The sequence below is a fragment of the Scyliorhinus canicula genome, chromosome 14 (genome assembly GCF_902713615.1).
Source record: "Scyliorhinus canicula chromosome 14, sScyCan1.1, whole genome shotgun sequence".
In the NCBI taxonomy this organism is placed as follows: domain Eukaryota; kingdom Metazoa; phylum Chordata; class Chondrichthyes; order Carcharhiniformes; family Scyliorhinidae; genus Scyliorhinus; species Scyliorhinus canicula.
The window spans coordinates 27,907,346-28,042,869 of NC_052159.1; the positions used below are offsets into that span (position 1 = coordinate 27,907,346).

The window sequence follows — 135,524 nt, forward strand, 5'->3', positions numbered from 1 at the left end:
GGCAGAGGCTACAAGCAGAGTTTGGTTTGTTAACCACAGGGTGGGCGGTGGAGCAGCTGAGAAAGGCGAGGGGGGCAATCTATGAGCATGGAGAGAAGGCCAGCAGAATGCTTGCACAGTAGCTTAGAAAGAGTGAGGCAGCCAGGGAGATGGGGAAAGTAAATGACGGAGATGGGAACCTGGTTGGAGATTCAGCAGGGGTGAATAAGGCGTTTAGGGATTTCTACAGTAGGCTGTACAGGTTGGAACCCCCTACAGGGCCGGAGGGGATGAGGCACTTCTTGAGGGGGGCTGAATTTCCCAATGGTGGACGGGGAGTTGGTAGACGGGCTGATGGCCCCGATCGGGTTGGAAGAGATAGTGGAGGGTCTGAAGGCCATGCAGGCGGGTAAAGCCCCAGGGCCTGATGGGTACCCAGTAGAGTTTTATAAAAAGTTCTCTGGGATATTAGGGCCGGTGTTGATGAGGATCTTCAATGAGGCAATGTAAAGAGAGGTGCTGCCCCCGACGATGTCACAGGCCATGATTTCACTGATTCTGAAGCGGGACCAGAACCCGGAGCTGTGTGGGTCCTACAGGCCGATATCCCTGTTGAATGTGGACGCCAAACTGCTGGCCCAAATTTTGTCCTCCAGGATTGAGGATTGTGTTCCGTATGTTATTGGGGAGTACCAGACGGGGTTTGTTAAGGGTAGGCAGTTTGTGGCCAATGTAAGAAGGTTGTTAAATGTGATCATGTTGCCCCCGGACGGTAGAGAGGTGGAGGTAGTGATCGCAACGGATGCAGAAAAGGCTTTTGATCGGGTAGAATGGGATTATCTGTGGGACATACTGGAAAGGTTTGGATTTGAGCTGGGCTTTATTGACTGGGTCAGGTTGCTGTATCAGGCTCCTGCGGCAAGTGTACGGACGAATAGGACAACATCGGACTATTTTAGACTGCACCGGGGGACGAGACAGGGAATGCCCCCTCTCCCCACTGTTGTTTGCGCTGGCTATAGAGCCGTTGGCGATTGCTCTGAGAGCCTCAAGGGGCTGAAAGGGGCTGGTCGGGTGGAGGGGGGCGGAGCACAGAGTCCCGCTCTATGCAGAAGACCTGCTTCTGTATGTATCGGACCCATTAGTGGGGATGGAAGAAATCATGAGGACTCTAGGGGAATTTGGCCGGTTTTCGGGGTATAAGCTAAATATGGGGAAAAGTGTGATGTTTGCGGTCCAGGCGAGGGGACAGGAGAGGCTGTTGCTCTTTTTAATAATGATGCTCTTTAGAGTCGCCAGGTATCAGGCACCACAAGGCTTTACCGGATATCAATCAAAGGACCACACAATCAGTTAGTCAGTTCAAGTTCAAAGATGGTTTATTTTCACACAGGGATTACTTTGGCATGAAACACAAAACACTACAAGTTAACCTAACAACTACCCGCCTGTACCTAACTTCAGGGCCACCGGCTCTATGCAGATGGGCAAGGCCTTTGTCTGGATCTTGCATTGCTGGGTAGAAGAAGTGGCTCTGTTTCTGCTGGGCTCATCCGTCTGGTAGCGCTCGTTGGTCTTGAACTTATCTGTCTGGTCGTTATGCTGCACTTGGGTTGGCATAGGCCGGATCCAAGAGAGAAAGAAATCATGGCTGCATTGTCTTTTTAACTGGCTTGAGTTCTCCCCGTCCCTTTTGTGGGCAGTTTCTGGGTCACTGTCAATCAATTCTTCAGGGCTCCACCCTCTGATTGGTCACATCCAATCAGGGGCTGCCACATCCCTTTTGGGGTGGGCATCAGTGGCCAATCCTGGGAGGGCTCCGAGCACGACCTCGGTGCCGCCTAGTCTGGAAGATGATGCGATGGGCCTGATGGTCCCATTGTTATTTTAATCACCTTGAATGGCCCGTTTGCAGGTGTGAATTATTGCATACCTCTGGGCTGCCGTTTGCAAAGATACAAACTGCAGCTTGTCTGTGTCCCAAACCTGGCCATAATTCCCATCATTCTTTGCAGGTGGCCATCTCAGATGGCTACATCCCATCCTCTTGATCCTGAACGCGAAGCGTGGTGGATCACACTGTTGATCCCTATCATCCTTGGTGTGCCGGTTACCCTTGGTCAAGGACAGGTTCTACACTATTCTGTCCTATATCGTGGGGCATTTACCTAATTCTTATTAACACATCACAAATTACTAATTTCTAACGGGCCACTACAAGACATTTCATTATTAAACATTTAACCTATCTGCACAATTGAATCTCTAACTAACACTATCTAAACTACTCTTATGCTGCAGGTTAATATCAAAAAGAACGTATGTACAGTACAAAAATTTTAAAACAGCAGCTTTACATTTCTACTTAATCCAGCGATGTTTACAGAGGTACATGGTTATAATTCTTACAGCAGGCAATTCAGTTTTGTTGAATGCCAAAAAAGGGGGCTCGACTGCATACATCGGGGACCGGGAGGCTTTTGCTCACCATTTATGGAGTCGAAGTGTCTGAATGACACTGCAGATTATTGTAATTACTAGAAAAACCTCTACTGTTCCAATTGGGTTCCAATTGGCAATGTTTTCACACCAAGTTTCATAGATTATCATAGAATTTATAGTGCAGAAGGAGGCCATTCGGCCCATCGAGTCTGCACCGGCTCCTGGAAAGAGCACCCTACCCAAGGTCAACACCTCCACCCTATCCCCATAACCCAGAAACCCCACCCAACACTAAGGGCAATTTATCATGGCCAATCCACCTAACCTGCACATCTTTGGACTGTGGGAAGAAACCGGAGCACCCGGAGGAAACCCACGCAGACACGGGGAGAACATGCAGACTCCACACAGACTGTGACCCAAGCCGGAATCGAACCTGGGACCCGGGAGCTGTGAAGCAATCATGCTAACCACAATGCTACTGTGCTGCCCCAGTTGGTGAGTCAGTGTCTGTCTCTATGTGTGGTGTAGTGTCTGGGCTAGGGGTGTCATGTTGTGTGGTGGTATTCGGGCCTGGTGTGGTGTACATTAAAATAGTTTGCTGCGTGCGCAGTTGTAGGAGTCCAGCGAAGATCAAAACGTATGTCAGCGGTCCTTGCTTCATCCTGTCGTCTGTCTTCCGTCTTCCGTGTATTCCTGGGGGTGCAAGCATAATATCTGTTATTATATTCGGTTAATATCTCGTTTTACTTCTCTTTTTCTCCTTAACTTCAAGTACCCATTAGAATCGTCACCATGTCTGACTCCCTCATTTTTTTTTGAAATAACATTTTGAGAGACTAGACATTGCCCAAAAAAATTAGCTTTGTAAGTGCAGAGCTTCTCGCTGCTGGTGGTCGATGCGGGGAGTGGGCGGACAATTTCTCCGTCCAGTCTTTCCTTTACTGCAACCAGTGATGGCTGAGGCTCATCTTACTGGCCAAATTTTAGGGCGGCCAGTTTTATAGAATTTTGTCGTCCCAGGGTCCAGAGGTAGTTCGCATGTAGCAGCATATATGTGGCAACCAAGTGTGTCAAATGTGTAAATAGCAGGTGGGGAACGACCAGAGGGTCGCAGAAAGTAAAGAGATGAGTGTACAGACTGTGGCAAAGGGGATTATTTAAACCACAATAAAAGAGCAGAGAAGGGTAAACTAAGACCTGCCAAACACCATGAAAAGTGTAAAGAACCATTTCAGAGTACTCGAAGTGACGGGAACATGAGGTGCATGTGGGCCGCGGCAAGAATGGGTGGAATCCCCGGGTAGGGCAATGATTAATACCATTGCTCCACTACCCGAGCTTAACTGACCGGATGCATTTGGGGTCCTCAGGCAGGGTGGGGATTAGTGCCGTTATTCCCTACCTGGGTGACCTAAACGAGCAGAAAGAATTTGTAACACATGTGAGATCCAACAATTGTTCCTTTAATGGCCATTGGTCAGTAAATGGCGTCGGAAGAGTAGCTGTGACTGTATCAAGAAATTGGGTGTCAGGCCGACATTAATTAAAACCATGTAACAACAAGAAAGAAAGATGGAAAATAAAAAGGCGGGCAGGCTCAATCAGAAAGTAGGACACCTTAATTCTTATGTGGCATCTTTTTCTCATCATCTGGACACCTCAGGGTTCTGTATCGAAAAGAGTTGTAAAAGGGTTACCGTAACAGGAGTCGGACTCGGAATCGTCACCATCTCGCGGTTGCCAGACTCGTGCCTGCCGTTTTTGTGCCGTGGCCGCGTGGGCCATCGTGGGATCCAAATCGTTATGTCTTACCAATCTACAAGAGTTGTCGCGGTGCCAAAAAGGGGTTCGCTTGTCGTGAGGGGCGGTGGCAGTGAAGGGCAAATTACTGTTGTCGGGTGGTGGCGGTGGCTCTGGCTGTGGAAGGGGATATTGGGGGCCAAACATGTCCTGGTCGTGGTTCCAGGGCTGGAGTGACTGGAGCCGGGGAGGTTGTACCAGTGGTCTGTGATCGTGGTCAATTCAGGGAGGCTGGCACTATCAAGCTCAAGGTGGAAAGTCGTACTTGTAGGCGGAGACAAGGTTGGGTCTGTGGGCGTGGACGTGCTGTCATGGCTGGGGGAGGGTTGGACTAGGTGGTTGATGGGCGGGGTGGAATCATCTGCTATTGCCATAGAGATGTGTGGCTACAAGGTGATTGGGGGAGCTGTCGCTTAGATTAGTAGGGGGAAGCTTTAGGTACCTAGGCATTCAAGTGGCATGGGAATGGGACCAGCTGCATAAATTAAATCTGGCCCGACTAGTAGACCAAATGAAGGCCGATTTTCGGAGTTGGGACGCGCTCCCGTTGTCATTAGCTGGGAGGATGCAGACGGTGAAGATGACGGTCCTCCCGAGATTCCTGTTCGTGTTTCAATGTCTCCCCATCTTTATTCCACGGCCCTTTTTTAAACGGGTCAACAAAGTGATAACATAAGAACATAAGAACATAAGAACTAGGAGCAGGAGTAGGCCATCTGGCCCCTCGAGCCTGCTCCGCCATTCAATGAGATCATGGCTGATCTTTTGTGTACTCAGCTCCACTTTCCGGCCCGAACACCATTACCCTTAATCCCTTTATTCTTCAAAAAACTATCTATCTTTACCTTAAAAACATGTAATGAAGGAGCCTCAACTGCTTCACTGAGCAAGGAATTCCATAGATTCACAACCCTTTGGGTGAAGAAGTTCCTCCTAAACTCAGTCCTAAATCTACTTCCCCTTATTTTGAGGCTATGTCCCCTAGTTCTGCTTTCACCCGCCAGTGGAAACAACCTGCCCGCATCTATCCTATCTATTCCCTTCATAATTTTAAATGTTTCTATAAGATCCCCCCTCATCCTTCTAAATTCCAATGAGTACAGTCCCAGTCTACTCAACCTCTCCTCATAATCCAACCCCTTCAGCTCTGGGATTAACCTAGTGAATCTCCTCTGCACACCCTCCAGTGCCAGTACGTCCTTTCTCAAGTAAGGAGACCAAAACTGAACACAATACTCCAGGTGTGGCCTCACTAACACCTTATACAATTGCAACATAACCTCCCTAGTCTTAAACTCCATCCCTCTAGCAATGAAGGACAATATTCCATTTGCCTTCTTAATCACCTGTTGCACCTGTAAACCAACCTTCTGTGACTCATGCACTAGCACGCCCAAGTCTCTCTGCACAGCGGCATGCTTTAATATTTTATCGTTTAAATAATAATCCCGTTTGCTGTTATTCCTACCAAAATGGATAACCTCACATTTGTCAACATTGTATTCCATCTGCCAGACCCTAGCCCATTCACTTAACCTATCCAAATCCCTCTGCAGACTTCCAGTATCCTCTGCACTTTTCGCTTTAGTGTCATCTGCAAACTTAGACACATTGCCCTTGGGCCCCAACTCCAAATCATCTATGTAAATTGTGAACAATTGTGGGCCCAACATGGATCCCTGAGGGACACCACTAGCTACTGATTGCCAACCAGAGAAACACCCATTAATCCCCACTCTTTGCTTTCTATTAATTAACCAATCCTCTATCCATGCTATTACTTTACCCTTAATGCCATGCATCTTTATCTTATGCAGATCTTTGGCTTTTGGGCGGGCAAGACCCCGCGGGTAAGGAAGGTAATGCTTGAGCAGAGTCGGGGAGAGGGTGGGCTGGCGCTGCCAAATTTTAGTAACTATTACTGGGCAGCAAATATAGCCATGATGAGGAAGTGGGTGGTGGGGGAGGGCTCGGCATGGGAGCGTATGGAGGCTGCTTCATGCAAGGGCACCAGTTTGGGGATTTGGTAACTGCGCCTTTGCCGTTCCCGCCGGTGTGGTACTCCACCAGCCCCATGGTGGTGGCGGCCCTGAGGGTCTGGGGGCAATGGAGGAGACATGTGGGAGCAGAGGGAGCATCGGTCTGGTCCCCAATCTGTAATAATCACCGGTTTGCCCCGGGAAGTATGGATGGGGGGGTTCCGGATTTGGCGGAGAGCAGGGATTGAGAGGATCGAGGCTATGTTTATAGAGGGGAGTTTTCCGAGTATGAGGGCGCTGGAGGAGAAGTTTGGGTTGGCGAGGGGAAACAAATTCAGGTATCTGCAGGTGCGGGACTTCCTACGTAAACAGGTGTCAATCTTTCCACTCCTGCCGCTAAGGGGGAATTCAGGACAGGGTAGTTTCCAGAGGGTGGGTAGGAGAAGGGAGCGTTTCTGACATTTACAAGGAACTTATGGGGTCAGAGGGGACGCAGACCGAGGAGCTGAAGCGCAAGTGGGAGGAGGAGCTGGGAGGAGAGATAGAGGATGGTCTATGGGTGGACGCGTTGAGTAGAGTCAACGCATCCGCAACATGTGCCAGGCTCAGCCTGATACAATTTAAGGTTTATCACCGGGCTCACATGACAGTGGCCCGGACGAGCAGATTCTTTGGGGTGGAGGACTGGTGCGCAAGGTGTGCGGGAGGACCAGCGAACCATGTCCACATGTTCTGGGCATGTCCGAAGCTTAGGGGATTTTGGCAGGGGTTTGCAGATGTCATGTCCACGGTGTTAAAAACAAGGGTGGCACCCAGTCCAGAGGTGGCGATTTTCGGAGTGTCGGAAGACCCGGGAATCCAGGAGGAGAAAGTGGCAGACATTCTGGCCTTTGCTTCCCTGGTAGCCCGGAGATGGATACTATTAGCTTGGAGGGACTCAAAGCCCCCGAAGTCGGAGACCTGGCTATCGGACATGGCGAGCTTTCTCTGGAGAAAATCAAGTTCGCCTTGAGAGAGTCACTGCTAGGGTTCGCCCGGAGGTGGCAACCATTCTTCAACTTCTTTATGGAAAATTAATCGTCAGCAGAAGGGGGGGGGGGGGGGGGGTGAGTTTAGCTTAGAGTAGGGGGTTAATAAAGGTGGGACCTGTAAGGGAGGGAGACGGCTTTTGCACTATGTTTATAGTTTCATGTACATTGTTTATTGTGTTGTTGTTATAACACCAAAAAAACCTCAATATAATGTTTATTAAAAAAAATACAAGGAGCGAGGGGGTAAGACTTTGCTGCCCTATAGGCAAAGCAGCGGACCCCAGCCCCAGAGAAACTGCACAATCCCTCCTGCCCTCAATGAGTTGCCCAGGAACACTGTACACCAGCCCTCCTGTCCACGGAGCGTCCTATGGAAAGCTTGAGCCAGGAATCAGTCAAGAGACCAGTGAGATAGAGTTCTGTCCCTCCCTCACTCCCGTGTTGATGCAGCTGCATTACTCTGCAGCAGCAACTTAGCAAAATGACCCATTTCATTGGAATGTGGGGAATATGAATGCTAGAACAGGGAGACGTGGAGGATCCGCTCTGGAAAAAAAACGATCCCACTTTTAAAATAAGAGCAAGGGAACGGACAACAGGGTGTATTTCCAGTGAGGGAGACGAGTCACCTCAATGTTGAGTTGAAATTATTGTTGTGGTAAGTGGCTAGGTGCAGTCTGCCTGGGCAGCGGGTGGAAGATTGTTGTAAAATGCTATTGAGGCTGCCCTCACTACTACTGTATATGGTGACCGGTTCCTCGCTGTCAGCCACTTCAGCAGATCTGTACACCTCCCTCCTCAACATCCAGGGCGAAATCGCCGTGGAAAAGGTGCTTTTACAACATTTACAGTCTTATATTGAAAACGAGATCTACAGAATGGACGACCTAAAACGGTAAGGTTTTAATTCGCCCGGAATTAAATCCATTTGTATTTATTTATTTTTGTTTTAAAATAAAAACATTTTAGGAGTCAAAAAGAGATTGAGCAGCCTCCCCGAGGAATGGTGAGCACTGCTCTAAATAACAATTGGTTATATTATTCCCTCTCCTCACAGATAGGCAGTTCAGCTTAGTTGAGTTTACTTTTTCAGCCGAGTTAGTCAGCTGCATTTTATCATGTCACATTCACAATGGTTTTTCTCGGAATCAAAAGTTGAATTAGGAAAACTCACAGCAATAGGGCATTTTCTTAGACGAGGCGACATACCCCTGTGCAATTCAAACTGAAAAATGTACTGGGCTCAATTTTAACCCATTCAAAACTCATTCATCTACACAGAGTCCAAATCACTATCTGTCGGCCTGGTGCAGGATTTCTCCCAGAGATTAAAACATTTAAATGAAACTTTTTGATTTACTGTCTTGCCTACCACATTTACAATGCTACACTTCTATCCACATTTCAGAGCACAAGGCTTTCAGATCTGATGTTAAGTCTTGGCAAATTCCTAAGACTGTAAATATCTTGGACATTGTCAGTCCCGATGATGATTTATTTGTGTTCCAGCCGAACCATTAATTGCAAACCATTTATTTTCGAAAGATTCAGCTTGATTTCTTTCCCTTTCTCTTCCCATAGTTAAAAGCTGGTTAAGAAAACAAATGGGTGTTAATAAGCATAATTCGGAAAGTAATTTTAATTTGATTCTGCTTGAGTCATAGCCTGATTCTAATCAACCGTCAATTTCCTTAGACACATTGTGTTTAAGGTCACAAGCTTTTTAAAAAATTCCAATTAAGCGGCAATTTAGCGTGGCCAATCCGTAGATAGTTCAGGCAGTGCCCTATTCCCCCCCCCCCCCCCCCCCCACTTCACCAACACTCCGACTCCCCACCATCCTCCTTTTCCCTCTCTCCCCACCACCCCCTTCTTTTCCCTTTTGTTGGTTCAGAGGTGAGGGTATCTGGTCTCTCCAGCGCAAAGTTTAATGCTTGTACCATTTGTTTTTTGTAGAAACGTGTTGTGAACTGTTTTAATAATCGGAGTATCCACACCCCCCCCCCCCCCCCACCCCCTCCCCGTACATTGGTACTGAGGGGAGGATACCCTGTCTCTCCAACACAAAATTAGAGTTTATACCGTTTGGCCTTGTATATATTTTTTACTATTTTAATAAAAGGATATGGCCAATCCACCTAACCTGCACATCTTGGGCTGTGGGTGTGAGACCCTCGCAGACACGGGGATAATGTGCAACTCCACATGGACAGTGACCCAAGGCCGGGATTGAACCCGGGTCCTCGCGCCCAAAGTCAGCAATGGGACACTGGTTGTTTTTAACTGTACATCTTTTACTGTCAATGAGTACTTTAAGTTAAGTGACTTCTTAGGGCTACTTAATGAGAGCCCGTGGTGTTGGGGGTAGTATATTAGCATGGATACAAGATTAGCTAACTGATAGAAGGCAGAGAGTTGGGCTAAGAGGGGCATTTTCAAGATGGCAGCCTGTAACTAGTGGAGTGTCACCAGGGATCAGTGCTGGGGCCACAATAATTTACATCAGAGGTGGATTTACAGCTTGTGGGGCCCTGTGCTCACATTCATTTCTGTCCTCCTGTGATGAACGGTATTAATAACTGCCGTAAACGGTACCTGACCTTTAATACATTGCCCCTTTAACATTTTTGGAACCCTGGGGGACTCCGCCTCTGGCTACGCCCCCTGGAAACGGTATATAGGATAAGGCTCCATGTGGCGAGCACACTTCTCTCGGATGCTGTTCAGTTCTCTGTAGATTAAAGCCTTTTGATTACCGACCTCGCTCTCGTGTCGTAATTGAGGGTGCCTCACCTCCCCACCCCCCCCACCTCACATCCCTCCTGACGCCACCCACCTTCGTCTCACAAAATGCAAAGGCCCAAGTCACAACACAAATTGATCACTGCATTAGTGCTTTATAACTTGTAAACACACGTCTGTATGGATAATTGCTGAATTGTAATCCAAGTTTACCTTTTGTCAGAATGACGGTAAATATGGTCAAAATTGTGATGTGTGTCACGTGTCAAGCAAACATGGAACTTGCAGATGAGTAATGGGATGGAAAAACCAGCCGATGACATCAGGGCAGCTCTGAACTGAGTCGCCGGCTCGCCGCCTCGCCTGCTGATCTCCTCGGCGGCTGACCTCCCCTCGTGTTGGTTTTCGCCACCTCGCACCCCGCTGTTGCTGGCCTGGCCTGGTAGAGTCGCAAAGCTGCTCGCTTCACCTGCTCTGCTTGGCGGAGATAGGCTGTGATTGGATGCCCTGTGTACCGCCCGGCTTGGGGTACCACAATTGGCCAGAGCCTTGTGCCTCGGCACGGCATGTTTCACTGTAAATCCTCGCTTTACAATATATAATTAATGAACTTAAATGAGGGAAGTAAATGAACTATTGGCAAGTTTGCAGATGACCCAAAAAGAGATGGGAAGGCAAGTGTTGAGGATGTCACAAAGAGTCTAAAGAGGGATATAGATATTTTTGGGTGAGTGGGCAAAAACTTGTCAGATGGAATATAATTAAGGAAAATATGAAGTTATGCACTTTGGTAGGAAAAGTAAAGGAGCTGAATATTATTTAAATAGAGGAGGATGGCAGAAAACTGCAGCACAGGGATTGAGGGGTCCTTGTGCATAAATCACAAAAAGCTAGCATGCAACATCAGCAGATAATTGGGAAGGCCAATGAATGTCCTGTATTTCAAAAGAAATGGAGTATAAAAATAGGGAAGCTTTGCTAAAATTATACACCACACTAGTTAGACCACACCTGGAATACTGTGAACTCCCTTATCTACGGCGAGATATACTAGCATTGGAGGCAGCCCAGAGAAGGTTTGCTAAGTTGATTCTGGGTATGCTACAATTCAGTTTTCCTATGAGGACAGGTTGAATGAATTAGGCCTGTACTCATTGGAGTTTAGAAGAATGAGAGGTGACCTTATTGAGACATATAGGATCCTTGGGGGGTTGGCAGGATAGATGCTGAGAGGCTGTTCCCCATTGTGGGAGAGTCTAGGACCAGAGGGCATCATCTCAGAGTAACAGGTCACTTATTTAAGGCAGAGATGAGGAGGAATTTTTTCTCTCAGAAAGTAGTGAATCTGTGGAATTTGTACCGCAGAGAGATGTAGAGTCTGTGTCACTCAAAGCATGTGCAAAGCTGAGATAGCTGAGATTTTTAATGCAGCAAGGGATCGGGGTTATGAGGATAAGACGGGAATGTGCAGTCGAGGATTATCATACCAGATCAATTATGAATGGTCGAGCAGACACGATGGGCCGAATGTCCTACATTGCTCCCATGTCTCATGGTCTTATGGTACTTGAATAGTGATATTTATCTTGCATTTATATAGTACTTTTCATGACTTTCGGATTTCTGGAAGCATTTGTAGTCAACTGTAGTCACTGTTGTAATGTGGGAAACACAACTTCAAATTTGCACAAGGCATGTTCCCACAAACGGCAGTTTGATACTTCCAATTAATGTGCTCTAGTGATTTTGGTTGAACAATAAATTATTGGCCAAGGTATCAGGGGAAACTCCTTGCTCTTATTTGAATAATGCCATGGAATCTTTTACTTCCATCTGAGAGGGAAAGGATGACGTACAGGAGGAGCTCTTGGTTTAATATCTCATTCAATCTCCGACAGTGCCGAACACCCTCAGTGCCGCACTAGATTGACAACCTGGATTGTGTGCTCAGGTCTCTGGGGTGAGGACTTAAACCCACTACCTTCTGACTCAGGGGTGAGAGTGTCACCAAATAAAAGCTTGTAAATGCTTACTGAGGTCACTGGTTGAGAACTCTTCATGTGTGCTGCGATGCTGACTCACCTGTATACACAGGAAGCTCCAGGTTGCATCTTACACCAATTTAGCGAGATCGACATTGAGTAGCATTACAAACGCCTTGAGGTGGTGGCAGATTGGGATTGAGTGGTATCTTTATGATACTGGCAGCTGCAGTGGAGGCTAATATCTGATATTTAGCGCTAATTTAGAACTTTAATTTAGGAGGTGTCCATTGCTGGCTGGGCTGCCTTACTTTATGCCCAAGGCTTCCTACAAATGAAGATGAAAGTTATCCTAGTCCACTTCATCCTTCCCACAGTCCACGGAGTTGTATCGTCGTTTATACAATCTTTTTCTCCTCTTTATTCTCTCATGGGATGTGGGCATCACTGGATAGGAACATAGAACGTAAGAACTAGGGGCACAGCTAGGCCATCTGGCCCCACAAGCCTGCTCCGCCATTCAAGGCTGATCTTTTTGTGGATTCAGCTCCACAGTGGGATTTGAACCCGTGCCCCCAGAGCATTAGGCTGGATTAGCAACCCAGAGACAACACCGCCAAACCACTATCTCTTCATCTCTGTGATAATTTAAACTTGAAACACTCTCCCGGCAGAGTGGGATTCGTGGTTAAAGGTTGCGTGGCAAAGCAAATATAATAAGGGTAATTACACGTCCTGACTTTCAATGAACCTGTCCCGTTCTGGTGGCCATTCTGCTATGTTTGTGTATTTGCCACTGATCATTCTAATACCTATACCAATTTGGCCAGCGCCATACTCTTGCCCAACCGTATTGGCACTTTGGCTCACTTCATCCCTGTAAAACGGACATAGCAGCGGTCAGTGTACATTTTATATTAAGCCTCTCATATTACCTGAAACATAGAAATCTCCCAGTAAACTTGCTATCCTGCTAAACACCTCTGACCCATTGCAGCCACCAGTGCTGGTTTCCAGACAACGATACAGCTAAGGTTGAATTAAAAATTAGATGACTCATAACCATACCAAAGAGGTGTAACAAAATAAGTAGGATTACTCCTAATGTGCTAAACACAAATATCGATATCTAAATTATTTACAATTGCTGTTTCCATGAGGGATGGAACAAGAAGAGCAACCATGAAATGTGCAAATTATTCTTTACCTTCGACATCTGACCACTTGTTTGATCCCAAACTTTCTCCAGTTCAACACTGGAAATATTGAACCTTGCCAGAGGTGACGATGTGTATGAGCTTAATTATATAGGAACTGCCAGTACTCCTTAGTATATCAGGTGAAACAGTTGGTAAGAGGCAGATTGCTGCCAACCCTTTTATATAAACTTGTAGAAGAGTCTCACACCACTGCACCAATCAATTAACAGTCCCAGGAGTACTAACCCAGTTTCTGACGTGGGCTTCAAATTTTAATGGCGACCAACAGCAAAAGAAGTTTGAAATTTGATATTTTTAAAAATTTCACTCATGGGGATGTGGGCGCCGTTGGCTAGGCCAGCATTTGTTGCCCATCCCTAAATGCCCTCGAGAGGTGGTGGTGAGCAGCCTTTTTTGAATGGCTGCAGTCCCTAAGGTGTAGTTACACCCACTGTTAGGGAGGGGGTTCCAGGATTTTAACCCAGCGACAGTGAAGGAACGGTGATATATTTTCAAGCTAGAATCATGAGTGGGTTGGAGGGGAGCATCCAGTGGTGGTGTTCCCATGTACCTGCTGCCCTTGTCTTTATGGATGGTAGTGGGTTTGAAGGTGCCGTCAAAACAACCTTGGTGAATTCCTGCGGTGTATCTTCTAGATAGTGCACATGGCTGCTACTATGCATCAATGGTGAAGGGAGTGGATGTTTGTGGATGGGGTGCCAATCAAGCAGGTTGCTTTATCCTGGATGGTATTAAACTCCTTGAGTGTGCTGGAGCTGCACTCACCCAAGCAAGTGAAGAGTATTCCATCACACCCACCTTGTCCATGGTGGACCAGGTTTGAAGAGTCAGGAGGTGAGTTACTCACTGCAGTTTTCCTAGCCTTCGGCCTTCTCTTGTAGCCGCAGTATTTATATGACTAGACCAGTTCAATTTCTGGTGAATGGTAACTGCCAGGATGTTGATTGTGGGGGGGGGGGGGGGTTCAGCAATGGTAATGCCATTGAATGTCAAGAGGCGACAATTAGATTTTCTTTTGTTGAAGGTGATTATTGTCTGGCACTTGCGTGGTGCTAATGTTACTTGTTTGCCGTGCCTTCAGTTTCATGGGCCCTCAGAGCGAAATTCGTTCCCTACACCTCTCTATCTGTCTAGCTCATTTTTCTCCTTGAAGGCACTCCTTAAACTTACCTCTTTAACCAAGCTTTTGGATATCTGATTCAATATCCCCTGATGCAGCTCAATGTCATTCTGTTTCGTAATGCTCCTCTGAAGTTCCTTGTGATGTTTCACTACATTCAAGGTGCAATATGTAGTTTAATGAAAATTGCATGTGCATTTTGGCCACTTGAAGCTACCATACAAGCCTTCATCCACGGGTGGTCACCTGGAGTTTTTATTATCACAGTCGGTAACCAGGATTGCAAACTGTTTTGGCTTTAAATAAAACAATACTGGTCCCTAACCAGATAGTCGCAAATGTTCATCCCCAGAAATTATTACTATGAGGTAAATTTTCAGGTTCCACCCGCCACAGGAGTTGTCGTGGGCGGGTCAGAAAATCTGATGAAACATTTAAAAGTCCATTGATATCGAACGGGAATTTCCAGTCCTGAGCAGAAAATCCCATCCTATGGGAACGATTCTCTGGCCTCCCTGCAGCGTGGTTCTTGGCGACGGGAAGGGGGCCCGCCAGTGGCCAATAGCAGGGTTTTCTCATCCTGCCGCTGCCAATGGGAAATCCCATTGAATCCACCCAATGCTACTGGGAAACCTGCGAGGGGAGGTGTGGGGGGGGGGGGGGGGGGGGGGCGGGTGCCGACGGTGGGACCGGAAGATCCTGTTGGTGTGAACAGCCGGAAGATCTCTCCCTATATCTGTGATGCTTTGTCCCCTCTCCTATCTAATATTCATTATTTACATGCTATTGATTAGCAACGTCTTCCGCAACTTTAGATAAACATTTATTTTTTTGTGGCTGGAATTCAATTGTACACCTGTCACCAACAATGTCTCCAAGATTGCTACCATACTTTTTGACTGCCTGTCCAAAGATGTGCAGGTTATGGGGATTGGTCATGCTATAATTGCCCCTTAGTGTCCAGGGACGTGCAGGTTAGGGGGGTTTTCCATGCTAAAAGTACCCCTTAGTGTGCAGGGACGTGCAGGTTAGGTGGATTTGCCATGCTAAAAGTACCCCTTAGCGTGCAGCGATGTGTAGGTCAGGTGGATTTTCCATGCTAAAAGTACCCCTTAGTGTCCAGCGATGTGCAGGTCAGGTGAATTTGCCATGCTATAATTACCCCTTAGTGTGCAGCGATGTGCAGGTCAGGTGAATTTGCCATGCTATAATTACCCCTTAGTGTGCAGCGATGTGCAGGTCAGGTGGATTTGCCATGCTATAATTGCCCCTTAGTGTGCAGCGATGTGCAGGTCAGGTGGGGTTATGGGGATAGGGCAGGGAGTAGGCTTGATAGGGGTGCTCTTTCAGGGGCTCTGTGCAGACCCAATGGACCTCCTTCTGCTCTGTTGGGATTCTATGGTATCACCTCCCATTGCCTCCATGTCTCTTAAAATCCCAACTCAACAGTGCTTTCAGTTTGACCTCACCCTGATGAAATTCCTAATTCTCCTACAGCGTCTTCACCTCTTTGCATTGTAAAGTGCTCCGAAACATTTGTTTTAATCGGAGGCGTGTAATGGAAATAAAAGTTATTGTTCTTTTTTGTCCTATGTCGCACTGTAGCATTGTCCATCATTTCATTACTATTGCTCAGGTTGCTGTAGAAATGGTATCCAACTGATTTTCAACAGAAGGGGTTAATTTAATTCAATTAGTTCACTGTCTCTTTCAAATTATTCTGTTTCTCCTGTTACAGGCCTTCTCAATGTTTTTGCATTACAGATTTTATGAGAAAGTAAAGGCACTGCACAGCAATGTCTATCAGGAACCTGTGAAAGCAATATCAAACCCGTTGTTTGCTTACACCCTTATAAAGAGACTGCAAATTGACTGGCAAAATATTGTATATAGCAATGAAGCCAGCGAGAACATCCAAGGTAAATGCTTAAGCTTAAATGTTAACTTTTCTTTACCTCATCCGAGAATGATTGTAATTGTATACACATTTCATTGAATATAGTATGGTAAAATATAATTGAATTAACTTACTTCTTCTGTGTCTTTGGCTCATACTTCGAATCTCTTTGGGTTCGGGTTAGGGAACAATTTTCATTTTCACACTCCATTAACTGGCATCGCCTGTGGTTGCAGGCCGAGAACCAGATTGCCACCCGATCTCACCACAGACTAAGCAGCAAAAATAAAAATATTATTACTGGCAAATTGGTTCCTTTTCTGTTTTAAAACATCACTGGTTTTAATATTTAGTGATCACACACTGATGTGGTATAATAAGCCTATTCAAATCCTTCTTCAAATGCATTTTTGGCTTGTGGGTAATCCTGGTAAAACTGTATTTATTGCCTATTGTGTAATTTTCTGGAAGGTGCTAAGAGGCAAGCACTTATCAACTAGACTGGGTAGGTTCCCTTCCCTGATGGGCAATTGTTAACCAGCTGGATTTTCACAAAAATCTGACAGTTCTGTGGACTCCTTTTCTGATTTTTTTTCTGATAACTTGCTTTGGTGGGATTTGAACCCATGATCTCTTGGCTGCTGGTGCCAGGACTAAAACCACTAGGCTACAGCAGCAAATTACGCTCATGTCTGTTGATCAAGAACATACAAGACTATTCCAGAATATTACTATTTATTTGTGGTCAGAACCTCAAACATTGATTCAGTAAATTGAGACCAATGTAGTACTATATGGAACATAAGGGACAGAGTTTTGTAGCCCCACCTTGGCGAGGGCGAGGCCTTGAAATGTGGTGAGCCATTCAAAACTCCATTGACTTCAGCAGGAAAGGAAAACCCCACCGCTGGGAGAGGCTGTAAAATTCTGCCCAAAAGAATCCATTCGGCCCCTCAAACCCTGTGCTAGCTAACTGCTGGAGAAATCTAAAAATCACCTCTCTATCCTTTTACCACAGCCTGGTATCTGCTTCAAGTATTTTGCTCTTCACTTAAAAGGTGCAATAGTACCTGTCTCAACTGTTGCCTGTGGTAAATAATCATGATTTTATTCCCAATCCCTTGTTGACAATTTTATATTCATGGCCACTTGCTTGAGAAGAAAAAGTAGCCTTTTTCTTTTCACCCTATTACAATTCAAAGAAGCCTCTGTTAGATCACCACTTAGGCTTTAATTCCGTTGAAAATACCCCAAGAGCTCGTCTTCCCTCATAATTATAGTTTCTCATCTTAAGTATCTGAACAGAAAAGGTTAACAATATCAACAAACATTTTATAGTGAAATAGCTCAATGTACTAAATCTCCAACAGTTACACAAACACATTGTTCGAGAATGTGGATTTGGGCAATAATTCTAGATACCATCATAAAAGCTAAATGGAAAGGAATCCAAAATAAGTCTTCACTACTGAAGGACCCACAGCACACTGGGAAAATCTGTCAGTATGTTTGCATGCTCAAGGTGCAAATGGTTTCACTCTCAACGCAATGAGGTAATCAATTATGTCTGCAGGACATAACTATTGAAAAAAAGAATTAAATAAGTGTTTGAAGGGAAAGAATTTGCAGGGTTACAGGGAAAGGAATATAGTTTTAGTGCAGTAACATCCACACATATACATATATTTATACATACATTGGACCAGATTTTAACTTACTTAAAACCCATTCATTTATGTAGAGTTCAAATCAGGCCCATTAAGCCTGTCACTCTTACTTCACAAATTGCGACTGAGAGACAATTTCCGCCAATAACTTTTTTATGCCAGCAAGTGGAATTCAGGTGCAAGATTTTTTCTGCTACTTACATTATGCCAAGGAAGTGGGTACATGGCAAGAGTACAATCTCAAATCACCAGCACTGAGCCAACAAAACACAGTGTAGCCTTTTAAAGTAAAACTGCTTGCTCACCACACAAACGATTATATAGAACTGCTCAGTGTTACGACTGACACTTTGGTCGAGTGCAGAAAGCAATGAGTTCATGAACTCAAGTTGTAATTACAGTAACACAAGAGGTGATCGTCTCCCTGGACGCAGAAAAGGCCTTTGACAGAGTCGAATGGAAATACCTCATAGAGGTACTGGAGCGGTTCGGGCTTGGAACAGGGTTCACCGCTTGGGTAAAGCTCCTGTACAACGCTCCCATGGCGAGTGTACGGACCAACAATACCAACTCCCAATACTTCCAGCTGCACAAGGGCACCAGACAAGGATGCCCACTGTCCCCGCTGCTGTTCGCACTAGCAATCGAACCGCTAGCAATCGCGCTCAGGGCAGCAAAAAATTGGAGGGGGATCCGAAGGGGAGGTAGAGAGCACAGAGTCTCACTCTATGCCGATGATCTGCTCCTCTATATCTCGGACCCACAAAGCAGCATGGACGGAATCATCGCGCTCCTGAAAGAGTTTGGAGCCTTCTCGGGCTACAAACTCAACATGAGCAAAAGCGAGATCTTCCCAGTACACCCGCAAGGGGGGGGGGGGGGGGGGGGGGGGGGAGCACTAAAGGGGCTGCCGTTCAAACAAGCCCGACATAAATTCCGCTACCTGGGGATCCAAATAGCCCATGACTGGAAAGGGATCCACAAATGGAACCTCACCAGCCTGACGGAGGAAGTTAAAAAGGACCTGCAAAGATGGAACACACTCCCGCTCTCCCTCGCGGAGAGAGTCCAGACGATCAAAATGAACGTACTGCCCAGGTTCCTCTTCCTGTTTAGATCCATTCCGATCTACATCCCCAAGGCCTTTTTCAAAGCGCTGGACAAACTTATCATGGCGTTCGTATGGGGGGATAAAAATGCTAGGATCCCAAAGAGGGTCCTACAAAAAACAAAATCCAGGGGGGGGCTAGCCCTCCCAAATCTACAATTCTACCACTGGGCGGCAACAGCCGAGCGAGTAAGGGGATGGATCCAGGAGCCAAAAGCCGAGTGGGTGCGTGCGGAGGAGGCCTCCTGCATGGGAACCTCCCTCCGGGCCCTCGCCACGGCAGCACTCCCATCCCCACCCAAAAAACACTCCAGCAGCCCAGTGGTGACAGCCACCCTCCAATCCTGGAACCAACTGCGGCAGCAATTTGGCCTGTACAAAATGTCGGACAAGGCTCCCATCCCATCTGCAACAACCATAGGTTCAAACCAGCACTGACTGACGCCACCTTCAAAAGCTGGAGACAGGACGGGGGGACACTGACAGTCAGGGACCTATACACGGACGACAGGATCGCAACACTGGACGAACTGACAGAGAAATTTCAGCTAGCTGGGGGGAACGAGCTACGGTACCTGCAGCTCAAAAACTTCCTACGAAAGGAGACAAGGACGTACCCACAACCGCCATGACAGACACTACTGGAAGACCTACTGGACGCAAGTATCCTAGAGAAAGGGAACTGTAGTGACATGTATGGCCGACTGGTAGATAGGGACGACACCGTACTGGACGCAACAAGAAGGAAATGGGAGGACGACCTGGGGATGGAGATAGGGTGGGGACTCTGGAGCGAAGCACTGCATAGGGTCAACTCCAACTCCACGTGCGCAAGGCTCAGCCTGACGCAACTAAAAGTGGTACATAGAGCCCACTTAACGAGAAACCGTATGAGTAGGTTCTTCCCGGAGGTGGAGGACAGATGCGAGCAGTGCCAAAGAGGCCCGGCCAACCACGCCCACATGTTCTGGTCTTGCCCCAGACTTGTGGAGTACTGGACAGCCTTCTTCGAGGCTATGTCCAAAGTGGTGGGGGTGAGGGTGGAGCCATGCCCGATAGTGGCGGTCTTCGGGGTTTCAGACCAGCCAGATCTATTCCTGGGGAGGAGGGCGGACGCCCTTGCCTTTGCCTCCCTGATCGCCCGCCGTAGAATCCTGTTTGGCTGGCGGTCAGCAGCACCACCCAGAGCTGCAGACTGGCTGCCCGACCTCTCGGAATCTCTCCAAATGGAGAAAATCAAATTCGCCATCCGAGGGTCGGACGACGGCTTCCACAGAACGTGGGAGCCATTCATGCAACTGTTCCGGGACCTGTTTGTGGCCAACGTACAAGAGGAAGAATAGTCGGGTGGCCAAGAATCAGGGGAAAATGGACGGGAATCGGGGGAGGGTAGCCGGGGGGGGGGGGTTACGGGCTCGTTATGGGGGTTTGCTGGCAAGCCAAGGCCCAAAACCAAACTATAAATAGATGCCTATAAACATGTGCCTCGGCCATATTGGGGAATGTAAAATATGTATGCTGGCTAAAGGGGGCGGCCACAATTGTTGTTATGAGGATGCTTACCTGTAAATATTCATGCTACATTTTTGTGTTTTCTTTTTTTTTTCTCTCTAATAATTTGTAATTTGTCATATATAAAATATGAAAACTCAATAAAAAACATTTATAAAAAAAAAGTTGTAATTACAGTGTTTAATACTGATGCAGCAACTTACAATGAGAAAAAGGAGCTCCACTACTGAGGCTTTTATTTAATGTCTTCGAGGCTTCCCCAGAGATTCAGTGAGGGCAATGCCAAATGCAGAATAGACCTACACAAACCAGTAAAGTTTGATGTTCAGTCTCTTGGTCTGTTGGCCAAACTCAACTGCATACACGCCCATTGTGTATTTTCCTGGGTGTGGGGTGAAAATGGCTGCCGCTTATTTAATGGTGGATTACACGTGGGGTCACGAGAGAACAGGTTGGTCTGTGATTCCCTTGAAGGTTGAAAAGGCTACTGTCACTCTGTAAGTTCATGGGTGTGGAATGACTACTTTGGGAATACTTTCAGACTATCACCCATAGCATATATTCCAGCACCTTCCAGGGAAGGGGAGCGAAATTTGGGTGAGAAACGTGATTAGCTAAACTTGGGCATCAATATGTGGAGAGAAAATGGCCCAGAAAATCCTTATTATTAACACAACAGCTAATTTATCGGACACAAATGCCTCAAAATGAATTAATTAACCACGTTCCATAGAAGGTAGCCCTATAGATCAAAATTTGCCATTTTGATGATTTTATAGCGGGCGCTGCCTATCACACGACAGAATCTGTTTATTTGCTTTCAGTACTTGTGGTTCAGTGTGGCCAGCCCAAAAATTTGGTTTCATTCTCTCATGTATACAAAGCGATAAATGCTGCATATTTTCACCAGCTGTGGAATGTGACAAGTGTAAAATGTAAATCCTGTGGACAAATATCTCCAATAAGGTGAACTGATGGTGCATTCCAACACTGCATTTAGTACTAAAGGACGGTTATGACAAAGTCGAGGCAAAACTTCCAAAAGCTGAGGACCTCGAGGGAGCTGCCAAAGGTTTGATGAGGCTGCAGGATGTGTACGCCCTAAACACAAAGGGATTAGTCAAAGGGGAATTTCTACAGGTGGCCGGGGACGATGTTTCCATTATCTACAGGCCAACTTTCTCCAGCACCCTTTCAGCAGACGACTGTTTTCAAATTGGAAAGGTATGTAAACATAGGCGGAAAGAATTTGATATTTCTTTTTTTTTCAGAAAGCATTCTGAGTTGTGTGGTTCTGTGGAAACAGTGCTCTCTGTGAAAAACGTGTAAGAGGCGCTGATGCACGTTTGGAATGAGGTTCTCTGATATTCACTCATTGTTATCGTGGAAATCCTAACTGTGTTGGAGACCAGCTGAGCATCCTGGTTTTCATGTTTACCTATTCTGCGTGCATGCATTAACTAACCAAACTAACAACTGTGTGGATTGTTTGCACACATTTTCTACCGGTATTTGAGGTGTGATTGTACAATTGCCATTGACTTGTAAGCAATGGTGCGTCTTACAATGCACAAGATAATTTTGATCAGCAGAAATTAAGGGCAGGATTTTCGAATCTCCCCCATGCTGTGTTTTTCGGCAGGGGGCGGGGGTGGGGCTCGCTATTGGCCGGTGGTGGAATCTTCCAGTACCACCAATGTTTATTAAAAAATAATTCATGGGATGTGGGCATCGCTGGCTGGGCCAGCATTTATTACCCACCCCTGAGGGCCTTGCAGAGTGAACCACAGTGCTGTGGATCCGGAGTCATGTGTAGGTTGGACCGGGGTTAAGGACAATAGATTTCCATCCCTAAAATAAATTGAAATGAAATGAAAAATTAAAATCGCTTATTGTCACGAGTAGGCTTCAATGAAGTTACTGTGAAAAGCCCCTAGTCGCCACATTCCGGCGCCTGTCTGGGGAGGCTGGTACGGGAATCAAACCGTGCTGATGGCCTGCTTGGGCTGCTTTAAAAGCCAGGGATTTAGCCCAGTGAGCTAAACCAGCCCCTAGTTAGTGAACCAGATGTTTTTTTTCAACCATGGTTTCACGGTCATTAGACTTTGAATTCCAGGTGTTCTTATTGAATTCAAATTTCACTATCTGCCGTGGTGGGATTTGAACCCGGGTCCTCAGAGAATTACCCTGGGTCTACTGGATTACTAGTCCAGCGGCAAAGCACTATGCCACCACCGTAAACAATGCCTATGGCAGTTATGTTGCTCGCTGGCGGTGCGACCAGGGAAACCACTGTATGTTTGTGTGTGGGGGGGGTGGTGGGGGTCACCTTCGGTGGATCCAAAAGGCCTCACCAGCAGTTAGGGACAAAAATTCAGCCCAAAAGCAGAGATATTTGAGAACTAATGTACTGTTCTTCTTCAGTTTTCTGCCAGAAGGCAGGTCCTTGGAGATTATTTGCCAAACCACAGCAAAGGGCTGTGTTTTTTTTGACTGCGGCTGCAGCAAGGAGCCGGGGCCCGAATCTACCTCAGGGGATTCAGCCGTGTGTTGTTGGCATTAACCTGGTCCATGTCGTAACTGTCTGACTAACTGAGCTAACCAGCACCACACACACACACATACATACACATACACACACACACACACACACATACATACACACACACCACCACCACCCCTCCCCCCACAATTTGCTATTTGAAAATCGGATCTTTTACAACCTAGGTCAGGATAACTTGTTCTTCTTCCTTCCTCTCTAATTCGATTGGTTCTGCTTCAACAATTTCATTCAAGGGCAACAAGGAGGAATTCAAAGCACAAACCTTATGCAATTGGCAAGTCAAAATCCTACTCCAGGCTTTTTCAGTTCGAGACACTGGGCCATAAGTTCACCTCAGTTGATAGCGTCGATGTCAATAAAAAATCGGGCACGTTCAAGTTGGCGACTAATTCCCAACGACACATTTTTCACTGCCGTTGAGGTGGATTCATACCTCACTACCTTCCCCCTAAATGATTCAATGATTGTATCCAACCTATTCCGTTTCATCAAACCAGCATGATTTGCTACACAGTTTTACACAAAATGTTCCAGCTATGGTAAAAGCGATGTCATCCAGCTGGATTTGTATCAATTGAGTTCTTGAACTGAATCATCTCCAATCTATCTCCATAGCAAACTTACTTTCTCAGTTATTGCCAGATGAAGTGATTTGCAATTTACCAACATCACATTAGTGGCTTGTTTTCCATTGTGAATCCATCTGTTCCTAATCACAGACTTGGGAATTGTTTTGTGTATGTGTTGGAGGCTCAGTTTAGTCACATATCTAGTTGCAAAGATGCCCTCTTAATAAAAAAAAATATAGAATTTTTACTTAATTAGATCTTCATTTGATTGACCAGAATTAACATTTTCTGTGGTTCCCCCTCAACGAAAGGAAGGTGCATGTAATCTGAATTCGAAATCCAAAATTGGGATCGCTTCCAAATCGAAAAGCTTTCTGATTAGATAATGAAACTCTGAACTTGGCAATAAAGTAGAGCTTTTTTTCTCTCAAAATAAGTGTTTGAAGCAGAATCACGTGCTAGCGATATTGATCAGCTTCAGAGAAGCATGAACATCACTCAGTGTTAATTGGATCTGGAACACAGAGTAAAGAAATTTGTTGAGACATTAGATTGCTTTTGCTTCTCGCTAATGTTCAGGTTCAGTGTAACGATGGAGATGGTGAATTTCTCCACTGAAGGGTTGTTCATCATTATTAGTTTGTATCATATTACTTCCATGTCCGCAGAAATGGTCTTGATTCTGCTCACTTCCCACGACCATGTTTTCCCAGAATTCCTGCTTGTCACCAAGATATTCTCTCCCTCTTACACCAAATGGCAGTAAACTTTCACAGCATAATGCTGGAGAGTTAACTGACAGCAGCTTGTCCAGAGTGAACTTCGTCAGCAGTTTTGTGCTTCTTAAAATGTTATCTGGGTAGCCTCTGGTGGAACTATCAGGTAACTGGTTAGTCAGAGGCCAGTTTAACTACCCAGAGGTGACCTCCTGTTGGCAGATTAGGCGGCCTGTGCTCCAGGAAGGCCTCTGTGCCTGGAGGGCTGTAGATGGTTTCCCCCACAAACCCCACCCACCCCCACACAGTAGTGACCTGGCCTGCAAGATTGTGTTTTACTTTGGGTTATTGAAAGGTTGGAGAGAGGGCACCTCCATTTTAAAACGCGGTGCACCAGATACATTCTCAACATCTGTTTCCTGCCCCATATTTAGTTGATCATATTTAGTTGACCATGAATATTCTTCTATAACTTTACACAAATATATTTAAAAGCTTTCTTATATAACCTACCTACTCACTGGGCATTATGACACCATTTTAAAATATATATTTAAATTCACATTTTACGTGTTATGTTCCCAGGTTGCCTACGATATAGGTGACTATTATCACTCAGTTACTTGGCTGGAAGAAGCAGTCACACTTTTCCGACAAAGTATAGGAATTTGGAACACGGAGGACCAAGGAAGTCTTGAGGAAGCTCTTGATCATCTGGCCTTTTCCCATTACATGGTAAGCAGGACATGTTGAAGGTCAAATTTGTCTGGTGGGAGAGGACGAGTATTGTGCACATAATAAAAGAAAGTTACCTGTGGATGCTGGAATCTGAAACAAAAGCAGAAAAGGCTGGACAATCCCAGCAGGTCTGACAGCATCTGTGGGGAGACAGAGAATCATCCAGACTCGGAACGTTAGCTCCCTTCTCTCTCCACAGATGCTGTCAGACCACCAGAGATTGTCCAGTATTTTCTGTTTTTGTTTGAGAACATAATACCTGACTGTCATGTGAGAATTACTTAAATGATTAGTGATGGCTCCGCGATACTTTGATGAGAAGTTTGACCAGACAGGGTGCTGAGTTGGTTGAAGTCAGGTTTGTAACATATCTTTGATTGGAACATTTTAGTTTTGACTTTCGAGTGACAACAAATAAAATAGTTTGAAATATTGGAAAGTGCTTTGCTCAGAGCACTCCTATTCATTGCACAAAAGAAAGCTGTCATTCCAATGACTTAAAAGTGGAAAGCACTTTAGGACACTGCTGTCTCATAAAACCAGGGACGCAGGTTCAATTTCAGCCTTGGGTGACTGTGTAGAGTTTGCACGTTCACCCCGTGTCTGTGTGGCTCTCCTCTGTGCTTTGGTTTCCTCCCACAGTCCAGGATGTGCAGGTTAGCTGGATTGGCCATGCTAAAAATTGCCCCTTCGTGTCCAAGGAAGTGCAGGTTAGGTAATGGGGGTAGGGCTGGTTGGGCGGTAGTGGGCTTAGATAGGCTGCTCTTTTAGAGGGTCAGTACAGATTTGATGGGCCGAATGGCCTCCTTCTGCACTGTAGGTATTCTATGATATTATGTTAAAGATGCTGTTTAGCTGCAGCTTGTTGATTTTGTTGAATCTTCAGAAATGTAATATGTTTTCAGTTACAGTAATATGAAATTATACGCCATGGAGCTAAATGTAGGGAAGCAGGAGAAAAACAAAATAAAGAACTCAATGAGCAGTCAGACAATAAATCACAACAGTTTGAAGACTGTCACAGACATTGGCCGGGATTTTCCAGCCCTGCCTGCCTCTGTGATCGTCCGGTCCCGCCAAAAGTCAATGGACTTTTGCCTGGCCTGCCACATCCCCTGCAAGAGGTCCTGGCACACAGGGGCTGGAAAATCCCAAAACTTTCCCGCTGATTGAAGCTATTTCACACGCGGAATACTGCCAATCCTAGCAATCACCATTAGGTATATATCTATAATGTATCAAAGATTTTATGCTATTTTATGACACTTCCTGTTCAGAAAACCTTACATCCTGTTTCCAACTTTCTATGTTATAAATTCCTATATATTAATAATGGAAACAGCTGCAGGTGAAGAGGTTGCATTGCATTGCAACTTACTGCCAGTGGAGGCACTGCAGCAGCTGGGTTGTGTCAATCCTTGGGTGAGAAAATGGGGTTGGTTAATGCCCAAATACAACACCAAAATTTCACCTACGGCATGAATGCTTGCAAATCACGTCAGACACCACATTGGTGCAGGTGTTAGTGTGCGCAGTGAAGGTCTGTTGGAAGTAGGCACAACAGGAAAATCATGAACCTCGTGTTGATGTAATGCTAGGCCGGCACTATAGCACAATGGTTAGCATGGTTGCTTCACAGCGCCAGGGACCCGGGTTTGGGTCACTGTCTGTGCAGAGTCTGCACGTTCTCCCCATGTCTGCGTGGGTTTCCTCCGGGTCATCCGGTTTCCTCCCACAAGTCCTGAATGACGTGCTTGTAAGGTGAATTGGGCATTCTGAATTCTCCCTCAGTGTACCCAAACAGGCACCAGAGTGTGGCGACTAGGGGATTTTCACAGTAACATCATTGCAGTATTAATGTAAGCCTACTTGTGACAATAATAAAGATTATTATAGTGATGCCATTTTGGACCTTGCACTATTGCACACGCATTCATCAGCAGGAAGGACCCCTCTCCCCCAGCAGTGGTAGTTTACTTTATTTAAATAAATTTAACGTATCCAATTATTTTTTTCCAATTAAGGGGCAATTCAGCGTGGCCAATCCACCTAACCTGCACATCTTTGGGTTGTGGCGGTGAAACCCACGCAGGCACGGGGAGAATGGGCAAACTCCACACGGACAGTGACCCAGGGCCGGGATTTGAACCCGGGTCCTCAGCACCGTAGGCAGCGACGCTAACCACTGTGCCACCGTGCTGCCCCCAGCAGTGGTAGTTAAAGGGATAAACAGCTATTTACCAATTTGTTGATGGTTGATTTCTTCCTGTTGTTGCTTCAATTCTACAAGAGTTTGGTGCTTTCTATAGTTGATTGAAGTTTCAAATGTCTCCGGGGAGCGGCACGGTAGGTACTGAAGGGTTCTTTGCTGACTTCAAGTTCTGCACAAACCAGTTGCTCCAAGAGATGGGCGGCTGAAATATCGTTTGGATGAGAAGGTAAGGCCAGAGGTAGGTGGGCCTTCAAGTTTCGCTGCCAAGCATCGTGGAGGCTTGTCGCCATGGTCCCAGCCCGAGGCAAGTTTTAAAGAGACAAGTTCAGGGTGGAGGGAGGGGGTGATGCCTCTGAACCTGCAAACATTGCCAATGTTTTTAAAATGTATTCTTTCATGAGATGTGTGCGTCGCTGGCAAAGCCAGCATCTGTTACTCATCCCTAATTGCCATTGAACTAAATGGCTCACAGGATAGTTAAGAATCATCCACACTACTGTGGGTCTGGAGTCACATGTAAGGAAGACCAAGTAAGAACGGAAGATTTCCTTCCCTGAAGGACATTAGTGAATCAGATAGGGTTTTTGTTTATGATACTCGATGATAGTTTCATGGTCACCCATTACTGAGACTAATTTCCAGTATCAAATTGTTTTATTAATTGAGTTTAAATCTACCTGCCATGGTGGGATTTGAACCCATGTCCCCACCAGCCTGACACTGGAAATAAAATCCAACTCAGTGCTGCCTTGCTTAGAGAATGAACAAAGGCCATGCAGAGAAGCACAAGTTGATGGAAGTGGAGGAAAGAGGAGGTGGGGGAGAAGGACTCTCAGCAAGTGGCAAGAGGCCCTATCGCTTCAGGATGATCAGGCGCATGTTTTTCAAATATTAATTAATTCATGGGATGTGGGAATTGCTACAGTCCAGCATTTGTTACCCATCCGTTATTTCACTAGAGAAGCTGGTGACGAGCTGCCTTCTTGAACCACTGGCAGTCCTTGTGTAACTCCACCCACCATGCTGTTAGGGAGGAAGATCCCTGAATTCCTCCGCGTTAGATATGAGGCCGGACTGATGGTAGGTGAGTGATGGATGTGCAGGGATTTGAGAAGTGCAGAAGATGGGACATGATATTTGAAGACACAGTCACTGACCTCAACCACTTGAGTAAAGTCATTACACTTATTGTGGTTTTGCAGGCCAGCTGAGTGTTTCCATTATCTGTAGTATTTTGCTTTAGGTTGTAAGTTAGGTCGCTGGGTCAAAATTCTGGCACTCTGTCCCTAACAGCATTGTGGGTGTACCTACATCACACGGACTGCAGCGGCTCAAGAAGGCCAGCTCACTACCACCTTCTCAAGGGCAATTAGGGATGGGCAACAAATGCTGTCCTAGCCAGCGACGCCCACATCCCATGAATTAATAAATAAAAATGAAAGCATAATTATCTGTATTTAGGCTTTTTTGTGTGGCAGCAGTGTGAACATTAGAATTTAATGGAATGTTTTTCATAAGGTTTCATAGAATTGTCAATCTGAAAAATGTGAATTCGATGCCTGAATTTTCTTGCTCGGTTTCTGATACAGTGAGACATTAGTTCAAATTTGTTGCTATATCGGGCATTTGTGGCAATTTTGAGGTAGTTTCAGTTTTTTTTTACTGTTTATCTCATTCGCTAGTTTAAAAATGGCAAAAGTAAATGGTATTTAAAGAGCAAGAGGGTAGCCAGGGAAAGGGTTGGCCCACTCAAAGGACAGGGGAGGGAATCTATGCGGGGAGCCAGAGGAAATGGGCGAGGTACTAAATGAATACTTGGCATCAGTGTTGACCAAAGAGAAGGACTAGGTGGATGATGAATCTGCGGAAGGGTGTGTAGACTGGGCCACATTGAGATCAAAAAGGAGGTGTCGGGTGTCTTGAAAAACATTAAGGTCGATAAGTCCCCGGGCGGCACGTGGCACAGTGGTTAGCATTGCTGCCTACGGGGCTGAGGACCCGGGTTCGAATCCCGTCTCTGGGTCACTGTCCATGTAGAGTTTGCACATTCTCCCTGTGTCTGCGTGGGTTTCACCCCCACAACCCAAAGATGTGCAGGGTAGGTGGATTGGCCACGCTAAATTGTCCCTTAATTGGAAAAAAAAGATTGGGTATTCTAAATTTTTTTAAAAAAGGTAGCTAAGTCCCGAGGGCCTGATGGATCGATCTCAGAATAATGAGGGAGACAAGGGAGGACATTGCTGGGGAATTTTGGAAGGTCTATTACAGGTGGGAAATATACAGTAAATGACAGACCCCGGAAGAGTATTGACAGGCAGAAGGATCTGGATGTATAGGACCACAGGTCGCTGAAAGTGGCATCACAGGTGGAGAAGGTAGTCAAGAAGGCATGCAGCATGCTTACCTTCATTGGCCAGGGCATTGAGTATAGAAATTGGCAAGTCATGCTGCAGCTGTATAGAACATTATTTAGGCCAGATTTGGAATATAGTGTTCAATCCTGGTCGCCACACTACCAGAACAATGTAGAGGTTTTGGAAAGGATACAGAAGAGGTTTACCAGGATGTTGCCTGGTATGGAGGGCATTGGCTGTGAGGAGAGGTTGAATAAACTTGGTTTGTTCTCACTGGAACAATGGAGGTTGAGGGGGTGACCTGATAGTAGTTAAAATAATTATGAGGGGCATGGACAGAGTGGAGAGTTAGAAGCTTCTTCCCAGGGTGGAAGGGTCAATTACTAGGTGTCATGTGAAAGTAGCTTTAAGAAATGGATGTTTATCAAATAGCTGTAGTGGATGTGCCTTTAAGAAATGGGTGTTTATCAAATAGCTGCAGTGATGTTAGAGTGTGGGTGGAGCTGGGTTGTCTGTCAGTTTTTACTTTCGATTTTGAGCTGGCAGCTACAGTCTGGGTTTAGTTTCATTTTCAGAGTTAGAGCTGCATCCAGCCAAACAAGGTGTAATTTTGAAAAAGATTGTCTTCAGATCACTTGTTAATTTAAAAGTGATAACTGCTCTCAGTAGAGAATGTAAACTTGCTTATTTGTTAAAGAGAGTATTTGTCTTATGGATGTTGCTCGGAAGTATTTGAGTTGATAGCTGCTAAGATGTTTACTGTGTGTTTATAAAATGTTAACTGGATTCATATAATAAACATTAATATTATTGTTTTATTTTAAAAGTACTTTTAGCTCTCTGTTGCATCACACCTGCAGAGTGGGTCCTTGTGCTCCCCATAATCACAATCTATTAAAAGTTGTGGGTCAGGTGAACTCCATGATACACTTTGTGGTTCTCTAAACCCTGGCCCATAATAAATTGGGGGTTCAAGGGATAAAAGTATATCTTTCATGAATGGATTGGCTTAGTGAATTTAAAGACAGTGAGGGGTGAGCATATTTGTGGTTGCTTTTCAGGTGTGGTATATCAGTTTAAGTAGGGAGTGTGTTGTGGACAATGGCTCTTTCAGAGGCTCGGAAGGTTTTGGGGGTGGAGAAGGTCACACGCAGTAGTGACAGGACAGAGATGAAGAAAAAGCTTTTCGATTTGGCAAAAACATTGCAGTTAGCGTTATCTGACAGCACACAAAAAGAAGAGGTACTTACTGCGCTGGCTGAGCATTGAAAATTGCCTGAGTTACAGTCTGATGCGTTAGAAATGGCGAAAATTCAGTTACAAATCAAGCAACTTGAACATGAAAAATAATTTAAGCAGCTTGAATACGAAATGAGAGAAAAAGAGAGATAAAGGGAGATACAGATCAAGGAAAAATAAAATGAGAGAGAAGAAAGAAACTAAGAAAGAGAAAAGGAGGAAATGGAAAAAGAGAGTGAGTTTGAACTTCAAAAAATGGCCATGAAACATGACAGTCAGTTATAATTGGCGGATGTAAAGGGAAACGTACATTTGGAGTGTAGTGATAAGGATAAAGAGAAAGAACGTCATAGTCAGAGGCTTGGTGGAGATATATGTAATATGTCCAAGCATTGCCAAGGTTTGATGAGAAGGAGGTTGAAGCATTTTTCATTTCATTTGAAAAGGTGGCTAAACAAATGAAATGGTCACCGGACATGTGGGTATTACTGATTCAAACAAAGCTGTAGTTAGGGCTAGTGAAGTGTTTGCCTCACTATTAGAGGAAGTATCTGGGACATATGAGGAGGTGAAAAAATCTGTCTTAGGTGCATGTGAACTAGTGCCTGAAGCTTACAGACAAAGGTTTAGAAATTTAAGGAAAGAACCTGGTCAAACATACATGGAGTTTGAAAGGCTCAAACAGAGTAACTTTGATAGGTGGATAGGCCTTTGAAAGTAGACCAAACATATGAAGCTCTCAGAGAAATTATCCTTTTGAAGGAGTTTAAAAATTAAATTCCTGATGTAGTGAGAACTTATGTGGAAGAGCAGAGGGTTAAAACTGCGAGATTAGCAGCAGAAATGGCAGATTATTATGAATTAGTTCATAAATCAAAGCTTGGTTTCCAACATCAGTTTCAGCCTGTGAGGGATAGAAACTGGGGAAAAGCGAAATACTCAAGTCATAAAGGTAAAGGATATTCGATGGGAGATAATAAGGAGAGTGTACCTCAGATTAAAAAAGAAATCCAGGAGGGTGGAAGAGAAATGAAAAGTTTCGAAGGTTTTCACTGTAATAAACTAGGCCATGCAAAGTCACAGTGTTGGCAGTTGAAGAAAAGCACTGGGAAGGCTGATGTGGTAAAACAGGATAAGACAGTGGGGTTTGTTAAAGTGGTAAAGGAAAGCCCAAGTGAAGCAAAGGAGGTGCAAAAGATGGTACAGCCTGATCAAGAGGTGATTGAGAAGAAGATGCCAGATATCTTTAAAGAATTTACTTGTGTGGGTAAAGTTTACTCATGTGTACCAGAAGGAGCAGGTAAAGAAGTCACGTAAAGAAGATATGGGAGCTAGTCAATCTTTAATGGTAAGAGATGAGGAGTTATGTAATTTAGGAAGAATATTGCCAGAAAAGGTGGTAAAATGTGGAATTCAGGGTGCGAAAAGTAGTGTTCCATTATATAAGATAAGGTTGGAAAGTCCAGTGAAGAGTGGTGAATTGGTAGTAGGACTAAGAGGGAAACTATCTTGTCCAGGAATACAGTTTATCTTGGGTAATGATATAGCTGGATCGCAGGTGGGAGTGATGCCTACTGTGGTTGATAAGCCAGTGGAAAATCAGACAACTGAAGTGCTGAAGGACGAATATCCTGGGATTTTTCCGGATTGTGCAGTAACAAGGTTGCAAAGTCATAGGTTAAGACAAGAGGAGAAATCAAAGAGTGAAGATAAAGTTGAAGTTCAATTATCAGAAACAATTTTTGATCAGACGGTTGGAAAAGAACAAGAACAGGTGGAGGATGAGGCAGATATTTTTAGTTCAGGAAAATTGGCAGAGTTACAACAGAAAGATATAGAAGTCAAAAGGATGTATTAGAAAGCATACACTGAAGAGGAATCTGCGTGTATACCAGAATGTTATTACCGTAAAAATGATGTCTTGATGAGAAAATGGAGACCTTTACATATGCAGGTGGATGAAAAGTGGGCAGAAGTTCATCAAGTGATATTGCCGATAGGGTATAGAAAGGAGGTGTTGTGAGTAACACATAAGGTACCAGTGGGAGGTCATTTGGGAGTGAGGAAAGCTAAAATCCAAAAACATTTTTATTGGCCTGGACTACATAAAGACCTAATTAAATGTTGTTGATCATGTCACACATATCAAGTGATAGGGAAACCTCAAGCAGTGATAAAACCAGCGCCCTTAATACCCATTCCAGCATTTGAGTAACCTTTTACAAGGGTCTTAATTGATTGCGTAGGACTGCTTCCTAAAATGAAAAGTGGGAATTAATATCTTTTGACTATAATAGATGTGTCTACTAGGTTTCTAGAGGCCTTACCAGTACATAATATTACAGCTAAAAAGATTGTGGAGAAGTTACTTAAATTCTTTACTAGATATGGACTACCCACAGAAATACAATCGGATCAAGGATCAAATTTTATCTCAAGGTTATTCAAAGAAGTAATGGATAGCTTAGGAATAAAACAATTTAAATCAACTGCGTACCATCCAGAATTGCAGGGAGCGTTAGAAAGGTGGCATCAGATATTAAAGACAATGTTGAGGGCTTATTGTCACGATTATCCAGAGGATTGGGATAAAGGTTAGCTCAGTGAGCTAGACAGCTGGTTTGTGATGCAGAACTAGGCCAGCAGCGCGGGTTCAATTCCAGCTGAGAATTCTGAATTCTCCCTCTGTGTACCCGCACAGGCATCGGAATGTGGTGACTCAGGGCTTTTCACAGCAACTTCATTGCAGTGTTAATGTAAGCCAGTTGTGACAATAAAGATTATTTAGGGGCTGATTTAGCACAGTGGGCTAAATAGCTGGCTTTTAAAAGCAGACCCAGGCAGGCCAGCAGTGCGGGTTGAATTCCCGTATCAGCCTCCCCGAACAGGTGCCGGAATGTGGCGACTAGGTGCTTTCCACTGTAACATCTTTTGAAGCCTACTTGTGACAATAAGCGATTTTCATTTTAATTTTTTCATTTCTATTGTTGGTAATTAGGGATGCACCTAATGAGTCAACCAAATTCTGTCCTTTTGAACCCATTTTTGGTCATGACGTAAGAGGACCATTTAAATTGATTAAGGAAAAATTGGTGTGTGAGCAGTCAGAACTTACCTTATTGGATTACGTGTCAAATTTTAGGGAACGATTAAATAGAGCAGGGGAATTGGTTAGACAACATTTAAAAGTTACACAAAATGTGATGAAACGGGTAGCAGACAAGAAAGCAAAAGTTCGTAGTTTTGCCAGTGGAGATAAAGTTTTAGTATTGTTACCACTGGTAGGTGAACCTTTAAAAGCAAGGTTTTGTGGATCTTATCAGATTGAAAGGAAATTAAGTGAGATGAATTATGTGGTAGGAATGCCAGATAGAAGGAAAACTCACCGAGTGTGTCATGTGAATAGGCTTAAAAGGTACTTTGAAAGGGAAGGAGAGCAAAAGGAGGAGGTTTTAATGATTCTAACTCAAAGTGAAGAACCAAATCCAGATGACTTTGAATTTGACATCCCTCAAATTAAATTGGAAAATTAGGATGTTCTTAAAAATTGGGATCAATTGTCAAGTTACCTTCCAGAGGAAAAACAAACTGACCTGAAAGAGTTATTGATATCACCTGGGCAAGTTTGTGGAGATAAGTTGAGAAGCACTAAAATTACTATACATGATGTAGATGTGGGAAATGCTGTTCCAATTAAACAACATCCATATAGACTTAACCATTTAAAATTTGCACAGGTTAACAAGGAAATTGAAAGTATGCTTAAAAATGGGATAATTGAAAAGGCATAATGGAGCTCACCCATAGTGATGGTACCGACACCAGACAATACCCAACGGTTATGTGTGGACTATAGAAAGGTTAATGCAGTTAAAAGAATGGACTCTTATCCTATCCCATGTTTGGGGGATTGCATTGAGAAGGTGGGACAATCAGCTTTTATTTAATTATAGGTTACTGGCAGGTACCTTTATCCGAAAGGGCAAAGGAGATTTCAGCTTTTGTGACTCCTGATGGTATATACCAATTCAAACTTTGCCATTTGGCGTGAAAAACGCCCCAGCCACATTTCAACGGTTAATTGACAAAGTTGTTTCAGGCTTACCCAATTGTGCGGTATACGTCGACGATCTGGTAATTTTCAGTCAGGCATGGAAGAAACATTTAAAGCATCTGATGGAGTTATTCGATCAACTTCAGGAGGCGAGTTTGGTGGTAAACCTAGCCAAAAGTGAATTTGGAAAAGCCCAAGTCATTTTCCTTGGCCATACAATCGGCCAGGGTTGAATGGTCCCACGGGATGTGAAAACAAAAGTTATTGGGGAGTTTCCAATACCCTCAACATGAAGGGAAGTAATGCAATTTCTTGGCATGAGTGGATTTTACCGGAAATTTGTGCCGAACATTAGCAGCGTGGTTGCCCCACTGATGGATGTGCTAAAGAAGCGTAACAAATTTAAGTGGACAGCGGAATGTCAACAGGCATTTGAAGGCCTAAAGGCTATGATAACCGATGCTCCTGTGTTGTAGAATTGCAAGGGGCTCTGTGATCGGATTGAACTAAAGTATCTGACTTTAAAGAAAAATGCTGAGGCGTAAAGAACAGGATGGATCATGCAGAGACCTTCCTGTCCAAAATAACTATCAATCAAGAGGAATTCCAGGTAGAGGAAGAAGAACTAAAATGGACTACGTTATTATAAATGTTTGCGTGTTTTGTTTTGTTAAAAAAAAACGTATATTCACTGTCAATATTTCTTAAAGGAAAGTGAAAAGGTAAAGAATGAAACCATCTTGAAGTTGATGGTTAATTTATTTTCCCTGGGGGAGGTGTCATGTGAGTGTACCTTTAAGAAATGGATGTTATCAAATAGCTGTAGTGGATGTGCCTTTAAGAAATGGGTGTACAGCTGACCGCGAACATCAGGCGCCTGCTGAACGTGATAATGACCCCCTCCGGGGAGAGAACACAAGAGGTGATCGTCTCCCTGGACGCAGAAAAGGCCTTCGACAGAGTCGAATGGAAATACCTCATAGAGGTACTGGAGCGGTTCGGGCTTGGAACAGGGTTCACCGCTTGGGTAAAGCTCCTGTACAACGCTCCCATGGCGAGTGTACAGACCAACAATACCAACTCCCAATACTTCCAGCTGCACAGGGGCACCAGACAAGGATGCCCACTGTCCCCGCTGCTGTTCGCACTAGCAATCGAACCGCTAGCAATCGCGCTCAGGGCAGCAAAAAATTGGAGGGGGATCCGAAGGGGAGGTAGAGAGCACAGAGTCTCACTCTATGCGGATGATCTGCTCCTCTATATCTCGGACCCACAAAGCAGCATGGACGGAATCATCGCGCTCCTGAAAGAGTTTGGAGCCTTCTCGGGCTACAAACTCAACATGAGCAAAAGTGAGATCTTCCCATTACACCCGCAAGGGGGGGGGGGGGGGGGGCAGCACTAAAGGGGCTGCCGTTCAAACAAGCCCGACATAAATTCCGCTACCTGGGGATCCAAATAGCCCATGACTGGAAAGGGATCCACAAATGGAACCTCACCAGCCTGACGGAGGAAGTTAAAAAGGACCTGCAAAGATGGAACACACTCCCGCTCTCCCTCGCGGGGAGAGTTCAGACGATCAAAATGAACGTACTGCCCAGGTTCCTCTTCCTGGTTAGATCCATTCCGATCTACATCCCCAAGGCCTTTTTCAAAGCGCTGGACAAACTCATCATGGCGTTCGTATGGGGGGGTAAAAATGCTAGGATCCCAAAGAAGGTCTTACAAAAAACAAAAACCAGGGGAGGGTTAGCCCTCCCGAATCTACAATTCTACCACTGGGCAGCAACAGCCGAGCGAGTAAGGGGATGGATCCAGGAGCCAGAAGCTGAGTGGGTGCGTGCGGAGGAGGCCTCCTGCATGGGAACCTCCCTCCGGGCCCTCGCCACGGCAGCACTCCCATCCCCACCCAAAAAACACTCCAGCAGCCCAGTGGTGACAGCCACCCTCCAATCCTGGAACCAACTGCGGCAGCAACTTGGCCTGACCAAAATGTCGAACAGGGCTCCCATCTGCAACAACCATAGGTTCAAACCAGCACTGACCGACGCCACCTTCAAAAGGTGGAGGCAGGACGGGGGGACACTGACAGTCAGGGACCTATACACGGACGACAGGATCGCAACACTGGACGAACTGACAGAGAAATTTCAGCTAGCTGGGGGGAACGAGCTACGGTACCTGCAGCTCAAAAACTTCCTACGAAAGGAGACAAGGACGTACCCACAACCGCCACGACAGACACTACTGGAAGACCTACTGGACGCAAGTATCCTAGAGAAAGGGAACTGTAGTGACATGTATGACCGACTGGTAGATAGGGACGACACCGTACTGGACGCAACAAGGAGGAAATGGGAGGACGACCTGGGGATGGAGATCGGTGGGGACTCTGGAGCGAAGCACTGCATAGGGTCAACTCCACCTCCACGTGCGCAAGGCTCAGCCTGACGCAACTAAAAGTGGTACATAGAGCCCACTTAACAAGAACCCGTATGAGTAGGTTCTTCCCGGAGGTGGAAGACAGATGTGAACGGTGCCAAAGAGGCCCGGCCAACCACGCCCACATGTTCTGGTCCTGCCCCAGACTCGTGGAGTACTGGACAGCCTTCTTCGAGGTAATGTCCAAAGTGGTGGGAGTGAGGGTGGAGCCATGCCCGATAGTGGCGGTCTTCGGGGTTTCAGAACAGCCAGATCTATTCCTGGGGAGGAGGGCGGATGCCCTTGCCTTTGCCTCCCTGATCGCCCGCCGTAGAATCCTGTTTGGCTGGCGGTCAGCAGCACCGCCCAGAGCTGCGGACTGGCTGTCCGACCTCTCGGAATCTCTCCAAATGGAGAAAATCAAATTTGCCATCCGAGGGTCGGACGACGGCTTCCACAGAACGTGGGAGCCATTCATGCGACTGTTCCGGGACCTATTTGTGGCCAATGTACAAGAGGAAGAATAGTCGGGGGAAGGTAGCGGGAGGGGGGGGGGGGCTACAGGTTCGTTACGGGGGTTCGATGGCTAGCTAAGGCCCAAAACCAAGCTAAATAAACATGTTGAGGGGGGGAGGGGGGGGGGGGCGCAGTTACTACTACGAAGATGCTTACCTGTAAATATGTGTGTTAATTTTTGCGTGTTTGTTTTTGTTTGTTTTTTTTTCTCTCTCCTAACAATTTGTAATTTGTTCAATATAAAATACGAAAACTGAATAAAAACATTTATAAAAAAAAAAAAAAAAAGAAATGGGTGTTTATCAAATAGCTGCAGTGATGTCAGAGTGTGGGTGGAGCTGGGCTGTCTGTCTGTTTTTACTTTTGTTTTTGAGCTGGCAGCTACAGTGTGTGTGTTTAGTTTCGTTTTCAGAGTTGGAGCTGCATCCAGCCAAACAAGGTGTAATTTTCATCTCTTGCTTCATGAAAAAGATTGTCTTCAGATCACTTGTTAATTTAAAAGTGATAACTGCTCTCAGTAAAGAATTTAAACTTGCTGTCTTTGTTAAAGAGAGTATTTGACTTATGGATGTTGCTAGGAAAGATTAAAGGTTACTTATAGAGTACTGTATTCTTTGGGGGAAGTATTTGAGTTGATAGTTGCTAAGATGTTTACTGTGTGTTTAAAAAATGTTAACTGGATTCATATAATAAACATTGTTTTGTTTTAAAAGTACTTTAGATCTCTGTTGCATCAGAGTGGGTCCTTGTGCTCCACATAACCAAAATCTATTGAAAGTTGTGGGTCAGGTGAACTCCTTGATACACTTTGGGGTTCTCTAAACTCATGGCCCGCAATATAGGGGACAACGGTTTAAGGTGCAAGGGGCAAAGTTTAGAGGAGATGTACGAGAGAAGGCTTTTACACAGAGGGTAGTAGGTGCCTGGAACCCGCTGCCGGAGGAGATAGTGGGAGCAGATACAATAGTGACATTTAAGGGGCGTCTTGACAAATACATGAATAGGATGGGAATAGAGGGATATGGACCCCGGAAGTGCAGAAGGTTTTAGGTTAGACAGGCAGCATGGTCGACGCAGGCTTGGAGGGCCGAAGGGCCTGTTCCTGTGCCGTACTTTTCTTTGTTCTTTATGTTGAAATACTTTGCACTGTGATAAAAACAAATGTGATCTGGACATTTTGAGGAGAATTGAGGAAAGGAAAAGATACAACATAATTTGACAGATATTGAGATTATAAAACAGATGTTGAGATGCATTATAGAGGGTAGCATTAGATTTATATTGGCGAGGAATTGAAATATTGCCCGAAGAACAAGTGTAAGATGTTCTGGCTCCTGTGGTTTTCCAGTTTTACCAGCAGTTGATTTCTGTTGAGCTGTGTTCAGAGACAACACTAACCATGAGATCAAGTTTGTCTTGTCTGTTGTAAAGATACATTTTTATTATTCTCTTGGAAAAAATTATGGATAATACCACAGTGCAACATATTTTCTTGTGCTGGATTTATTCGAGTCTGACATGGTTGGGTCCATTTTATCAAGAGAGAGGCCCCATATCAGTTTTCCAGTGGCAGCAAAACTCCCTTGATTAAGTCAGAGGGCGGAAGGAGCTGATGCTGGATTCCCAGTCACCGCTGGCAACGAGATGTCCATTGGGCTCATTAATGGATCAACTGACACCCACTATCCCTGAGCACACCACGATTCAGTGCTGACTCGGACACTAAACAGGAGCAGCATGGCTTTCCTGCCGAGGGAGAGGGTTGCCAGGGGTCTCCTGGGAGCAGGGGTTCCCTTGGTATCAGGCACTCTGTGTCAGATCGAGGGACCCAGCATCAGCAGAGAGGAGAGGGATGCTGAAAACCAACCATTAGCCACTTAATACTTTTGGGCCCCCTCCCACCCCAGCCGCAAAACTGATAGGGATGCAGTGCCATTTTTTCGGGTTAATGGGCGGATGAGGTCTCCATCAGGCCAACTAAATACAGTTCCTCGTATGTGTTAATCGTAAAAGAGAAAGGAATAAGGTATCATGTGACTAATTTTGTTTTTATGATGATGGATACTCATTATTTCCATTTTTCGGATTACGGCGCTGAGGACCTGGGTTCGAATGACGGACCTGGGTCACTGTCCTTGTGGAGTTTACACAGTCTCCCTGTGTCTGCGTGGGTTTCACCCCCACAACTCAAAGATGTGCAGGTTAGGTGGATCGGCCACGCTTAATTGCCCCTTAATTGGAAAAAAAATAAAATAGACAAATAAAATTATTTCCGTTTTTCACTTGCACCCAGAATTGCTTCAATCATGTAGTCTTCAAGGGTGGCCCTTGACCCTTGAGTTGCCCCATTCATTGATATGAAAGCAAGAGTTCTAGCTCAACTAGGAGGCTGCTTCATAGACATCAGCAACTGAAGCAGCTCAGTACCCACATTAGGTATCTCTGGATAAACAGTTACAATCCCTGTAGAAAGAAATCCCAATGATGCCGATGGAAAGGAAACTACTGGACATGATTTCACTTTAAACATTTTTTTACTGTAACAACCATCTAAAATTAACATAGTTCAAACATTAATAAAGAGGAAAAGGTATTTCAAACAAATAGGTCAGTTTTACTTAGTGTAGTCAATACAAGCAACGTACTACTTTGCGCATGAATGTGTCGCCATAGGCAATCTCACAGCCTTTCCAACTCTCACGTCCCAGCCAATTGTTTTGGCCCAATGCATTCACCAACAATCCTACTTCATCTGAAGTCGCCTGACATGGCTAGCACCAACAAGGGCTCTGGTGGGCGCTGGAAACAATGAAACAGCAGCAGTGGGTCTTATCCAATCCACAATCATTTGACTCCGTCTTCACCTGTCTGCTCTTTCCAACTGTACAACATAGAGTAACACAGTCTCTGTTCTATTCTCAAAGACCTGCTTTAACAGTTTGAAGATCGCCAAACAGAAAGCTATTCCATTCAGAGAGAACCTTGCTTGTTTCCTCTTCACATAAGTTCTCAGTGAGTTCAGAACTGCCAAACAGAAAACACAGGCTAACCAAACCCCATTGTAATTAGCTCTTGATTTATCCTTTGCCTCTTAGCTGTTCACTCCCATGGCAACCTCTGGTCACATGGGTATTTCTTGGAAACTAATAATGTCATAATCAGGAAACCAAATAACCCTCTTTCAGAACACTCCCCAGTTCACTTTGGTCTTAAAGGAGACTTTGCACAAAAGATGTTTCCAAACGCAGGGATCATCAAACACCCCATAGACTAGCTTGAAGTCTCTGCTTTCCTTGAGATTAATGTTGCTGCTTGTGCCTTCCAAAGCCTGTATCATTGTAGCTGAACAGTGTGCGAGTAGAGACCTGAAATGGAAATATTTTCAGTCAAAAAATACATTTGCGTTTTATTTTTATATAAATACTCTGCGTTGCTTCACATTTTCCAAAGAACAATTTTTTATTCCCGGATGCACTACAGAACAACTTAGAATGTCATCGCTGTCAGAAATGTTTTAACAGTACCTAGTTTCTTTTCCCTCTCTTTTTTTTTTAGTCAGTGCAATACAGTAGGCATCTTTTTGTGCTGTAACACTTCTATGGTCCGAGATCTAAAAATGGAACAATGGTGTAATGTTGCTCATGTCTTATTTTTCAGACAGGAAATGTTGGTAACGCAGTGACTCTATCTAAAGAACTACTACAGCTGGGTAAGCGCTGAGAAAATATTTATTTTCCTCAATTTTTCAGTGTAGGATTTCCCGACCCTTTCACTACTTTCTGATGCACAGGTACTTTTTCTTCTCTTTCAATCTTGATTGTCTTGGGGGCTCTCCAACACGAGAAGACCTAATTTTTCACTTTGCTTCCCTAATGAAAGAGGTTACAGTTTTTTGCAGACCAATTCACAAGAACTTGTGAGTTGGTCTCACAAGTTGGTCAGCATGGTGGCACTGCTGCCTCACAGCTCCTGGGTCCTGGGTTCAATTCCAGCCCAGGTGACTGTCTGTGTGGAGTTTGCATGTTCTCCCCGTGTCTGCGTGGGTTTCCTCCGGTTGCTCTGGCTTCCACAGTCCAAAGATGCGCAGGTTAGGTGGATGGCCGTGCTAAATTGCCCCGTAGTGTCCAAAACGTTAGGTGGGGTTACTGGGTTACGGAGATAGGGTGGAGGCATGGGATTAATCAGGGTGCTCTTTCCAAGGCCCAGTGCAGACTCGATGGGCTGAATGGCCTCCTTCTGCACTGTAAATGGAGGCAAAATTTCAAACGTCACTTTTCCAAAACGAAAATTGAATTCGAAAAAAATCCTGTTTCACTATTTTGAAATATGTTGCAAAGTCTGAGACCCAGAATTAGACACTTTTGTTTACGCAACGTAAAGCAAAATACCTATCGGCCTGGAATTTCCTCCAAGCCAGTCATGTTGTGGTGCTGTATTTTATGTCGAAGTGCAATAGAAAGTCAATTACATGCAATTAAATCTGCGTTATAATTCTGGATGTGGGTCGCCCGGTGGCACAGTGGTTAGCACTGCTGCCTCATAGCGCCATGGACCTGGGTTCGATTTTGGCCTTGAGTGATTGTGTGGAGTTTGCACTTTCTCCCTGTGTCTGCATGGGTTACCTACGGGTGCTCCAGTTTCCTACCACAGACCAACGATGGGCAGGTTAGGTGGGATTGCCATGCTAAATTTCCCCTTAGTGTCCAAAGGTTTGGTGGAGTTACAGGGACAGGGCAGGGGAGTGGACTTTGGTAGGGTGCGCCTTTGGAGGGTCAGTGCAGACTCGATGGGCCAAAAGACCTCCTTCTGCCATCGGGATTCTACATTGACTGTGTTTTGTGTGGTTGCATTTGATTCTCCCCAGTCAGTTTTTAAAATTTGATCTAATGATTGGTGCTATTGTGCTTGAGTATTTTACATTGAGGTGATGATGATTTTGGACAATCAATGCGCAGCGCACCTCCCTTCTGGTACTTCTAAAAGTTCAAAATTTGCAGATGGTACGGTGGCACAGTGGTTAGCACTGCTGCCTCATGGCACCGAGGACCCAGGTTCGATCCTGTCCCCGGGTCACTGTCCATGTGGAGTTTGCACATTCTCCCCGTGTCTGCATGGGTCTTACCCCCACAACCCAAAAATATGTGCAGGATGGGTGGATAGACCACGCTGAAATTGCCCCTTAATTGGAAAAAAATGATCAGGTACTTTAAATAAACAAAAAAGTTCAAAATTTGATTGACCATGAGCTGGAGTGGAATAGTCATTGCAGAAGCATTTTCTCCTTACCAAATGCACCATTCTGCCTCGAGAATTCTCAATGGATTCTGTCCAAGCCTCAAAATAATGCAATGCTGCTTAATGTAAATGTCTAGGTATCTTTCAACATAGCCGTAATATATAAATGGGAGGTCGGTTAGCTCAGTTGGCTGGATAGCTGGTTTGTGATACAGAGCAATGCCAACAGCGTGAGTTACCATGAAAGCCCTGTCTTTTCAACCTTGTCCCTCACCTGAGGTGTGGTGATCCTCAGGTTAAATCACCACCAGTCAGCCTTCTCTCCCTCTCGAAAGGAACCTATTGTCCTCTGGCACTGTGGCGACTTATGATTTATAAATAGGGTTTGCTTGTTCTGTGAGAGGAAACCTTGTTCAGATAATTTGTGGTAAAACTTAACGGATTAATGGCGAAATCACACAATGTGCAAATCATTAACGTAAAAAGAAACAGTGCAAAGCTTCATGACAGGCGCTGTTTGCTCCAAAATATCACATTTTCTGCTTCATAATAAAGTAAGAATTTGGGCATGTTATCTACATCTGTACCGTTTGAAGTCTAGTTGTTCAGCTGATCTCTTGTCAACAGACTCAAAGAATAAGAGAATTGCCAAGAACATACTGAAGTATGAAAAAATCTTGCAAGCATCTTCAGATGTTGAGCCGAAGGAAATTCTGCTTCAGAGACCAAATGTGACTCACCTGCTTACAAGGGACACCTATGAATCATTGTGCCAAAGGCTGGGCTCACAGGTAACGGCTTGGCCTCTTGGGTCCTAATGCAGACTTACTTGAACTTATTGCCATTTTTAATACCTTCTGATTCATGAGGGCTTTGAAGTCCTCACTTTTTTCCATTGAAATCTAAATTCCCAGTTTGACACACCCTGGAATACTGTGAATAATGTTAGAACATAGAACATAGAACAGTACAGCACAGAACAGGCCCTTCGGCCCTCGATGTTATGCCGAGCAATGATCACCCTACTTAAACCCACGTAACCCGTATACCCGTAACCCAACAATCCCCCCATTAACCTTACACTACGGGCAATTTAGCATGGCCAATTCACCTAACCCGCACATCTTTGGACTGTGGGAAGAAACCGGAGCACCCGGAGGAAACCCACGCACACACGGGGAGGACGTGCAGACTCCACACAGACAGTGACCCAGCCGGGAATCGAACCTGGGACCCTGGAGCTGTGAAGCATTGATGCTAACCACCATGCTACCGTGAGGCCCCTTATCCAAGGAAAGATATACAGGCATTAGAGGCAGCCCAGAGAAGGGGCAACACGGTAGCACAGTGGTTAGCACAGTTGCTGCACAGCTCCAGGGTCGCAGGTTCGATTCCCGGCTTGGGTCACTGTCTGTGCGGAGTCTGCACGTTCTTCCCGTGTGTGCGTGGGTTTCCTCCGGGTGCTCCGGTTTCCTCCCACAGTCCAAAGATGTGCGGGTTAGGTGGATTAGCCATGATAAATTGCCCTTAGTGTCCAAAAAGGTTAAGTGGGGTTGCGGGGATAGGGTAGAGAGGTGGGCTTGAGTAGGGTGCTCTTTGTAAGAACTGGTGCAGATTTGATGGGCTGAATGGCCTCCTTCTGCCCTGTAAATTCTTTAAAAAAAAGGTTTACTAGGTTGATCCCAGTTTGGAGCGATTATCTTATGAGGCGAGGTTGAGTAGGCTGGGCCTGTACTCATTGGAGTTTAGAAGAATGAGAGGTGACCTTATTGAGACATATAGGATTCTCAGGGGGCTTAACAGTGTAGCTGCTGAGAGGATGTTTCCTCTTGTGGGAGAGTCTAGGACCAGAGGGCATCATCTCCGAGTAACGTGTCACCCATTCAAGACAGAAATGAGGAGGAATTTCATTTCTTAGAGGGTAGTGAATCTGTGGAATTTGTACCGCAGAGAGCTGTAGAGGCTGTGTCGTTAAGTATGTTTGAGGCTGAGATAGACAGATTTTTAATCAGATAAGGAATCCAGGTGATAAGGTGGGAAAGAGGAGTTGAAGATTATCATATCAGATCAGTCATGATCTCATCGAATGGTGGAGCAGACTCGTTGGGCCGAATGTCCTACTTCTGCTCCTACGTCTTATGGTCAGCCATTATAACCTGCACCTTCAGTCATTATGTTCTTCCATTTCAGTTCCACTTTCCTGCACTATTCCTCTATATCTCTTAATTTCCATTAGTATCCAAAACTCAGGGCGGAATTCTGCGTTCCTGCGGCTAAGTGCCGGTGCCAATGGAGAATCCGGGTGGTTTACAACTGGCTCGAACCCCTCATCAATTCTGGTACCGGTGACGGGCTAGCCCCAGCGCCACATGAACCACCCTCGGATCGTGCGGAAAACGGCCGGAGAATTGCCGGGTCCCGGTCCACACAGGGCTGATGGTCTGCACCGGAAAACATGGCGCCGACGGTGCTGGAACCCTAACCTCCCACCCCACCGCCTGTCCAACCTCTACCACTCCCCCAATCCTAGCAGACGCACCCTGACCAGCGGCATGGATCCCGTACGAGTGTGGTGCCGCTGAACACTGTCCGCAGCTGGCATGCCGGGTTCCCGACCTCTGGGACCACACGTGGCCCATGCCATTGGGAACTCGGCCCAATTCTGCCACGAATTGGGCCGAACGCTGCCACGATTCTGGCATCGGAAGCCATTCTCCTCCTGATCGCCAATCCCGATTTTGGCATCGTGCTACGGAGAATTCCATCCCCAATTTCAATCACAAACTTGAATATGTTCAACGTCCGAGCATCTATAGTGCTCTGAGGGTAAAGAATTCCAACAATCGATAAGTTCTTGAGTGAAGATATTTCTCCTCTTACCTCAGCCCTGAATGTTAACCCCTTATTCTGAAATTGTGATATTTGCATTACATAAACGATTAAATCTCCAAATTGACCAATATTTTAAAAAAGAGTACTTTTTTCCCCACAAGTGTTGCATGTGAATTTCAAACAAATTGTAATGTTTAAGAAAAAATTATCACTAGACCCTTGATTCCCGTTATAAACCCCTTAAAGTCAAAATGGGACTGGAACCTGGCTGAGTCAAAACTCACTCCACTCATTGTGTTATTGCATGTGAACTGCTTCCTGTTCTCTGTGTAACGTTCTGGAACTAAATACAAGGAGGAATTTGAAAGCAACTCAAAATGGCCTCAATAAAAGTATCCCTGATGATGAATACTATGTCTGTGTTAGTATGCCAACAAGCTTTGGTAGCTCAGATTGTAATTTGGGCACAGATTTATATTCAACAGCATCTGAACAAAATGACAGTGTATAATCGTGTTGTGAAGTATTTGGATGTAGCTTATTTGCATGGACATGATGGAAGTAATTTTTTATGTTTGAGGCTTCTTTCTTCCATTAAACTCATTTATTAGTCTATATTCCTCATTATTCTTCAGTATTCCTCACTATTCATCTGTACAGTATTCCTTATTATTCCTCTTGATTCCTCATTACTCCTCTGTAATAGTCATTGTTCCTCAGAATACCTCTGTATTCTTCATATTGTTCTGTATTCTTCATTGTGTCTCGGTCATCATTAATACTGTGTCTCTCTATTTTAGCCAAAGCATTATCAAGATTCACAACTTTATTGTTCCTACGAGACAAACCTCAGCCCACACCTCATATTACAGCCAGTGAAAAGGGAGATTATAAGCCAGAAGCCATATGTCGTACTGTACCACAAATTTATCAGTGATTCCGAAGCAAAGAGGATAAAGGAAATTGCTGGTCCTTCGGTAAGCTTTCTTTTGCATTCTTGTGAATGTTTAAAATGTCACTGGTATGAATAATCAGATCATTATTCTCTTCCAATAAAATGTTGCAAAAAGGGGTAAGCTTAATGTGATTAATGTAGGAATTTCAAATATATTGTATTGTAAGTATTTGGTTAAGTAAGGGTAAAAGCTTGGGTTAGAATGTGTTTGACCGCTGAAGTCATGTTTTAAAAGATTCAGGTTGAAAGACAACAAAGCTTTTGGGAGCCAGCGGGGCAATTAATCATTGTAAAAAGCTTAGGCTAATGCAATGTTGTTTCTATTAAGGGAATACCTAGAGAGTTAATTGGTATTCAGCTTGGTGAGATATGATGTCATTGCTGGGTGGAACTCAGGCATTCTTGAGAAAGCATTTTCAGTTCAGTTCTGTTCCGGATGAAGCTGAGACCGCAAGTCAGGTTTTGCTCGCTGCAGGTTAGTTGAAGAAAAATTAAGTCAACAAAGAATCACAGACTTGTCTGAGGACAAGGGGGGGTTGAAACAATCCAATTAAAGCAGCTTTTGAAGACATACAGCCAGAGTTTCTGCATGGGACATTTCTGTAAAGCAGTATCAAGAGATCTCTCTTTCTCAAAGAATAACTCGCTAAAGCAAGTATTCCTCTGTGTCATTGGTATACAAGGTGGACTGAGAGCTGAGATGGTGGTTTTCTTGTTGTTTAAGTGGGAATAAAGATAGCAATTAAGGGTATTACACTCACTGTATTTTTTTTAACTTTAGACTGCCCAATTACTTTTTGCAATTAAGGGCCAATTTAGCGTGGCCAATCCACTTACCCTTCACATCTTTGGGTTGTGGGGATGAGACCCACGCAGACATGGGGAGAATGTGCAAACTACACACGGACAGTGACCCAGAGCCAGGATCGAACCCGGCACCTCGGCGCCGTGAGGCAGACAGTGCTAACCACTGTGCCACCATGCTGCCCTATACTCACTGTATTGAGTAGCATTGTTTAAGGGGTAGGACATAGGACATAGAATAGTACAGCATAGAACAGGTCCTTCGGCCCTCGATGTTGTGCCAAGCATTGTCCGAAACCAAGATCAAGCTATCCCACTCCCTGTCATTCTGGTGTGCTCCAGGTGCCTATCCAATAACCGCTTGAAAGTTCCTAAAGTGTCCAATTCCACTTTCACAGCAGGCAGTCCATTCCACACCCTAACCACTCTCTGAGTAAAGAACCTACCTCGGACATCCCTCCTCTATCTCCCACCCTGAATCTTATAGTTATGCCCCTTGTAACAGCTACATCCACCCGAGGAAATAGTCTCTGAACGTCCACTCTATCTATTCCCCTCATCATCTTATAAACCTCTATTAAGTCGCCTCTCTTCCTCCGCTCCAAAGAGAAAAGCCCTAGCTCCCTCAACCTTTCCTCATAAGACCTATCCTGCAAACCAGGCAGCATCCTGGTAAATCTCCGTTGCATCCTTTCAAATGCTTCCACATCCTTCATATAATGAGGTGACTAGAACTGCACACAATACTCCAAATGTGGTCTCACCAGGGTCATGTATAGTTGCAGCATAACCCCGTGGCTCTTAAACTCAATCCCCCTGTTAATAAACGCTAACACTCTATAAGCCTTCTTCACAGCTCTATCCACTTGAGTGGCAACCTTCAGAGATCTGTGGACATGAACCCCAAGATCTCTCTGTTCCTCCACATTCCTCAGAACCCTGCCGTTGACCCTGTAATCCGCATTCAAATTTTTGCTACCAAAATGAATCACCTCGCACTCATCAGGGTTAAACTCCATCTGCCATTTTTCGGCCCAGCTCTGCATCCTATCAATGTCTCTTTGCAGCCTACAACAGCCCTCCACTTCATCCACTACTCCACCAATCTTGGTGTCATCAGCAAATTTACTGACCCACCCTTCAGCCCCCTCCTCCAAGTCATTGATAAAAATCACAAATAGCAGAGGACCCAGCACTGACACGGCTGGTAACTGGTCTCCAGTCTGAAAATTTTCCATCAACCACCACCCTCTGTCTTCTATGTGATCGCCAGTTACTTATCCAATTGGCCAAATTTCCCTCTATTGTAAACGATTTTCTGGTGTGATGTTAAAGATTTTAATACTGTGTTAGGAATAAGGTTTGTTTTAATATACCATATCCCTATTTCTTTTTGCAAACAATCCTGGGGTGAAGTATTCTTTCCTCACAGTCTTACAAAATTCAAATAGAATATTGGGGTTTCTGTCCAGTATCCCAGCCATTGTAGGAGTCTGGCAAATGCTGAAGGTACCTTAAGTATCAGAAGATAACACAGGGTTAATGAATTATCTCCGAGTTTAATTAGACCTTTGGTTGTGAATTCCCTGTAGCCTCATGGTGTAAGTCCATTTCATGTTTGTTGTGCACTAGAAGAATCACCACCAGCCCAAAAGCATCTCTTTTTTTTTTCTTTTTTTAAATAAATTTAGAGTACCCAATTCATTTTTTCCAATTAAGGGGCAATTTAGCGTGACCAATCCACCTACCCTGCACATCTTTGGGTTGTGGGGCGAAACCCACGCAAACACAGGGAGAATGTGCAAACTCCACATGGACAGTGACCCAGAGCCGGGATTGAACCTGGGACCTCAGCGCCGTGAGGCAGCAATGCTAACCACTGCATCACCATGCTGCCCCACCCAAAAGCATCTTGATGGCTGGGCCAGAATACACATAGCTAGCTATACATGTTCCATATTAAGTGGCCGTTCATATGCCCACCCATTATATCCTAGAGGATCACCCAATAATCCTAAACCCCACTGTTCCCTTGCTTCCCTAAGTGACACTACTAGTTTGCTGCCAGGTGACGTTTTGCTCATCCTTACGGATTGAGCCTGCAAAAAACTTATTTCAGTTTGGACCTTTGCAGACACAGGAAACTTATAGCCCGTCAGTACTGACTGGATTCGAACTGAAATGTCAGAGACAAAAAAATCTGTATTTCACTGAGCCGCTCCAATACCCAGTTGACATTGTTAGCACGTTAGCTGAATGGTTTAGGTACTTTCAATATGAGGAGACATTTCATAGGTCCAAACTGAGAAGAAATGTGGGACACGGTGGTACAGTGGCCAGCACTGTTGCCTCACAGCGCCAGGGACACAGGTTCGATTCCGACCTCGGCTGACTTGTTTGTGTGGAGTTTGTATGTTCTACTTGTGTGTGCGTGGGTTTCCTCCGGGTGCGCCGGTTTGCTCCCACAGTCCAAAGATATGCAGGTTAGGTGGATTGGCCAGGCTAAAATTTGCCCTTCAGTGTCCAACTGTTAGTTGAGGTTACGAGATGGTGTGGGGGAGTGGGCCTGGGGTAGGGTCCTCTTTCAGAGAGGGTCAGTGATAGCACGATGGGCTGAATGGCCTCCTTCTGCACTGTACAGATTCTATGATACAATGATTCCCATTCATTTTCAAAGACATGTTAATTTTTGTCATATTTAACTTAAGCAGTAACGGATGAGCACAGAAGCTGATCGTTATGCTTGTTCTGATGGATTTTAGTGGATGTGTGGTAATGGCGGGAATGGCGGCGCGGGCGGGCTCCAGGTTCCTGGGGGGGGCACGGGACGATCTGACCCTGAGGGGTGCCCCCACGGTGGCCTGGCCCGCGATCGGGGCCCACCGATCGGCGGGTGGGCCTGTACCGTGGGGGCACTCTTTTTCTTCCGCCTTCGCCATGGTCTCCACCCGTCGTATTGGGTAGGCCGCTCGGCCCATTCGGGCCGGAGAATCGCCGCTCGCCCGTTACAAACGGCGAGCGCCGATTCTCCGAGCGGCCTGTCGTAAATCTCGGCACGCCATTTTCGGGGGGTTGGGAGAATCGCGTGCGGGTGCCGGTGCGGCGTGGCAGGATCCGCCCGGCCTCCCCCCCCCCGCGATTCTCCCACCTGGCGAGGGGGGAAGGGGGGGATATAGAATTGCACCCATGGTCTGATAAATGTAAAGGTGCATCTTTGACAGTGTTTTTAAAAAAGCTGATTTAGTCTTTCCACTTTAGTCAAATTGTGACATATTCACGTGACTATCACCTAGTATGAAATGTGAATTTGGGGCAGGCTGGTGGAGAAAGGTTAAATGCAGCTGTACTGCTGTATTTACTTTACTCTGATAATCAAACCATACAACTCCTTTCTTTTTAAAAACACAAATGCATTTGTTGCATACTTTTGCTAAGGAATTGTGCTCAGCATAATATCTAGGATTATTTGAACTGGATTTAATTATGTCTGGGTTGGAAAGGACTGGCTGGTTTGTCTCACATTTATAGTCAGCTTTTCAAGGCTGGGCACACAAGCTAACTTTCCAGCTTACTCATGTTAAGTGTGAGAATTGCCAGTGGGTGTCGAAGCTGGGGATGCTGAGTGCATCATGAATAGAGTTGCTAGTTTCCCTTCGTTCATGGCCTGTTCACTCAATATCTGTTCAGCGTTGACCTCTCACCCCCTATTATAACTTCCTGCGATGATGTCCTGTGTAAGAGAACTGATCAGGGCCCCCATTCTTGGTGCTGACGTCAATCCTCTTTTTGTTACCAAGTTTGGATGAAATCCTAGACGCAGTTGGAAAAGGCAAATAACACGTTATGCAAACACAGGAAACAGCTTATCAATCAAAAGATCTGACAACATGCCAAGCTGGAATCAAATTCGACGGTACACATTAGTTGGCTCAATTGATCGGTCTCTGTAGTGAATTAAGCCCCAATGGGAACCAAATAAATCGGCCTGCTGGAGGCACATTAAATTGTAGCTACATTTTACTCATCATCGTGATGAACAAAAGTGAACTTGTTTGTGGGTATGTTTATTGAGATTTTACATTGTTATAAACAAAATAACGCAACAAAGTTACAAAATTAGTAGCCAAAGTAAGGAGGGGGGGGAAGGCAAAAATGACTTAACCCACATGAACACAGTGTGGAACAAGAGAACAACATTAAAATTGGCTTAATACCACCATTAAACAAAACTAGATGCCTGCGTCGCTCCACCAGAGATCGAGGGAGAAGCAGATCATGAGAACTCGGCAGCATTACAAAATGGCGCACATCACCTCACGCCACACAACCTCACAAGTAACACGGGAGATCAGCGTGGCTGGGTGCGCACTGACATAAGAACGTAAGAACTAAGAGCAGGAGTAGGCTATCTGGCCCCTCGAGCCTGCTCCGCTATTCAATGAGATTGTGGCTGACCTTTTGTGGACTCAGCTCCACTTTGCGGCCTGAACACCATAACCCTTAATCCCTTTATTCTTCAAAAAACTATCTATCTTTACCTTAGAAACATTTAATGAAGGAGCCTCAACTGCTTCACTGGGCAAGGAATTCCATAGATTTACAACCCTTTGGGTGAAGAGGTTCCTCCTAAACTCAGTCCTAAATCTACTTCCCCTTAGTTTGAGGCTATGCCCCCTAGTTCTGCTTTCACCCGCTAGTGGAAACAACCTGCCCGCATCTATCCTATCTATTCCCTTCATAATTTTATACGTTTCTATAAGATCCCCCCTCATCCTTCTAAATTCCAACGAGTACAGTCCCAGTCTACTCAACCTCTCCTCATAATCCAACCCCTTCAGCTCTGCGATTAACCTAGGGAATCTCCTCTGCACACCCTCCAGTGTCAGTACATCCTTTCGCAAGTAAGGAGACCAAAACTGAACACAATACTCCAGGTGTGGCCTCACTAACACCTTATACAATTGCAGCATAACCTCCCTAGTCTTAAACTCCATCCCTCGAGCAATGAAGGACAAATTTCCATTTGCCTTCTTAATCACCCGTTGCACCTGTAAACCAACTTTTTGCGACTCATGCACTAGCACATAAGAACATAAGAACATAAGAACTAGGAGCAAGAGTAGGCCATCTGGCCCCTCGAGCCTGCTCCGCCATTCAATGAGATCATGGCTGATCTTTTGTGGACTCAGCTCCACTTTCCAGCCCGAACACCATAACCCTTAATCCCTTTATTCTTCAAAAAACTATCTATCTTTACCTTAAAAACATGTAATGAAGGAGCCTCAACTGCTTCACTGGGCAAGGAATTCCATAGATTCACAACCCTTTGGGTGAAGAAGTTCCTCCTAAACTCAGTCCTAAATCTACTTCCCCTTATTTTGAGGCTATGTCCCCTAGTTCTGCTTTCACCCGCCAGTGGAAACAACCTGCCCGCATCTATCCTATCTATTCCCTTCATAATTTTAAATGTTTCTATAAGATCCCCCCTCATCCTTCTAAATTCCAACAAGTACAGTCCCAGTCTACTCAACCTCTCCTCATAATCCAACCCCTTCAGCTCTGGGATTAACCTAGTGAATCTCCTCTGCACATCCTCCAGTGCCAGTACGTCCTTTCTCTAGTAAGGAGACCAAAACTGAACACAATACTCCAGGTGTGGCCTCACTAACACCTTATACAATTGCAACATAACCTCCCTAGTCTTAAACTACATCCCTCTAGCAATGAAGGACAAAATTCCATTTGCCTTCTTAATCACCTGTTGCACCTGTAAACCAACCTTCTGTGACTCATGCACTAGCACACCCAAGTCTCTCTGCACAGCGGCATGCTTTAATATTTTATCGTTTAAATAATAATCCCGTTTGCTGTTATTCCTACCAAAATGGATAACCTCACATTTGTCAACATTGTATTCCATCTGCCAGACCCTAGCCAATTCACTTAACCTATCCAAATCCCTCTGCAGACTTCCAGTATCCTCTGCACTTTTCGCTTTACCACTCATCTTAGTGTCATCTGCAAACTTGGACACATTGCCCTTGGTCCCCAACTCCAAATCATCTATGTAAATTGTGAACAATTGTGGGCCCAACACGGATCCCTGAGGGACACCACTAGCTACTGATTGCCAACCAGAGAAACACCCATTAATCCCCACTCTTTGCTTTCTATTAATTAACCAATCCTCTATCCATGCTACTACTTTACCCTTAATGCCATGCATCTTTATCTTTTGCAGCAACCTTTTGTGTGGCACCTTGTCAAAGGCTTTCTGGAAATCCAGATATACCACATCCATTGGCTCCCCGTTATCTACTGCACTGGTAATGTCCTCAAAAAATTCCACTCAATTAGTTAGGCATGACCTGCCCTTTATGAACCCATGCTGCGTCTGCCCAATGGGACAATTTGCATCCAGATGCCTCGCTATTTCTTCCTTGATGATAGATTCCAGCATCTTCCCTACTACCGAAGTTAAGCTCACTGGCCTATAATTACCCGCTTTCTGCCTACCTCCTTTTTTAAACAGTGGTGTCACGTTTGCTAATTTCCAATCCACAGGGACCACCCCAGAGTCTAGTGAATTTTGGTAAATTATCACTAGTGCATTTGTAATTTCCCTAGCCATTTCTTTTAGCACTCTAGGATGCATTCCATCAGGGCCAGGAGACTTGTCTACCTTTAGCCCCATTAGCTTGCCCATCACTACCTCCTTAGTGATAACAATCCTCTCAAGGTCCTCACCTGTCATAGCCTCATTTCTATCAGTCACTGGCATGTTATTTGTGTCTTCCACTGTGAAGACCGACCCAAAAAACCTGTTCAGTTCCTCAGCCATTTCCTCATCTCCCATTATTAAAACTCCCTTCTCATCCTCTAAAGGACCAATATTTACCTTAGCAACTCTTTTTTGTTTTATGTATTTGTAGAAACTTTTGCTATCTGTTTTTATATTCTGAGCAAGTTTACTCTCATAATCTATCTTACTCTTCTTTATAGCTTTTTTAATAGCTTTTTGTTGCCCCCTAAAGATTTCCCAGTCCTCTAGTCTCCCACTAATCTTTGCCACTTTGTATGCTTTTTCCTTCAATTTGATACTCTTCCTTATTTCCTTAGATATCCACGGTCGATTTTCCCTCTTTCTACCGTCCTTCCTTTTTGTTGGTATAAACCTTTGCTGAGCACTGTGAAACATCGCTTGGAAGGTTCTCCACTGTTCCTCAACTGTCCACCATAAAGTCTTTGCTCCCAGTCTACCTTAGCTAGTTCTTCTCTCATCCCATTGTAATCTCCTTTGTTTAAGCACAAAACACTAGTATTTGATTTTACCTTCTCACCCTCCATCTGTATTTTAAATTCCACCATATTGTGATTGCTCCTTCCGAGAGGATCCCTAACTATGAGATCATGAATCAATCCTGTCTCATTACACAGGACAAGATCTAGGACTGCTTGTTCCCTCGTAGGTTCCATTGCATACTGTTCTAGGAAACTATCGCGGATACATTCTATAAACTCCTCCTCAAGGCTGCCTTGACCGACCTGGTTAAACTAATTGACATGTAGTTAAAATCCCCCATGGTAACTGAAAAATGAAAATCGCTTATTGTCACGAGTAGCCTTCAATTAAGTTACTGTGTTAAGCCCCTAGTCGCCACATTCCGGCGCCTGTCCGGGGAGGCTGATACAGGAATCGAACCGTGCTGCTGGCCTGCTTGGTCTGCTTTAAAAGCCAGCGATTTAGCCCAGTGAGCTAAATCAGCCCCTAACTGCTGTACCATTTCTACATGCATCAGTTATTTCTTTGTTTATTGCCTGACATACGCCCCCTTCAACTCCAGCAGCGCCAACACCATCAATGACCGTTCTTTTCAGGATTTCAGACCACCTGCACCCATGTTGGGGTCAGGAACAGATTGTCACACCCACCCTTGCAAAAACAAAAGAAAATGAATGGAAACCCCAGATCTATGGGGAGTTACGGGCATACTACATAACAAAGCAAAACCCCGAATCAAGGACTGTGGCAGAACCACAATTATAATGAGTGGAGAAGAAGAGAGAACCGGCATCAGTAACAGTACATACAGATTATGGTCAGGCCTGAAGGTCCTCCCAATGCAGAAAAGGAAGGGAAGAAGAGTGAAAGAAACAGACCTACCCAGCCGTCCCACTAGATGACAGCACTCACCTGTGAAGAAGAGAATAGGCCACTCAATCAACCAAAGGGGTTATCCCCAACTCCCTCGGGATAACAGGAAAACAGCCACAGCACTGGGCCTGGCCTAGCCCAGCACCAACTGGCACACAAGATACTATACTCCCAGGGCCTCCAGCACACCCCAAACATCCTATTGAGCCTGTACCTTTCCAACGTAGTCAAGGCTGTACCGTTCCAGCCTGATACAGCGCAATGTACCAGAAGATAGTGATCCTAGTCCTGGCCAAGAGGAGGGGCTCCTCCTCTGCCCTGTGGCAATGTACACTTTTACATGCCTGGAGTGATGGTAGAGGCTCCAATTTTCTTTCCATCACATGGCTGACTAGGTATCTCTCCTGCACTTACTATCTGCTATGGGTATGTTGGAATGGTTTACAAGTTGATACTCTGTTGATATCTGTTTGTCCACATTATAAATGCACCTTCCATGGCCATCAAAGCACGGAGTGGGACTCAAACCCAGGATTTCTGGCTCAGCTGCAGGCATTATGCCTACTGCACCACAAGACTGCCTCTCTTAAAATGACTGCACTTGTGCAATTGTCTTGCAGTAGCAAACATCCACTATTCTGACAATAGTGGGCAGCACGGTAACACAGTGGTCAGCACAGTTGCTTCACAGCTCCAGGGTCCCAGGATCGATTCCCGGCTTGGGTCACTGTCTGTGTGGAGTATCCCCGTGTCTGCGTGGGTTTCCTCCGGGTGCTCCGGTTTCCTCCTACAGTCCAAAGATGTGCAGGTTAGGTGGATTGGCCATGATAAATTGCCCTTAGTGTCCAAAAAGGTTAGGTGGGGTTACTGGGTTATGGGGATAGGGTGAAGGCATGGGCTTAAGTAGGGTGCTCTTTCCATGAGCTGGTGCAGACTCGATGGGCTGAATGGCCTCCTTCTGCACTGTAAATTCAATGATTCTATGAATAGTTGCTGCAGATAGAAAGCAGCAGTAACGAAACACCACACTGACCAGGTAGCAAGGCAGGAAGCTCAATTAAATCTCTCCAGCCACTGGTGGTCATGTTTTTTGTCCTATGGCAACATTCAAGGTAGTTATGCTGCAATTAGAAGTTTTGCTTCAACCAGCTTGCATGCTACACCTGATTTTGACTGCCCTGTTTCCTTTACATCTGCAGTTCCCATTAACTTCAGAGATGGTGGAACATTGGAAAAACATATGGGTTATTGAGGGCTGACAGCCTATTTTATTTGGCTGCTGACCAAAATCAGCTGTTTAGCGCGCTATTCCCTCGCTTTTCACAAGATTGTAAAATGGATGAGAAAAACCATTAGGATTCCTTGCCCTGTTCTCTCGCTGCACTCACTGAAGCACAGTGCTCGATGTATCTTAACATCCATATCTGGAAGTCCATTCCAAGTTTTGAATAGTGTTTGTGAGAAAAAGTTTCCTTATATCAGCCCGTAAGCTGCCTTTTTCCACTTTGAATCTGGGCACCATTGCTCGAATGTCATAATCTACTTCAAAATAATGTCGAGGTGGCACCAGACTGTAGAATCAAAGTTTCACCAGTTTTGTCTCATAACTGAGCCCTCTGATGCTGGGCTCAATCTTGTGCCTTTTCCGTACATTACCTCCAGGGCTGGAACCTTTCCCTTGTATCTTAGTGATCTAAACTGTCAATGTGCAGTCTGACCAGGGTATCGTATGATCTCAACATATATTCAGCTGTTAAGATAGAAAATTCAGGCCTTCATCTATTTTTGATAATTGTTGTGAAGCCATGCTGTATGAAAAATTGCTTTGTGTATTTACTAGCTGAAAACCACTAATCACATTTTAAAGAGAGACTGAGGCAACATTCCTGTGACTTTAAACAACAAATTCAAGATGGCGAACATTTTCATCACTGTGTATGAGAAATTCCAAAGCCATTAAGTGGAGCCAAATGTTCAGCAGCCTCCAGCGGAGGTGGTGACATTGACGGTGTGTGAATGGGGTCATCACCTAACCCATTCACAAAATATCCAGACAGCCACCTGGGTGGGGACGAGTCAATAGGTGTAATCATCTCAGGCAATGAACTCTTGTTGTGAAAGGGCTTCATCTGGCCATAATCCAATTAGATTGAAACAATGGACACGATTCTCCCCAAAAAAATTCCACGTTAATTTGTGGTGGGTTTTTCTAGGAGTTCCTCCATCCCTATTCGATGACACTTCGTCACTTTTGTGGGCCCTGGATAGTTTCTCACCAGTTTAGCCCACACTTCGAATTTTTTTATCACTGAGGTGAACTCAGAGATCGGGCCGCCATTTTGAAAGGGTGCCCCAATCTCTAAGTGAGCTTGAATACACCCCCAACCCATGGGCAATGCAGCCCCCTACACACGTGGACACTCCCCCACACCCCTCAAGTGAGGACACCCCATTATGGGGTTCCTGGCGGCCCTCCCACTTCAGGCCCCTCCAAGCCCCCTTACATCACCTCCTCCCATCCAGGACTCCCACCCATCACCCACCCAACTTTCCAGAGGTCCCTACTTACCTGCCCTGCACTCCCCCCACCCTTCAACAGCCCCCCCCCCCCCCCCCCCCCCCCCCCACACCCTCATTTCATGGGCATGGGCCCCTCATCTCCTGGCCCTTAGCAGAGCCACCCTGGCACTCAAGTAGCCTTGCACTGCCACCCTAGCACCCAGGCAGTGCTCCTGCTGGCTTGGCAGTGCTAACTAGGCACTTTGGCAGTGCCGCAATGTCCTCATTCCAGAGCAACGGGATAATCATTGAGGGGGATGATCATGTGGCAAGCAAGTTAACATTCTTTTATCTCCAGACCAGAGGCAGAAGCAAAAAAGATGCCAAAGCAGCAAGACTCCTATGTGGGCCTCTCCTCTCCCCATCCATCTCGCTAGCTTGAACCCTCTCTGCAATGTGACTATGCATATGCAGCAAGCAGAGATTTTTGAAGAACTCAAGCAAGCAGCTACTGACACCAGAAGAACATAATTTGTCTGTCTGCATCATTTTCTTTTAAACAAACAATTTTATTGAGGTATTTTAGGCATATAGAAAAAGTGACATTGTACAGTACAAGAAAAAGAAGTCAAGACACAAATTACAAATTAAACATAGTGCAAACCACGGTTCTGTTCACGCACGGACCTGCCTCAATATCCCCCTACATCCGGTACACAGTCCTCAATTCTGGTCGCCAAAATCTTGGCCAGTAACTTGCCGTCTACGTTGATCAAAGAGATCGGCCTGTATGACAGAGAACTCCGCACCTTTGGGGAGGCCCGACGCCGGAGTGGTTGGCGCCACTCCACTACGCCGGGACCCCCCGCCCCGCCGGGTAGGGGAGAATCCCGGCCCAGTTGTTCTCTTTTCTCAGTGGATACGTTTGAAGTGACCCACATTGAAATTTAGAACTGAAAATTATTTTATTTACGCCTTTACACATTTTTTAAGGGTTAGAGCTTTTGGAAAAAATAGTGGAAAAGTTAACCTGCAGAACGAAAAATAATTTCAAAGCGTCAGACTTTCGCAAAGCACTTTCCCGCCAATAAAGAACATTTAAAGGATAGTTCCTGTTGTTATGTGGAAAATGCAGCAGCTGTGTCCCAGGAATGTCCCACAAACAACAATGCGATAATAATCAGAATAATGTGTTTTAGTAAAGTTGACTGAGGGTTAAATATTGGCCAATATAGAAGGACAGTTCCCCAGCTCTTCCTAATCGTGCGATTAGATATTTTATGTTTACTCGAGGGGCAGATGGTTTAACATCTCATGCTGGAGACAGAACCTCTGACAGTGCGGAGCTCCCTCAGTACTACTCTTAAGTGTCTGTGTTGAAGTCTTTTGGAGTGGTACTTTCCTCCACTGTCTTCTGACTCAGCAACTGTAGTGCGATTACCGAGCCTTGACAGCAACTAGCTCTGGACAAGTGAACCCTTCTTACTAATCACGGCATTACTAGCGCAGGAGCAGATTACAAACTGTCAGTTCAGTTTGCCCCTTCTTCTGGTTGAATGTTAACGTGAATCTTCACATCCATCAGGTGACATTCCCAGGCACTGTGTGCATGTCTGGGCTTTCTCTCGAGTTTGGACTACCACTGCCCGTGCATGAACAGACATAGCTGTAGGCATGATTTTGTACTGAGAGTTTCACAGGAATCTGTAGCATCTATTGTAAAAGGCGAATATAATATGGCCACAAACATGTTTGATTCAACTATTTAATGACCTGAATGGTCAGGCTTGTGCCAGTAGTTTGGTACAGAGCCGTTTTAAAGGCTCATATGACATACCATGAAAAATATTGGATCCTGGGAGGTTAATTCAGCTCTGGACTCCACACAGGGCCGGAATCTTTCGTCTCTATGAAGATATGGCAATAATTACGAAGCAGAATGAATTCAAAATAGATAGGTTTTGTGCTGAATGTATGCTGCTGTGAAGAGTAAATTAAACCTGAAATTTTCAGTAAAAATGGACGGAAGAGCAGCAGGGATTGGGCAATGGAGGAAAGCACCAGGATTCAAACTGCTATGCGAGTGACATTACCAACAAACAATTTGCAGATTAGGCGAGGTTTGACAAAACAGCCCCTTGGCAGCCGATAATAAATTCTGTTGCTAGTGACGACAGAGAAAACAAACCATTGTTTTCACAGCTGGTCCAACATTGATAATAGAACGGTCATGCACATTAAATCTATTCGGATGATATTCTGTTTTGTGTCACAGCTGTTAGTTTGCTGTGGTGCGCGGGCTTAGCGCTGGTTTGCCACTTTTCTGCCGAGTGCCAATCTCAAAAACCTTGAATTGTCATTGCCCTGTTAACAAAGATTACAGTGATAGAATCATCAAATCCCTACAGAGCAGAAGGAGGCCATTCACTCCATCGAGTCTGCACCGACTCCTTGAATGTGCACTCTAACCATGTCCATCCTGCCCTATCCAATAACCCCGTAGCTAACCTGCACATCCCCAGACACTAACACACAATTTATCATGGCCAATCTACCTAACCTGCTCATCTTTGGACTGTAGGAGGAAACCGGAGCACCCGGAGGACACCCACGCAGACACGGGGAGAAAGTGCAAACTCCACACAGTCACCCGAGGTCGGAATTAAACCCAGGTTCCTGGCGCTGTGAGGCAGTAGTGCTAATCACTGAGCCACCATGCCGATCCTGATGAATGATATCCATGTCGCCCATTGATGGTGTGTGTTGTTGTCAAGAAGAAATTCAACAAATTAGTATCCCTTGTACTTTATCATCAGGACCTAATTTGCAGAGTAAGATGGGGCCCTGTGTAACAGGTCTATTAACCCATTGCTGTCTACTTTTTAAGAACGGGTCCCTCGTTATATGGGCTCCAGTGGTAGCATTCTTGTCTGCAAGTTTAGAGATTATATGTTCAAGTCGCATAATTAGGACTGAACACATAACATGGGTGATGCGACCATCAATTCACACGAGACACAGAGTTGAAGTGAACGGTGGTTTTAATCAGCTAGAACTGTGCCTGCCTGCGACTGCTCTGTACTGTGAGCCGCCTTCAGGCAGCAGATCTATATGCCTCCCCCAAGGGGGCGGAGACAGGGGCGGAGCCCACAAGGGCACCAACATGATACAGGCGGTGTAATACAATACAATGGTCCATAGGTGGAGCCCACAAGGGCAATAATATGGTACAATGCAATACAGTGGTGAATGGCTGCCACAATACATTCCCCACAATGGGCAAACTTGCAGTTCTGAGAAGGAGCCGCGTTGTTGGAAAAGGAGGCTCTTGAATAAGATTGGATGTAAATGATCCTGCGACACAATGGGAAGAACAGCAGGGAGTTTGTTCTATTGCAGCAGTACCCGGGCAACATTCCTTCCTCAGCCAACGTCATCAAAAATGACTGAACTGTTTATTTGTCTGTAGGACCTTGCCATCCACGGTCAACAATCGCCGCGCTTACAAAGTGTTTCTTGTGGTTGCCGCACTTTGAGGTGTTTCTGAGAGATGCAATAAAACTCTGTTTAGACCCGAGTCTTTCTTTCCTTCTTTGTGTTCTTGCCTTTTCTTGGCACTTGTGAAAACCTGGCCCTGCCGTACACCTCAGGTGGAACAGGATGGTCTTATCTAAATTGCTCTGAGCATATGGAAACAATTCTGAAAATAATTTAACCACCAAACCCGACATGGTCAGTTTTCTTATTTGGTTTCAACAGATTCTTCTTTTATTCATGACCTTTTCAAAAAATGGGCTTAAAAGCTGCTTCCTCTTGCCAAGAGTGTTTTATATTTAAAGAATGAGGGACTTGCTGTCACTCCGAAGCTATGGACCACTTCCCAGATTTTATAGCAAATTGTATTTCTAATTTATTTAACCACTAAGTCGCCTCAGGGGGCAAATTGCAGTAGCTCTTGAGATTGGCAGATGTGTCGGGTGGGTTATTCATTATACTGTGGCGGGGAGACTGATGTTAGGCAAGTTGAGAGATCTGGGTGTCATGGTAGCACAGTGGCTAGCACCGCTGCCTCACAGCCCCAGGGTCCCAGGTTCGATTCCCGGCTTGGGTCACTGTCTGTGCGGAGTTTACACGTCCTCCCAGTGTCTGCGTGGGTTTCCTCCAGGTGCTCCGGTTTCCTCCCACAGCCCAAAGATGTGCAGATTAGGTGGATTGGCCATGCTAAATTGCCCCTTAGTTCCCACAGATGCACAGGTTAAGTGGGGTTACTGGGATAGGGCCAATGAGTAGGCCCAGGTAGGGTGCTCTTTCAGGGGGTTGGTGCAGACTCAGTGGACCAAATGGCCTCCTTCCGCACTGTAGGGATTCTATCGAATTTTATGGAATCATTATTCACTTAAAATTATTTATTTGTTATATTTAGTAACCCAAGAACATTAAAGTAAAGCAGGGAAAAAGAAAGAAATCCATTGAGCACATTGAATCTATCCCTCCTGTCGACCTGCTAGAGGTGAGTCTAGCCAGCCATCAAATCACCCACTGGCCGGCCCCCAGAGTATCTGCCTACCAACAAAGATAAATCAATAGAAAGGTCTTTCCACACTTGAGGAGGGCAATTAGGGGAATGGACAACAAATGCTGGCCTTGCAGTGATGTCTACATCCCATGGAAGAGTACATAGTGAAGAATACACAAAATATCTCCCTGCAAACTGAGTGAGAGTGTTGAGGATGCAAATGGAAAGCTCTCCTTGTCTACCACATGTAGAGGTGAGGCTTCACTAAAACTCGCACAGTCCCCCCATCTGGCTGAAACATACACAAAAAAGCATCACCTGAGACACGAGCAAGGGGCACGATTCTCCGCAACCACGATGGGTGGGAGAATAGCGGGAGATCTGCTCCCGCACCTCCCGCTATTCTCCCACCCCCCCCAAAATGGCGTGTCCGGTTTTCTGACACGCCGCTCAGAGAAACGCGGGATTCTCCGGCGTACCTGGTCGCTGCCGTCGTGAACATGGCGCGCCAGGTAAGTGTGGGGCCTAGGGGGGCAGATCGAGGATCAAGCGCCATGACCGTGCTTGGGAGGGGACTGGCCCGCGATCGGTGCCCACCGATCGTCGGGCCAGCATCCCAAGGGGACGCACTCTTTCCCCTCCGCCATCCCGCAAGATCAAGCTGCCACGTCTTGCGGGGCGGCTGAGGGGAAATACGGCAACCGCGCATGCGCGGGTTTGAGCTGTCCAACCCGCACATGCGCGGCTGACGTCATTAGGCTCCGCCGCGGCATCATTCTTGGTCGCCGGGCCTTGAAGCCAGGGACAAGGCCCGGCCACCGAGTTTCCCGGTACGACCCGCCTACCCGGGTAGGGGAGAATAGGGGGCCGGGAGAGGCTTCCGAAGCCGTCGTGAACCTCTCCAGGTTTCGCGACGGCGTTGGGCCTTGCGGAGAATTCCGCCCAAGGTTTCTCCCTTAGAAATGAGAGTTTAGTTGTGGTGACGGGGGTCCCACACATCAATTGGAGAATCAGTGGGAATCTTGCAACTCCTTTCAATGGGAGGTCCAAAACCATTACCTGGATGCGGTCCAGACTCCGGCAAGGGGGAATTACTCAACCTACACGATCATTTCCAACCCCTCACAATAAGCATCAAGAATAGGACGATATAGGATCAGTGATCGGTGGGCCCTACCGACCCCTGGCCTCGCAGACAGGGTATACTCCATTGAATCTGACTAACCCAACCACAAAATCAAGATTACCAAAGCATGACGGCCAATTTTCAAACTTAATCAGGAATTCATCTCCCATCTCTGAACCAGGGATCGGGCTCAAGGGGACGTCCCGCGCATCCCTTATCTCCCGAACCCGTCAGGATACCCGACGCACCATGCAGGAGGATTTCAACAACACAAAGGCAGCCCTGACCAGGGACAGAGCTATTTTAAGTGCAAGAACCCTCTCATGCGCCTCCACCACTCTTCTACAGGTACCGCACATTCCCTTGAAGTGAGCTCTGATGACCTGCAGTAAGAGCCGAAATTCTCCGTCAATCAATAGAAGCCCTACGCTGCAGAAGGAGGCCATTTGGCCCAATGTGTTTGCACTGGCCCTCCGAAAGGACATCCTACTTAAGCCCATTTCACTGTTCTATTGCCGTAACCCCACCTAAACTGCACAACTTTGGACACTAAAGGCCATTTAACAGTGCCAATCCACCTACCCTGCACATCTTTGGACTGTGGGAGGAAACCGGAGCACCCGGAGGAAATTCCAGGACAAGACAACATCTTCAAAGACGGTTCTCACACAGCACTGCCAATGCAAGACCTGCCCAGCAAGAACTGTGCCACCCCCAGCGGGGCCCCTCCCCAGCTCCCTTCGAACGCAACAAAAAAATATAGTTTTTAAGCATTTTTACTCGTCTCTTTCTTACAAATCGACCAATCTGGAGCTTCCTGGGACATGGTGCAAGACATGTAGGCGAAGAAAAATTAAGTATGAAATGAGCATCAGGATGAAACAACGGATTAAAAGATGAGCAGGGCCGGAGCTCACGAAAACGCAACCACTCCCCCACACTTTATCACATGACCCCCCACTAACACTTAAGAGGCTCAACACCATCCAGGACAAAGCAACCTGCTTGATTGCTCCCCCTTCCACAAACATTCAATCCCTCCACCGCCAACACAAAGTGGGAGCCGTGCGTACCATCTACAAGATGCACTGCAGTAACTCGCCAAGGTTCCTTAGACAGCATCTTCCAAACCCATGACTAGTACCATCTAGAAGGACAAGAGCAGCAGATACCTGGAAACCCCACCAACTGGAGGTCCCCCACCAAGTCACTCACCAACCTGAGTTGGAAATATATTGCTGTTCCTTCACTGTTGCTGTGTTAAAATCCTGGAACTCCCTCCCTAACAGCAATGTAGGTGTAACTCAGGGACTGCAGCGGTTCAAGAAGGCAGCTCACCACCATCTTCTGAAGGGCAACTAGGAATGGGCAACAAATGCTGGCCTAACCGGCGATGCCCACATCCCATAAAAATGAATTTTTAAAAACCTCTTCTAACAAGGCCGCTGTGATTTTGCTAAGCTTTTTAAAAAAAATGCATGGTAGCATTGTGGATAGCACAATGGCTTCACAGCTCCAGGGTCCCAGGTTCGATTCCAGCTTGGGTCACTGTCTGTGCAGAGTCTGCACATCCTCCCAGTGTGCGCGTGGGTTTCCTCCGGGTGCTCCGGTTTCCTCCCACAGTCCAAAGATGTGCAGGTTAGGTGGATTGGCCATGATAAATTGCCCCTAGTGTCCAAAATTGCCCTTAGTGTTGGGTGGGGTTACTGGGTTATGGGGATAGGGTGGAGGTGTTGACCTTGGGTAGGGTGCTCTTTCCAAGAGCTGGTGCAGACTCGATGGGCCGACTGGCCTCCTTCTGCACTGTAAATTCTATGTAACTGTAAGTGCATCGTATTGTTGAAGAATTATTGTGCATGTGCTATTTTGACAGGCGATCCCAGATACAGATTTGGCGGCAAGATCCATGACCTTTTAGGAAAGAAAAGCATTGGGAAGGCCAGTCTTTGTTGCCATTCAACCCACTTTTGTAAGATTCTTCAAAAGTCAAATCTCATCAAGGTGATATGACTCGTGGCTGCATTAGTGGGGACACTTTCATGGTGCATGGCTTCAGTCTAGCCCCATGTCTCCAACATGGGAAATGGGCAGTTTTCCGAGGTTGGGATTATTTAAATGACCAGGGAACGTTTCCTGTTATTGTTTCTGGGATGGCCAGCTTAGCCAGGTCATGCATCAGAATGGAAAAGTTGGCAACATATTTGACCTCAAATGCAATTCAGGATGGGGAATCATGGATGTGAGGGCACACAGTGGAGGTATTGCATCCCTCTTCAATGTTCTTGACATGCCCAGCCTGGTATAACAGGAGAGGCAAACACCTTGAGTTCCGAGGAAGGTTCTTACATCTGAAATATGCATCTATCTATGGTAGTACAGATCCTGAATATAAGACATGTTGCTGAAGTTTTTCATCTTGCACTCATCAGGACAAATGGAAGAATATCAAATTTTAAGTAACCACAGCACTTGTGCTACAGGTTGAAAAGGCTGCTAATTGGTTGACTCTGATTGGCTGAGGGGTTGCCATGGTGAAAGCAAGCGGTCAAGCTCATCATGTGGCCATCGTTTACATTTGCTAGAAGGGACATGTTTTCATAAACAGGGATCCATTCTCTGCAAACAAAAGTAACATGTTCAAGCCTTGCACTTTTTTTTAGATTACCTGGGATCTTGAGGAGCCTATAGTCCCCCATCACTTTCACCATTGGGCTAAATAACTGGCTTTTAAAACAGACCAAGGCAGGCCAGCAGCACAGTTCAATTCCCATATCAGCCTCCCCTAACAGGAGCCGGAATGTGGTGACTAGGAGCTTTTCACAGTAACTTCATTTGACGCCTACTTGTGACAATAAGCGATTTTCATTTGATTTCATGACCATGCCTCGACCAATCAGAATCGGCTGGCACCAAATCCTTTCTCCTATTGTATAAATTGTTGTGAGCATTTGAAATTTGGCTTTCTTGAATTGTCTTGATGACAAAAAGATTGGTCAACATGTCTCTTCAGCAATATTCAAGAATCTGTCTTTCCTCTTTACAGATCTTATGCCTTTCTAGCATTCTTGGTCTTGGATGTCTTTCTTTCTTTTGATACGGTCAAGTACAGATTCAGAATAAAGTTCTTTCTATTCTCTACACCAACAATATTCTCTAACCCAGAAATCAGTGGAGTGCCCTTATTTCAACAATGTGGCCACTTGCATTTCACATTCCTGGCGCCCTTTTAAAGATTCTCACGTTCCCGCCGCTGTCACTGCGAATTTCCATCGAAACCACCGCACGCTGCCGGGAAACCCCCGGGCGGGAGTGCACTGCCGGTGGGATTGGAGAATCCCGTCACCAGCCAATGGCTGCAGAATTGCGGCCTTAAAGTTATCAAGCTAAAGGTTTGTGCAGGTTCAAGCTTGCCGATTGAAAATTCTGACTGGGAGTTGGGAAAAGGGGTTGAATATATTCTGTTCCATTAATCTCTCCCAAAAAACAAAACAGTCGCCTCGTGGAAAGCTTGTTATTGTGGCCAAAAAGAGAGATGAAGGAATGAATTATTGCCTGCAAGATAACTCCAAACACTGACATAGTGTACTCAATCTCATTCGTCTTGTCGAAGCACAGATCTTTGCACAGTGTGAGCTTACCATTCTCTCACTGATGTTCAGCTTTCAACAACTCAGTGTTACTAACATACTGCAGCTGGGGACAAGGTTTCGCGTTCAGCATTTCTTCTCCCAACCTCCCTCCTCCATACTCCTGTCCATTAATTATAATGTTTTGGTGAACATTGAAAAATACCGCCAAACTATTTTATTGCAATGCTGCATTGCAACTAACTCCATCAAAGGCTTGCTTATTACTCAGAAGTCGATGAGGCGAGAGAGGATGGGGTGTGGGGGTGGCTGCAGGCGGTTGAGCTGGGAGTGTCTATGCCCTGAAATACTTAACGGTCATATTGAACATTTTTAAGGAGGAGACGCGTGTTAAAGAAATGCAAATAAAGACACGGGACAAAAGGTGGCTGAGAATGTAAACTAACCACTTTCTGGAAAATTCCTAGATGGATTATACTTGATTGACTAGTCTCGAAAGAACTTGGAATGTTGCACTTAAAAATGTGTCAAGGTCTTCTTCAGACAGAGACACTTGAAAGGAAGGGATGAAATGCAAAAGACTGAACTTTAATCTCCTGTGGTTGTGGAGACAATGGAGACTAATTGTTATCCACAAACATTCACTCCCTCCACCACTGATGCATGGTGGCAGCAGTTTGTACCATCTACAAGATACAGGAACTCGCCAAGGATCCTTTGACAGCGTCTTCCAAACCCACAACCGCTACCATCTAGAACAGTGTTTTCAAAATGTTTTTCCCGGGACCCACTTTTACCAACTGGTCGACCTTCAGGGACCTATGCTGGCTAACCTTTGTGACCCACGCCGGCCGACCTTTGCGGCCGATGCTGGCTGACTCTCACAACACACCATTATTGCTTACCTTTAATTCAACAGATGAGCCTGCTTGGTCCTCACAATCTCACTTGCTTTGTCATTCAATGTTACAGTTCTGCTAAGGACTTCGGCTGATGATTTAAGTTCGTGATGCACCCTTTGAACAAAATCAAGAGGATTGTTCACAAACCCGCCATGCTTCAAATACCTAAAATGAAGATTTTAAACTTTAATTTGCCAGTACTTTGTTACATATAACACACGTGGGCTACATATACTGATTTGCATTGGCACAATTAACAAAGCCATACCTCAAGAAATCATCTTTGCACTGCTCTGTTCCTGATTTCAGTTTTTTCTTTGTTTAAAATGATCTATCTTCAATTCTTCACAGTCCTGTTGGTTGCTTGCTCTGAACTAGAAAATTGAGTAATCCACCCTCCGTGATTTTGTCCCAAAAGCACGGACACACAGAACATGTGACATCAGTATACGTGCCGTGCGCATGACCTTCTCTCTGCCGCCCCTTCTGTCCGGAGGAATGCATCGCTCTATTTAAATCCCGGTCGCGTCCAGCATTCTTTATTTAAAAGCTGGTCACGGTCGTTGGGCACTTCTTCCGCGATCGGGAACGCACGGCCTATCTCTCCGTGACCCGCCCGCAACCCAGCCATGGGTCACGATCCGCAATTTGAAAAACCTAGGTATAATGGCCGGGATTCGCCGATCCCGTACCGGGTCGGAGAATCTCTGGGGGGGAGGGCGCGAGAATCACGCCACGCCGCTCCGACGCCAGCCCACCGATTCTCCGGCGCCAATTCTCAGGTGCCCCCGGGATCGCCACCGCGCCGGTCGGGGGCCGTTGAAAGCGGACCCCCCGCCGATTCTCCACACCTCGACGGGCTGAGTTCAGCCGAGTCCCGCCGGCGTGGGTTACATATGGTCCCACCTGGCGGGACCTCGGATCTCTGGCTGCGGGGGCCGTCCTGGTGGAGGGGTGGGGGGGATCCGACTCCGGGGCGGGGGCCTCCAACGTGGGCCTGGCCCGCGATCAGAGCCTACCGATCGGCGGGCGGGCTAGTTCAGTGGGGGGCCTATGTTCCTCCGCGCTGGGCCCCTGTAGGACTCCGCCATATTGCCCGATGAGCCGGCGCGGAGACAGGAAACCACGCTTGACTCGTGCTGGCCATGGCGTGCATGCGCGGACTCGCACTGGCCCTGGCGCGCTGCATTCCAGCGCCGGAGCAGCGGACACCACTCCGGCACTGTACTAGCCCCCCAGGAAGGGGTAAATACCTGGGCCTGGAGGCCCGTTGACGCCGGAGTGGCTCGCGCCGCTTTTCATGCCGGCGTCAGAACCTGGCCGCGGGATTGGAGAATCCCGGCCAATATATCTGTACATCTGTATAATATAACAGGGTGCTGTGAGGATGGGGAATGAGATTTCCGGGTTAAGTCATTGAGGCTGAAACTACGTCAACATTCAGGGTTAGACTGAATAAGTCGATAACAGACAAGGGCTTGAAGGGACATTCCAGCAGGATGAACAAATGGAGTAAGCATCATTTGCTCATGTGAAGGATGAACATTGGAAAGAACTGGTTTGGCCAAATGCCTAGTCACTAATTGCAATTTCTCTGCCAATAGACTACATAAAATATAAAAAGTTTATTTGAAAGAATGCGTTATAAATACGCAAACTGGTCTCAGTGCTTTGGTCCCGCCTACTGCAGGAATCGTACCGGGTGGGAGTTGGATAGAACAGCAAAAGGTCTGTCGAATTTGGGTGGGAGTTTCCAGGTCCAGACGGGCGGGACTGGAAAATCCCACCACTCATCTGTTGTGTATTTTCTTGTTGCAACTAAAGGAGAACATATAACTGGAATGAATTGCATTTTGTGAATCGTGTCTGCTTTTTTATCACTTGCAGACTCATGTTGTTTTCGCTCTGTCTTGACATTTGGAACCTATTAAGCAAACTGTGAAATATCTTTTTTCATTTCATTAACCCCTCCCCCAAACAGAATGAGCTGGGTGGTGCGGTCGGGTTCACGCACTATCCAGTTCCCTTTGGAACTGATCAGCTGAAAGTTTCCTTGCTCGGCTGGCTGTGTTGATGTGCAGTGAAACATATCTTCACAGTCTCAACCCAGTCCCCAGTGAGGAGCAATTTTCCACACCTGCAGAATTAAACCAGCTAGCTCACTCACACGCAATAAGGGTAGCTGGGGCTGGAAAATGGATTTGTTCAGTAATGGGGATGGTTTATGAAAGCTGGAGAATCAAGTAGAAGATCCCTATTGTAAACTTGCCTAATCTGGGAGTATTTAAGATCCTAGGCCCCCCCCCCCCCAATGCACAAGTATCCCATTCCACTTCCCTCGCCAAAATGAAAATGAAAAATGAAAATCGCTTATTGTCACGAGTAGGCTTCAATGAAGTTACTGTGAAAAGCCCCTAGTCGCTACATTCCAGCGCCTGTCCGGGGAGGCTGGTATGGGAATCGAACCGTGCTGCTGGCCTGCTTGGTCTGCTTTAAAAGCCAGCGATTTTAGCTGAATGAGCTAAACCAGCCCCTATTGATATCCTTCATAAAATGTCACAAATAATAAGGCTATAATAATACATTATTCACGTCTTTGAATTGCGAATTTGTTTTTAAAATGGGGATGCCTTGGTGGTAGCTATTCTTGCAGCTTCTAAAATGGGCCCCAGTAATATCCAACCTTGCTTCTGCAAAATAAGTTCCTTCAGTTTTGCATTGTCACAATAAGGCCAGGTTTCAGCCCCAGATCACGCAGCATCACAGTTCAGAATGAAGGACCAATCAGGCAGCATCACAGTGCAGAATGAAGGGCCAATCAGGAAGCATCATAGTGCAGAATGAAGGACCAATCAGGCAGCATCACAGTGCAGAATGAAGGACCAATCAGGCAGCATCACAGTGCAGAATGAAGGACCAATCAGGCAGTGTTATAGTGCAGAATGAAGGACCAATCAGGAAGCACCATAGTGCAGAATGAAGGACCAATCAGGCAGCATCATAGTGCAGAATGAAGGACCAATCAGGCAGCATCACAGTGCAGAATGAAGGACCAATCAGGCAGCATCACAGTGCAGAATGAAGGACCAATCAGGCAGCATTATAGTGCAGAATGAAGGACCAATCAGCAAGCACCATAGTGCAGAATGAAGGACCAATCAGGCAGCATCATAGTGCAGAATGAAGGACCAATCAGGCAGCATTATAGTGCTGAATGAAAGACCAATCAGGAAGCATCATAGTGCAGAATGAAGGCTATGAGGCTTATCACAAGCTCCATGCCAGGATCAGATTTTCCCTCCCTCCTCTTCAATCCTACCTGGAATGCTTCAAAGTGATCTCCTCCCAGTCCCCACTTACAAATTATGACAGGAGTGGGGCCAGGTCCCCAGAGGATCTTCCTACTGCCCCACATGCCAGCTTTCCCCAGGACCACAATAGGGTAGGTGGATGTAAACCGGAGTATTGTGGTGGTAAAGGCCCTGCCTAAAGGAGTGAGACAAATGTATGCTGGCATTTCCTCCCTCCAGATTGGCGCAGCAATTGCCTGTTAAAGACAGGGCCTGGCTTGGATTTTCAGTGTATCCTTCGTCTCCTGGAGGAAATAATTCATGCAAGGACGCAGTGGCAAGACCATATCTGCGGGACGGCCCTCGTCTTTGTCCTGGAGGTTACCCTGAGATCACTCGCCTCGACATTTTTACATGTGCTTGTGTCTCAAGGTTGTGCTCAGGAAAGACTCAGTTAAAAACAAAATGCTGCGGATGCTGGCATTCTGAAATAAAAACAGGAAATGCTGGAAAAACTCAGCAGGTCTGGCAGCATGTGTGAAGAGAGAAACTGAGTTAACCTTTTGGATATAAATGATCCTTCAGTTGTTCATCCTGCTGCAATAACCCATGGAGACTGATGTCGTCTGTAGTTCCCCTGTTGCCCTGGTTAAATTCAGCACCGTGATTAATTGTGGGACTGCATAGCATACTGGACAGCTGATAAACCAGATCATAAACTAATTTCAGTGGAATTCTGTGGTCCTGGTGAAAGCTGGCATGTGGGGCAGTAGGAAAATCCTCTGGGGACCTGGCCCCACTCCTCTCATAATTTGTAAGTGGTGAGGGAGTGGGGACTGGGAGGAGATCACTTTGAAGCATTCCAGGTAGGATTGAAGAGGAGGGAGGGAAAATCTGATCCTGATCATGAAGCTTAGAGCTTCAGTGGACATGAAATTCAGAAGGGTGTCAGCTTTGCTTCATGCAGTAAAATACATCGTCACTGGCGTAAAGGTATACAATATGTTCCCTGTTACAATTCTTCCCCCTTTTCCTCTGTTGTTGCAGTGAATGGTCCACACCAGGTTACAGTTCAACATAGTTCCAATATTTCACCAAAGTGACATTCCTTCTTCTGTGAGCAGGCATGCAACTCCTTGCCTCATAGAGGTCCACAAGTGCTGCAGTCTCCCAGCATTATTGCCCATTTTGTCATACTGTTATGATATGGAAGGTGGTCGTCGCTGGGCTCCCCAAATCCCAAAGGGAAACTTGGACAAGTTATGTATTTGTATTTTATAATGAGAAGATATCTGCACTAAAGTCAAGAGCACAGATCTCAAACCACTCTTGGAAATCGTTAGTAAACTTAAATATTTTAAAAATAAAAGAAAACTTAAACACACAAGCTTACATTTACACAGTTAACAATACTCCACAAACATTTTCCAAAAGACTGTTTAGTTAAACTCAAAGATTAACCTTGTTGTCCTACTGCATCCAACCCACACAAACTTACACAAGCCTGTTTCACAGTATACAGCAGTGATATTGGGAAAATATTGAAAAATATGATATTTTCCGCCAAGTACAACCATGAGAAAAGAAGTCCTGCTGCTATCAATTATGATGCTTAAGTTCAGGTCAATCCATGAGCCTTGGGTGACTGTATGGAGTTTGTATGTTCTCCCTGTGTCACGGCGTGGGTTTCAGCCGGGTGCTCCAGTTTCCTCCAACACTCCAAACTATTTTCAAGGGTAGTGGACTAGACTCCAGTTAGCACTCGCCCCCTCGGGCTGAAAATCCCATCTTTGTTGGCACTTTCTCACAAAGTGGGTGGGCGGAGCCAGACAATTTCCCCACTTCTGCCTCCGGCCTCTGGGATGAAAATCCAGCCCTCACCTCCTGCCACATCTTCTCATCACCTGTTGCAGTGCAGCGCTGACAGGAAAGAAGGTGGAACATTGGCACAGTGGTTAGCACAGCTGCCTCGTAGCTCCAGGGACTTGGGTTCAATTCCGGTCACTGTCTGCGTGGAATTTGCACTTTCTCGCCGTGTCTGCATGGGTTTCCTCCGGGTGCTCCGGTTTTCTCCCGCAGTCCAAAGATGTGTAGGTAGCATGGATTGGCCATGCTAAATTGCCCCTTAGTGCCCAATAGGTTAGGTGGGGTTACTGGGTTATGGGGATAGGGTGGAGGCAGGGGCTTAAATAGGGGGCTTATTCCAAGGGCTGGTGCAGGCTCGATGGGCCGAATAGCCTCCTTCTGCACTGTAAACTCTATGAATCCAGGGCACCTGACTCCCTATCCCTGGTAGGAATGAGTTTAAAAAAGGGAAAAGATAGGAATGTAAAGAATTCCATCCAACAATGCTCAATTTCCATTTCGCGTCTGTAAAGCACTGGAACATTCAATCTGTTAAAGGAGGAATTTAAGCCCCTGAAATTGTGATTGTGCAGCTATTATATCCCTGCTAATTCCTGTTGAGGCCACGGGGCATTTATTGGGAAGGTATTAGTGTCTGGGAGTAACAGTAACTGAACTGACATCTGGTGTCTTGCTCAAAAATGAGAAAGTTGACAAAGGCGAAACTTTAAAGCACAGCATGTTCATAAATAAATGATGTCTTAAACTGGCCATCTTGTGTCCTATGAGTGCGGCCAAGTGTTCAAAGTAATTTAGTGCAGGAATGTTCACGTTGATTGCTGGCACAGTGAACACAGATGCACCGACACTTTATTTCTTGGGTCAACAGCTGCAGCGTTCAGTGGTGGCCTCGGGGGAGAAGCAGGCTGCGGTGGAGTATCGGATCAGTAAGAGGTAATTATCTGTCAACGAGATCCGCAGTTTCCGAGCTGTAACACATTACATTCCTCACCTGTCAGTAGGTTAGCCTGTCTCTATCTGTGCTTGCTGTGATTCTGATTTTACCCTGATGGTTCAGTCTGGCCTTAAACTGAAAAGCCATTTTCCTTCGGTAAATTGTTATCCTGGCTGAAGGATTGAAAACAAAAATTCTTCCTCTCAATTTCTCCTATCTTTTTCCTCCAATTGCCTTAAGTCAGATTGAATAACAAACACCACAGTGCTTCAATCCTCATGTTAAACGCTATCTTGGAAATGTATGATGTGGAGATGCCGGCGTTGAATGGGGTGAGCACTGTAAGAAGTCTTACAACACCAGGTTAAAGTCGAACAGGTTTGTTTCAAATCACTAGCTTTCGGAACACTGCTCCTTCCTCAGGTCAGGTCCTGAGGATGGAGCTGTGCTCCGAAAGCTAGAGATTCGAAACAAACCTGTTCGACTTTAACCTGGTGTTGTAAGACTTCTTATTTGGAAATGTAGCAATTGTTTCCTATTTTCCCCCCCTCTACTCATTAATTTAAATATTCATTCCTTTAATTTAAAAAAAAATGCATAACTCTGGAAAACAGAGTTCCGGTAATAATTATTCCTTCACGTTCACTGCCCTTTTAAAAGTAGAACATTCCACAGAGTTGAATAAGTAAGATAGTAATAGATTTCAGGAGGACTTCCGTTCGCCAATAGCCCCATCACTGGTTTACATATTGATGACCTATTACCTCTTTCAACAATTCAGATCTTTTTCCTTCCGCCTTCACTAAGTTTTTAGTATGTGTTTAGGGTGACTGATCATAGTCCTTTCCCCTGAGCACTTTCATCTTCTTTAACGTGGTTCTCCCACCAACAAAGAGGCTGGTGAAATGGGCAGACTCAGGGCAGATGCAGTTAAATGGAAATAAGTGTAAAGTGAGGCATTTTTGTAGGATGAATGAAGAAAAGCAAGATGAACTAAATGGTTCAACTTTAAAGTGGGTGTACAAACCGAGAATCCTCGGGGTGATCTTTGAAAGTGGCAGGCTGGGCTGAGAAGGCTGCAAAAAAAGCATTTGGGGTCCTTGGATTTAGAACCATGTAATTTTGGTCCCACCCATTTTGGGGCTGGTTTAGCACAGTGGGCTAAACAGCTGACTTATAAAGCAGAACAAGACCAGCAACGTGGGTTCAATTCACGTACCAGCCTCCCTGAACAGGCGCCGGAATGTGGCGACTAGGGGCTTTTCACAGTAACTTCATTTGAAGCCTACTTGTGACGATAAGCGATTTTCATTTTTCTTTTAACAAACAATTTTATTGAGGTATTTTTCGGCATTGTAAACAGTTACAGATAACAAAAAAAAGGCAAAAATGTGCAAACATCAACGTAAAATCAATACTTCAATCAAACCATACAGCACAAGCCCGCTCCTCTCCCATAGACACTACCCGCCTATTTATCCCTCCTACTCTACTCTAATCTCCCCCATCCCCCACTTGCTGACGTTCACTCTCCCACGAAGAAGTCGATGAATGGTTGCCACCTCTGGGCGAACCCCAGTACAGATCCCCTCAAGGCGAACTTAATTTTTTCCATACCCAGAAAACTTGACATGTCCGAAAGCCATAGCTCAGTCTTCGGGGGTTTTGAGTCGCTCCATGCCAACAGTATTCGTCGCCGGGCTATCAGGGAAGCAAAGGCCAAAACATCAACCTCTTTCTCATCCTGGACTCCCGGGTCTTCCGAAACCCCAAAAATTGCCACCCTGGACTCATCACCACCCTTGTTTTTAGCACCCTGGACATGATCCCCACAAATCCCTCCCAGCACCCCCTTAGCTTAGGACATGCCCAAAACATGTGAACGTGGTTTGCTGGTCCTCCCGCGCATCTAGCACACTTATCCTCTACCCCAAAGAATTTGCTCATCCGAGCCACCGTCATGTGGGCCCAGTGAACGACCTTAAATTGAATCAGGCCGAGCCTGGCACATGTTGCGGTTGAGTTTACCCTACTCAGGGTTTCTGCCCACAGCCCGTCCTCCATCTCCCCGCCAAGCTCCTCCTCCCATTTGAGTTTCAGTTCCTCCGTCTGGGACTCTTCCCCCTTCATGAGCACCTTGTAAATATCCAAGGCTCTACCCTCTCCTCCTTCTCCTCTAGAGACTATTCTGTCTTGGATCCTTATTGGCGGGAGGCGCGGGAAGGATAGGACCTGTCTGCGGATAAAGTCCCGCATCTGTAAGTACCTAAAGTCATTTCCCCTTATCAGCCCAAATTTCTCCTCCAAGCCCCTCAAACTCGCAAAACTCCCCTCAAAGGAACATATCGCCCACCCTCCTCACCCCTGCCCGCCGCCATGTTCGAAAACCTCCGTCCATGTTCCCGGGGGCGAATTGATGATTATCACATATTGGAGCCCAGACAGATGCACCCACCTCCCCTACATGCCTCCTCCACTGGCCCCATATCCGCAGGGCCGCCCCCACTACCGGGCTGGTGGAGTACCTGGCGTGCGGCAGCGGTAGGGGAGCCGTGACCAGGGCTGCCAAACTGGTGCCCCTTCGCGAAGCCGCCTCCACCTGCTCCCAGATAGACCCCGTACCCACCATCCACTTCCTTATCACGGCAATGCCAGCCCTCCCTCGCTGCGGCTCCTTTCAAGCATCGCCTTCTTCACCCGCGGGGATTTTCCCGCCCAGACAAAGCTCATGATGATTTTGCCAGTCCTTTTGAAGAAGGACCGTGGGATAAAGATCGGGAGGCACTGGAAGATGAACAGGAATCTAAGGAGGATTGTCATCTTTACAGTCTGCACCCTCCCCGCCAGTGACAGCGGGAGTGCATCCCATCTCCGAAACTCCCTCTTCATTTGTTCCACCACTCTGGTCAAATTTAACTTGTGCATCCTGCCCCAGTCTCATGCCACCTGTCTCCCCAAGTACCGGAAACTATCCTCAACCAGCCTAAATGGCAGCTCCTTCAGTCTATTCTCCTGGCCCCTTGCCTGCACCACAAACATCTCACTCTTGGCCATATTTAATTTGTACCCTGAGAACCGGCCAAACTTCCTCAATGTTTCCAGTATATTTTCCATCCCGGCCAGTGGGTCCGACATGTACAGGAGCAGGTCATCCGCATAGAGAGAGACCCTATGTCCCCCCCCCCCCCCCCCCCCCCCCCCCCACCCCCACCCCCAGTTATTCTCTTCCATCCCTCCGCAGCTCTCAACGCAATCGCCAATGACTCTATGGCCAAGGCAAACAGCAACGGGGAGAGTGGGCATCCCTATCTGGTCCCGCGATGTAGTCTGAAATAATCTGACATTATTCTGTTCGTCCTTACGCTAGCTTTTGGGGCTTGGTACAATAGTCTGACCAAATTCACCAGTCCCTCCCCGAACCCAAACCGTGCAAGTACCTCCCACAGATAGCCCCACTCCACCCGGTCAAAGGCCTTCTCAGTGTTCATTGCCACCACTACCTCCACCTCCTTGCCCGTCAGGGGCACCGTGATCACATTAAGCAATCTTCTCAAGTTAGCTGTCAGCTGCCTGCCTTTCACAAACCCTGTCTGATCGTCCCCAATCACCTCCAGTATGCAGTCCTCAATTCTAATCGCCAGGACCTTTGCCAGGAGCTTGGCATCCACATTGATCAGGGAGATTGGCCTGTATGACCCGCAGGATTCCGGGTCCTTGTCCCGCTTCAGTATCAGCAAGATGGTGGCTTGCGACATCGGCGGCGGCAGGGTCCCTCTGTCCCTTTAATTTTCATTTTTCATTTAACATAAAGTCATACGACTGGTGAGGACAGAAGCAAAAGAAAACCGAGGCCAGTGACAGTGCGAAGCACTCTGGAGCTGTCACTAGCAAAGATTGGAAGATGTGGGGTGGGAAGAAAAGACCTAGGCGTGGAAAGGAGAGGCGTGATGTAGGAAAGCAGATTTCAAGAGACGATTCCAAAATATGGGTTCAAAACAGCAGAAGCCTTTGCAGCAGAAGATGGGATAAAGAGGGAGGATGCCAAGAACGTCAGAAGTGCCGACTGCAGCATCTGGAATTACATACATCTGGATCACTTCAAAAGTAATGAATTATCTGTGAAGCACTTTGGTGGGGTATTATGCAAATGCAAGCAGTTTCCTTAACCAAAAGACACATGCCTGGTATATGTGTTGATGATCTATTACTTCTTTCAACAATTTCTTTTAATGTGTTTTCGTGTGTTTCGGGTTATTATTTAATCACCCTTTCTCCTGAGCATTTTCATCCCGTTCAGCGTTGTTCTCTCATTGACTACTATGCTCACAATGTAAAGAGAGATATCATTAGTTTTTTATTCTTTTCAATAGACATGACCGTTTTTTTGTATGTTATTTTCCCAGTGCCTGGCTCAAAGATACTGTCGATCCAGTGATCAGAAAGCTGGAACAACGAATTGCGCATCTTACTGGTTTAAATGTGCAGCAGCCTTACGCAGAGTATCTCCAGGTAGTGAACTATGGGATTGGAGGTCACTATGAGCCCCACTTTGACCATGCAACGGTGAGTGCAATGATTTGTTTCATTATGGTAGGTATGCAGGCGTGTTATCCTGCATCAGCGTGCGTTACCATTTGTGTAGTCATTGTTGTCAGTTCCTCAAAACGACGATGACGCCTGATTCGTACGTCCTCAGGTGATTCAGCAGGCCAATCCTAGAGCCACAGGTCTTTGGACGGAGATGACAAGAGCTGCCCCGAGGAAGGAGAGGTTCTTGAGCTAGGGATCTGTCCTCTCTGCTTCTACTTCTATTGCGTCTCTATATCAGAATTTATTTGGTCAGTTTCCAACTGTGCTGTAGCTTGGATTGGATTTGTTTATTGTCACGTGTACCGAGGTACAGTGAAAATTATTTTTCTGCGAGCAGCTCAACAGATCATTAAGTACATGGGAAGAAAAGGGAATAAAAGAAAATACATAATAGGGCAGCACAAGGTACACAATGTAACTACATAAGCACCAGCATCGGATGAAGCATACAGAGTGTAGTGTGAATGAGGTCAGTCCATAAGAGGGTCATTTAGGAGTCTGGTAACAGCGGGGAAGAAGCTGTTTTTGAGTCTGTTCGTGCGTGTTCTCAGACTTCTGTATCCCCTGCCCGATGGAAGAAGTTGGAAGAGTGAGTAAGCCGGGTGGGAGGGGTCTTTGATTATACTGCCCGCTTTCCCCAGGCAGCGGGACGTGTAGATGGAGTCAATGGATGGGAGGCAGGTTCGTGTGATGGACTGGGCGGTGTTCACCACTCTCTGAAGTTTCTTGCGGTCCTGAGCCGAGCAGTTGCCATACCAGGCTGTGATGCAGGCTGCTTTCTATGGTGCATCTGTAAAAGTTGGTAAGGGTTAATGTGGCCATGCCAAATTTCCTTAATTTCCTGAGGAAATATAGGCACTGTTGTGCTTTCTTGGTGGTAGCATCGACGTGGGTGGACCAGGACAGATTTTTGGAGATGTGCACCCCAAGGAATTTGAAACTGCTAACCATCTCCGCCTCGGCCCCATTGATGCTGACAGGGGTGTGTACAGTACTTTGCTTCCTGAAGTCAATGACCAGCTCTTTAGTTTTGCTGGCATTGAGGGAGAGATTGTTGTCGCTGCATCACTCCACTAGGTTCTCTATCTCCCTCCTGTATTCTGACTCGTCGTTATTTGAGATCCGGCTCACTATGGTCGTATCATCAGCAAACCTGTCGATGGAGTTGGAACCAAATTTTGCCACGCAGTCATGTGTGTACAGGGAGTATAGTAGGGGGCTACGTACGCAGCCTTGCGGGGCCCCGGTATTGAGGACTATTGTGGAGGAGATGGTGTTGTTCATTTTTACTGATTGTGGTCTCTTGGTCATAAAATTGAGGATCCAGTTGCAGAGTGGGGAGCCATGTCCTAGGTTTTGGAGCTTTGGTATGAGCTTGGCTGGGATTATGGTGTTGAAGGCGGAGCTGTAGTCAATAAATAGGAATCTGATGTAGGAGTCCTTGTTGTCAAGATGCTCTAGGGATGAGTGTAGGGCCAGGAAACGGCCTCTGCTGTGGACCGGATGCGACGGGATGCGAATTGCAGTGGAGCAAGGCATTCTGGGAGTATGGAGGTGATGCGCTTCATGATCAGGGCCACCGGACGGTAGTCATTGAGGCACATTGCCTGCTTCTTCTTTGGCACCGGTATGATGGTGGTCTTCTTGAAGCAGGTGGGGACCTCGGAGTGGAGTAGGGACAGGTGAAAGATGTCCGCGTACACCTCTCCCAGCTATTCCATGCAGGCTCTGAGTGCACGACCAGGGATCCCGTCCGGGCCCGTCGCCTTCCGCGGGTTCACTTTCAGTAAGGCCGATCTGACTTTAGAAGCTGTGATGGCGGGTATGGGTGAGTTATGGGCTGTTGGGGCACTCGACAGCGGATTGTTGGTTACCTGCTTGAACCGAGCATAGAATGCATTGAGTTCATCGGGGCGGGGTGTACTGCTGCTGGAGATACTGCTTAGCTTCACTTTGTAGCCCGTTATGTTGTTTAGTCCTTGCCACAACCGACGAGAGTCTGTCTGTGACTCTAGCTTGGTTTGATATTCTCTCTTGGCATTTGCGGAGGTCGTACCTGGATTTCTTGTATAGGTCGGGTCGTCTGACGTGAACGACTCAGATCTGTCCTTCAGTAGGGAGTCAATCTCGCATTGAGCCATGGTTTACGGTTGGGGAAGTGCGCAGAAGAGGGAACTTCTCTCTGTCTCCAAATCCACAAAACTCTATGTTCCTTGCCATAGCTTTCAGCTCTCTGTCACTTCGCATGGTGATGATCTCCATGTCAATTCCATTGCTTTGTTCCAACATCTGCTGAAATTATGTTGTCAGTTTACCAACATCCACTTTAAGCAAAGGATTTGAGACAAACATAGTGATTTGTTCCAACTTGTTTTACTCCTGAAATCGTATGTTGAATTCCATTTTCCATTTGTTCAGGCGGTCACAGAATTTGTTTGGACCTGTTGTTGGATTTTCACTAGATTGGGGAAGTGCTCAGTAATTTTGATCTTTAACTGAGAGGACCAACAGGGTCAGTTTCAACTTTGCACGCATTCACTGCACTGATCCTATGTACAGTAAGAAGTCTTACAACACCAGGTTGAAGTCCAACAGGTTTGTTTCAAATCGCTAGCTTTCGGAGCACTGCTCCTTCCTCAGGTGAATGAAGAGGTAGGTTCCAGAAACATATACATAGACAAAGTCAAAGATGCAAGACGATGCTTTGAATGCAAGCATTTGCAGATAATTAAGTCTTTACAGATCCAGAGAGAGGGGTAATCTCAGGTTAAAGAGGTGTGAATTGTCTCAAGCCAGGACAATTGGTAGGATTTCGCAATCTTGCCAGCATTGACGGTGCATCATCGATTGTGAGTGAAACCAACCCTTTGATCAGAATGTTTTTCTCAATCACAAACCGTTTCAATTTATCCTGTCTCTTTTTGAGTAGCAAAAGAGTGAGAAAGTCCTCCTTTGTTGCTGAGCCTTTGAATGCCATGCAAACGAAAACAATCAGCTGGTCCTATCCGTTACATCTACTGATACATCAAACTGCAGTGAAAAACATTCACAGCCTGATATGTCTTGATGTATTAGAGATATAAAGTGTCGGCAGCAACCAGCATAGCCTCCTTGATACTTCACTGTTGCTGAATGGTTTCTTATGTTTTGTTAGCTGATGGCTAATGTGAAAAGACGCCTCTTTGTTATCCTTGCCTCTAGCAACAGATTTTGAAAAGATTGACTGTTAAGCTTTCAAAATTCCCATTAACTCCCCAATTTTTCTTCGTCCCAAACACACTGTTCAAAGGGAAATTTTCCTGAAATTTTCTGTGCATTGTCTTATGATGACCTCTTTTACTCAAGGCTACACTCTGTGACAAATGGTACTAATGGAATGCCTTTGACATTCGTAAAAAGAAATTTGTATTCCCATTCCTGGCGGAAGTGGTAGGTTTTGCCCTCTTGTTGGTCGCAGGCCCCTGGCTTATCATTTTGTCTTTTACCAGCTTTTCCAAGTTTTGAAACTGCAAGAATCTCATTGCTCAGGTCTCATGCAATTTGGCGAGGTTCGGCAGGCAATCAGCTGATTGACTCGTCATTACGAGAAAGCCTGACTCGTGCAATTTGGCGCAGATTGAGAGGCAACAACAACTGATTGTTCGAGACCCTGGGATCGACCCGTCGCTCGCAATCAACTACTTGGAGACCACTCTTTTAGGAGATTACTGAAGTGCTCAGCACAATGAGAGAAAATCTCACATCTCTTTGTTAAGAGTTGATGGCCATCTGCTGTGAGGGTGGGTGCCACCCTGTTAGTTCTTTATGACGTAAACCAATCACAGGCTTTCATGTAGAGCCTTCAGGTCATTTTTATCAGCAGCTGCTCGAAGCTCATCAACCTTGTTTTCCCACCACTGGTTCTCCATCGTTCTTAGCCTTACAGCCTGTGTATTTGCACAATGACATCTGCTGGTGATCTCTTGTCAGGCATGTAAGATCTGTGAGCATTGTGCGTTTTATCTAGAAGCTCGGGGTCAAAAGGTTAGGAAGGACAAGGATGATGGAGAGGTTCAAAATGCTTTTCTCCAAGCTCAGGTAAGGAAATCAATACTAAATCACCTTCTTTGTAAGCAGCTTATAGCTTATAGCAGGATATCCTTCTGAAAGACATAAACTGCACAGGAAAATTGTCTTCAGTACTTTACTTTGATTCATTCACCCCTTGTAGCACATAATTACCTCATCAATTAAAGGTCAAAATATTTGTTCAAAACGTGTTCGTTCTGTTTTGTATTAGTCCCCTCACAGTCCACTGTATAAGCTGAAGTCTGGAAACAGGGTGGCAACGTTTATGATATATGTAAGTATTGATCATATCATTTCTGTTGATGAAAATGCCATTTCCTCACAGACTGTTGGGCAGGATTCTCCGGCCCGCCCCTGCTCCTGTTTTCTGATGTGGCCTTCCCCCGCTGGCAGCAGGACTCTCCGTCCCAGCAGACGGCCAATGGGGTTTCCCATTGTGGGCACCCCCAACGCCGTCGGGAAATCCGTGGGCGTCAGCGCGCTGCCAGCGAAACGGAGGATCCCGCCGACGGAGAATCCAGCCCATTATGTTTTGTCTTTTTGTGGAATGTGGAAATTTCTCTTCAAGCTCCTGCCCCAGTATTATCACCCAGAATATGAGAGTGTATGTATTTCTCCAGCAGCGTTTCAGAGGGGTCAATCTTGTTGATAACGTTTTACAAATAGTTAGAGAAAGGGATACTCCAGATTTACAGATAATATGAAACAGGGTGCAGCAGCTAACGATACTAAACTATATGCAGTAATGCAAAGGAATCTAAACAGGCTGGGTCAACAGGGAGAGAGAGTCGAATGTGGATGAATGTGATGTTATGAGGTCAGGTTGGAGAAGCAAGACTGTGAACTATACACAAAATGATTGTGTGATTGATGGAATGGGACCGTAACAAGGGACAGATCTGAAGGATTTTGTGCACAAATTGTTAAAGCTGTTGGTTCAATATTCAGAGGAGGTCAAGGAAGCTAATACAAAGCTGAGATGTACAGTTGGGTGTGATTTGTACGTCTAAAGAACTGATTTTAACATTATTCCTGGCCTCAATGGGGCCTGGATGTACTGTGTTCAGTTCAAGAGTACCCTGTTGTAGTAAGAATATAGAATAAACAGAGGGACAACATCCATACTGGATAATTTCTAGATTTGTGTACTTGGGTTATGGGTAAGCAAAGTCCACCTTTGGGACTTTTTTCTCTTCATTAGGCAAGGATGTGGAGGGACAGAGTTTGTTCGGATTTTCAGGAGTGGAATGAAATCCAGGGCAATTCGCCTTTTGGGATTTCTGGACTAAGTAACACACTTTATATGGAAGAGTAGCAAAGAGAAAGCTGAGGCAACATATTTTCAACAGAGGCTGATAGAAGTTTGTGGGTATGGAAAAGTGTGGAACAATGGCAAGTTTTAAAAGAAGACTGGGTGAGTTCCTTTAAGGCAATAGTATTCGGTGTCATTATTTCTAGAATCACAGTATGTCACCTGAGACCCAGAAAGGTAAATGGATCGATAGACTTATTTTCCTATCCCAAACCTGTACCATCTTCTCGTCTTACAGATGATCCTCAGGATATAACATTCTACTCATGGGGCTTTCTAACTTGTCCCTCTCAAAGATAGCAATTTACATTGAGTTAGCACTCCTGATAAGATTATCAGACAAATGATGAGGGGTCTGGATTAAGTGCATTGGAAGACCCTATTTCCGAGGTTGAGGCCTCCATAACCAGTGGACATAGATTTAGGGTAAGTGGTCGGAGGTTTAGAGGGGATCCGAGGAAAGATTACTTTTGCCTCGAGGATGGTGAGACTCTGGAACTCACAGCCTGAAAGGATGGTAGAGGCAGATGTCCTCATAACATTTAAAAAGTACTTGGGTATGCACTTGCTGTAACCTACAAGGCCGCAGGCTAAAAGTTCTAAAGTGGTGCCCCTTTAAGGGGCGGGAACTCACATGGTCATGTGACCTTTCATCCAATCAGGCCGGAGCATGCAAATCCTGCGCTGGTTTTCCAAGCCAGTGTAGAAACTGGAGTCAAAGTCATCAGTAGCATTATTGTCATTCTCTGTAAATAGTTACATTGTTGATAAATAGTTCTATACTTACTCTGTTTGGTGGCCACCACTCCTTCCAAGCTATTATATTTAGTGACGAGGATCAACGGAGCACTTTCCATTTGCCAAGGGGAATGGCCGAGCAGACCTCGTGTACGAGTCATTGGAAGCACATCTAATGCCTCTATTCGGAAAGCTTGACCTATTCAACCCTAATTCAGAGGATTGGGTTCAATACGTTGAACCCTGCGACGTTTCTTCAAAGTAAATAAAATGAGGGGGGCTGAGGCAGGGGGAGGGGGGAGGAGAAGCAGAGGGTAATACAGCCTGCAGTGCCCAACATTTAAGTTGATGAGGGGCTTGACTTTTCCGGATGCTCCTGAATCCCTCAGTGACCATGCAGATGGAGGACCCAATTTAATAGAAATGAAACAGAGTCCCGTGTTGAACGTGTTTAGCTGGGTTTTTCGGGCGCTGGCAAAGCCGAGAATGACACCGCTACCAAACGGGAGGGACTCTGCTTCATTTCGGGGCCACGGCGAGGAACGCCCTTCCGACAAATGGTTGCCACCTCCGGATGAACCCTAACATTGACTCTCTTAGGGCGAACTTGATTTTCTGAAGACTGAGGAAGCCAGCCATGTCATTGACCCAGGTCTCTGATTTTGGGGGTTTCGAGTCCCTCCAGGCTAACCGTATCCGTCTCTGGGCTACCAAGGAGGCAAAGGCCAAGACATCGGCCTCTCGGAAGGAGAGGCAGGAAAGGGAGAGGCTGGTGGGGGAGCTCCTAGAAGTAGATAGGAAATATGCGGCGGCGCCAGAGGAGGGGCTATTAAGGGAGCGGCGTAGCTTGCAGGCCAGGTTCGACCTACTGACCACTAGGAAGGCGGAAATGCAGTGGAGAAGGGCGCAGGGTGCGGCGTATGAGTACGGGGAAAAGGCGCGCAGGATGCTGGCACACCAGCTTCGTAAGCGAGATGCAGCCAGAGAGATTGGGGGAGTGAGAGAGAGGGGTGGGGATGTAGTGCAGAAGGGGCAAGAGGTGAATAGGGTCTTTAGGGACTTCTATAGGGAATTGTATAGGTCTGAACCGCCGAAGAGGAGAGGGGGAATGAAGAACTTTTCGACAAATTGGGGTTCCCAAAGGTACAGGAGGAGCTGGTGGAAGGGTTGGGGGCGCCGATAGAGCTGCAGGAGCTAATTAAAGGGATAGGCCAGATGCAGGCGGGGAAGGCGCCGGGGCCGGATGGGTTCCCGGTGGAGTTTTACAGGAAATTTGTGGACTTGGTGGGTCCAGTGCTGGTGCGAGCCTTCAATGAGGCGCGCGAGGGGGGGGTTCTGCCTCCAACAATGTCGCAGGCCCTGATCTCCTTGATTTTGAAGCGGGACAAGGACCCGGTCCAGTGCGGGTCCTACAGGCCTATCTCCCTCTTAAATGTAGATGCCAAGCTGTTAGCAAAGGTCCTGGCAACCAGGATAGAGGACTGTGTGCCAGGGGTCGTCCATGAAGACCAGACGGGGTTCGTGAAGGGACGCCAACTTAACACAAATGTCCAGAGATTGTTAAATGTGATTATGATGCCAGCAGTGGAAGGGGAGGCGGAGATAGTGGTAGCGCTGGACGCGGAGAAGGCATTTGACAGGGTGGAGTGGGAATACTTGTGGGAGACGTTGGAAAGGTTTGGGTTTGGGGAGGGATTTATCAAGTGGGTAAAACTGCTCTACTCAGCTCCGATGGCAAGTGTGGTAACAAACGGGAGGAGGTCAGAATATTTTGGGCTCCATCGAGGTACTAGGCAGGGATGTCCCCTATCTCCCTTACTCTTTGCATTAGCGATTGAGCCGTTGGCGATGGCACTGAGGGGTTCAGGGGGGTGGAGAGGACTGACAAGGGGAGGGGAGGAACATCGGGTCTCGCTCTATGCGGATGATTTGTTGTTGTATGTGGCAGACCCGGAGGGGGGAATGCCGGAGGTAATGGGGATACTAGCGGAGTTCGGGGACTTTTCGGGATATAAATTAAATCTGGGGAAAAGTGAGGTCTTTGTAATACACCCGGGAGACCAAGGGGAGGGAATTGGGAGGCTCCCCTTCAAAAGAGCAGTTAAAAGTTTTAGGTATTTGGGGGTGCAGGTGGCAAAGAACTGGGGGACCCTACACAAGTTGAACTTTTCCAGACTGGTGGAGCAGATGGAGGAGGAGTTTAAGAGGTGGGACATGGTGCCGCTGTCGCTAGCAGGGAGGGTGCAGTCAGTTAAAATGACGGTCCTCCCGAGGTTCTTGTTTTTGTTCCAGTGTCTGCCCATCTTCCTCCCCAGGGCCTTTTTCAAGAAGGTAACGAGTAGTATCATGGGGTATGTGTGGGCACATGGCACCCCGAGAGTTAGAAGGGTCTTTTTGGAGCGGAGTAGGGATAGTGGAGGGCTGGCGTTACCCAACCTTTCAGGATATTACTGGGCGGCAAATACATCGATGGTACGAAAGTGGATGATGGAAGGGGAGGGGGCAGCCTGGAAGCGCATGGAGAGGGCGTCCTGCGGCAACATAAGCTTAGGGGCACTGGTAACGGCACCATGGCCGCTCCCTCCCACGAGGTATACCACGAGCCCGGTGGTGGCGGCCACCCTCAAGATCTGGGGGCAGTGGAGGCGACACAGGGGGGAAGTGGGAGGTCTGATAGGGGCACCACTAAGAGGGAACCACAGATTTGCGCCGGGAAACACAGGAGGGGGATTCCAGAGCTGGCAGAGGGCGGGTATTAGACAACTGAGGGACTTGTTTATAGAGGGGAGGTTTGCGAGCCTGGGAGAGCTGGAGGAGAAATTTGGGCTCCCCCCGGGGAACACGTTCAGGTACCTCCAAGTGAAGGCATTTGCCAGACGACAGGTAGCGGGGTTCCCCGCGCTCCCCGACAGGGGGGTGAGTGATAGGGTGCTATCAGGGGTCTGGGTCGGGGAGGGGAAGATCTCGGACATCTATAAGATTATGCAGGAGGTGGAGGAGGTACCAGTAGAGGAGCTGAAAGATAAGTGGGAGTTAGAGCTGGGGGAACAGATAGAGGACGGGACATGGGCAGACGCCCTGGAGAGGGTTAACTCGTCGTCGTCATGTGCGAGACTAAGTCTCATTCAATTTAAGGTACTGCATAGAGCCCACATGACGGGGACAAGGATGAGTCGGTTTTTCGGGGGTGAAGACAGGTGTATTAGATGTTCGGGAAGCCCTGCGAATCATGCACATATGTTTTGGGCATGTCCGGCACTGGAGGAGTTCTGGAAGGGGGTGGCAGGGACGGTGTCGAGAGTGGTGGGGTCCAGGGTCAAGCCAGGATGGGGACTTGCGATCTTCGGGGTTGGGGTGGAACCGGGGGTACAGGAGGCGAGGGAGGCTGGAATATTAGCCTTTGCGTCCTTGGTGGCTCGGAGGAGGATCCTGATTCAGTGGAGGGACGAAAGGCCTCCGAGTGTTAACACCTGGTTAAACGACATGGCAAACTTCATCCAATTGGAAAGGATCAAATTCGCCCTGAGAGGGTCGGTGCAGGGGTTTTCCAGGCGATGGCAACCCTTCCTAGACCTCTTGGATCAGAGATAGAAACTGAGGCCATGACAGCAGCAACCCGGGAGGGGAGGGGAGGGCGGGAGGGGGGGGAGGGGGGGGGGGAGGGGGGACAACGACGAAGGAAGTACGGTAGCGGCGGTGGCACGGGCAAGGCCTGCCCGAGGACGCTGCTAGAAATGATAAGTTGGTCTGACTGTCGGTTCGCCGGTGGGGGGGGGGGGGGGGGGGGGGGACGCGCGGGTAGGGGGGGGGGGGGATCCTTTTTCTTTTTCTTGTTAAGTAGGGGGGTTTGACTTTGTTTTGTTATAATTTAAATGTAAATGTAGGGGGGGTTAAAATGTTTGTATTTTGAAAAATTCAATAAAATTATTTTAAAAAAAAAAAGACATCGGCCTCTCTCGCCCCTTGGACTCCCAGGTCCTCCGACACTTCGAAAAACGCCACCTCTGGACTCGGTGCCACCCTTGTTTTTAACACCGTAGATATGACATCTGCAAACCCCTGCCAGAATCCCCTAAGCTTTGAACATGCCCAAAACTTGTGGGCATGGTTTGCTGGCCCTCCCGCGCACCTTGCACACCTGTCTTCTATCCCACAAAACTTGCTCATCCGGGCCACCTTCACGTGTGCCCCGTGAACAACTGGCCTGGCGCAAGACGTGGATGATGTGTTGACCCTGCTTAATGCATCTGCCCAGAGACCTGCCTCTATCTCTCCCCCTAACTCATCCTCCTATTTGTGCTTTAGCTCCTCTGTATGCGTTTCCTCTGCCTTCATGAGTTCTTTATAGATATCTGAGACATTCCCCCCTCCCACCATGCTTTAGAAATTACCCTATCTTGTATTCCCCGTGACGGTAGGAGCGGGAAGGTTGGAACCTGCCTTCGCAAGAATTCCCAGATCTGCAGATATCGAAACCCATTCCCTCTCGTCAATTCAAACTTCTCCTCTAACTCCCTCAAACTGGGGAAGCTCCCATCTATAAACAAATCTCCCATCCTCCCGATCCCTGCTCTCTGCCAGCCCCGAAACCCTCCATCTAGTCTCCCTGGGTAAAACTGACGATTGCTACTAATTGGAGCCCAAACCGATGCTGCCTCCGCTCTCGCATGTTTCCTCCACCGAGCCCAGACTCTCAGGACAGCCACTACCACCGGGCTTGTGGAGTACCGGGCCGTTGAGAATGGCAGAGGTGCCGTGATCAATGCCCCTAAACTCGTCTGCTTACAAGATGCTGCCTCTACTTTGCTCCCACACCGACCCTTCCCCCACTACCCACTTCCTAATCATGGCTATTTTTGCCACCCAGTAATAGTTGCTAAAGTTCGGCAGCGCCAGCCCACCTCTCTCTGGCCAGGTTCCAGCATCACCTTCTTCACTCGCAGGGTTTTACCCGCCCAAACAAAATCGGAGGGCATCTTATTTACCCGCTTGAAAAAGGCCTTTGGGATAAAGATGGGGAGGCAGAGAAAAACAATCGGGAGGACCGTCATTTTCACTGTCTGTACTCTCCCCGCCAGTGATAACAGGAGCATATCCCACCTTCGGAAGTCCTCTTTCATTTGTTCCACTAACCGGGTCAAGTTTAGTTTATGTAACAGCCCCCAGTCTCGTGCCACCTAGATCCCTAAATAACGGATACTACCTTGGGGCTGGTTTAGCACACTGGGCTAAATCGCTGGCTTTTAAAGCAGACCAAGCAGGCCATCAGCACGGTTCAATTCCTGTACCAGCCTCCCCGGACAGGCGCCGGAATGTGGCGACTAGGGGCTTTTCACAGTAACTTCATTTGAAGCCTACTTGTGACAATAAGCGATTTTCATTCATTTCCCACCACTCTGAGCGGCAGCTATCCTAGTGTCCTCTCCTGCCCCTTTGCCTGGATCTCAAACATCTCGCTTTTCCCCATGTTCAATTTGTACCTCGAAAAACGGCCAAATTCCCCAAAAATCCTAATGATCTCTCCCATCCCCTCTAACGGGTCGGAAACATACAGGAGCAGGTCGTCGGCGTATAGCGAGACCCTGTGTTCCACCCTACCCCGGACTAGCCCCTTCCAGCCCCTGGAAGCTCTTAATGCCATAGCCAGTGGCTCAATGGCCAGAGAGAGGGAGCATCGCTGCCTACTCCCCGGTGCAATCTAAAATAGCCCGACGTCAGCCGGTTCGTTCAAACATTTGCCTGTGGTGCCTGGTACAGCAGCCTGACCCAGTCGATGAAACCCCGACCAAACCCGAACTGCCCCAACACCTCCCACAGATACTTCCATTCCACCCGGTCAAAGGCCTTTTCTGCGTCCATTGCAACCACTACCTCCACCTCCTTTCTCTCTGGGGGCATCATGATCACGTTCAAGAGCCTTCTAACATTGGCCGTTAGCTGCCTACCCTTAACGAACCCCGTCTGGTCTTCCCCTATCACCCCCGGGACACAGTCTTCTATCCTTGAGGACAAGATTTTAGCAAACACTTTGGCATCAACATCATACAGGGATATCGGCCTGTAAGACCTGCATAGCGCAGGGTCCTTCTCCTGCTTCAGTATCAGTGAGATCGAGGCCTGTGACATTGTCTGGGTAGAACACCGCGCTCCCTTGCCTCATTAAACGTCCTCACCAACAGTGGGCCCAGCATCTCAGAGAACTTTTTATAAAACTCCACTGGGTAACCATCTGGTCCCGGGGCCTTGCCCGACTGCATGGCCTCCCGTTCATCTGCTATTTCTTCAATCCCTATCGGGGCTCCCAGCCTTTCTACCAACCCTTCATCCACCTTCGGGAACTCCATCCCTCCCAGAAATATCCTCATTCCTTCCACTCCAGTGGGGGTTCCGACTTGTATAGCCTGCTGTAAAACTCCTTAAACACCCCGTTGACCCCTGCTGGGTCCAAGATTGTGTTCCATCCTCTGTCCTTCACTCTCCCTATCTCCCTAGCTGCCTCCCTTTCCCTGAGCTGGTGCGCCATCATTCTACTAGCCTTCTCTCAATACTCATATATCATCCCCCTCGCCTTCCTCAACTGCTCCATCGCCATCCCCGTAGATAACAAGCCAAATTCCACCTGTAGCCTCCGTCGTTCCTCCAGTAATCCTACCTCCAGGGCCTCCACGTACCTCCTGTCTACCTGAAGTCTTTCCCTGACCAGCCTATCCGTCTCTGCCCTCTCTTCCTTCTCCCTATGGTCCTGAATCAAAATCAGCTCCCCTCTAATCACTGCCTTCAGTGCGTCCCAAACCATTGCTGCTGTGACCTCTCCCGGTGCACCCCGATCGTGGGCCAGTGCCGTGGGGGCACCTCTTCCTTCCGCGCCGGCCCCTGTAGGGCTACGCCATGGCCGGCGCGGAGGAGACACCCCCCCCTGCACATGTGCCGGGCGATCTGCGCATGCGCGGAACCATGCCAGCGGTTCTGCGCATGCGCTAACTCGCTGGTGCGGCGCAGCGCCAACCCTTCCAGTGCCGGCCTAGCCCCCAGAAGTGCGGAGAATTCCGCTACTTCCAGTCGGCCTGACACCGGAATGGTTCGCGCTGTTTTTTATGCCGGTGTCGGGCTATCGCGCCGATTTGGGGGAATCCCGTCTCTTATACCTATATAACCATGAAACATTTATGGTGAAGAAGTTATTATAAGAGTAACCTTGTGTTGTGTTTTAGTTGAGTACAGTGGAAGCTGGAGGGTCAACTGCTTTCGTTTATGCGAACTTTAGTGTTCCAGTTGTCAAGGTAAGCAGAATACATCCGCTTTTGTTGTTGGTATTCATTCTATTAATAAAGATATGTTTCAATGCATATTTATCTGGAATGTAGCGGAGACATACTGATCGAATTATCTCAGCCAGGTCTTTGTGGCAGTTTACCTTGGGCCTCCTGGGTTGGAGACTGGAAAATCAGACGGCATTCCATGATCATTATCCCGTAGTCTCTGTAAGTCCCTGTGTGGTGAAGACAGGAGTGGGCTTGCATGTGATGCCCTCCATAGTCAGATAATCTGCCAGTGTTCACTGACGTGATTCCTAAATGACTCATGATCACACAGCCCAAGTTCCCAATATTCTTGGGACAGTGCTCCACTAGAAATGGACAGCTTCAGAAGGGAAAGGGAGAAGACACACCGAGTGAGAAAAAAGGTTGAATTCCCACGCTTTAGAGCATTCTCTCAATTTGTGTTGGGTTATGAACCGCACTGATGTTCAAGGCGAGGGAACGCCAAAGCCCAGAAGGGTAACGTGGAACACCGGTTCATAGTGGTGTACCTGTTTTTCTGGTATAAAGTGAGGAGTGATGTACAACCCAGTGAGGAAAAGTGCAGCAGCCCCCCTCCCGGCAATTCTCCGGGCCCCGATGGGCCGAGCGGCCACCCGTTTCTGGCCAGTCCCGCTGACGTGGATTATTCTTATTCATAAAGAATGGCTCATCTGCTAACGGGAGAGCTGCTCCACAGACCTTTAGTGATTTTGAATATCGCTATCAAATCTCCACCTAATCTTCTCTTCCCTAAGGATAACAGACCCCAATCTATCCATGTAACTCACATTCCACATGTCTCAAACCGTTCTCATGAATCTTTGCTGCACCTTCTTCAATGACTTTCCAACCTTCCTGAAGGGTGGTGCCCAGAACTGGACACAATACTCTGGCTGAGGACGAACTAGCGTTTTGTACAGATTTATCATAACTTCCTCGATTTTGTACCCTATGCACCTATTTCTAAACCTGGCCTGCCACCTTCAACAATTATACACGTATATGTCCACATCTCTCTCTGTTCCTGCACAACTTTTAGAATTGTTCCATCTAGTTTATATTGTCTCTCCCTGTCCTTCCTGCCAAAACATATCAGTTGACACTTCTTTGTGTTACATTCCACCTGCCACCCATGCTATTATCCAGTCGATGTCCTCTTTAAGTCTCCTTACAGCTCATGGTATTTTCAAGTTTTGTGTCATCTGAAAAATTTAAAACTGTGCCCTGTATTCCCAAGCCTAAATCATAGAATCATTGAATTTACAGTGCAGGAGGCCATTCGGCCCACCGGGTCTGTACCCGCCCTTGGACAGAGCACCCTACCCAAGCCCACACCTTCACCCTATCCCCATAAACCAGTAACCCCACCCAACCTTTTTTTGGACACCTAAGAGCAATTTATCATGGCCAATCCACCTAACCTGCACATCTTTGGACTGTGGGAGGAAACCGGAGCACCCGGAGGTAACCCACGCAGACTCCGGGAGAACATGCCATCTCCGCACAGACAGTGACCCAGCGGGGAATCAAACCTGGGACCCTGAACCTGTGAAGCAACTGTGCCAACCACTATGCTACCGTGCTGCCCACTAAATCATTAATATTCAGCAAGTAACTCACTTTCTGATTCCCCAAAGGCTGTCCACTTTCTACAAGTGTGGTGGAATACTCCTCACTTGCCTGGATGAATGCAGCTCCAACAACACTCAAGAGACTCAACACCATCCAGGACAAAGCAGCCCTCTTGATTGGCATGCCATCCATCACCTTCAGTATTCATTTCCTCTACCATTGCCACACAGTGGCAGCAGTGTGTACCATCTAAACAATATACTGCTGCAACTCGCCGAGGCTCCTTCGTCAGCACCTCCATATGCAGTTCCTCCTCCAAGCCATACACCAACCTGTCTTGGAACTATGTCACCGCTATTTTACTGTAGCTGGGTCAAAATTCTGAAACTCCCTTATCAACATCACCGTGGGTATACCTACAGCTCATGGACTGCAGCGGTTCAAGAAGGCGGCTCACCACCATCTTCTCAAGGGCATTTGGGGAGAGGCAACAAATGCTGGCCTATCTACAGACACTCACACCCCATGAAAGAATAAATCACAAACAAAAAACAAGGTGAGATATATATTAAATCAAGAAAGGCAATGCTTTACTACTGACCCCTGGGGAACCCCACTGTACATCTTCCTCTTTAAAAAAAACAACCATTCCCTACTACACTCCATTTCCTGCCACTCAGCCAACACTGGTTTCAATACTGCCACTTTCCATTTTATCCCATACACTTCCAACTTTGCTGGGAAGGTTTTTATGTGACACTTTATCAAACACTTCTGGGAAGTCCATGTATACCACACCAACGCTATTACCCTCACCAAACCCCTCTCTTACTTCATCAAAAAATGTAATCAAACTAGTTAAACATGAAGAGTCCATGCTTGGAGAAGAAGTCAGAGTAGCCCAATTGCATTGCCTGATACACCGCATGGTTACAGGGCTTCATTAGTGGTAGCCATGCAGGAGGTCACTTCCAAATCCTACTTTGGGATTACATGTATTGCGTTCAGTAATTTTACTTTGGAATAGGCAAGGAGGACTCCCATCAATTCAGTTTGAAAGTATGTTGATACATTAATTTGCCATTGAACACTTTTATTTACCTATGGTGCTAGCAATAATCAAAAGATGGTTGTATAAAATTTTCAGAGATGGAGACACCTTTATGATTGAAATGAAACTAATGAACTAATGTTCAACCATCAAACAGGCACAGCGCAACATTAAAACAAAGCAATCATATCTATTTAATGTTTCTAAACTGCCACTCATCTTTCAGAGTGTAGAGTACACCATTCAGCCCTTGAGCCTGATCTGCCATTCCATTAGATATGGTTGATCTGTTTCTCAATTCTCCTTAGCTGCCTTTGCTCCATATGCCTTGATACTCTTCCCTAACAAAAATCTATCACTTACCAACATTTCAATTGACCCAGTCGCCAGTGTTTTTTGGCGGAACCATTTGTCAATTTCCACTGATCTTTGTCTGAAATATGCTGCCTAATTTCACTCCTAAATGGTCTAACTCTAATTTTAAAAATGCGTCTACTTGATCTTGATTTCTTCACTGGAAGGAATAACTTTGATGTATATAGCAATAATAATAATCTTTATTGTAGGCTTACATTAACACTGCGATGGAGTTACTGTGAAAAGCCACATTCCGGCGTCTGTTCGGCTACATAGAGGGAGAATTCAGAATGTTCAATTCACCTAATAACACATCTCTCGGGACTTGTGGGAGGAAACCGGAGCGCCCGGAGGAAGCCCACGCAGACACGGGGAGAACATGCAGACTCCGCACAGACAGTGACCCAAGCCAGGATTTGAACCTGGGACGCTGGCACTGTGAAGCCATAGTGCTAACCACTTCGCTACCGTGCTGCACATTTATATCCTATCAAATCTCTTACATATTTTAAATACTTTGGTTAGATCATCACTCAGCCTTACAAACCCAAGGGACTAAAATCCATATTCACCTGCTTCTTGTGCATGGCACATTGCAGTTTTACACGTCTTAAGTATAAGTTAGGCAACTAAGTCACCACACTGTGTTGGGTGGATTGCCTTGAATCTTGCAGCAAATGTTTGTAGGCTACACTCATCCACAATGGGGTGAACAGTCTGATCCAGGTGACCACTGTTGCATGCTGGGTAGTCCTTAAAATCCCATAGTGATGTCGTGACATGGAGAGTACGGATCCTGTTCAGTGTAGACCATTGCTTTCAAGGGAAGTTGACAGTCAAATCACTCACCGGATCTTTGTTGTTGATATTGGTGTTAACTTAGAGGTTGCACCATTTTGTTAAAACCTAAACATTCTTGGTTATCCGGAAAGGTGTGCAAGATTTGAGTCACGTAATCGATGAATTCTGAAGATCTTCATGGATTGCTAGTTCTGTGTTGCATATGTAGCTCAACTATCCCTGTTTATGCAACCCATGCTCAAAATTGAATCCTTTAAGGCCTGGTGTTTGTTTCTGATGAATCTTCACTGTACCCTATAAATGGTACTTGGATAATTTCCAATTATGCTTTAATCTCTCTTTATTACCATCAACATATAAAAAGATGTCCACAACTTTCAAATTTCACTTAATGGTTAAGGGTTGAACACTAACTATAAGCAATGCCAAATAATAAATCCAGGATATCATTGTTTTATTAAGATCACAGTGATTGACTTCTCCAAGCACAGTTTCTGTGCCATATGTAAAACATTTGCTACTATTTAAAATATTTACATTTTTACTCAGAAAATTCCGTCTTTTAATCAAATTATTGCTAGTATTATAGGGGTGCAACTTAAATTATTTGGATAGAATAAATATCTGGTGAAATATTAATTTTAGATTTCCATTTCTTCCAATGCGAATGATGGAATAAATCCATCACTTTCTTATGTTGAATTGAATTTATTTTAAATTTAAAGATATGGCTAATCTAATTGGAGGTACAGGAATGTGGGGAATGAGCCAGCCTGCAGGTTTCTGTGTTATTATTACTGATTTCTGCATTGCACGCGTTTCCTTTTTCCACAAGGAAGGAAATGGACCATTCAAGCCAAGCCAAGCAGGCTAGCCTAATGTCCTTACTCCAGTTACTCTTCTTGGGATTTTTCTAAAGCACGGTAGCATGGTGGTTAGCGTAAATGCTTCACAGCTCCAGGGTCCCAGGTTCGGTTCCCGGCTGGGTCACTGTCTGTGCGGAGTCTGCACGTCCTCCCCGTGTGTGCGTGGGTTTCCTCCGGGTGCTCCGGTTTCCTCCCACAGTCCAAAGATGTGCGGGTTAGGTGGATTGGCCATGCTAAATTGCCCGTAGTGTCCTAAAAAGTAAGGTTAAGGGGGGGTTGTTTGGGTTACGGATATAGGGTGGATACGTGGGTTTGAGTAGGGTGATCATTTGCTCGGCACAACATCGAGGGCCGAAGGGCCTGTTCTGTGCTGTACTGTTCTATGTTCTATGTTCTATCTCTGCACATTTATGTTAGGAATTCCATATCCCCTGGAGAACTATAAGAAAAACACAGATTATTTCTGCAGCGTTTACCATCCCACCCGAAGCCCTGGCAACAAAGAAACATATAGCACTGACAAAAATCAAAGTATCTATAACAGAGCAGAGAGTCCCTTAGGGGGAAAAAAATACTTTACTTGAGCAAGTAAAACCCAGTCTGCCAGAATTAAGTTGGCGGTAATTCCTTTCAAAAGATCCTCCTGTAACGTTCTTCATTTTTGTTGTTTCTTAAATGAACTGCAGACTGAATTTGTTACTTCACGATTGTGGAATTATATAAGTCTAACAACGAAGCAAGAACAAATTTACAAGCCACAAGTTATGGGACAACTTAAATGCGAATTGCTGGTAAAAGGGGCATGCTGTTGAAGCATAATGCCTTTAACGCATCAGGTCAGATGCTAGAATGCCAAACTTCAACGGGAGCAAAAATTTAGACATAGACATAGTCATAGAATTTACAGCGCAGAAGGAGGCCATTTGGCCCATCGAGTCTGCACCGGCCCTTGGAAAGAGCACCCTACCTACGCCCACACCTCCACCCTATCCCCGGTAATCCAGTAACCCCACGTAACCTAAGGGCAATTTATCATGGATTTTATACTGCAAGATAAAAGGGGTGCTGATTGTTGGCAAGTCAGCTCTGATTGGTTGAGACATTACCATGGTGAATTGCTATTGCCCTTATGTTTTTGTTTATTTAAAAAAGTGCAGCGACTCAACTTATTCCTTTTGCCTGCTAAGGACAGGTCACTGTATATGAATAGAAATGGCTGCAAGTAAGTGTTTGTGAGCTATTTTGCAAGGTCAACTGATAATCTTAAATTGGTTGGTAATGTATTAGGATTGTTCAGCAAATGCTGCCCAGTCATGTAACCATATCTAACGCCAGACATTATGTTGGAGTTTAACAAGCACAGGTTGGTTGAAGAAGGTCAGTATCCTGTCTGTTGGGAACAGCCAAAGGGGTGCGCTGCTTCAATGACCCAACAGTCAATGGACTATAAGGTCTACATACCTGGTATCACACTGGCACTAAAGTTCATACATCACATTACTCAATCATGTGGTTGACAGCAGCTTCTATCAGAGGCGAATGCCACTCCTGTTGCCACTGCATAATAGCTTCACTTGATGCTCAAATTTTGACATGCTTTACCCATCCAAGGTAATTTGGAAGTATGCTGGGCATTTTTCAGAGACCTCTGCAGCAAAAGGGATATGTCCAGACATTGTGGGCGGCATTCTCTGAGCCTCCGCGCCTAAATTGTGCTCGGTGCGGGGGGGGGGGGGGGGGGGGGGGGGGGGCGGAGAATGGGCGTCAGACCCCGCAATCGGGTCCAACGCTTTCCCGTGATTCTCCGCAGACGGGGGAATCGCTGCCTGTTGCATGCGCGGTCGGCGCGGCACCGGTCGGGGGGCCATTGAAAGAGGCCCCCGCGCCAATTCCCCGCCGGCAACTGGCCAAGTTCCCACTGGCGTGGTTCAATCATGGTTCCACCTGGCGGGCGCTCGGAGTGGTGGCTGTGGACACGGTCCGCGGCCGCCCAAGCTGGGGGGCAGGGGATCCGTCACCGGGTTTGGGGGGGGGCTCCAGGACGGCCAGGCTTACAAGTGGGGGCTATATTGTCGGGGGCGGCCTGCTTGTGGGTCCATCATGTTGCACGGGGCCGCCGCTGCAGGCGTAAACCGTGCACATGTGTGGACCCACGGCCGGAAGTGCAGGGCCCCGTATCAGCAGCTGGAGCTGCGAGGACTACTCCGGGGTACTGCAAGCCCCCTTCAAAACGGGGAATCACTCTGGACTTTCTGGAAGTAAGTCCAGAGTGATTCACGCCCGCTTTCTCGCGGACGTGGAGACATAGCCCCATTTTCAGAGAATTCCGCCCTGCATCTTATTTCAAGAAATAAATGCATTAGCACAATAGCTCCCTTGTGCATTCACCATAGCAATGTCTCAACCAATCAGAGCCAACTTGTCAACCAATGGCCAACCCTTTTCTCACACAGTATAAATTGTTGTTCCCTTTGAAATTTGGCATTCTTGCCTCTGCCATGAAAGGTGCAAGATAAGTTTTGACAGCATGCCTCTTTTTTCTGCGAAGCTCAAGTTCTGTACTATCATATAACTTATTAAATGTAAATCAAAGCAATATACTGTGGATGCTGGAAATCTGAAATAAAATGTAAATTAAATGTAGTTTGAATTAAATTTAATTAAACATAAAATAAAACTAAATTAAATGTAAACAATTTGGCGAATACTAAGTGCTCATTGACTAGCAAGACTATACAATGAAAAACAGAAAAAGCGAAGAGAACACAACATTTGATTGGTAGACCTGTGTTGTGTTCCACTGAGCCACACGTAACAGGAATTGGGAATGAGGAACAGCAACTAGCTTTAGCACCTGAATACTGCAGTACACTGGAGTTATGTTAAGGAGATCCGACACAATGAGATGCCGAAGTTGGATCATCATGGATTGGACATGGTTTTAACATGGGAAGATCACACCCCTCGGAGCAAAGCAGGAGTAAACGCTGAGGTTTAATGGACCACAATGTCTGTGATTTCTGATGCCTGGATTCTGATCATGGGAAGTGCTGTTAGGCAATGGGGTGCCCCAGTCATGGTCAGATCCATTTCAGTCTGCTGCGTGCTAACTTTGAAGAGTTCATCTCATCTGTATCCAATTTGTCACAGCTGGAGTTATGTTTCAGGGCATAGTGATCTCATTATATGGTTGCCTCATACATTTGACGAACATACTCCAGGACAATCATATCTGAGTTCACCTCTTGAGTTGCCAATCAGGTCAGTTTAAGAAAGTGTTGTGGGACTATTTCTAACAAGTCATCATCCTGCCTTCTGACTATCCAATCTGTAAATGAGTGCAATGAAAAAATACTGTAACCTGAACAAGTTTGAGTTATGCTGCAAAGTCCCGTTTCTAGCTGCTGTTATCTGCTTTTTATCAAGTTATCAAGTTCTTCAATCTAATCCCAAATTCATTGTTGAATATTACAATGTGATCAAATGCTCTAATTAAGTAAAGTTGCCATAGTCCCAGAGGACCATAAGCTTCTTTTCCCTTTGACGGAGAGAGCTGACTGGTGGTGATTTAACCTGAGGATTAGTTACGGGAATTTAACCTGTGCTGAAGGCCTTGCTCCGCATCACAAACCAGCTCTCCAGCCAACTGAACTAAACCAGCCCCCGATAAAATGTAACATAATGATGAATCACACCCTTAAAACATTGGTGAGAACTATACATCAAGAATTGTTGGAATCCCCTTTCTGTTTTGATCTTGTTATGAAATGATTCAATTAAAATAATATTGTGAAGCAAAGATAACAATTCAGGCTACAATCCAAGTGCACTTGGAATTATTGAATTTAAATAATTTCCCCAAATCTGTCTGGTATGTCCTTTCCTTCACATTGACTATATTCATGCACTGAAATATTTACATGTTGTGTAAAGTTTAGTAAATACTGGTCCAGTGCAGACTTCTCAGTCACCCAGATCTCACTCTCCTGCCAAGATGTGCAAAATATTTACATTTGCCCATATTATCATAACTTACCCAAGAATTGGAAAAATCCTACGTACACACAAGTATGAAGTTAGAGGTTTCTTTGAAACTAAAATAATTTATTTGCAAAATGGTATGGAATAAAACAAACAGAGATCTCCCTTAACTTGCAACTTAAAGGTTTTTGAGTCACATGGGGTGGGATTCTGTGATCCTGAGGCGAAGTGTTTACGCTGTCGGAAATGCCGTCGCGTTTCTCGACGGCGTCAATGCGGCCTCACGGTCAGCAATTCTGGCCCCTACAGGGGGCCAGCATGGCACTGGAGCGTTCACGCTGCTCCAGCTGCTGATCCCAGTGTCAACTGGGTGCCGTGGGATGTGTGCATGTGCAGTGGCCAACGCGTGCATGCACAATGGCTTCCTTCAACGCGTCGGCCCCGACGCAATATGGCGCAGTACTACAGGGGCCGACACGGAAGAAAGGAGGCCCCCAGCCAGAGAGGCCGGCCCGCCGATTGGTGGGTCCCAATTGCGGGCCAGGCCACATTGGAGGCCCCTCCCCCGGGGTCAACCCCCCCCCCCCCCCCCCCCACAGGCCGCCCCCGACCCTTTCCGCCAGCTGAGAGTATGTGTGGACGGCACTGGCGGGACTCGGCTTTTTTACGACGGCCCGCTCGACCCATCCTGGGCCGAGAATCGGCGGGCTGGCCGCTTAGAGCAGCCCCCCGACCGGGAACGCACCAACCTCCGCTCTGCGGAGAATCGCATGCTGGCGTTGGGGCGGCGTGACACGATTCGCGCTGGTCGCAGGGATTCTCCGGCCCGGCCCCAGTCTGAGAGAATCCCACCCAATGTTCTTACTTCTGGTTCATCTCAAATCAAAGGCTTTTATCATGACCCACCCTGACGTTATCCCAACTTGGAACACCAGATCGCGAGGGTGTATAGTTTTGTTTTGGTGTGAGGGGACAAGTGAAACCCCAGTGAGAGTAAGCAGCCCAATCGCCATGTAACAATTATTAAAGACTTTATTAAATGAAAGAAAAGACAAATACACACAAGGACTAGACTACAATAAGATAATTAAGTATATGAATTACTAAACACCCACACAGTTTATGTAGAACATACCCCTTGTTCCAAAATATATGATCCCTGGACTCCTTAGAACTTCCCCTTTTCCCCCAAAAGATATCCAAATTAAATGTATCTATCAGTTAAAATCAGCTTGTAGTTACCACACAATACAGGGAGAATGATCAAGTCTGGTAAATACTTTGTCCTGGTCCAGGGAAGATATTTAAATTGCCTTTACAAAAGGTTTCTGCACTGCCATGGCTCGAAGAGGCGATTAGATGTAAAACCCAGGCTGCTGGATGGAAACTGGTGTGTCTGCTTCTGAAGCTGCAAGGTATTAACCTGCCTCACTTGCTTCCAAGGATCCTGACAATTATACCTTTGTTCCACTTTGTTTCTGCCGTCTTGTGTATTTGGCTGCCTGTCCCAACCAAATTCTTTGATTCCAGTCATTAGAATGTATATATCTCATGGATTTCCCAATTGTCTAGGTAAGCCGCTTTTCCTAATAAGCTATTCACGTCTGATTCCATCTAAATGCCTTCTAATCTCATTACTGGGAGAGATTCAGCTTAATCAGCCATTTGAATACTGTCTACTGCTGTCGCTAGGCAGATGCTGTTGCTGGGCAGGTCACATGCAATTATGTCTTGTTAAATTTGTGTTACTGCTGTTGCTAGGCAAATCGATGACACTGCTACACCCTACAAATTAAACCATGCTCAGTGCTTTATGATCAACTGTATTTGAGGTGTCAAGATTACTCTGAGGATCATTACTGCCTACCAGTTTGAGTCACAGCAGAGCTTCAACTGTAAGTTTTAACTAATGCAATGGCAGACATATTCCCCTGTGCATTGTATCCCATTGGTTTCTGTTGTAAGGTACCAAGTCCTTGACTCTTCCCATGGCTATAACTTACCATGCAGCGACTTGTCCCCCAACCTTTCCCCATCTCCTCGTCCGCACAAACTGGTTATGTCAAGTAAGTCCCTGTAATAATGAGATTCTCTGGTGATTACAAACCTCCAAATTAAGGTCTTGCCCCACAAAAGAATGTGTGCCCATCATTTGTCAAGTCTTTGAAGACCATCACGATGCTTCAAACTATATTCTTCAATTTGTAAGCCCCCAGAATAGTTTTCCCGGCTACTTTTGCAGGATATTTTACTTATAACATTTACAGATATTAAAAGTAAAATCTTTTCAATTGAAGATGATGTTTGGGACAACTTACAATCCAAGAGAATGCAAACTAGATCGAACGATTGCTCATCTTATGTATTCTGTCCATACAAAGATTCAGCAACGTTCCTCATATTGCAAAATTTATATCTGATAGATCATTAACTATAAATTGTTCCTTTTTTTTTAGAACGCAGCTCTGTTTTGGTGGAACCTCCACAAAAATGGACAAGGCAATGCAGACACTCTCCATGCTGGCTGCCCAGTGCTAATTGGAGACAAATGGGGTAGGTGCATGTTTAAAGTAATGGTGAATCATTTGTTCTATACATTCCTTAAAATGGCAGTACACAAGATGGATGAGCCCAACTTACCACAACACAGAAAGACGCTTAAATGGCAAGGTGGTTAGGATAGCAAAATAGATGCTAGTTACATGACTGGTAACACAGCCTTTTCATCTAGATTAAAAATAAATAATATCTCGGTGGCGCAGTGGTTGGCACTGCTGCCTCATGGCGCCGAGGACCCGGATTCTACCCCAGACCCGGGTCACTGTCTGTGTGAAGTTTGCACATTCTCCCCGTGTCTGTGTGGGTCCCACAACACACAAATATGCAGGGTAGGTGAATTGGCCACGCTAAATTGCCTTTTAATTAGAAAAACAGAATTGGGTGCTCTAAATTCATTAAAAAAAAGAATAAACAAATAAAATAAATAATATCTGTTGTAATATAAAAGTTTCCAATTATTAAAATAATTTTGCAAAAACGAAGCTTTCCCTGTATCTATTGCACAAATTCTACCTCAGTCTGTGATGGTTTTAGTGATGTCAAAGCACAGGTTACTGGTGTACAGAACTCACGTTTGGTGTATTCTATTCCAGAGACCTGTGTTTGGCATCCCTGAGGTGCAGAGAGATCAGAATGTTCTAGTGCATGAATCGAAAAAGACTAGTATACAGGTACAGCAAGTAATTAGGAAAATTAGGAGGTAAACAGTTGTACAGGGCATTGGTGAGACCACATCTGGAGTATTGTGTACAGTATTGATCTCCATGTTCGGGCAGCACGGTAGCATTGTGGATAGCACAATTGCCTCACAGCTCCAGGGTCCCAGGTTCAATTCTGCCTTGGGTCACTGTCTGTGTGGAGTCTGCACATCCTCCCCGTGTGTGCGTGGGTTTCCTCCGGGTGCTCCGGTTTCCTCCCACGGTCCAAAGATGTGCAGGTTAGGTGGATTGGCCATGATAAATTGCCCTTAGTGTCCAAAATTGCCCTTAGTGTCCAAAATTGTCCTTAGTGTTGGGTGGGGTTACTGAGTTATGGGGATAGGGTGGAGGTGTTGACCTTGGGTAGGGTGCTCTTTCCAAGAGCCGGTGCAGACTCAATGGGCCGAATGGCCTCCTTCTGCACTGTAAATTCTATGAACTAATCTATTTAAGGGAGGATATAATACTTTTATAAGCAGTTCAGAGAATGTTTACCAGACTAACACCTGGAGTGGTTGGGTTGTCTTATGAGGAAAGGTTGGACAGGCCTTGTTTAGAACAACATAGAACATACAGTGCAGAAGGAGGCCATTTGGCCCATCGAGTCTGCACCGACCCACTCAAGCCCCCAATTCCACCCTATCCCCGTAACCCAATAACCCCTCCTAACCTTTTTGGTCACTAAGGGCAATTTGTCATGGCCAATCCACCTAACCTGCATGCCTTTGGATTGTGGGAGGAAACCGGAGCACCCGGAGGAAACCCACGCAGACACGGGGAGAACGTGTAAACTCCACACAGACAGTGACCCAGCAGGGAATCGATCCTGGGACTCTGGCGCTGTGAAGCCACAGTGCTATCCACTTGTGCTACCGTGCTGCCCTAAAGTAGCCATTGGAATTTAGGAGATTAAGAGGCAACTTGATTGAAACATATAAGATTCTGAGGAGTCTAGTTAGGGTGGCCCCTCATTATTGACCCTTCAACCTAGGGGTTTCTATCCACCCTCTCCATACCCCTCATTATCCTCTGCATCTCAATCAGGTCTCCCTTCAGCCTTCTCTGCTCTAAAGAAAACAACCTGAGCCTATCCAGCCTCACGTCTCAAGTGCTCCATCCCAGGCAACATTTGGTGCGACACAGTGGTTAGCACTGTTGCCTCACAGCGCCAGGGACCCAGATTCAATTCCGGCCTTGGGCCACTGTCTGTGTGGAGTTTATACATTCTCCCCGTGTCTGCGTGGGCTTCCTCTAAGTGCTCCAGTTTCCTCCCCCAGTCCAAAGATGTACGGGTTAGATGGGCTGGCCATGCTAAATTTCCCCTTGGTGTCCAGGGATGTGCAGGTTCAGTTACGGAATTATGGGGATGGAGTGGGGTGGAAATGGGTAGTGTGCTCATTCGAAGGGTCGGTGCAGATTCGATGGGCCAAATGGCCTCCTTCTGTAGTGTAGGGATTCTATGAAACATCCTGGTGAATCTCCTCTGCACCCTCTCCAATGCAATCACATTCTTCCTACAGTGCAGTGACCAGAATTGAACCCAGTACTCCTGCTGTGGCCTAACCAAGATCCTGTACAGATCCAACATAACCTTCCTACATTTATAATCTGTGCCAGAACTGACAAAGACCAGCGTCTCAAATGTCTTCTTAACTACCTTATTCCCCTGTCCTGCCACCTTCAGGGACCTGTGGACAAACCTCTTTGTCAAAAAAAAAGTGAGTGGATGTGGTTTACGCTGCCACTCTGGTTAGGCGGGCATCATAGAACCGGGATCCAGCTCCAAAAGAGATCAGGGGCGCCATCTTTAAATGGCACCCTGAGCAGCGCTGCAGACTAGCGATTCCCAGCCCATGTCTTGGAGACTCTCCAGCCCCCCCAACATTCATCCCTGGCATCCCCTCCAACCCTGCCTGCCCAATACTCATCGCCGGCAAATCCCACCCCCCACAACATTCACCGGCAGCATCCCCTTCAAACCCCCCCCCCCCCCACCCGCCTCCAGACATTCATTACCACCGACCCTCCCCCCACAACATTTATTGCCGGAAAATCGCCCCCTGACATTAATCGCCGACAACCCTCCCCCCCCCCCCCCCCCCATCCCACTGACAATCCTCGCCAGAATCCCCACTTCCCTCAGTGTCCGCTCCCCCCACTGCCCCCCCCCCCTCAAATGCCAAACATCGGCATACCCCACCATGGGGCACCCACGAGGCCCCACCTCTGGCACTCCACTTGCCTGGATGAGCGTAGCTCCAACAACATTCAAGAAGCTGGGCACCATCCAGGACAAAGCAGCCGCTTGATTGCTACCCCTTCCACAAACATTCAGTCCGTCCAGCACTGATGAACAATGGCAACAGTATATCTGGTCTCAGTGGGTGTCATTGCCCATGACGCGTATACGACTGTTACCCAGGAGGACGTGTCGTCTCTTTGAAGCAACACCGCCCCAATGCCATCCTGACTCGCATCTACGGATATCTTGGTCTCTCGGTCTGGGTCAAAGAATGCAAGGACGGGTGCAGTGATGAGCTTGGCTTCCCGCTCCAGCCACTCTGTTCTGTGCTCCGCGTTCCACTCAAAGGCAGTGGATTTTTTCACCAGGTTGCGTAGGGCCAAATGGGCCCAGGAAGCGCAGTACTGTCTTCTTGTCCTCGGGGACTTTCATTGCCTTGGTGGCTTTCATTTTGTCTGTGTCCGGGCGCACATTGTGTTGCGAAATCTGATCGCCCAGGAACTTCAGTGTGGATGTCCCAAAACAGCACTCGGACCTGTTTAGCTTGAGGCCATGTTCATGTATGCATCGGAATACTTTCTTGAGTCGCGACACATGTTCCTCTGGGGTTGTGGACAGATTATGATATTGTCAACGTAGACACGAACCCCTTCTATTCCCTCCATCATGTGTTGCATGATGCGATGGAAAATTTCTGATGCCGAGATGATGCCAAATGATATTCGGTTGTGGCAGAATCTGCCAAAAGGATTTTTCAAAATCCTTGGGATGCGTCCAATTTTGTGAAGAAGCACACATGTGCCAACTCACTCGTGATTTCTTCCCTCTTCGGGATGGAGTAATGTTTTCGCATAATGTTTTTGTTTAGATCCTTGGGGTCAATGCAGATGCGTAGGTCCCCCAAAGGCTTCTTTATGCATACCATCGTGCTGACCCAGTCGGTTGGTTCCGTGTCCTTGGAGATGATGCCTTTTTGTTGTAGACGCGTGAGCTCTGCCTTCAGACGCTCTCTCAGTGGAGCAGGGACACCCCGTGGTGCGTGGACCACTGGCATGGCATCAGGGCGCAGTAGAATCTTGTACTCGTATGGCAGCGTGCCCATCCCGCTAAATACATCTGGGTACTGGGTTAGGATGACGTTGATGCTGGCCTGAAGATCCGAATGGGACGGCGTCGTGATGTAGACCCTTTGAATGAGGTTCAGTTGCTTGCAGGCATGCGCAACTAGCAGGGATGCCCTGTCTGGTTTAACAATCTCAAAGGGTAAACTTGCTTGTGTGTGTCAGCTGGACACCTGCAGACGGCAGGACCCCAGTGCCTTGATTGTGTTTCCATTGTAGCCCAGGAGTTTGCAGGCAGCTGGAAGGATTGTGGGGGGCTTCTTGATTCTCTTGAAGTCCACCTGCGAAATCAGGTTGGCGGAGGCACCTGTGTCCAGTTTGAACTGGATGGGGCAGTGGTTGACCTTCCTCACTTCATGCCATTCGTCCTCGGAATCCACGGTCAGGATTGATTGGACTCGCGATGTGTCCGGTGTGGCGTATTCGCACTTTGCAATAATGCCCACTGGGTAAGTGTTGTCCAGATATTCATCATCTGGATCCATCGCATTGCCTGGGTCAGAGTCATGCATTCGGTGTTGCACACTTCTGATGCGCCGCTGTCAGAATTGGGAGCGCTGGCTCCTGATTGGTGGTGCAGATCTGCACAGGGCTGCATAGTGGTTTGGTTTCCCACAGTTTAAACAGTCTTTGCCTCTTGCAGGGCAGTTTTTTAAAAAATGGGCGGTGCCGCAGTTCACACACATCAGGACATCAGTGCCATGACGCTCAGTGCGTCGTTGCGCATGCGCGGTGCAGTTCTCGGACGTCTGCACCTGCGCAGTGCGGTTTTCGGCTGCTTCGTGTTCCCGATCGCATTGCGCATGCGTTGGGCCCTGGGAAGAGCGCGCGAAATGGCCGCTTTCGTGAATGTGGAGATGCTGCATCCGGGAGACGGCCTGAACACACTCCACCTCGTGGGAGGCTTGTTTTTCACTTTCTGCCCTTTTGTACTGTGAATAGCGATTTTCAGAGAGCTCATGCACAGTACACGTTTCAATCGCGACTGGCAGGGTCATGTGCTTGATTTTCAACAATTGCTCTCGCAGAGGATCAGAGTGGACTCAAAACGATTTGATCTCTGATCATGGAGTCAGTGATATCACTGAATTTGCAGGATTGCGCTAGCAGTCTAAGGTTAGTTAGGTAGGAGTTGAAGGATTCATCTTTACCTTGCATCCTCTGCTTAAAGATGTCACGCTCGAAGATTTCATTAGTGTCCACTTCGCTGTGGCTGTCGAATTTGTCCAGGATGGGGTGTGATGCTGCTGATCAACCCTGTCTAACTCTCTAGTTATCTGTCTGTGGAAAGGGATGGTGTGAGTGCCTCATCCCTTTTATAGTGTTTATGTCATGCCCCCTTGTGGTGATGCCACCTCTGAGTGTCCTGACTGCCCATTGGTTATGTCCTATTCTAAGTGTTATTGGTTGCATGTTTGCATATCATGACACAATTAACGGGCTGGAAACCCAAATCTCAACCCTCCCCGTTATGCTCCACCCCTCCTAGCCAGGAGTCAGCCGGCCATGCTAGCTATCTGCTTGGCTGTTGCGGCAGTAGCTGATGTACGGTGGCGAGAGCACCAGATCCAGCCCAGGGAGACCCTGCAGCAGATGGTGAGGTTCAAGTGCCGGCCGTCCACCAGGCCGAGGAGGAGGTACAAAGGCGGCGCCACATCAGGCCACGTTTCTACCGTGGGGGCTTGTCCTTCGAGGAGGTTCCTGACCGCGTATGCGCCGTCGACTCTGCCTCACCAAAGATACCGTGCGTCGCCTGTGTCAGAAGGTGGCAGACCTGGTACTGCGACGGTTAGGAAGAGAACAACCGCTCCTGGTGATTGTCAGGTTGACGACTTCCCCTTCTTTGCCTCTGGTTCGTTCCAGGGCTTGAGCAGGTGCGGAGTCTGTACATTCTCCCCGTGTCTGTGTGGGTTTCCTCCGGATGCCCAGGTTTCCTCCCACAATCCAAAGACGTGCAGGCTAGGTGGATTGGCCGTGCTAAATTGCCCTTCGTGTCCAAAATGGTTAGGAGGGGTTATTGGGTTACGGGGATAGGGTGGAAGAGAGGGCTTAAATGCGTCGGTGGAGACTCGATGAGCCGAATGGTCTCTGATGTGTTGGATTGGCTGGGTCGATGTGGACTGCACTTGATGCAGTGTAGTGAGAGTCAGACTTCCAACACTTGATGAGATGCAACACAATTTCATTTAACATCTAATCTATAATACAAGTTCAACTGTGGGTTGACACTATGCTGACTTGAATGGAGACCTGACACTAGCCTGACCAGACTTACTGCATGGTGTTTGCACTGGCTAGCTCACAAGCTCGGACTATCTCAGAGGCTGTGTCCCGAGAGAGCGGGAAACCTAGTGCCCTCTGGCTTTATAGTGGTCGTGTCCTGACTGGTGATTGGCTGCTGTGTTCTGTGTGCTTACTGGTCATCCTGTGTGTCAATCACTGCCTGTCTGCACTCCATTATATACATAGATGTATATTATGACAATCTCCTTCTGCACTGTATGTTCTATGTGCTGGATTTTGTGAATGGCTGCGCACAGGTGCATCCAAGATGTGAGAGATGCTCTGTGCAGTATTCACATCCACCTTAACCTGGACCAGGCCCACCAGGATGTCTGGACTGCTAGATTTGCTGCTATCACTGGCATGCCCCAGGTGCCCCAAGGTTATTGTGATGTGGACCAGTACTGAAAGGAGCCCGACTAGACTCCCTGGGAGGCCGCTGGATTCTGGGAGGCTGGTAGATCCCGGGTGATTAGGCCTTAGTCTACTTAAGCGAGCGTGGCTTGTTCTCGGCCATTGTGGACTGGATTCTGGTTGTGCCGCCTCGCAGGACTTAGTAGCTCCCACGAGGCATAGTGGCTGCCGCCGGGAAGCCCAAGGGAGGCCTCACCCGTCTGACGGCCATGTCACACTCCCAGTCATGTGTGACATGGCTGCTAGATCGTGCCCTAAGTGGCTGAACACCGACGTGTTTCTCTCAACCTGACCGTCGGACACTGGGGGGGGGGGGGGGGGGGGGGGGGAGGGTGGTGCTGCACTCCCTGGGGGGGGGGGGGGGGGGGGGGAGATTTAGCGCCCCATTACTGGATTTACACCCGTACCAGTAAGATCCAGAAATGGCGCCTTATGTGGAAAAGGCAGCAGGTCCTGATTCATGCCTCTTAATTAGAAAATTCGAGGGAAATCAGCAAATAGATCAAACATGGAGGTTAGGCAAGAGAATTGGAAAGTTGCCCATATTATACTGTTCAGAAAATGGCAAACTAGGTAACCACAGTCCAGTTAGCTTACCTATAGTGTGGGTAAGCTGATACCGTGGGATGAAGTTGAAAGAAGGAGTCATCAACAGTGTTATCAAGTGACACTTACTCTGAAATAACCTGCTCACGGACGCATAGGTTCTGCCAGGGCCATTCAGCTGCAGGCCTAATTACAGCCTTGGTTTAAACGTGGACAACAGAGCTAAATTCCAGAGGCAAGGTGAGAGTGACTGTCCTTGGCATCAAGGCAGCATTTGACCAAGTATGGCATCAAGGCGCCTCAGCTAAACTGGAGTCAATGGGAATCAGGGGGGAAACCCTCTGCTGGGTGGAGTCATACCTGGCACAAAGGAAGATGGTTGTGGTGGTTGGAGGTCAATGATCAACTCCAGGACATTGCTGCAGGGGTTCCTCCAATATAGTGTCCTAGGTCCAACCATCTTCAGCTGCTTCATCAATGGCCTTCCATCCATCATAATGTTAGAAGTAGGGATGTTTGCGGATGACTGCACAATGTTCAGTATCATTCGTGTCTCCTCAGATAATGAAACAGCCCATGTCCAAATGCAGCAAGACCTGGACAATATCCAGGCTTCAGCTGACAAGTGACAAGTTATATCTGCATCACAAAAGTACCAGGCACTGACCATCTCCAAGAAAAGAGAATCAAACCACCACCATTTGACATCAATGGCATTACTATTGCTGAGTCCCCGAATATCAACATCCAGGGGTTATCATTAATCAGAAACTGAACTATACTAGCCCTATAAATACAGTGACTAGAAGAACAGGTCAGAGGCTAGGAATGTTGTGACGAGTAACTCACCTCCTGATTCCCCAAAGCTTTCCCACCATCTGCAAGGTACAAGTCCGGAGTGTGATTAAATATACCCCACTTGCCTGAGTGAGTACAGCTCCAACAACACTCAGGAAGCCCAACACCATCCAGGGCAAAGCAGCCCACTTGATTGGCGCCCTTTCCACTAACATTCCAAAGATGTGCAGGTTAGGGTTAGGTGGATTGGCCACGTGTGGGGTGAGGGGGATTGGACGGTGAGGTGGGCCTATGTAGGGTATTCTTTGAGAGTTGGTGTAAACTTGATTGGCTGAATGGCCTTCATCTGCACTGGAGGGATTCCATGGATTTACTCTCTCCACCCCTGATGCTCAGTTGGCAGCAGTGTGTCCCATCTACATGATGCTCTGCATTAACTCACCAAGGCTACTTAGGCAGCACCTTCCAAACCCATCTGGAAGGACAAGAGAAACAGACAGGTGGGAACACCACTACCTGGAGGTTCCCCTCCAAGTCACTTACCATTCTGACTTGGAAACATATCGCTGTTCCTTCACTGCCGCTGTGTCAAAATCCTGGAACCCCATGCCTAATAGCACTATGGATGTATCTACACCTCAGGGACTGTAGTGGTTCATGAAGCGGCCCACCACCAGCTTCTCAAGGGCAATTCGTTTTGGGCAATTAATTCTGGCCCAGCCAGCAACACCCACATCCCATAATTGAGTAATTAAAAAATGAATACTCAGCTGAATAGACATGGTTTAATTCAGGGTCATCAGCATTGATCTAGAAATCTAGAAAGGGCAGGACGGTAGCATGGTGGTTAGCATAAATGCTTCACAGCTCCAGGGCCCCAGGTTCGATTCCCGGCTGGGTCACTGTCTGTGTGGAGTCTGCACATCCTCCCCCTGTGTGCGTGGGTTTCCTCCGGGTGCTCCGGTTTCCTCCCACAGTCCAAAGATGTGCGGGTTAGGTGGATTGGCCATGCTAAATTGCCCGTAGTGTCCTAATAAAAGTAAGGTTAAGGGGGGGGTTGTTGGGTTACGGGTATAGGGTGGATACGTGGGTTTGAGTAGGGTGATCATGGCTCGGCACAACATTGAGGGCCGAAGGGCCTGTTCTGTGCTGTACTGTTCTATGTTCTATGTTCTAAATATAAAAAGTTTCCACCACAGAATTTTGAATGCCTTGCTTAAATCTCCCCACGGTCTTCTCTGCTCCAAGAAGGTGGACAGTCCCCAATCTCTCCAAGTAACTGAAGTCCCTCATTCCAGGTACCATCCTGGTAGATCTCCTCTGTGCCCAGTCCAAAGACATCCTAAACAGTGCTGCCTAGAATTAACCATGATATCTAGCTGAACCGTAACCAGGGATTTCTAAAAGTTTATCATAGGTTTGCTGTTTTTGTACTCTGTCATCCGGATGTTTAAGGAAGTTGGAGGTCCTGTCAAAATTAACAGCAGGACCTCACTGCAATGTTTGAATCAATTTTTTGCCTTGCAGCCAGCCAGATTGGAGGGGGGGGGGGGGGGGGGGGGGCATGGGGCTGTCAGCTCATTGGCGAGGAAGCTGGCAATTGCTGGGGATGTTCACCGGCACTGAAGAAGACTGCGGATCATTCAGGGGGAGGAGGCAGGTAATCTCCAAGCACATTGGAGAGGCAGGAGGGATAGATCATGGGGGCTAAAGTTCATAGGGAGGGATCATGGGTTGAGAATCTAAAATTTCCTGGGGGTAAGGTGGGGGTAAACCACAGGGGAGTTTGAGAGATTGTATGATCAGTCCCACAGATGGTGGAGTGGAAGACATCATGGAAGTTCCTCCTGTTCTTCCCACAAGCAGAGCTGGAAAAGCACTTACCTCCTAAAACTTTATCTCATTATCTGATCCATCTGGATGCAAAAACAGCAGCATTAATAGGGAGCCAATGAATTAAGCGACACATTACCCAGACGTCACTCCCAACTATTCCTGATATTAGTTAGATTTGGCACTAAAACTGAATTCATAGAATCCCAGAAGGAGGCCTTTCAGCCCATCGAGTCTGCATTGACTCACTGAAAGAGTACCCTACCTAGGCCCACTCCTCCGCCCAACTAACCCTATCCCCATAAACTAACCTGCATCTCTTTGGACACTCAGGGACAATTCAGCTTGGCCAATAAACCTAACCTGCACATCTTTGGACTTTCGAATGATCCCATACTTTTAATTAAACAATATAAAATAAACACCAAAATGGTGAATTATTGCAAAAATGTGTAACAAAAAGGTAAATTGAATTAAGCAACTTTGGGTTAAGACGAGCAGGTTGTATGGGGGAAACACAATTAATATATGTTTTTCTTTTTTAATAGTTCTTAACATTTGCCATTTTAATTAAATTTCAATGAATGGTTAAGAATAGTTGTTGCTGGTATTTCCTTCCTGGTGGTTTGTTTAACTGGAATGGAAAAGTGCAATTCTTTTAATACGAAGATGTTAAACAATTGTTCTTCTTTGGGAAAAAAAACCTTTCAGTGGCTAACAAGTGGATCCGAGAACATGGGCAGGAGTTTCAAAGGAAATGCGGAGCTGACCCAGATGAATAAGCGACCTTTTTGTCACGGGGCCTCTTGGAGTACAAGAACTTGCACCAGACATGGAGGAGGAGTAGTCACCATATGTTTCTGAATTAATGACCCAAAGTCCAAAGGTTGACTAGACAGGGGTGAGGAAACACTGGCCTGAAGCCAAACACATTTTCGCACTGACTCGCATCTGAGGAATGGAGCTGAGTGGTTGTTAACTCCTGGCAAATAAGGCTCTTCACACATGGAAAGCACACCCTCAGAACCTGAACGCATTGCCGCAAATTTCCATCCATCCCATCGCTGACTGTTCCTACATCATAAATTCCAGAAAACTGTCTCCGATGTGAAAAAACAGGATCAAAGAAAAAAGGTGGATAAACGATCCTCAAATAAATGAGGGCGGAAAGGTATTATTTGATAAAAGTAAGTGACTGAAGCAAATTGCTATATTGCATTGTTCATTTCCTGAGGAGAATTTCCTTGAAGAATTAAAAATGAAATAACTTTTGTTTCTCATGATTTTGGAAAGCAGGCAATAATTGAAGGTATGAGACGAGTGTAAATCGGATCTGTTCTGGTCCTTTTATACTCTCTTTGTAAGAAATCAATAATCAATACATTAAACAAAGGTTACAGCCCCTGGTGGGCCACTGTCATTAAAAGAAAGCATCAAAAGGAAACTTATAAATGTAATCAAAGTGTAATTCCCAGGGGTGATGGTACATCCTAGCCCTCGTGGCACCCACCGGTTGCGGAAGGTTCTGGTGCTTTTATTTAAATTTGTCCAATGACAGTTCACAGATCATAAATAGTCATACCAGCAGACCATACACAGATCAGAAACATGTCCAGTAGCTGTACATTGATTACAGAATGCACACGCTCACTCCACACTGGGAGAAAACCACATGCTCAATTTTTTTAAATTCTTAATTCACAGGATGTGGGCATCGCTTGCCAGGCCAGCATTTATTGCCCATCCTTCATTGCCGTTGCGAAGGTGGGGTGAGCCCCCTCCTTGAACCGCTGTAGTCCATGTGGTGTAGGTACATGCACAGTGCCGTTAGGAAGGCAGTTCCTAATGTCCCGAAGCCATCCGGGAAGTTGCCTGAAATTAGCTGGAGCTGCTTCACAGCTCCAGGGTCCCAGGTTCGATTCCCGGCTGGGTCACTGTCTGTGTGGAGTCTGCACATCCTCCCCGTGTGTGCGTGGGTTTCCTCCGGGTGCTCCGGTTTCCTCCCACAGTCCAAAGATGTGCAGGTTAGGTGGATTGGCCATGCTAAATTGCCCGTAGTGTCCCAAAAAGTAAGGTTAAGGGGGGGTTGTTGGGTTACGGGTATAGGGTGGATACGTGGGTTTGAGTAGGGTGATCATTGCTCGGCACAACATCGAGGGCCGAAGGGCCTGTTCTGTGCTGTACTGTTCTATGTTCTATGTTCTAGTGTTGGGCCCTTTCCTATATAAATTCAGGGCCTAACTGGGGGTTTAGATCCCATTTCTCGGGTTGCCAACTCTGATTAAATTCATCACCACATGACCTACCCCCAGACTCCAGCCATGAGCCGGCCAACACATCCATCCTGGTGTCACACTGCCTTCCTAAGCCAATTGGGAAACAAAAGACTCTTTACCCAATTGGATGATTTTGTGTGTCAGCCAATCAGACTTTTCCTCACACTTTCAATAATTTTATATCCGGTAAAGAGAAAAGCTCAATGACAATGAAAAGAAAAATGAAAGTCCCCATGATTTTTCTCCAGGGTTGGAGATTGATTCTTGCGCCTGTTCTGATTTGTCCGAGGCAAAAGGCTTCAACTGCATGTCTCTTTTTCAGCAAAACCTTTTTTTACGCAACCAGCGATTAGGGTCTGGAACGTGCTGCCTGAGAGTGTCGTGGAGGCAGAATCAATCATAGCACTCAAAAGGAAAATGGATCATTATCTTGAAAGGAAACATTTGTCAGGCTTCGAAGAAAAGGCAAGGGAGTGACACGAGGTGCATTGTTCTTCCAGAGAGCCAGTTTGAGCACAAGGTGTTATATGCTTCAGCTGTGCAGTAATTATTCTATGATTCTGACACGAGGGATACTACTTGGAACCCTGGGTCACAATTGAAAAAACAAAGCTACCTATTACCTCTGACTCCAGAATTCCCCATTGCTGCAGATGTAATGGAATCATTGGTTCTTATGGAATAGATGGTTAATTATTCTTACTGCTTGATTAAACTATCCCATTAGTCCCACCACTTTTCTCTTTCTCCACAGACCTGTATATAATTCCTTTTCAAGTAGATATTTACATTTCTATTCTCGTCATCTACCCGCTTCTCATTTTCTCAAGAAGCCCCTTTATTCATTATGCCATAGTGCACCTGTTAAGTAGCTGTGCAGTGGACAATGCCAATAACTCAGAGTTACCCTATCTCTGTGAGGTCTGTCAATGAGCACTCACTCCTCCCCTTGGATCAGTAATTGGCTAGCTGAAAGAAGACAGAGGGTGGTGGTTGATGGCAAATGTTCATCCTGGAGTTCAGTTACTAGTGGTGTACCGCAAGGATCTGTTTTGGGGCCACTGCTGTTTGTAATTTTTATAAATGACCTGGAAGAGGGTGTAGAAGGATGGGTTAGTAAATTTGCAGATGACACGAAGGTCGGTGGAGTTGTGGATAGTGCTGAAGGATGTTATAGGATACAGAGGGACATAGATAAGCTGCAGAGCTGGGCTGAGAGGTGGCAGATGGAGTTTAATGCGGAAAAGTGTGAGGTGGTTCACTTTGGAAGGAGTAACAGGAATGCAGAGTACTGGGCTAATGGCAAGATTCTTGGTAGTGTAGATGAACAGAGAGATCTCGGCATCCAGGTACATAAATCCCTGAAAGTTGCCACCCAGGTTAATAGGGCTGTTAAGAAGGCATATGGTGTGCTAGCCTTTAAAAGCAGGGGGATTGAGTTTCGGAACCACAAGGTCATGCTGCAGCTGTACATAACTCTGGTGCGGCCACACCTGGAGTACTGCGTGCAGTTCTGGTCACCACATTATAGGAAGGATGTGGAAGCTTTGGAAAGGGTTCAGAGGAGATTTACTAGGATGTTGCCTGGTATGGAGGAAAGGTCTTACGAGGAAAGGCTCAGGGAATTGAGGTTGTTTTCGTTAGAGAGGAGAAGGCTGAGAGGTGACTTAATAGAGACATATAAGATAGTCAGAGGGTTAGATAGGGTGGACAGTGAGAGTCTTTTTCCTCGGATGGTGATGACCAACACGAGGGGACATAGCTTTAAATTGAGGGGTGAGAGATATAGGACAGATGTCAGAGGCAGTTTCTTTACTCAGAGAGTAGTAGGGGTGTGGAACGCCCTGCCTGCAATAGTAGTAGACTCGCCAACTTTAAGGGTATTTAAGTGGTCACTGGATAGACATATGGATGAAAATGGAATAGTGTAGGTCAGATAGGCTTCAGATGGTTTCACAGGTCGGCGCAACATCGAGGGCCGAAGGGCCCGTACTGCGCTGTAGTGTTCTATGTTCTATGTTCTATGTTCTGTATCATCTCCGTGTCCTGATCTATCTATCATTGCATCTTGAGTGACCATATCCCAGATTACGATCCACACATCACCTGAGTACATGGTTTCCACGTGCACACTGACGACACACAACTCTGCTTCATCAGCACCTCCTCTGACTCGTCCTTTGCCTTTAAATTATCAATGGTTTCAGTCCCTGCCATAAATTCTCTTTCCTAGTCATTGATCTGAACCTTCTACCTGGCAGCATTTTGCAATCTTTGCCTCATATTTGGCACTGATGTGATCTTTCAACCCCACATCATTTGCTGTCACTCTGATCTCCTGTATCCACTGCCATGATATTGTTGACTCAGCTCGGCCTTAGCTCAACTGCTGCTGAAACTCACAACTATACCTCTTATTACCTGGAAACCTCATTATTCCAGTGCCAGTCTCCCCCGTCCTACCCTCCATAAACTTGAGGTGTTCCAAAAGGAAGAAACAAAAGACTTGCATCTGCAGAGCACCTTTCATGACACTGAAGGTCTCAAAGTAACTCTGTTGCCTCTGTCCTGACTCATATTAAGACCCATTCACCAATCACCTCTATGCTTGTTGACCTACAATGGCTCCTAGTCAAGCAAGATTCTCAACCTTGTTTTCAAATCCCTTCATGGTCTTGCCCCTCCCTATCTCTGTAATCTCTACCAGCTCCACCCTGAGACATTGACACTTGTCAAATTCTGGCCTCTTAAGCATCCCTTAATTTTAATCGCTGCACAGTTAGCACTGCTGCCTCACAATGCCAGGGACCCGGGTTCAATTCTGGCCTTGGGTGACTGTGTGGAATTTGCACGTCCTCCCCGTGTCTGCGAGGGTTTCCTCCGGGTGCTCCGGTTTCCTCCCACAGTCCAAAGATGTACAGGTTAGGTGGATTGGCTATTCTAAAATTGCCCCTTAGTACCCAGGATTACGGGGATAGGGTGGGAGAGTGGAGCTGGGCAGGATGCTCTTTCAGAGGGCCAGTGCAGTCGCGATGGGCTGAATGGCCTCGTTCTGCTCTGTCTCTACTTTGCTTTTCTCATTTAGAACGTTGCTTAAATTGTTCTGTTTATCTGTCCTCATATCTCCTTCTGCAGCTTGGGATCAGATTTTGTTTTATAATACTCATGTGAAACTCTTTGAGGTGTTTTATCGCCTTAAAGGCAATATAAATAGAATGCTCTTGTTGTTGCAATGTCACACCTCCTATCTGATATCTCAGTGTGGCCTATTGCTGCTCCACCACCAAAATCATCCACTACAGGAATCCAAAGAAAAGAGTCTCCACCAGGTAATGCCAAGGTTCTACCATATCCCATATCTTGTACTCTCCATACATCACAACAACAGCAATAATTTGCATACATAAAGCAGTTTTAAGTTTGGCGGCCTTAGCTGAGGTTGTTCTTGGTTAGGATCAAAAGAGACTGCTAGAGCAGTTGGTAACCTTTATCTTTTAATAAACAATCTTCTAACTATGTCCAGGCTTAGCACAAGGCTTTACATAGAACTATCTCTTAGCATACTCTGTTGTCATGTGATCTTACATCACTGATGATAAAGAATGTCGATTTACATTACCCTTCACACTACAAAAGTTGCCTGAACATGGAGAGAGGAAGAGATGCAGAGATCCAGGGAAAGAATTCCCGAGCTTTGGGCATAGGAAGCTGAAAATACAACCAACAACGGTAGAGTGATGAAAACTGTGGATGTGCAAGAGACCAGAATGAGAAAAGCGAGGAATGTTGTAGGCCTGGAGAAGGATTTAGAAGTGGGGAGGGTCAAGGAGGGATTTGAAAACCTGAATGAGAATTTTAAAATGGAGGCATCACGAGAACCAGAGCCAATGTGGATCAGTGACGAAAAGGATGATGGGCGAATTTGATGCCAGGTAGGATGTGGGCAGCCGTGTTTTAGGTGAGCTCAAGTTTACCGAGGATGCAAAGCGACCAGCTTAGCATTCGAGCAGTCAAGTCTAAAGGTAGCAGCAGCACGATTGGATTGGATTGGATTTCTTTATTGTCATGTGTACCGAGATACAGTGTAAAGTATTGTCCTTTAAGTACAGGTCAGACAGATCATTCCGTACATGAAAAGAAAATACATAGGGCAAACATAAAATATACAATGTAAATGCATAGACATAGGTAGGGCAGCACGGTGGCGCAGTGGTTAGCACTGCTGCCTCACGGCGCCAAGGTCCCAGGTTTGATCCCGGCTCTGGGTCACTGTCAGCGTGGAGTTTGCACATTCGCCCCATGTCTGTGTGGGTTTCGCCCCCGCAACCCAAAGATGTGCAGGGTAGGCGGATTGCTAACGCTAAATTGCCCCTTAATTAGAAAAAATAAATTGGGAACTCTAAATTTATATTGAAAAAATAGACAGACACATCAGAAACATACAGGAGTGTAGTACTGTGGTGATAACCACTGTAGATATGCATACTTGCAGTAGGGGGATGTATGGCTGTACCTGTAATACAGGTTCCTCCGGTAAGCCCCTGCCGGCTAGCTCTGCCCACAGGGAGCTTGTGTATAAATATGCGTGTGAGTCACTCAGACCCTAGTCTACAGTTGCAGCCGGAGGAATAGCATCACACGGCAATAAAGCCTCGATTGTACATGTCTCTCGTCTTTGAGTGCAATTATTAGCGCCACAAGTACTACTGAGTAGGTATGTGAAGAGATAAGAGGGTCGTTTAGGAGTCTGGTAACAGTGGTGAAGAGGCTGTTTTTGAATCTGTTAGTGCACATTCTCAGACTTTTGTATCTCCTGTGGTCTCTGGGTCATAAAGTTGAGGATCCAGTTGCAGAGGGAAGAGCCAAGTCCTAGGTTTCGGAGCTTTGAATGAGGGTTCATGAATGATGATTACAGCAACAAAGGAGCTAAAGCAGAGGTGGAGACAGATAATGTTACAGAGATAGAAACTTCAATGCACCATCATTCCCTTATGTTTAACTTAAAAATTGTAGATAGTGTTAAGATTCCCACTAATGCCAATCTTTGTCAGGAATCAAACTGCTCTTACTTCATACAAGTATTTGGAAGGAAACAAATCCTGTCCAATAGTGCAATCCAAACTTCCATTAAGGCAAAACTCCAATTCACCTGGCCTCTCTCACACACTTAGCACTGCTGAGAAAACCATTCATCAGGCACTTCCAGTGAGACACCGGGGAAAGGCATCATTGAATGGAAAACACAACTGCTGTGGGTAGGAAAAATAGTTTCAGCTGTCGTCAGTGTTGATTTCTAACTGAGTAACAGCATGACACATGGATAAGAAACAACAAGGTAGTACTGTAAACTGTAACTACTGGACGAATGCTAACTCAAGTCAAACACTAATTGGTCCGTTTTGTGATTACTCTTGTCTGGCATCAAGTCCGAGATGGTTTCTCCCATTCCCGCAGAGTTCCGGTCGGATTAGCAGTCAGGCACAATTTTGTCAAGGCACAGCAGGCAAATTTCAAGGCCAAAGGTCAAAGGCAGCTGCAATGAATGAATCTCTTTGTTCACTGCCTTCCGTTTGATTGCCTGCTACAATATGAATTCTGATACTTTGGGACCAGTGTCACCTGGAAAAGCGAAATGCACCTCGGGGGGTGGGTCACTAATACAAACCTGGATGTAGTAAAAAAAACTGGTATCAGTATTCATCTAGGCTAAATCGCTGGCTTTTAAAGCAGACCAAGGCAGGCCAGCAGCACGGTTCGATTCCCGTACCAGCCTCCCCAGACAGGCGCCGGAATGTGGCGACTAGGGGCTTTTCACAGTAACTTCATTGAAGCCTACTCCTGACAATAAGCGATTTTCATTTCATTTCATCTGTGAAGTTGGGTGAATTTCCATTGCTTAACAGTTTAATTCTCCATTTTAGGATGTTTTCTGCTTGATACAGTGACAGATTTGGATCTAGTTGACTGGAATAATATAGTGGACATGATCTAACCAGCCCGCTGATGCACGATCAATTCTACAAAGACTCAGATTGGGTACAACTGTGGCTTTATTGCAGTAAGATGTGTGACCTCCTACAGCAGCTGGCAAAATGGCAGCTGAATAGAGGACACGCATATTTATACTCCTCTTCCTGGGCGGAGCCAGCAGGCAGGGGCTACCGGCGAACCTGTAGTACAGGTCCCACCTTACATCACCTAATACAGGTGTAACAGTGGTTTACCACATTCACCCCCTGTTAAAAATGAGTCCGGCGGGGGTGGTGTAGAACTATATACAATAGTGAAAATTATGTACAGTGTTCTATTAGAAAAGAGAGGGGGAAAAAAATGTCTTTTGAAAGTCCGGTGCCAGTTAGAGGTTCAACCGGTCTGGTGCCTTAACGTTCCGCTGGGAGCGACGTAACGGGGGCGGCGATGTCGATGCTGGCGACGTCGGTGCTAGCCTGATGTTGGGTGACTCCGGGAGTGTACCAAAATCCTCTTCATCCTCTTGCATGGGCAGGGGAAGGAGGGATGGTCCTGGTGGGGTTAATGTTGGAAGCACCGGGGGAGGGGAGGATGGCGCCTGGCGGGGGAAGTGTGTATGGGTGGAACCTGCTGGTGCCAGGTCCCGGAGGGAGACAGTATCTTGGCGGCCATCAGGGTACGTCACATAGGCATACTGGGGGTTGGCATAGAGCAAGTGTACCCTGTCCACCAACGGGTCCGCCTTGTGGAGTGGGACGTGCCTATGGAGCAGGACCAGTCCTGGAGCTGTGAGCCAAGTCGGGAGCGACACCCCGGATGTGGACTTCCTGGGGAAGGCAAAAAGACGTTCATGGGGTGTGTTATTCGTAGCGGTGCACAGTAGTGACCGGATGGAGTGTAGTGTATCAGGGAAGTCCTCCTGCCAGCGAGAGGCTGGGAGATTCCTGGACCATAGGGCCAGCTGGACGGCCCTCCAAACTGTCCCATTCTCCCTCTCCTGACCGTTTCCCCGGGGGTTGTAGCTGGTCGTCCTGCTGGAGGCGATACCCCTGCTGAGCAGGAACTGACGCAGCTCATCGCTCATGAATGAGGATCCCCTGTCACTGTGGATGTAGGCGGGGAAACCGAACAGAGCGAAGATTGTGTTGAGGGCCTTGATGACGGTGGCAGACATCGCATCGGGGCATGGGATGGCGAAGGGGAACCTGGAATACTCATCGACCACACTTAGAATATACGTGTTTCGGTCGATGGAGGGGAGGAGCCCTATGAAATCCACGCTGAGGCGCTCAAAGGGGCGGGAAGCCTTCACCAGGCGCACACGGTCCGGCCGGTAGAAGTGCGGCTTGCACTCCGCACAGATCCGGCAGTCCCTGGTGACTGTCCGTATTTCTTCGACGGAGTAGGGCAGATTGCGAACCTTGACAAGATGGTACAATCGTGTGACCCCTGGGTGACAAAGGCTGCCGTGTAGGGCCCGGTGTCGGTCTACTTGTGCGCTGGCACATGTACCTCGGGAAAGGGCGTCTGGGTTTGCCGGAGCAATACAGAGTCTCGTAATTATCAGGTGGAGAGCTCGATTCTCCACCACAAGATTTTATCATTCTTGATCTTGCCCTGCTGCATGTTGTTGAACATGAAGGCTACCGACTGTTGGTCAGTGAGGAGAGTGAATCTCCTGCCGGCCAGGTAATGCCTCCAATGCCGCACAGCTTCAACGATAGCTTGGGCCTCCTTTTTGATGGATGGGTGCCGAATTTCTGAGGCATGAAGGGTGCGGGAAAAGAATGCCACAGGTCTGCCTGCCTGATTGAGGGTGGCGGCAAGTGCGACGTCTGATGTGTTGCTTTCTACTTGGAAGGGCAGTGTCTCATCTGCTGCGTGCATCCCGGTCTTGGCTATATCAGCTCTGGTACGGGCGAAGGCCTGTTGTGCCTCGGCCGTAAGGGGAAAATGGGGGAACTGAATGAATCGGCGGGCCTCGTCCGCGTAGTTTGGGACCCACTGAGCGTAGTACGAAAAGAACCCCAGGCAGCGTTTGAGGGCCTTGGGGCAGTGGGGGAGGGGGAGCTCCATGAAGGGGTGCATGCAGTTGGGATCGGGCCCCAGAACTCCGTTCTGGACCCCATAGCCGAGGATGGCTAAGTGTGTGAACACACACTTCTCCTTATTGTAGGTGAGGTTGAGGAGAGTGGCGGTGCGGAGGAATTTAGCAAGGTTGGCATCGTGGTCCTGCTGATCATGGCCGCAGATGGTGACGTTGTCTAGGTATGGAAAAGTGGCCCGCAAACCGTACCGGTCGACCATTCGGTCCATCTCCCTTTGGAAGACCGAGACCCCGTTAGTGACGCTGAAGGGAACCCTGAGGAAGTGATAGAGACGACCGTCCGCCTCGAAGGCAGCATATGGACGGTCCGATTTACAAATGGGGAGCTGGTGGTAGGTGGATTTTAGGTCAATCATCGAGAAGACCCGGTACGGCGCAATCTGATTGACCATATCAGATATGCGTGGGAGGGGGTACGCGTCGAGCTGCGTGTACCGATTGATGGTTTGGCTGTAGTCCACGACCATTCTATACTTCTCCCCAGTTTTGACGACTACCACTTGAGCTCTCCAGGGGCTGTTGCTGGCCTCGATGATACCCTCCCGAAGCAGCCGCTGGACCTTGGACCTGATGAAGGTCTTGTCCTGGGTGCTGTACCGTCTGCCCCTGGTGGCAACGGGTTTGCAATCCGAAGTTAGATTGGCAAAGAGGGAGGGGGGGTCGACCTTTAGGGTCGCGAGGCCGCACACAGTGAGGGGTGGTAGGGGCCCGCCGAATTGGAAGGTGAGGCTCTGGAGGTTGCACTGGAAATCCAGGCCCAGTAATAGTGCAGTGCAGAGATTACGAAGGAGGTAGAGATGGAAGCCATTGAATTCTACATCCTGGACCATGAGAGTGACCGTGGAGAACCCCCAGATCGGGATGGAATGGGATCCGGGGGCCAGGGAGATTCTTTGGTTGGCGGGGTGGACCAGGAGGGAGCAGCACCTTACCGTATCCATGTGGATGAAGCTTTCGGTGCTCCCGGAGTCCAGCAGGTAAGAGGTCACTTCGCCATTGATTTTCACCGTAGTCAAAGCGGTGGCCAGGTTGTGTGGCCGAGACTGGCCGAGCGTCATCGAGGAGAGCTGCGGTTGATCGTCACTGGTGTCAGAAGACGGAGAGCATGGGGGGCCACGGTCGTGGAATGTCGTCGCCGTCCATGCCCCGTTGGGAAGACAGGATGGCGGCAACGGAAGATCCTGCGGGGACAAAATGGCGGCGCCCATGGGCCCACGCTGCTGGAGCTGAAGATGGCGGAGCCGATGGGCCGCACGTGGACTGAGGGGAGGGGAGATGGCGGCGCAAACTGGCCTCGCATGGCCCCAGGAGGTGAAGATGGCTGCGCCCACTGGCTGCGCGTGGTCCAGGGTGGTGAAGATGGCGGCGCCCGCTGGCCACGCGTGGTCCCGAACGAAGATGGCGGCGTCCATTGTGCATGTGTCGGGTGAGGGGGCGATCGCGGCAACTGCGTGGGCCTGGCACACTACGGCGAAGTGGCCCTTTTTGCTGCAAGCCTTGCAGAGTTGGCAAGGGTGCTTTTTCTGGCCGCAGAAGTAACATTGAGGACCCCCGGGGTGTGTGGCGCAGGCGTATTGGCTGGGTAAGGCCCCGGCTGGGGCGGCCGTTTGCGGGGTCCACGAGGGATAGGAGGGGTGGGCCGCGCGGCCGGAGAGGTAGGTCTGAGCGTTACGTGAGGCAACCGTCATGGAGAGCGCTAGATTTTTAGTCTCCGCTAGGTCGAGCGTGGCCCCTTCGAGCAGTCTTTGGCGGATGAGGTTCGACCCAATCCCCATTACAAAAGCATCACGCATGAGGAGATTAGAATGTTCGGTGGCCGTGACGACCTGACAGTCACAGTCCCGGACGAGTGGGATTAGGGCCCGCCAGAAGTCTTCAATGGACTCACCAGGGAGTTGTGAGCGAGTGGCGAGTACGTGCCTGGCGAAGAGTGAGTTCGCTTTTGGCGCGTAGTTCTCTTTGAGGAGCGCCATGGTGTCCGCGCAAGTCGGGGCGTCCTGGATAAGCGGAAACACGCTGGAGCTCAGTCTTGAGTATAGGATCTGTATCTTCTGAGCCTCCGTCGGTGTGTTGGTCGCAGAGTTTATGTAAGCCTCAAAGCAAGCTAGCAAGTGATTAAAATCTCTTCTGGCGTCGGTCGATTGCGGATCCAGCTGCAGGCGATCTGGTTTGATTCGGAGGTCCATCTTGTAGAAAATCCTACTGCAATAAATTGATGCACGATCAATTGTACAAAGACTCAGATTGGGTACAACTGTGGCTTTATTGCAGTAAGATGTGTGGCCTCCTACAGCTGCTGGTGAAATGGCAGCTGAATAGAGGACACGCATATTTATACTCCTCTTCCTGGGCGGAGCCAGCAGGCAGGGGCTACCGGCGAACCTGTAGTACAGGTTCTACCTTACATCACCTAATACAGGTGTAACAGTGGTTTACCACACCCGTTCACGTTGGCGAGATCTGGATCCCATCCGGGTGTGGTAAGAAACCAGTAATCACCAATTAAAACCAATCTTCATCCCATTAATGGGAAGGACCCAGTATTGAACGGCCTCCCTTGATCTAACTACCTCCCCATCGGTCACACGGACGCCGTTTAATACCCATTTAAAACATGAAGTTCGCGCAATGACGGCTGTGGGGGTCCATGGAGCTGAGATGCCATCTTCAAAATCGGGCATTTAGCCGCCAGCACTGAGGCCGCTGCCCCAGTGCTCGGTGGGGGGAGGGGGGGGGGGGGGGGGGGCGGGGGGCGGGGGGGGGGGGGGGGGCAGCTGCAGGGAGGGAACCGCTTAGTCGGGTGGAGTGGGCCGCTATAATTGGGAAGGTCGCCCCTGCACTGGGAGGGTCAAAGGGATTCTTACATCATCTCTCCTCCTCTCCCCTTTCTACCCACCATCCGCCACACCATGCCTACCTGGTCCGCCTCAAACTACCCCTTTCATCCTGCCCCTGACCATTCCCCACCCATCCCCCTACTGCCCTCACCCGCTATGTTCCACCCTCCCAGACACTGTGTTACATCACTCCAGGGGGACGGGACTGTCAGCGGGTCAATATACAGGGCAGGAGGGTGATGATAATCCACTATGAACGGTGCTCTGAGCCCCTCAATCTATGCCATAGTCTGACTCCTCTCTGCTGATTGCACGCTCCACATCCGTCACCTGCACGTGGTGTGTCTTGGTTTGGAGGGGGAGGGGGGGTGTTGCAGGTCTAGTAGTAGGGAACCCGGGGGGGGGGGGGGGGGGGGGGGAGCTGGAGCAGGGGGAGGGAACCTTGGGGGAAGGGGGGTACAGACTGACCCACAGCGTGAAATAACTTGACAGAGGCGTCACAGGTATTGGGTGTAATACGGTTTAATGTGGAATTGTGACTCCAACTCCTGATGGTGTCGCCCCCATTGCCCTCCAGTAACCTCAGTGATCTTCTATCTGCTTAACCCTCCGTGCTCTGCCACTACATCTAGTGTTTACCCAGGATGCACATCAGAGGTGGTAGCAGCCTGCTGCTCACCACATCCCGTGGCCTTCGAGGTCCCCGGCGGGCATCCTCTGGAGCGCCTGGGGCCAGAAGGCCATGTCAGACTGGGCGGTGGCATATGCCTTGCTGTGCCACCCTGTTCTGCACGCTGACCCCGAGACGTACCGTTGTCAGGGGGTAGGGTGGGTGGTCTCGGGAGAGCCAGTGACCACCATTATCACCCTGTAGGAGGCTCTGGGTCGGCCTCCAGCGCTCCCACCTTCCAAATTGGTGCCTGAAGGGCCTGAGCGATCACCACGGGATGGAGGGGGAGCTGAATTGAGCTTTGGATGTCCATGGCGGCTCCCCAATGTCTGCATCATGGTGTCGATGCCATCAGCGATACTCCTCTGTGGGCGGTCTATGCTCTGCCAATGTCCACCTGCATCTGGAACATGACCCTCAGTGATCATGACTTGCTCTGGATTGCCTCAAATGCCCACCTGAGACTGGGACATGCTCCGCGGAGCCTCGGCAAGGTCCACCTGAGACTGGGACATGCTCCGCAGCACCTCGGCAAGGTCCACCTGAGACTGGGACATGCTCCGCGGAGCCTCGGCAATGTCCACCTGAGACTGGGACATGCTCCGCGGAGCCTCGGCAATGTCCACCTGAGACTGGGACACGCTCTGCAGCACCTCGGCAAGGTCCACCTGAGCCTGGGACATGCTCTGCAGCACCTCGGCAAGGTCCACCTGAGACTGGGACACGCTCTGCAGCACCTCGGCAAGGTCCACCTGAGCCTGGGACATGCTCTGCAGCACCTCGGCAAGGTCCACCTGAGACTGGGACATGCTCTGCAGCACCTCGGCAAGGTCCACCTGAGACTGGGACATGCTCCGCAGCACCTCGGCAAGGTCCACCTGAGACTGGGACATGCTCCGCAGAGCCTCGGCAAGGTCCACCTGAGACTGGGGCATGCTCCGCAGAGCCTTGGCAAGGTCCACCTGAGACTGGGACATGCTCCGTGGCACCTCGGCAAGGTCCACCTGAGACTGGGACATGCTCCGCAGAGCCTTGGCAAGGTCCACCTGAGACTGGGACATGCTCTGCAGCACCTCGGCAAGGTCCACCTGAGACTGGGACATGCTCCGCAGAGCCTTGGCAAGGTCCACCTGAGACTGGGACATGCTCCGTGGCACCTCGGCAAGGTCCACCTGAGACTGGGACATGCTCCGCAGAGCCTTGGCAAGGTCCACCTGAGACTGGGACATGCTCCGTGGCACCTCGGCAAGGTCCACCTGAGACTGGGACATGCTCCACAGCACCTCGGCAATGTTCACCAGAGACACCCCGGATGGGCCTGCGTAATTGGATAGAGATCCTGCGGGAGAGCGGAGATGTGGTCAATCGGAGGGAAGGATCGTCATCCAGGCATGAACTCACTGTGGCAGATTATCTGGGTGGGCCCAGTGGATACACCTCAGACCAACGTCCAAGTGAACTGACTGTATACCACTGCCTTTATTCAAGTGTCACAGTTTGTACAATTAGGCAATTGTGTTAAAATGAAAAGCATTCCTTGCTTTTCATTTTAACACAATTGCCTAATTGTACAAACTGTGACACTTTAATAAAGGCAGTGGTATCGGGGACCTAGGGGAATGTGTTCTTGTGAGTGTATGTTTGAAAAAACCAAACTATTAAAAAATACAAACTGTAGTTGAGACAGATTGGCTGGGTTGGTGGAACTAGTATTGGCTGGGTTGGTGGAACTAGTATTGGCTGGGTTGGTGGAACTAGTATTGGTTGGGTTGGTGGAACTAGTATTTTGATATGTTGATTAGCCCAGAAATAGTGTAAACAGGTGTTTACCCAAAGCAAGCTGGTAACAATGGAGGATAGAATGTCAAAGATGTACATAAAGTTGTTAGCAGCTCAATGGAAGTGATGAGGTGTGAATTTACATTCCAAAAGGTGAATTCACAAAATGAAGGTAATTAAGAGTGACATCTCAGGTTTATTCAGATAAGGGCTGATCACATGGGAAACCAGTATATCCGGGTTGAAGTTTTCCTGATGCAAGCTAGCCATTTTTGAGACCTCAGCATGCAGTAGGATGTGGTGTCAATTCCCAACAAGCTGTGCTTGGAGAAAAACCTGTTTGAGAAGCCAGTTGCCAGTTATTTTATCCTAAGTCGGAAGCAACCTCAAAAGATACAACTGCCTGGCGTGGGGACTACTGCTGGATTTTGCCAAGAGTTCTTAAACCTTTGGGATGTTGTTGAGGGAGGTTTCGCTCTACAATTTGGAAAAAAGAGGGATTTGGAACTGGGTAAAGTTAAAGATACCATGAAAGCAATTGGGTTAGCTGAAGTGTAATTCTAGTTGACTTTCTTGCATGTTTAATTGTTCCATAAACATTTATTTTGGTTAAAATAATCACTAAAACGTCTGGGACATCCTTCACTGATCTTCGCACCATTCCTCATATTATATCAAACTGCAAAATACAGTTGAGAGCAGGCATATTAATCTTCCCTTCTGGAATTTGGAATACCTTAGCATTTAACATCAGCTGTGCTGTTAACAATACGTATTGGGAAATGGCTTAATAAATCTGTGATTCAACTAACTTGCACCCAGAGCAGTCTGTGGTTAGTCTTTAACCAGAAACGCACATGTTCTGAAGCAAAATTTGACACCAAGCTTCATAGAATGCACCACGGCAGATGACTAAAATGTAGTTAAAAAAGAGTAGGTTTTAAAAGAGTCCGTTAAAGATGGAAATAAAGGGGCAGGGTGAAGCTGAGATTTGGGATGGGAGTTTACAGAGATAGGGAGGGACTTCAAGAGTATGGAGGAGTAGAAAATGGATTAAATCAAAGAATTGTTTGACTGGGAGGTTCCGTAGGAGAGGGGTGAATGGGACTTGGTGTGAGTTAGGGCAGCAAAGTTGAGTGACCTCCGGTTATAGAATGGGAAGCTGGCCAGGAGTTAAGCTTAGGGAGAACAAAGGCATGGATGATTACCAGCATCCGAGATGTTTTTATTACAGCTAAATACTTTGTTTGTTAACCCCTCTGTGAGATCCTTTCACCTGTGCACAGATTGTTACAATTTTAAACCGGGCTGCAGACTTTAACATTTCTTATTAAGATTTCTGTGGCATGAGGGGCCTCACCAATTTCCCTCATCAATTGAAATGAGTCTACACTCCATCCAGCGGCCAAGAAAGGAATTACCCAAAAATTTTCAAAGAAGGAAATAAGGTGGTTACAATTGTCAGGAAATAACTCAAATATTTCAACTCACCGATTTTGGACTGTGTGAAAAATCATTAAACTCTGATGGAAATGAACAAATATAGAATGGAGTTCCATAAATTATTTATTTTGCTATAGACTAGAATTAGTGGCAGCAGTTATTGAACATGCTGTTGTATTGTAATTGAGCACTGATGTCCAATTGCAAGACTTTTATGCAAAATGTTTGATTTCATACATTTCCTCCCTAAAAACAGAATGAATTCAACTCTGAAGTCCTTCAAACTCACGTAAAAGTAATTTTATACCAAGGCAGTATGAGGATTATCATATAAAAGGGCTATTAAAACCAACGGTTCAACATATAGCCATCAGATGAAAATTAATCAGCATTGTGCATTATTCACTCCATAATGCTTGTAGATGTGTTCCCCACATAATAACTTGGGATCCTGTGCTAAACTTACTGAGTTTTAGTAGTTTGGGAGTTCTGTGCTTGTTTGAAACCATTAGGTAGCGTAAACTGAAGTGGTTCTATGTATGCAACGATCATGTTTTATATGGGGAGTGCCCAGGGTAGTAGATTAAAGCACAGACAACAAAAATAGACTTGTAGATCAAGTGCTTTAAGCCTAAAATTTTAAAATAATTTTCAATAAGACATTTTAGCCTCAATGTCCAAATTCAGTTACAGGCACAAATAATGGCACCATTCAGGCACGTTAAGAATCAAACGTAATTTATCATGTGGATTTTTACACATTCCGGACAGGCGCCGGAATGTGGCGACTAGGGGCTTTTCACAGTAACTTCATTGAAGCCTACTCGTGACAATAAGCGATTTTCATTTCATTTCATGTGGATTGAGCGGCACAGTTGGACATTAGCTACAAAAGTCAAGGCTGGTCCAGCCATGATTAGTAGTTGGCAGGAAGGCATGACTTGTTTCAGGTTCTAATTTCCCAATTCAAAAATGGCTTGCCCATTGCAGTCAATTTTGAGATGTTCCTACTTAATTGATTAATTGCATTGGCACTATCTTCCTGTTCAACACTGGGAACACGCGTAGGGAATGTTGTGTGCTGGACAACATCTCGCCCTGTCTCGAAACCCATGAGCTCGGCTCACCAGTTTTGTTTGGGAACATCTTCACCCAATTCCAAAATGGCTTCAACCCATATTACTAAATTAGTTTTGTGATCACAATACATAAGCAACTTTTACTCTCATCAAGTGCGATAGTCTTACTTGCCCTCTACAATCTGGGAACACATCTGTTCATTCATTATTCAAGAAACAATGAGTGAAACACAGGTTCAAGTGCCACCTTAAAGAATCTATGTATTTAAAAACATGCCTTCTTGCACTCAACTCTTTCTACACATTTTATGAAAGAAATCCAAGTTTACTCTGGAGATATTTATCCATTTATATTTTTTTTAAATGTCACAGCAGCTCCTAAAACCAAGAAAGATTTAAGCAGTCACACCTGAACAATTCAAAGCTAAAGCATCTTACATATGACCTGTATTAATTTTCTAACTTTGCAGGCTGTGGCTTTCTTTGCTGCACTACTTTGGACATCCATTCACACTGGGAAGGAGTGATTATGTTTACAGGAGAGCAAGCATTTAGGCTTTTACCTGGTGCATCTCTGAAAGTGATATCGCACTATTGGAGAAGTTTCAAACTTTGTACCAATTTTAGGGTCGCAAAATGAATTTCAATTTTGCTTACCTATTAAAAGTCTTAATTTGACTTCCGGTTGCGGCTATGCGGAGCTAAGCCGCATGTTTGGCAGCTCCCGCTACTTAAGGAGTTTTGGGCCGATTTGAGGGCCCCAAACGACGCTGTTTCGACGAATCCCAGTGGGCGAAGGTGTCTAGAGGAGCATTCCCCATAATTTATGGTGCTCACCGGAGTGGGGCAAAGGAAAAAGCAGCAGCAGCTCCCCAAGAAAAGCGGGGGAAGGACAAAATGGCGGCCGGCGGAACACCCGAGGACTGGTGGAAGTGGGCGCAGGAGCAGCAAGCCTCTCTTCTGCGCTGTTTTGCGGAGCTGAAGGCTGAGCTGCTGGACTCCCTGAATGCGACTACCAACAAGCTGCTTGAGACCCAGGAGGCCCAGGAGGCGTCCATTCGGGAGTTGCAGCAGCAGGCCGCTGAGCGGGAGGAGGAGGCCGTGGTCCTCGTGGGGAAAGTGGAGTTGCACGAAACACTTCACAAAAAGTGGCAAGACCGCTTGGAGGAGCTGGACGTTCGCACGAGGCGAAAGAATTTGAGGATCCTGGGCCTGGCGGAGGGGCTGGAGGGGTCGGATCTCCCGTCGTATGTGACCATGATGTTGAGCTCGTTGATGGGGGCGGGGTCCTTCCATTTGCCCCTGGAGCTTGAGGGAGCTCACAGAGTTCTGGCCAGGAGGCCTAAGGCAAATGAATCCCCGAGGGCGGTGCTGGTGCGGTTCCATCGATTCAGCGACCGGGAGTGTGTGCTGCGCTGGGCCAAGAAAGAGAGGAGCAGCAAGTGGGAGAATTCAGTAGTGGGAATGTACCAGGACTGGAGTGCAGAGGTGGCTAAGCGGCGGGCCGGGTTCAACCGGACGAAGGCGGTGCTGCATGCCAAGCAGGTCAGATTTGGAATGCTGCAGCCTGCGCGCCTGTGGGTGACATACAAGGACCGGCACCACTACTTCGAGTCCCTGGAGGAGGCGTGGGCCTTTGTACAGGCGGAGAAGCTGGACTCGAACTAGGGTCTGGGGGGACATTATGGCCGTTGCTGTTTTCGCTGTTGCTGTTCTTCAACTTTGACATGTGTGTTTTTTATGCTGGTTTTCTTTTTGCTCTGTTTCCGGGTGGGTCTGTCTGTTGGGTATGGGTGTGGGGAATGTTGGAGGTTTGTGTTTTATATGTTCTCTTCTGCACAGGGCTGGAGGTTGGGGTGAAACTGGATTTTGGGGAGCTGCGTCAGAAGGGTGGGGTGTGGCAGTGTGGAAGCGCGGGCTTTCCTCTGGTTTCCCACGCTGCGGGGCAGGGGGGCGGAGCTGGCAGTGGGGACGTGGCCTCTACTGGTTTTCTTTCCCACGCTGAAGCGGTGCTAAGGAGGTGTGGTAAGAGGATGACCCCATGCCGGGAGGGGATGGGTTCTGGCGGGAGCTGCCGGGGTCAGCAGACGTCAGCTGACTCACGGAAGTACCATGGAGGGTGATCCGCGGCTAGGAGGGGTCCTAGCCTGGGGGGGGGTGGGATACCGCGTTGCTGCTGGAATGGCCAGGAAGGAGCTGGTGTGGCCCGGGGGGGTGGAGGAGAGGCGTTATCGCCACAGGGAACGGGTTGGGCGGGGCGAGCTGTCGATAAGCTATGGCTAGCCGCCAGGGGAGAGGGGCAGGTTGCCCTCTGATCCGGCTGATTACCTGGAACGTGAGGGGGCTGAATGGGCCGGTTAAGAGAACTAGGGTATTTTCTCATCTGAAGGGGTTGAAGGCGGACGTGGCTATGCTCCAGGAGACCCACTTGAAGGTGGCGGACCAGGTTCGTCTGAGGAAGGGGTGGGTGGGGCAGGTTTTTCACTCAGGATTGGACGCAAAGAACCAGGGGGTGGCGATTCTGGTGGGGAAGAGGGTGGCGTTCGAGGCGGCTGAGGTGGTGTCGGACAAGGAGGGCAGATATATTATGGTGAAGAGTAGGCTGCAGGGAGAGAAGGTGGTGCTGGTCAATGTATATGCCCCGAATTGGGATGATGCTGGCTTCATGAGGCGCTTGTTGGGCCGCATTCCGGACCTGGAGGCAGGGGGCCTGATCATGGGGGGAGACTTCAACACAGTGCTGGATCCCCCACTGGACCGGTCCAGTTCAAGGACAGGTAGGAGACCGGCGGCAGCCAAAGTGCTGAGGGGATTCATGGACCAGATGGGAGGGGTGGATCCCTGGAGGTTTGGGAGACCGAGAGCGCGGGAGTATTCCTTTTTCTCTCATGTCCATAGGGTTTATTCCCGAATAGATTTTTTCGTCCTGAGCAGGGGATTGATCCCGAGGGTGCAGGATGCAGAGTATTCGGCCATAGCGATTTCAGACCATGCTCCGCACTGGGTTGATCTGGAGATGGGGGAGGCGCGGGACCAGCGCCCGCTCTGGCGCCTGGATGTGGGGATGCTGGCTGATGAGGAGGTGTGTAGGAGGGTACGGGGAAGTATTGAGGGGTATCTTGATACCAATAACACGGGGGAGGTCCGGGTGGGGATGGTTTGGGAGGCTCTGAAAGCAGTGATCCGGGGGGAGCTGATCTCCATCCGGGCCCATAGGGAAAGGAGGGAGAGGGTGAGACTGGTGGGGGAGCTCCTGGATGTGGACAGGAGATACGCGGAGGCACCGGAGGAAGGGTTGCTGGGGGAACGGCGTAGTTTGCAGGCCAAATTTGACTTGTTGACCACCAGAAAGGTGGAGACACAGTGGAGGAGGGCGCAGGGCGCGGTATATGAGTATGGGGAGAAGGCGAGCAGGGTGTTGGCGCATCAGCTCCGTAGGCGAGATGCGGCTAGGGAAATTGGTGGAGTGACGGATAAGGGTGGGAATGTAGTGCAGAAGTAAATGGGGTCTTTAGGCACTGCTACGAGGAACTGTACCGGTCACAACCTCCGATGGGCAGGGGGGGATGGAGAGCTTCATGAACAGGCTATGTTTCCCAAGGGTTCAAGAGGAGCTGGTAGAGGGGCTGGGGGCGCCGATAGAGTTGGAGGAGCTAGTCAGGGGGAT

General features: G+C 47.1%; 1 protein-coding gene across 1 annotated transcript; it reads left to right on the plus strand.

The window, feature by feature from the left end:
* The first annotated feature begins 7,611 nt into the window (after positions 1–7,611).
* On the plus strand, positions 7,612–114,984 carry p4ha3 (prolyl 4-hydroxylase, alpha polypeptide III). The gene is made up of 13 exons (XM_038818840.1): positions 7,612–8,129; positions 16,063–16,217; positions 21,483–21,706; positions 24,916–25,065; positions 41,522–41,573; positions 43,727–43,890; positions 46,732–46,908; positions 74,500–74,564; positions 78,969–79,128; positions 83,435–83,497; positions 92,485–92,553; positions 103,659–103,755; positions 114,408–114,984. The coding sequence occupies exons 1-13, from the start codon at positions 7,945–7,947 to the stop codon at positions 114,476–114,478; spliced, it is 1,632 nt and encodes a 543-aa protein (XP_038674768.1). The 5' UTR covers positions 7,612–7,944; the 3' UTR covers positions 114,479–114,984.
* Positions 114,985–135,524: the final 20,540 nt, after the last annotated feature.

Coding starts and splice junctions, on each gene's coding strand:
- p4ha3 (XM_038818840.1), top strand. CDS start 7,945: ATGCTATTGAGGCTGCCCTCACTACTACTGTATATGGTGACCGGTTCC. Junction 43,891..46,731: donor GCCAAAGGCTGGGCTCACAG/GTAACGGCTTGG, acceptor TCTCTATTTTAG/CCAAAGCATTATCAAGATTC. Junction 92,554..103,658: donor TTAGTGTTCCAGTTGTCAAG/GTAAGCAGAATA, acceptor CTTTTTTTTTAG/AACGCAGCTCTGTTTTGGTG.